We start from the raw sequence: 144,179 nt of genomic DNA, 5'->3' as shown, positions 1-144,179 counted from the left end.
CCAATGGAACAGAACAGAGGGCTCAGAGGCAACACAACATATCTACAACCATCTGATCTTTGGTAAACCAGACAAAAACAAGCAATGGGAAAAGGATTCCCTGTTTAATAAATGGTGTTGGGAAAACTGGCTAGCCATGTGCAGAAAGCAGAAACTGGACCCCTTCCTGACGCCTAACACTAAAATTAACTCCAATGGTTTAAAGACTTAAACATAAGACCTGATACCCTAAAAACCCTAGAAGAAAATCTAGGCAAAACCAATCAGGACATAGGTGTAGGCAAGGACTTCATGACCAAAACACCAAAAGCATTGGCAACAAAAGCCAAAATAGACAAATGGGACTTAATCAAACTCCACAGATTCTACAAGGCAAAAGAAACAGTCATTAGAGTGAATCGGCAACCAACAGAATGGGAAAACATTTTTGCAGTCTACCCATCTGACAAAGGGCTGATATCCAGAATTTACAAAGAACTAAAACAGATTTACAAGAAAAAAACTAACAAGCCCATTCAAAAGTGGGCAAAAGATATGAACAAATACTTTACAAAAGAAGACATACATGAGGCCAACAAACATATGAAAAAATGCTCATCATCACTGGTCATCAGAGAAATGCAAATCAAAACTACATTGATATACCATCTCACGCCAGTTAGAATGGCAATCATTAAAAAATCTGGAGACAACAGATGCTGGAGAGGATGTGGAGAAATAGGAATACTTTTACACTGTTGGTGGGAGTGTAAATTAGTTCAACCATTGTGGAAGACAGTGTGGCAATTCCTCAAGAACCTAGAAATAGAAATTCCATTTGACCCAGCAATCCCATCACTGGGTATATATCCAAAGGATTATAAATCGTTCTACTATAAGGACACATGCACACAAATGTTCATTGCAGCACTATTTACAATAGCAAAGAACTGGAACCAACCCAAATGCCTATCGATGATAGACTGGACAGGAAAAATGTGGCACATATACACCATGGAATATTATGCAGCCATCAAAAACGATGAGTTTGGGTCCTTTGTAGGGACATGGGCAAACCTGGAAACCATCATTCTCAGCAAACTGACAGAAGAGCAGAAGATCAAACACCGCATGTTCTAACTCATAGGCGGGTGTTGAACAATGAGAACACATGGACACAGGGAGGGGAGCACTACATACTGGGGTCAGTTGGGTGGAAATAGGGGAGGGACTTAGAAATAGGGAAATAGTGGGGGTTGGGGAGTTGGGGAGAGATAGCAAGAGGAGAGATGCCAGATGTAGGTGATGGGGAGGAAGGCAGCATATCACACTGCCACGTGTGTACCTATGCAACAATCTTGCATGTTCTTCACATGTACCCCAAACCGAAAATGCAATAAAATAAATAAATGGGAAAAATAAATAAATAAATAAAGAGATCAATGAATCAAGATAATATAACAACTGTAAATATATATGCACCCAATACTGAAGCACCTAAATATATAAATCAAAGGTTAAGAGATCTGCAAAGAGACATAAATGCAGCACAATAATAGTAAGTAATTTTAATATCCTGCTTCTAACAACAGAACTATTATCTAGACAAAAATTTAGTAAGAATACATTAGATTTGAACTATACTTATACCAATGGAGTTTACAGGCACATACAGAAAATTTCATCCAATAACAACAAAATATGCATTCTTCTCAATGATATATGGAACATTCTCTAGGATAAATCAATTGATAGACCACAAAAACCGTCCTAACAAATATAAGAAGATCTACATCATATCAGGTATCTTTCTCAATCACAATGATATGAAAGTAGAAATCAATAACAGGAGGAATCAAGAAAAATTATCGAATATATGGAAATTACACAACATGCTCTTGTAAAACTATTGAGTCAATGAATAAATTTAAAAATCAATTTAAAAATATTTAGAGATAAACGAAAATGGAAACAGCATACTAAAACTTATGGGATTCAGTAAAAGCAGTTCTTTTTTTTTTTTTTTTTGTATTCTTGAAAACCCAACCTGTCCCAGGGACAGATTTATTTATTTAAAGAGGAGTAGTTACATAATTCCTGGAAAGTACAACATATGAAAAACTGTTTGAAACCATTTGTTTTTATCTCCAGCAAAGTCCTCATTGTAGGTCTTTTCCCCCTTGGGGTGAGAGAAGGCTGTTTTCCGGAAGGAACTGTAGGTCAGTCCCAGATATTTCAAGCTGAGTAAAAGCAGTTCTAAGAGGAAAGTTTATAACACTAAATGCCTACATGGAAAGAGACAGCCAGAGAGAGAGATATCTTAAATAAACAACTTAATGTTACCCCTCAAGGAATTAGTAAAAGAAGAACACACTAAGCCTAAAGTTAGTGGAAGAAAGGAAACATTTCAGAGCAAAAATTAATGAAATAGAAATTAGGAAAACAATACAAGAGATCAGTAAAGCTCAGAGTTGGTCTTCCAAAAAGGCAAATAAGAATGACAAACCTTAGCTACATTAACTAAGAAAAAAATAGAGATAGTTCCAATAAACTGAATCAGGAATGAAAAAAGACATCACAATCAATAATACAAAAATACAAAGGATCATGAGACTACTATGAACAATTATATGCAAACAAATTGAACAATGGAGAAGAAATGGATAAATACTATGATACGTAACCTTTCAAGGCAGAATCACGAATAACAGAAATATAAACAGAACAGTAATGAACAAGGAAATTAAATCAGTAATGAAAAGTCTGCCATGAAGGAAAAGTGCAGGAAAATATATTTTCATAAATTAATTCTACCCAACTTTAAAGAAGAACTAATACCAATTATTTTCAAACTCTTTAAAAAACTGAAGAGAAGGAAATACTTCCACAGTCGTTTCATAAGGCCAACATTAGCCTGAGACCAAAACCAGACTAAGATACTACCAGAAAAGAAAATTACAGGCCAATATTACTGATGAATATGGATGTAAAAATCCTCAACAAAATACTAAAAACTATACTCAACAGTACATTAAAAGAATCATTCATCATGGTCAAATTGAATTTATCACTGCGATGAAAGAATGGCTTAACATATGCAAATCAGGTGAGGATTGTTAAGGGGTCCAAAAATATAGTTAGATAGAATGAATAAGATCTAGTATTTGATAGCACAACAGGGTGACTATGGTCAATAATAATTCTTTGTATATTTTAAATAACTAGGAGAATAAAATTGAAATTTTCTAATGCAAAGAAATGATAAATGCTTGAGGTAATGGATACTCCAAGTACCCTGACGTGATTGTTACACATCATATGCCCGTATCAGAACACCGCATGTACCCCATGAAAATATATACCTATTATATACTCATAATAATTATAAATATTTTTTTTTAGATTCACTCTGCTTCTGGGTTTGCAGATGTGGTTTTCTACCTATCACAAAATAAATTTACAGAAGTAAAAAAAAATTTAAATGTGATTCATCATAGTAATAGAAAGAAGAATAAAAGCAATATTGTCACCTCAATAGTCAATGAACAAGCATTTGAAAAAATTTAACATCCTTTCATGATAAACTTTGGAAAAATCAGGTATAGAAGGAATGTTTCTTAACACAATAAAAGCCATATATAACAAGTCTATGGTGAACATCATACTCAGTGGTGAAAAGTTAAAGGCTTTTTCTTTAATATCAGGAGCAAGACAAGGATGTATGCTTTCATCAGTTATGTTCAACATGTTGCTGGAGGGCCTAGTCAAACTATTAGGCGAGAAAACAAAAGCATCTAAATAGGAAAGGAAGAAATGAAAATGTTTGCTGATGACATGATCTTATACATAGAAAACCATAAAGACTCCTCCAAAAGAATTGTTAATTAACAAATTTAGAGAATTTGCAGAATACAAAATCAACTTATATAATATTATTTCTATACACCAATATATAACCAGAGAAAGAAATTTTAAAAATAATCACATTTAAAATAGTTTCTTACACACACACACACACACACACACACACACACACACACACATTTAGGAGTAACACACACACACACATTTAGGAGTAAATTTAATGAAGGAAGTGAAATGTCCATATACTAAAAACTATAAAACATTGTTGAAAAAACCTAAACAAGATACAAATAAATGAAAAGCTAGCCCAAGCTCATGGATTAGAAGAATTAATATTGTTAAAATGGTCATACTACCCAAAGCAGATTCAATGCAATTCCTATGAAAATTCCAATGCATTTTTCACAGAAATAAAAAAAAAATTGTATAATGTATATGAAACAACAAAAGAGAGCAAATAGTCACAAATAATCTTGAGAAAAAATAAAGCTGAAGTTATCATACTATCAGACTTTAAAATACTTTAAAAGCCATAGTAATCCAAGCAGCATGGTACTGCATACAACTAGATATAACAATTAATGGAATATGATAGAAAGCCCAGAAATAAACCCACATATCTATGGTCAATTAAATTTTTATAAAGGTACAAAGATCACACCATGGCGAAATGACAGACTTTTCAACAAATGGTGTTGGGAAAACTGGATATCCACACTTGGAAGAATCAAAATGGACCCTTATTTCAGCCCTGTACCAAAATTAACTCAAAATGGATTAAAGACTTAATATAATGTAAGACTTGAAACTATAAAACTACTAGAAGAAAACGTAGGGGGAAACCATCATGACATGGGTATGAGCAGAGATTCCTTGACCCCAAAAGCACAGGAAATGGAAGCAAAAATAGACAAATGGAATTCCATTAAACTAAAAGGCTTCTGCACAGGAAAGGAAACAGTTAACAGGCTGAGGATACAACCCACAGATTGGAAGAAAGTATTTGCAAATTACACACTGGAGAAAAGGCTAATATCTAAAATATGCATGCAACTCAAATTCCACAAAAATAAGGAAACAAATAATCCTATTAAAAATGGGCAGAGAACTTAAATAGACTTTAATCAAAAGGAAACATAAAAATGGTCAACAGATATATGGAAAAATGCTTAGCATCTCTAATAATCAAAAAAAATGTTAATTAAATCACAATGAATATTATCTTACACCTGATAGACTGGCTGTTATTGAAAAGATGAAAACTAACAAGTGATAGTGACAATGTGGAGAAGAAGGAACACTTGTACGTTGTATACGGTATTGCAAGCTAGTACAGTTATTTTGGAAAACAATATGACTGTTACTAAAAAACTAAAATTACAACACAGTCCAGCAATTCCACTTTTGAGTATATATTCAAAGGAATTAATTTCAGTATGTCAACAAGATGCCTGAACTATCATGTGTACTGCAGCATTATTAACAATAGCCAATATTTGGAAATAACTTAAGTGCCCATCAACAGATGAATGGACTTTTACAATGTGGTATATGTAAACAACGGAATACTATTCAGTCTTTGAAAGGCAGGAAATTTTGTCATTTATGACAACATGGATGGACCTAGAGGACATTATGCTAAATAAAATAAGCCAGGCACAAAGCAAAAAATACTGCATGATCTCACTTTTATGTGCAATTTAAAAAGTCAAACTGAAGAATTACAGAGTACAATGATGGTTACCAAAGGCTGGGGTAGGAGGCTGGACAAAGAAAGGGGAGATGTTGGTCAAAGGGTACAAAGTTTCAGTTGGATAGGAGAAAGAATTTCTGCTGATCTATTATACTATATTGTAAGAAAACATAGTTACACAATAGTGCAAATTTCAAAATAGCTAAAAGAATGGATATTAAATGGTATCATCATGAAGAAAGGTAAGTATTTGAGATGACAGATACATTAATTAGCCTGATTTGATCATTCCCCAAGGTATGCTTACATCAAAGTGTCACATTGTACCCTGTGAATAAATACAATCATTATTTGTCAATTAAAGATAAAATATTACTTTAGGAAAAAAAGACTAATTCCCCTTGAGGAAGGGCACTGAATACTGCAGTAAGTGTGTAGAGTAGCGATTCCTCTAGTTCTCCCCCAAAGGGACAAATTGACAGAATCTTTGGGCAACTGTAGTATCAATATTTGGATAAAGACTAATACTTAGATTTATTGAGGAATCTAAAAAGAATTAAAAAATGTTTCACTTACAATTAAATTTTTAAAGCATCACTGTTATATTTGATACACATCTGTGTATTTAAATGTAAACAGCATCCTTTTTTTATTGCAAAATCAGGAAAATTCAAAAATCACCATGATTTGGCTATTTATGTGTAACCAACATTAATATTTGGCTACATTTCTTAGATTTTTGATATACATACATATGTATGATATGTATCATTTTTAATGTACAGTTAGCACAGAATTAATCATTCATAAATTGTAGATGAAAATAATGTGAACAAAAACTTGGTGAAAATTAATATCAATTCTGCATTCCCTGCTGACTATTTTCACCAAGCTTTTACATTTACTTACTGGATTTAAAGTGTTAATATTTTTTTAAGAAAACAGACCCTCCAAATTCTAAGTGTTAAAGCAAAAATTCAAGTGGCTCAAATTCTATGAAGAGAATATAAACATTTTATCCATGTAATAGTACATTTTTTGTTGTTGAAATTAGTTGTAAATGTGGTACATATACATTATGGAATACTATGCAGCCATAAAAAGGGACAAGAGCATGTGCTTTGCAGGGACATGGATGAAGATAGAAGCCGTTATACCCAGCAAACTAACACAGGAACAGAATACCAAGTACTACATGAGCTCACTTATAAGGAGGAGGTGAATGATGAGAACACATGGTCACATGACAGGCAACAACATACACTGGGGCTTGGTGGGGCGAGGGAAAGGAGAGCATCAGGAGGAATAGCTAATAGATGCTGAGCTTAATATCTCGGTGATGGGTTGATCTGTGCAGCAAACCACCATGCACACTCACCTATGTAACAAACCTACACATTCTGCCCATGAACCCCAAAACTTAAAAGTTGATTAAAAAAGGTATTATTCAAATGTCTTTTGTGATTATACAAATAACCTATAATTGTTAAAATATAAAAAGAAAATTACAAAAAATAAATTGAAAGTATGTAATTAGCCTCCTAAAGATAAATGATATAATATTTGATATATAGATTTCAATTTTTCTAGACATATTTATAAACATACACCATATGTATTTCATACAGCTATACTCTACATAGAGTTCTGTAATTTGGTTTGTTCCCTTAGCAATGCACCACAGAGACCTTTGAATGTCCATATGTAAACAACAAAACTATCATATCTACCTAGTGTTCTATTATGTTTAAAACTTTATTTGCCCTATTTATTTATTTAGTCAATAAATATTTATTGAACACCTATTACATACCAGGCCCAGCTTTTGCTTTAGAGATAGGTATTAAGCCAGCCAAGTATTGCTATAAAGAAATATCTGAGACTGAGTAATTATAAGAAAAGAAGTTTAATTGGCTCATGGCTCTGCCAGCTGTACAAAAAAAGCACAGGGACATCTGCTTCTTTGGGGTAGGGGGCACAGGAAGCTTTTACTCATGAAGGAAAATGAAGCAGGAGCAGATATTTTACATCGCGAAGCCAGGAGCAAGTAAGAGAGAAAGTTCAGGGGAGGAACCACACAGTTTTAAACAACCAGATCTTGTGTAAAATCAGAGTCAGAGCTTACTTCTCATCAAAGGGATGGCCCAAGCCATGAAGAATCCACCCAATGATCCAAATACCTCCGACCAGACCCCACCTCCAACATAGGGAATTTCATTTCAACATGAAATTTGGACAGAACAAATATATAAGCTATATTAGATAGATAATAAAAAAGGAATAGGCCCTCTTTTGGAGTTTATATTTTAGGTGATTAATGAAAGCATAAAAAAAAACCAAAAGTAAATACTTCTACATTAGGTATCTGTAACTCCAAGAAAAAAAAAAAGCCAAGGCAAAGAAGATAGGACAGAATGGAGTTACGGGGGTAAGAATTACTATTTTATATAAGTCAAGTAAGTAAATCAACTGCAGAAACAAGACATTCAGAATAAGTGATGAGAGATTACAGGTAGAGGGAAGAGCAATTACAAATGCCTTGAGATTAAGTGTGTGCTTGATGTGTTCACAGACCAGCTATTGGGCTTCTGTGGCTGGGCAGAATGGGTAAGAGGCAGAATGGACAGGGCCAGAGGGGCTGTAGGGTCAGATCCTGTGGGAATTTATGGGAATATGGTAAAGACTTCAGTTTTCTACTTGAATAAAACAAGGACACCTTGGAGAGTATTGAGTAGTGACAGAATTTTGACTTTTTTTCAGGGATTATAATTGCTTTCTTTTTTTTCTTTTTTTTTTTTTTTTGAGGCAGAGTCTCACTGTGTCATCAGGTGCCAGGCTGGAATGCAGTGGTTCGATCTCACTGCAACCTCTGCCTCCCAGGTTCAAGCAGTTCTCCTGCCTCAGCCTCCCCGAGTAGCTGGGACTACAGATGTGCACCACCACGCCCAGCTAATTTTTGTGTTTTTTAGTAGAGACAGGGTTGCACCATGGTCTCAATCTCCTGACCTTGTAATCCGCCAGCCTCGGCCTCCCAAAGTGCTGGGATTACAGACGTGCACCACCATGCCCGGCCTATAATTACTTTCTCGTAGAGAATAAACCATAGAGAATTAAGGTGAAAGTAGGAAACCTAGTTGGGAGGCTAGCGGTGCACATTAAAATATAAGATCACGAAGTTATTGAAGAAACAAACAGGAATGCCTGGCGAAGTGAAAGGATATCCATGAGAACAGGGCATCCTAGAAGCCAAGTAAAGAAAGTGCTTCAAGGAGAAGGGAGTAATTAACCACGTGTAACTCAAGTACAGTGAGGATAAAATACTGATTTAGCAATGTGGAGGTCCCATGTGACCCTAATAAGACAAATATTTGTGGGATTTGGCAAGGAGGACCTAGATGAAGTGGATTCAGGATCAAATTGAAACAGAGGAATTTCTGATAACAGGTAGTTTCTCTTTCAAGGGAATTTGCTGTAAAGAGAAGCAGAGAATTGAGGCAGTATCTGGTTAGAGATGTGAGATCAACTAAGAGATACTGGAAATACGAGGTTATACTTGTTCATACCTACAGCACTTTTCTGACTAAAAACAAAAATCAAATTAGCTTTTGGGTTGCATCTATAACTTTTGCTGTTTGCTATCATCTGTCTTTCTCTAAATTAGAAGACCCTGCCAGAGACCAGCTTTCTCCTTTCCTGTTGTGATATTTCTAGTTTTTCTCTCTCATCCATATTCTAAATCTGTCTGCTGCTTTCATTGGAATTAATAAAACATGATTTTATTTTATTTTTTTTCTTTTAAGAAATTTAAAAATTTGAGATGGGGTTTCTCTGTGTTTCCCAGCTGCTCTCAAACTCCAAGACCTCCTTTGGGAGGTCCTCCTGCCTGGATTTCCCAAAGTGCTGTGATTGCAGGCATGAGCCATGGCTCCCAGACTGTTATATCATTTTTAAGCAGATCCCCTTACCTTCACTTTAACCCCTTTCCTTAAAAGACTTTGTCTGTATAATGAAATCAACTTAAAAACTTTTCCAATAGCTTTTGTCCCTTCTTCTATAGATTTCTAAATAAACTTAACTTTTTGATTGATGTAAAGTTGATCTCCAATGCATAATTTACAAATAGGTGACTTACTACAATTAGAATTTAGCATTAATAGTATTTGTACCTGATGCCTTCCAATTTAATCTGACCTTTAATTCATTAAAATGCTCAGCAAAAAAACAAAAACTCCTTTGGAGGGTCATCCTATTGCCTATTTCCTACAAAATTACTTTCCTCTCCTTTTATTCTTCCGTATTTTATTTTATTTTGCTCATCTTTCCATGTTTCCCATTCATTCATTGTTTTTTTTTTCTGTTGCTGTGTGTAAATCACCCCTCAAAACTTATATGCCTTACAACAACAATAATGATTTACTATCATTCATGGTGTCTGTGGATTTGGAGCTTGAGAGTGGCTTGGCTGGGTGGTTCTGGCTCAGGGACTCTTTTGAGGTTTCAATTAGACAATTATTTCAAAGGAACAATCTTGAAAGCCTCTTCTCTACTTTTTTGATGCCTGAATTGGGAGGCCTTGAACCTCTGAGACCCATTGAATATATCTCAATGTCTATGTAATTTCTCCACTTGGTCTACCCAGTATAGAAACTTTAGGATAGCTGAGTTTCTTACAAATAAGCTCAGGGTTTCCATGGCACATATTCCAAGAAGCCAAATGAAAGCCAGTACTTACTTGTGTGTATTAGCCTTTGAAATAATCAAGAATCACTCCTACTGCAACCTGTTGGTCAAGGCAATTACAAAGTTTTTTTGGTTTCAAGGGAGGGGAGATAGGCTCCCACCTCCAGATGGAGGAGTGTCAATACTGCATTGTAAAAAGAGCTTGGGGAATGAGATATGTATTAGTGTAGCCGTCTTTGAAAGATACAATCTGCCACATCTCTCAAGCACCAATCCTCTTTTTCTTTGACTCATGTTTCTCACTCAATTATGTTCTTACACTTCAACATAATCTCTAGTCTTGTATGACAACCACAATATGATACTTCTTCCACTTTTACCCAATGTTGCTAAATTATTATTAAATTGGCTTATTATATCTCTATTTTTCTGGCTTTACCAATGTTTTCTGAGTAGACAAATTATTATTGTAAATGTACAACATTTTAAGAAAAAAATTTATATTCTTATTTTGTAGGCTACAAAGTGTAATATACATGTCATCGATACACATATATTCTTAGTTTGATATATTACTTTCTACAACAAATATATTCTTGTTACCTGATAATGTGCATTTTATCAACATATTTTAGTTTTTTATTTTTTGTGTTTTGTTAATATGATTTCAAGTTTATAAAGGTTTGCCACCATGGATTGTATATTTATCCTTATTTAATGTCCCTCTTTGTTGTGTTTTCAGCTTAACTTTTACTTTGCCTAATGATAATAATATCTGAGTTTATTTTTGCTTTCACCTCCCTGGGAGATCATTGTGCTTAATTTTAATTTTATTTTTTTTCTAATCACCTTAAGTACACTTCTTATAAACACTGTATGGCTGGAATTTATTTAATAGAGTTATTCAATCCACTTAGTTTTATCTAATAAAATATAGTTGGTTTTATGCTCTTAGTAATTTTATGACATTTTTCTTACTCTTGAATGCTTTGTTCATATTCTGTTTTTCTCCCCAATTCTCTACCAATTTTCAGATTTTTATCTTAAATCATTTAAAGTATTTAGTCCCAGGCTGCTAAGAAGATTTTCCTTAACTATTACTCCTTGTTTTCAAGAATCTTAACATTTATTTCCTAGAAATGTAACCATTATTGCAGAAGGTACTGTTAGTGTTTGATCAGATATCTGTGTTATTGTTTTCCCCCTTATTTTATTTGAAGCATCAATGAGCCCAAATAAAACACTTTATATCCTTGGCTCCTTGACAGCCATCATCTCTATGATTGGTTGAGGAGGAAAGCCTCTTAAAAAAGGAAAATATAGATGTTATGTGCCTTTCCATTCCGTCTTCTTTTTCTCTTTCTTGCTACTATTTGGGCATAAAAATGGAGCTTTAGCAGACACTTTGCACATAGGCAATCTTGAAGAGGAAGGCCTCCCTCCAATGATATGGGACAGAAACAGAGCAGCCTGGCACCCAGAAAATGGGAAACCTAGAAACCAATCTTCCCTCCACTCCCCTAGATTGCATGTAAATGAAAAGACAAGTAAATTTCAGCTTTTTAAAGCCAGTCATTTGAACTTTGTTTTCTGTAAAGTTAATTCTAATAAAAAAAATTTTTGTCTTCACTCTGCTACTGTATATGCATATGTGAATATTTATGTCATGAGATGTGGCTTAGCCTAATTCTTGTCAAGATCATCTTTTCTGCTCAGAGATCTCAGTTCAGTTGTAGTTTAGTTTAAGTGGTTCGAAAAATATCTTTCTGGGAAATATTCTCTGACTTATTAAATGTCCCAGAAATGTCACCCTTTCTTTTGGCTTGACACAGTCTGGATTCAGAATTGACAGATCCCCAGTTCTGCTGCTGCCAAGGCACAGATTTCAAGATATGAGGGACTGCATGGTTGGAGTACTATAATGAGATGTTAAAATCTCAATTGACAGCAAGGTAACCCTTGGGAGGTAGCAACCCAAGTGTAGACTGTGCCAGTAAAGAGCTTCTAAGGCTTGGGCTTAGGACAGGTTTTGATATGAGACACTCCAGGAAGTATGTAACATAAGTGGAGAAAACGTGGCCTGCTTTCTGTTCATTACAGGAGACACACACACTCAGAAACACACACTCAAAGAGAGAAAGGGGGAGAGAACAGAGCCCTCAAAACCTACACTTGGACATCAAGGCCAGCATTGGCAGGAGAGCAGGCTGTGGTGGGCCAGGTGGTGGCAGATTCTTGGCTCTAAGACCAGCAGATTGGCAGCAATGTTAGGGTCTTGAGGCAACATATGCCAGAAGGAAGAGGTGGGGGTCATTGTTTGGGGGAAAAGAGAAAGAAGGCAGTTCAAAGACTGAACTTCTATGTGTGATCCTAACTCTGCCTCCCCCATCAACCTACACACAGACAGTAAAAACGCATGTTAACAAGGGGAGGAAAACGTCACAAATTTATCTAAAACACCTAGTACTCTTGGCTACTGGAAAAGCACCTCTGTTAAAGCAGAGGGTGGCTGGGATCCATTGTAAATAGAATTAAACATTAATGTGGCCTCTCTTATTCCCCAAATCTTCATCTAGATATGAAATCTAGTGTTTATTTTCCAACCCTGTTGCCACTGCCTTGGTTTAGTTCCCATCATGTTTCTTGAGGATGAATACTTCCATAAAAACCTATCTGAAATCTAAATTTTTGAGGTCTAGCTTTCAAATTCACCAGCACCAAGGCTATTAATATACTTCCCAGAACAGAAATCTAACCATGTCACCTCTCTGAATAGAATTTTTAAATTGTTTCTCATTATATAACACAAGCTTCAAATTTCCTTGAATATTATAAAATGCTTTTTACGATCTACCTTTTTCCTCCTGTTCAATTACTTTTTCTGCCATAGACTCCCATTTTCCTTTTAAATTGTGTGTAATTTCCGGAAGGGTTCATGCTGTTTCATACCCCATCCCATTGTGAATCAGTCCTTATACTCATAGTGGCCTTCTTCACCTCTGCCTTTAAACTACAGAAAAGCCTCTCCCAAAGCCGCTTAACTCTAGGCAGAGCCAGAAGTTTCTTATCCTGTCTGATCTTTAGCACCTTAAAAAAATGCATTTTTTGCTGTGTTTACATTCTTCTTTACAGAAGTGTTAGCTTAATGTGGGCAGAAATTTAATCCTTTTTTATCTGTATATCCCTTCTTCATACAGTGTTTAAGTAAGTAGTAAATAACAAGGTATCTTCTTGTTCTTAGCACTTTTAAAAATTGAGTGAAATAAAGCACAACCCTGGATAGGAGTTTCTTCATTTATTAACTTAGTCAACAAAAGTGTTTTGAGGGTCTACATCTTATGAGGCACTATGCTATGCCCAGGGCATGGCTCACAAATTTCTCAAATATAATGTGGTTTCTGTCTAAAAACTTAGGTCCCGATAACTTAGGTCCTTAAAGGAGAAAAAAATGCCCAAATTAATAGGCTAAGATCGACAATTAATTTAGAAGAAAACTAGTACTGCAAGATTATCTAACAGGTTATTGAATGAAAACTTTGAGAGAGGACAATTCATTATATGTCTTGAAAAAATATTTTCTTTTTCAGTCTTGAGAAAATCACAACTGAGATGTTCATCAAGACCTGAAATTCATCAACTGGAAAAGGATTTTAAATGTCGTTGGCATTTCCAAGGACCAAACTAAGAAGGCAATTCCATTCATAACAACTACAAAAAAATAGGATAAAGCAAAGTGCCTACAAATACATTTAACCAAAGAAGTAATAGTTATCTATAAGGAGAACTACAAAACACTGATGAAAAAAACCCTAGATGACAAAAGCAAATGGAAAAACACCCCCGGCTCATGGATTTCGAGATTCAATATTATTAAAATTATCATACTGTCTAAAACAATCTACAGATTCAACACAATCCCTATCAAATTACCAATGTCACTTTTCATAGAATTAGAAAAAGAAAATCCTAAAATTCATATAAAACCAAAAAAGAAAAAAGAATATAAAAATCCAAAGCAATCGTAAACAAAAAGAACAAAGATGGTGGCATCCTATTACCTGACTTCAAATTATACTACAAAGCTTTAATAACCAAAACATGGTACTGATATAAACATATACACATAGATTAATAGGACAGAATAGAGAACCCAGAAATAAAACCATGCACCTATAACCAACTGATTTTTAACAAAGCCAACAAAAATGTTTACTGGGTAAAGGACTCTCTATTCAATAAATGGTGCTGGGAAGTTTGGATAGCCATATGCAGAAGATTGAAACTGGCCACCTACCTCTCATCGGTTACAAAATTAACTAGAGATAGATTAAATACCTAAACATAAGACCTGAAACTATAAAAATACAAGAAGAAATCCTAGGAACAAATCTTGAGGACATTTGCCCAGGCAAAAATATAATTATGACCAAGTCCTCAAAAGCAAATGCAACAAAAACAAAAATAGACAAATGAGACTTAAACTAGAAAGTTTTTGGACAGAAAAATAATCAACAGAGTGAAAAAACTACAGAATAAGAAAAAAATTGCAAACTATGGATCTGACAAAAAAATAATTTTCAGACTCTACAAGGAACTCAAGAAACTCAACAAGAAAAAAAAAATAACCCCATTAAAAGATGGGCAAAGAATAAGAACTTTTTTCAAAAGAAAACACAAATGAAACTGACAAATATAGTAATGTCGAGAAAATGTTCAACATCACTAATCATCAGAGAAATGCAAACTAAAATCACAATAAAATATCTCACACTAGTCAGAATGGCTATTACTAAAAAGTCAATAAACAGCAGATGTTGGTGAGGAGGCAGAGAAAAGGTAATGCTTATAGACTGTTGGTGGTAATGTAAATTAGTACAACCTTTATGGAAGACAGTATGGAGATTTCTTAAATAACTAAAAACAGAATAACCATTAGATCCAGCAATCTCACTACTTGGTATATATCCAAAGGGAAAGAAACCATTACATTTAAAAAAATACCTACACTCACATGTTTATCACAATAACAAAAATATGGAATCAATCTAAGTATCCATCAACAGAGGACTGGATAAAGAAAATTAACCCTCCCCACCCTCCCTCCCACTATACCTCCAGTAGCCCCCCACAACGGACCCCAGTGTGTGAAGTGCCCCTCTTTGTGTCCAAGTGTTCTCATTGTTCAACACCTGCCTATGAGTGAGAACATGCAGTGTTTGATTTTCTATTTTTGTGTCAGTTTGCTGAGAATGATGGTTTCCAGGTTCATCCATATCCCTACAAAGGACACAAACTCATCATTTTTTATGGCTGCATAGTATTCCATGGTGTTTATGTGCCACATTTTCTTTGTCCAGTCTATCATTGATGGGCATTTGGGTTGGTTCAAGGTCTTTGCTATTGTAAACAGTGCTGCGATGAGCATACATGTGCATGTCTTTATAATAGAACAATTTATAGTCTTTTGGGTATATACCCAGTAATGGGATTGCTGGGTCAAATGAAATTTCTGTTTCTAGATCCTTGAGGAATCACCACACTGTCTTTCTCAATGGTTGAACTAATTTACACTCCCACCAACAATGTAAAACTGTTCCTATTTCTCCACATCCTCTCCAGCATCTGTTGTCTCCAAATTTTTTAATGATTGCCATTCGAACTGGCATGAGATGGTATCTCATTGTGGTTTTGATTTGCATTTCTCTAATGACAAGTTATGATGGTTTTTTTTTTATGTTTGTTGGTTTTATTCTTGTTCATGTTTTCTAACACAGTTTATATTTATTTCTTCCAAAATTCATTTAAGGAAAAAATACAGTTTTAAAAACATTAAAATGCTGGGAAATGGAGGCAGACAGGAATATAAAGTGAAGCCAGATAGAATTAGCACATACAATGTTTGCTGTAATATCCTATATGCAAAAGTGGGATTGGGCATGTTACAGATCTGCCTCTGATTCGTCCTGCAGGCAATTTGAACAACAAGCACAATTTGAAAAAATACCGTGTTATGCAATGTTCTTAAGATGCAAGCAAGGAAAGTACAAGTATTCCTGGCACTAAGTAGGCAAAAAAATTTTTTATATAGTCTTTTATATAACCTTGGAATGTCCTGAGAAATGTCCTTAATACCTTTTTTTTTTTTTTTGAGACAATGTCTCACTTCATCACCCAGTCTGTAGAGTAGTGGTGAGATCTCAGCTCACCGTAACCACCACCTCCAAGGTTCAAGCAATTCTCCTGCCTCAGCCTCCTGAGTAGCTGGAATTACAGGCAGGTGCCACCATGCCCAGCTAATTTTTGTACTTTTAGTAGAAACAAGGTTTCACCATGTTGGTCAGGCTGATCTCAAACTCCTGACCTCGTGATCCACCCACCTGGCCTTTCAATGTGCTGGTATTACAGGCGTGAGCCACTGTGCCTGGCCTAATACTTTTAAGTAAACATAACAACATGTTCTTATATTGTTTTTGCAATTTTTCTCAATGAAGGGTGCAATCACCATACCAAAGTGATGGTATACACACACCCATGCATGTACAGTGCAATAAAATGATAGAGTCCACCAAGGGCTAATATAAGGATATACTTTAAATAAGCTGGAGAAAAAAAAAGAACTCCCTAATCTTACAGAATATTCTCCAGAAATATTATTTTCTGTCATAGCTTTTGACATGCAAAGAATGGTTTTAAGTTCCCTAAGATTTTCTAATTACCTCCAGTTAGTTTCTGAAAAGCCATTTGGAAATCCATTTATAGGTAAGTCCAAAGTAACATCATCTGGTGGTGGTATAAGAGTTTTGCCTTGGCTTAGAACTTTTTTTGTGATCACATCGTGTTAGTTACCAATTTGTAACTGGGAGAATATCTCTGAATCTTGACAAGAGTCTGGAATGCAGCTATGTGTAGGGGGCACACAGCAACATATTCAAGCTTCTGTACATGGCATTTGAGGTCAGAATATAGAAAAAGACTGAGGCATTGTGTATATGTTCTTTGTGCTTGAGAATGAAACTCCTTGATCCTGAAAACAGGACAGGGAGTGGAATGTGTGGTGTGATAAGGAATGCTGAAAACAGCCTCCTGAGAATGCAGTTTCAGCGTGTACAAGGTCACAGGTGCCTCAGTAACCACCTCAAATGGCCATCTACTGGAGGTTTGTAGTTTAACACAAGCCCTGGATAAATACTTGGACAAATGTTGGGGCAGACTCTCTAGAAACTGCTACCCCTAGCCCCACTCAGCTGGAACTGTCTGAGTACTACATTCAACGTGATCACCTTGAATTTACTTGGGAAGGAGGAGAGCTCATCAATTTTCAGGGAATCCCAGTAAGGGACAGTTTTGACTCCTATCAGGAGGACTGGATGCATGCGTAAAATACCAGGGGTTATCATTGGTCAAGAAACGATAAAAGAAGAGAAAGTGTTGTTTTTAAAACAGTTCAACAGCTACTTAAGCCTATCCAATACACTATAGAGCCTGGAGCCCTACACAAGCTTATACTCTTAATTTGGCAGGAATGCACTAGGTTTCCTGATCAAGGAAACTTAGATTTAGACTTAAGGGAGCAGGTGGGTCACTGCCTGAAATGAGAATATGAGCAAGGTAATTTTACTAATGTTACTATTTTGACCACCTGGGCACTGGTATGCTCTATGTTATAGCCTCTTTATCTGCCAAATTGTGATGAGTCAAACTGCTCATCTTCTCCACCTGAAGGGAATTCAGGAGATTTAAAGAAGGAAAAACAGAAACCAGAACAACAGGGAGAGACTTCTCTCCCCATTTCATCCTATTCTATGGGGAATGAGGAAAACATTTTTTCTAGTGAGGATCAGGATGGTCCGGAGTCTTTTCCTGCCCCTATAGAAAAGCTATTGCCCTCTTTTCACCCACCCTTAAGGGGACCTGCATCTGTTGGCCCCATTCAGGCAACAGAACCTCCCATGTCCCTTGAGGAGATTGGAGGCCGCCAAGGAATGGTTCTTGGATAAGACCCAGATCAGCGAACATCTATATGATCCGGTGGCCATGTCTCCTAGACAAAATTCCCTGAAGAAGTGCCTCTGGGAGGGAAGGAAAGTGGCTGATTATGATTTCCTTCCTAATATGCAAGTTCCCACTTCCTACTTCCAGCGTCGGCCTTTCTGGCCTTGTCGTTTTTCTGCTTCCCTGGAGCATAAGGGAAAGTTGCAGGCTATCTCCGGGGTTTTATTCCAGAAAGCTCTGGCTTTCTTGCTGCCCACAGAGGCCTGGGGCAGGAGAGCTCCTAAGATGCCATGGAGGGCCCATTTTATCACTGGCAGTCTGGGCAGGTTGCCCTTTTCTGGGTTTGTGGTGGTGGAGGGAAGGCCAAGAGACACAGACGGAGTCACTGGGTGGCTGCAGGCAGCTCCAGGCCAGTCCTGAGACTCGTCCTTACCATGGTTTGCCTCTTTCCTAAGTCTCTCTGCTTGAGGGTGGTAAAAATAATAATAATAAAAAGCCTAGTATCAGTGCCTTACCTAACAAGGTTGGCTCCAAGTGTAGGTGTCCTGGGGGACGAGGAGTGGTCTTCTCCCAGGCTATTGCCCTCTTGCCTCCTGCTTCCGTGCTTACACACGCACACTTTACCACCTGGTTATTCTCTGGCCTCTTACTGCTGCTTATACTCTTCCTTCTTTCCTCTCAGGGCAAGAATAGCAACAGGTGGCAGGCTGTTAAAAAGAGAGGCTGCCTAAGGAGCCCGGACTGAATAAAAAGGAGCAGCCACAGCTCTGCTTTCCCAAGCTCACTTCTAAGATATTCCAGCTAAAGCTAATTCAAAAAAATGACCAGCACCTAAAGACTCTTTTAAAAAGTTTTTTGGTTTTTTCCCCCCTAATTTTTACACAATTAAGCTAACTCAATGCAGGTTTACTATCCTGGAGACTTGCAGCCACATTCTAATAACTTTCAAGGGCCAAAATATGGTAAAAAATCACTTAAAATATCCAAGACTTCCATGCCTTAGTTTAACAGTAGGCTGTATCTTTTGCCATTTCTGTATTTTGTGTGCTATTTAGCTGTCTCATAATCCTTCTGAACATATGCAAAACGCCACAGACTTAATAGCTTCTCTTCTCATAAAGGAGTGCCGACCTTGCATCCAGTTATCAGGATATGATCCTCTTTTCCTATGGTTAAGGAACAATTTCTTACTCTCTTAGCTTGTGATCTTGATTGGCAAGTAGCAGTGGTTGACTTTATTAGTAATATCAGCTTCCATTTACCAGCCTCTAAGCTTCTGAACTTTTTGCAAACTGTGCCTGTTAAATTTGTGTCTATTGTTGTCTCTGAGCCCTTGTTTCATCCACTACTATCTTTACAGATGGTTCAAAAACAAACAAACAAACAAACAAAAAAAGACAGCTATAGTGTGGCAAAATGCCATGCAAAACTGGCAACACAAAATCCAGCAACATTTTTAAACTATGCAACAGGCAGAGTTAGGTTCCCTGATACCAGCTTTACAAACTTTTCCTCACCAAGACATAAATATAGTTAGTGATTCTGCTTATGCGGTGGATGGCAGTACTTATTTAGGTCTTGACTTATGAAGGGCATTACTAATGAATCTCTACTACCTTTGTTTCCTGCAGCACAAGAGCTCCTCTGTGCCTGTTGTCACCACTTTTACATTGCACATATTCTCTCTCATTCTAGGTTACCTGGTCCCTTTTCAGAAGGAAACCCTTGAACCAATGCTCTGGTGTGACCACAAATGTGGCTTGCACTTTCCTGCTTTTTTTGCCAGCTCAAGCTGATCATGCTTTTTCTTTTCTTTTTTTTATCCCAATGCCCACAGAATGGAAGTGTTAAGTTTCATTTAACACTTGCTCAAGCTCACATAATTATTAAAACTTGTCCTGATTGCCAACAGCATTCTGTCTCTCCTTTTTCCTTAGGACTTGGTGCCAACCCATGAAGTTTGGTGCCTAAGGCTAAATGGCAAACTGATGTTACTCAGTAACCACTCTTTGGACATTTTAAATTTCTCCACATTACTGTGGACACTTATATAGGCTTGATACATGCTACCCCATCGGACAGGAGAAAAAAACTAAAGATGCAATTGCTCATTTGTTTGAATCTATTGTAACTTTAGGCCTTCCACAAACTATAAAATACTGATAATGGACCTTACTATCTTAGTGCTCAATTTGCATATGCATTGAAACTTCAAAGCATACAACATAAAACTAACATCCCTAATAACTCAACTGGTTAGTCCATTGTTAAATGAGCTCATTAAATTCTTAAAATATATCTTAATAAACAAATAAAGGGAGAATATGGGGCTCTTTCCTTGAGAACAGGACCTGTCTTTGGAGAATCGACCAGTAATGACAGTGATGACTCAGAAGGTATCTGACATTGAGGACAGCTAAAGAGATTGCATCAACAAGCAACTATCTGGCTTGCCACCATGGAAGCCCCTGCAACTGCAGAGAATCAGTTTCTTATGTATCTGGCAGTAATTGGGGAAATGTCTGAGAAAGTAAGACAGACATGGATGTTAGGGTGGCTGGTAATTCTTGTCCTTTGCCAAGTGGGATCAGCTCAAGAACATGTTTATTGGAGTCATGTTCTAAAGCCCCCTGTTTTTAATGTTATTACATGGTGGGATACTGACCGCCTTTGTTATCTAATGATTCTTCTTGGACAGGAGGTTGATGGATGCCCCTGTCTTACCCTTTAACTGAAAATTTAGGCTGGATTAAACTTAATGACTCCTCGACAATATTGTCTAGTAATACCCCTCTTTGTTTTTCTACAATAGCACATGACAAGTGTGTTACCCTCATTCCTCAGGAGTATCTTTATATCAGCCCAAAAAGGATGCAAGCTTGCAAATTGACCTTAATTTCTGCTGTTATCACTAATCTGACTGAGGTCTCTAATGAAGCTACAAAAATGCCTGATCTTCCCATATGCCATAGGAGTAGGGACTGGAGATGAAAGTTTGAGGCAGTTCAGAGGGCCTCTGTTTGATAGTGGCACCTTACTTGATTGGGGTTTCCATGGTAATCTTACATCTGCAAATCAGACTATTGGATTTGGGAGACCCTACAATAGCTCTATCACCTGGTCAGAGTATGAGATTTCAGAACCAATATTACAACTAAAAGGGAAACAAGCTTTAAGCCCTGCTTATACCCAAATTTGGAGACCAGGTCTTCCTTTTTTGAATGTGTTCCTTCAGATGGTGAGTACACCACTAGTGGTGGCAATTATGCCCTCTCTTTGCACAATAATGTTACCGATACAGTCCTGATTTGTACTATGAACCCTTACATATTTCTGTTTGGGCAAGGTATTCCTAACATAGAGCAGAATCAATCCTTTATAGTATTAAAGTCTCTTCAAGTAGCTGGTATGCTACATCCTTGTCTCATCAAACATTACAGTTAAATATGACCAATGTCATGAATTTAAAACAGCATGCAGAATTGTGGCTGCCCATAAATTTAACCCAGAATTGGGAAGGAGATTTCTCCTTGCAGTTATTTAGAAAAGCACATCTACATGGGGCTTATCACTACCATTTGTCTTCTGAAATTTCCACTCTTGAGTGTGAATTAAAGAAACAACTTGAAGAAAGGTCGCAGCAATTACAAACAAGTACTCTTCAGCAATTACAAGAAGGCTTTCAATGGCTAAACCCAAACACTTGGTTGTCTGGGTTGAACATACACATTTGGGTCATGGCCACTATACTTATTCTTTTTGTATGTGTTTGTTAGACATCTGCAGATGGCTCTTTGCTACCACCCGACACATCTATGACTGGGGAGGAATGATAGAATCTTACCTTGCATTGGATGACCAGCATGCTCTAAGAATTAAAGAAGGGGTAGATGTAGGGGCCGCACAGCAACATATTCAAGCTTATGTACATGGCATTTGACGTTGGGGCATAGAGAAATAGCGAATCACTCTGTGTATGTTATTTGTGCATGGGAATGAAATTCCTTGTCCCTGAAAACAGGACAGGGAGTGGACTGTGTGGTGTGATAAGGAATGCCGAAAGCAGCCTCCTGAGAATGCAGTTTAAGTGTGTACAAATTCACAGGTGACTTAGTCATGCACTCAAATGACCACCTAGTGGATGTTTGTAGTGAATATAACCCCTTTCAATAAATACTTGGTGGTTGGATGCTGGGGCCAGCCCCGCTCAGCTGGAAGTGAGTACTTCATTCTTGGCATTCACTACAAGCTATAAACTCTGCAGCTATGTTACCAGACAAGAACAGAGTCATATAACTTAGCTCTTAGAAAACTGAGATTGTGTTAAAATATTCTGAACATTAAGAAGCCAACAACAAGGACAGTGGCTTGAATGAAACTCTGCCTGATCCAGTCAGAATTAGGCAAAGAGGCCCCAGTCAGAAGTAGACAGAGAAGCACACAGGCTCCAAACAGTCTCCTCAATTATAATGAAATCTGCTTTAAAACATGTAAGTTGTTGACTTCCTAGAATCCCAGATGATAAATAAATAAATGGTCAAATGCTAGTCTAGATCAGTTAAATCAGATTCCTTGAGGTTCGCCTCAGACTAAATAGCGTACTGAGGATGGTATCAAGGAATCTGCATTTTTAACAAGAATCTCAGGGGAGTTTGAAGCAGAAATGGCTTGGTAGTCCCTGCCAGAAAATCCTGATGATATAGTTTAGATATTCATTCCTTTGAAATCTCATGTTGAAATGAGATCCCAGTGTTTGGTCATGAGGGAAAATCCATCATGAATGGCTTGGTGCCATCCCCTTGGTATTGAGTGAGTTATTACCCCATTAGTCCTTGTGGTAGGTTGTTGTTAAAAAGTGCCTGGCACCTCTCCTCCCTCTTGTGCTTGCTCCATCTCTTGCCATGTGGCTTGCTGGCCCCCCTTGCCTTCTGCCATGAGTAAAAGCTTCCTGAGGGCATTACCTGTATCAGAAGCTGTTGCCATGCTCTTTATACAGCCTACAGAATCATAATCCAAACAACCTTCTTTTCTTTATAAATGACCTACTATCAGGTATTCCTTTATAGCAGCTCTAAACAGCCTAACACACCCTGGTCACAATACCTTTAGCTTGGAAACAAGGTATAAGCCAACACTCCAGTAAATCACACATATAAAGCCCAGTTTTAAGTATTACTAGTTTGATATAAGCTCCAATATCACCTGGTTGAATGATAAAAACAATAAGATAGGATAAAGTGTCTCCATAAATAGGAAACTCTGATTTATACAAGCTAAAATGTTAGGATGGGAACATCAAGTTGTACAAACATTGGTTGATGGTTTTATTGAGGTATAGCTACAGAAAATTATGTTATTTAATTAAAATATTGTTTAAAGCACTTTTTGATAGCAGTAGCTAGAAGACTGTTTCATTGGTCTGGACACTCCTAGTGGTAACAAGGCTTGAATTGTGTATGCAAAATATTAACTATTATTCTGTACTCTGTAGCAGAAAAAGGGATTCTAAATTCATCATGTTTAAATTTTGTATTAAAGAAAAATTTTCAAATACTTAAAGGAGGAAAAATAACTCATTAATGTGTCATCCGCTTGAAAAATCTTGTTAAGGAACACCTTGACAGATCGTGGCTCTGAAGAAAGTACTGACTTCAGAACCAATATAACCATCTGTAGCAGGACTTACCCACACCCTCTGAAAAATAAAGAGACAGGAAGATGGCTCCAGTTACCTGAACAAGTTGCATTCAGGACTGGTTTTAACCTGCATGTAAGTTGATGAATGATAAGCATCAAAGAATCTCCTACAAGAATACGTAGAATGTCGTTAACTTCTGAATCACAGATTACTGCCAATGGAATAAAGGAAGTATTTTTTCTTTCTCAATCCTCTTAATTCTATGATCTCATTCCACTTTGGTGATGTGCAAAATAAGTTATAAGAAGAACACAGCTTAGGGACAAGAAGGTAAGAAAGAGGTGGGTTATTTCAACAACAGGATGTAACAACCGTGAGGTGGCATTTGAAGCTGAATATTCATAGTCCATGGGAAGAGCATGCATGCTGTTGCCATGCTCTTTATACAGCCTGCAGAATCATAATCCAAATAACTTTCTTTTCCTTATAAATGACCGAGTGTCAGGTATTCCTTTATAGCAGCTCAAAACAAAATGAGCAAACAAAGGAGACACGATTGATAGATACGTCCTTGTAATAACACATTCTAAAGGCATAGACTACATTTCACATAAAGAAAGTGTGCTTTTAGAATTGGTAGACTACATAGATGCAAGAAAGAATACATACGTTGTAAACAGAAAGATAATTTTCTAATAAAAATATTTTCATTAAATAAGTCAATTCTTTTTTGTTTGTTTGTCTTTTGTTTTTTTGAGACCGAGTCTTGCTTGCTGCCCAGGCTGGAGTGCGTTGGCGTGATCTCGGCTCACTTGCAACCTCCACCTCCCGGGTTCAAACAGTTCTCCAACCTCAGCCTCTCAAGTAGCTGGGATTACAGCCATGCATCACCACGCCCTGCTATTTTGTTTGTTTCTTTATTTATTTATTGTATGTTTAGTAGAGGCGGGGCTTCACCATGTTGACCAGGCTGCTCTCAAACTCCTGACCTCAAGTGATCCACCTGCCTCGGCCTTCTAAAGTGTTGGAATTACAGGCATGAGCAACCGCACCCAACCAAATAATCAATTCTTAAACACCAAAATGTTTGCGCACATGAAAAAAGTTTCTCTTAGAGAAGGAAAAAATGCAATATGATTAGTTTGCTAATCAGATAAATAGTTCTGCTGCGTTTTCAAGATGTCAGCATACAGTGAGGTAAGTTCTAGTAACAATTCTCAATGGAAGTAATAAAGCTACGGAATTTATGTAAAAAGTCCTTACCGAAGATGCATTTAAAGTGAATACTTCACAATTTTAGAAATTAAAAAATTATGAATAGCTAATACACTTTTTAAAATTAGATTAAGTTACTTCTGCTTCAACATGTACCCAATTAAAAGCAAAGGTTGGACAATAAGAAGTGTAGGTTGTAGAGGGTTTGAAAAATCAAATTAATCAGATTTATATGGTTTTAAGAATAATTTGTAAATAATAAAATTATTTTTAGGGCAATTTCTGAAGCAGAAGAGAAACGAATGTGGACTCATCACAGCAGAGATGGGGTGTATAAAGTGCTGTGGCTTGTGCCACGGCAGACTTCTCATCTGGGGTATCAGGAGTGCAATTCTGAATAGGACAGTACCTGGCTGTGCTGGCCGAGCCACCTAACTCCATGAGGGCTTTGTACCTTACATCAACCATTTCTTTTCAGTTATCTTGTCATCTAAGAGAGCAGGCTTTCTGTTGTATGAAAACTGTCAAGGATTTCATCAGGACACATAGTAAAAATTTGTTTGAAGTAAATTATATCTAGTCATGAGTGCAATTTCACCTGATCATCTTGCTGTTCTCTGAGTAGAGAAGGAAGGAAGTCCAGGTTGGGACTGATAGACTCAGATAAAATAAAAGGGTAAAGAATCCAGTAGTCCCTTTGAGGCTGAGAAGATACGTTGTAGTAGGAAGAAAAGGATGGGAGGAAAGGATGGAGAAGCAGATATTGACTTAACATAGAGTTCTGCACTTCAGTGGAGGATCTGTTGTTACAGGAGATAATAAGGACATGGTGCAGCATGTGATCTGTACTGTGCAAAACAGAGTTGTTTGATGAAGAAATGTAGAAATAAAAATCAGTCACATCAAAGAGACTAAGGAATAGTGAAGCTGCATTTCTGGATGCATTACCTACATTGACCCAGGGGCTAGCGACTATGACTTCCAGCCAGATGCCAATGAGTGTAAGCAAGGGGAGGAGAGTCCAAGAGGCTGAAAACGTCAGTAACAAAGAGAGGTTTACCATGATAAATCCTCTTACAGATTCCAGGTTTTAATCATGAAAGAGAGAGTAGATGCCTGGGCATAAATTTGGTGAGCAAAAAGAATACTAGTGCTACCTGCCAGTTTGAAGATGGCTAGAGATTAGGATTTGGTGTTCTCAAAGTATAGTTATTTTAGTAAAAGCAATTATGTGTTTTGTAGCACATAATGTTGTTTTGTTCACAGTGGAAAGATAGATAGTTCCACAAACACATTGAAGAAATTGTGAGAAAATGAAGCAAAATGATGAGTTGGGAAAGAATTGTCATGCAGCCATATTAACTCATTAATTGAAGAGATAATGATCAAATAACTTTTATGTGCCAGGCATTGCTGTAGGGAACCAATGAAACAGCAGGCAGCAATACTAATGAGAATGTCTTCAGCATCAAGAAACTTTATGTTCCTAAGGATTACTGGTAATGAATTTTGAAGGAGATGGACAGCTTACGGATCTCTCCTTTTCACTTGTCTCAAATTGTTATACCATATGACTGTTAGTTAAAAACAAACAAAAATACAGAGAATGAAAGAAAAAGAAAAATATATTCTTAAGGGAAAAAGCTCTCTAAAAAAAAAGCAGAAATATAGAACTTGGATATTTGTAAAAGAGTGAGGAGGACTAGACAGCAAAGGGTAAATTAAATGAAGAAGAGACATTAAAGAACTGGGATATGAAACTAATCTACATTGTGGGATCTATTCGGACTGATCTGAGTGTTGCATATGGAGAGACATACATAGACATTGAATTTAGAAATAATGTAAAAAATTTTGGATGTATTGATGATACTCTAAAATTGCAATTTTTCCACTTTATAATGAACATGCTATATGATCTAGACTCAGCTTTATAGGCAAGTCTTTCACTTAGTCTACCAAAGCCAGATAAACAGAGCTTTTAAATCTGTGCCCCTGTGAAAAGGAACACCGCTTCTTTACTGAAGATGTTCTCATTGTCTCATCTATAATAAGTTAGGTAAGCTTCATATTGCTATGCCCGGTTGAGGATTTTCCATTTCCACAAACATTTTGTTTGTACCATCCTTCCTCGGTGATTAAAATATTACCTTAAATTGATTACCTAGTAAACAACTGTTTTTTAAAAAAAATAAGTGTTATCGTTTTGCTATTGCTCAGGGCCTGGGCCTATGAAAAGTAATGCAATAGCTGTTTCGTTTCTGAAGGTGTCACAAGCGGTACCTCCTCAGACATATCTCCCCACTAACCTGCCATGGCCTTAACATAACAAGATTCTCAAAACTAGGATCCCTTCCAGCTCGAAGCAAGAAGCTCAGCTAGGGCTTGGAAAGAGAGTTGACACAGATTCAGAAGACCACTTGTAAACATAAACATTTGGAGAGGAAAATGAATGGCTTTCTTTAAAAAATACATTGGGAGGCTGAGGTGGGAAGATCGCGAGGTCAAGAGATTGAGACCATCCTGGCCAACATGGTGAAACCCCATTTCCACTAAAAATACAAAACTTAGCTGGGCATGGTGGCATGTGCCTGTAGTCCCAGCTACTCGGGAGGCTGAGGCAGGAGAATTGCTTGAACCCGGGAGGCAGAGGTTGCAGTGATCCGAGATTGCGCCATTGCACTCCAGCATGACGCCTGGCAATGGAGCAAGACACTGTCTCAAAAACAAAAACAAACAAAAAAAAATTTGATATAAAAAAGTAAATGTTTTACATTTTTGTCAGCTCGCTGCATTTGTTCTCAGATTAGCTACTTGTCATTTGTTCATCTCAGGAGACAACACAAGCCTAGGCAACTGGATGAGGTTGGGCTAAATGAAGGACCAGGAGTTCTGCAGGGCAAGGCATGCTGTGGAGGGAGGGCTGCTGATACTTAGCTTGATGTTGAAACTGAGGGTGAGCATTACAGGTGGAGAGTGAGAAAACAGTGAAAGGAGGGCAAGACCAAAGAGGTGCTTCCAGAATTTTGCTACCCAACTTCTCACGCATGGCCATTGGCCTGGATAAAAATGAAGATCCTGTGACCACTCTTCAGGGCTGGCTCCAGAAGGAAGAGTAGTCAAGTAGCTAGTCTGTGCTAATGGATTACTTAGAGCAAAACATTGTTACCACTGAATAACCTGTTTTTCTTGTAATTTCACCAGGAAAAGGTTGACTCACTCTTGAGACCCCTACTGAAATCACATTTTATAGGAGTCAAGTATTTACCTTGATGGGATACTTTGGCTTCATTTTTTATAAAAGTTAGAATAAACAGTGCTGAATAAAAGTGGATTTTTAAATTAATATCCTAAGGGTCTGATTCTGGAATTTCTCAGAATTATTTAGATAAAATTTGAAAGGCAGAAAATATACATTTAAAATTTATCAGTGAACATGAAATAATCCTAAATGCCTTACACAAAATGGCCCAGAAAAAAATTAATTACGTAATGTCACTTACCAGTCTGATAATGAATTGAAAATCGTGAGGTCATGATTTTCTCTCAGTCAATGTAGACTAAATCTCTCCACTCAGATAAAAGCTCCAAAATGTAATGCTCTATGTATCTGTTTTTCATAACTTTTATGAAATATTTCTGTACCAGTGATAACCTTCTTTGTTATAGAAGCTGCTCTTAAAAACAACATTAAAAACCTTTTATATCATGATTATCCATGGTTATATAAACTTATTGGAAAAAATGTTTTGATCATTAGGTACCGCACCAGAGGGCTTAATTCAATCCTTAACTGCAAAGATTTGACATTAACTATGAGTGAATATCCAACTTATCTAATCAACAACAACAAGATTTTTCATACAATAGAGGGGGCAATGTGAATGTGATTATAGAATTCTCGATATGGTTTTTACTTAAAAACTACATAATGCACATCCTTTACAGCAGTAAGTGTGTAATCACATCCGATTTGATAAGAAATTTCTTCATGAAGACACAGTACAATCAGGCATAAAGAATTTCAAGACAGATAATTGTTAAACAACTGACATAATGTTACACACATGGGATACAGCAATTATAGAAATACATTTCATGAAAAACATAAAAGACATTTAACTCCAAAGAGTATAAAGAAAACTTAAGAGACTAGAAATACGTGGCAAGTGGAGAGGGGTGTTACCCTTTGTTAGTAGCAGTCGTTGTATAGAAAACAATTCTCTTTGAACTTTGGGAAATTAGTGTTTTTCATGCCTTTGTACTTTATTTCTTGTGGTACATAAGGTAATAGAGTAGATTTTTACAATGTTTTCTCCATTGATATATTGTCTCTAAAAAACCTGTTTTTTTTTTTTTTTGGTTTCATGCAATTTGAAAACTAATTGAATAAAACTTAGTGGAATTACTTTTTTTTAACTTGTGACTTGTAGGAAGTAGAAAAGGCATTTGTTGTAAAACTAACTGACGCTGAAAAGCTTTCTAAATTGTAACGACTAGCAAGATTTCTTTTTTGAAATGCAGTTGATTTTTATTACAATTTACATCAAGTGCATTCTATTATTACACTAGTATTAAAATAATAATAGCCCTCCTCACAATTTGGGTCCATAAACAGCTTTGGGATTTTTTGCCTTTCGGATATTTCAGGTTTAAGCATAGCCTGACAAATTTTATAACCATATTTACCTTAATCTTCATTAAAACAATGTGTACTGGGAGTAGTATTCAAGGTCATTGTATCTGCCACTTGCAATTAACTCATCAATAATTTATAACACGGGCTTAAAGGCCAATAAATTCTCCACGCTTTGGAAATTTAGAAGTAAATTTCCTTACAAACTAGGAGTAATCTTTAGCCAAGACTAAATATTCAAGTATGAAGGTTTTCGTGGTTTTGTAGAAGTTCAGAAATAACAAGTTAAAATGCATTTGGTGTTAGATAAAATTATATCATTCCTATTGATAAAAATAGTTCAATGATATAGACAACTTAAATCTTTGAAATATAGCAAAAAAAAAAAAAGTGTGTGAGAGAGAGAGAGAGAGAGAGAGATACACATTCAAGGTATAGCATAAAACAGTCCCAACATATTTCTTTTGAAAGATGTCTTTGCATTTGTGTCATTAGCAAATAATGAGGTAAATAGTTGCCTCTTTGTTTCATAAGATTGGCAGGTTTTGGGGACACCTGTTTCTTTGTCATTTGTCCTGTTAAGGTAATCATACTAAATCTAGACCCTTTAGAAGGATTCGTGGATTCACATGTTGAGTGCTATGTACATAGTCTCCTGCATTCCCAGAGTTTCTTTTAAGTACTAGTTTTATTTTATTTCTCCTTCCAGGCAATGACCATTCTTAGAAACTGTCTGCAAAACACGTTATAAGTTTAAATAAGATAGGGATTTGAAACTTTTAAAAACTCAAGCCATCCAGTTGGACAAAAGCACACAAGTGCCTTAAAACCAGTCTTCTTTCACACTGCACTTATAACACAGTAGCAATTGTTTTGTAGACTGTTATTTTTCTAATAAGATGACAAGAGTGAGAATCAACACTGATACTTAGTTTTTTCCTTCAGACATCCAGCCACATTGAGGGTAGCGATGACAGTGGCCCCTGTTGTAGATAGATACCCATGCAGTAAAAGACTATTTCACGCAGGCTAATAAACTGATGTCAGGTGGTATCACTGAAAGCAGTGGATCTCAAATCTCAAAGAGTTTCAGAATCACCTATAGGGGTTGTTAACACACAGCTTCTGGGCTATCACCCCTAAAGTTTCTGGTTATGTAGGTGTGGGATAGGGTAGAAACTTGCATGTCCAGTAAGTTCCCAGATAATGCTGATGCTGATGGTATAGAAACCACATTTTTGAGAATCACTGATTTAGAGCAAAGGAATTCTGACTTCCCATCTATCACATAACTGCTGCTCTCTTAGTCAGTCTTTTCCTTTCTCTCCCCATTTCCCTCCCAATCTCTCTCCCTTTTCTCTCTCTTAAATTCTAAATAAGTGTTTCTGGGTCTAAGGAAGTTACTCTTCCTCTGAGCTATTACTTGGCTATTAAGGCATATTATCAATGTTATTTGAAGTTATCCTCAAACTATTTAAAGTGCTGTCATCACAATCTGAAAATCACAACTCTCCTTTCATGCAGCATAAATAAGAAAAGAAGTTTTGAAATATACAAAGGGGAGAAAGGAGAGAGTTAAAATACTTTGCTTTCACTGATTTCGTGCTGATATTTTACAACATGATCTCAATAAACCTTGTATAAGAAGATAATTTTTGCTTTGAGTCATAAAAGGCACAAGGTAACAGAATCCCAAATTTCAAGATTTGAAAACAAATTGTGGATAATTAGGTTGTCTTACTTTTCTCTGAGAGTAACGACAAAATGAGAAAATAACAAAAATTAATTTTCTATGAAATTTTTTTATACTGTGCTCCATATCTTTTCTTTCAAGACAATCAGAACTTTCACCTGTTACCATCATATAAGGTGAAAATAATCTTTCATAAACACTTATTTTACTTTTAATTTTCAGGTAAATATTCAAATCTGAAGAATTTTTCAAGGAAATAAATTTGAATATTCAGTGCTTTGACTCCTAGATCTCACATTTTCTACAAAATACACGATAGTCTATTCATTTATGTGTGAGTTATGAGCAAGCCCCTCTATTCTTTAACCACCTGGTACTCAGCCCCAGGCCCAGATGGAATCCACTGACATCGACTGTCACTGTAATTAAATTGAAAAAAAGGGCAACTGTGCTACAAGCTTTCTGGTGAAGACCACTGTCCTTGGTAGCTTCACCCGTCTGCCATGACCAAGAATCGTCCCCCAGATGTTTTGCTGCCTTGCATCCTGTCAACATGTCTCCCTCACTAGTCTGCAGCTCTTTCAAACGCAAGTTTGCATCTATCCCACCTCATTCCCTAGCACCTAGTACAGTGGTGCATTTTTAAATTAATCCAGCAAGGTTGACTATGTCATTTTTTTGTTGTTGTTAAAAGAACATAATGATGTGATTTTGCTTATTCTTAAGTGTTAAAGTCTTTCCTTATAGATGAAAATTATGTTAAAACTTTTACTGTAATACAGTCTTACTGGCCATATGTTGAGACAAGAAATGTTAGTAATGGTCGACTTACAAACCTGAGAAAATTGTGTAAATGAGTGAGTATGTAGTTTTGAAAGATAATTTTTGAATTACCTAATACAATATGCTATTTTATATATAAATATTTTCTTAGATATCACATTATAACAACAGTCTTGTGATTTTTCAAAAAAAACTATTAAGTCAACTAACATATGTCTATTATTAATTCAGAATTAGTAATTGCTACTTCTTTTAGTAGCAAAAAAATCATTGGATAGATTTTGGTAATTAAGAACCAATTTAAATATGAGAGGTTAAAATAATTAGGGATTATACGAAGAGTTAGAAATGTTTAAACATTTAATTGACACATTCTAATACATGAAGCTAAAAGTGAAATCATCTCAAATAAGTTCGGTTGAGGGTTAAACTTCTTACATATTTAAATCAAAAGTTTAGAAATCATTTTACACTGACTTTTTTCCTAATCTCCAAAGAGCAACAGATTAAAAAACAAAAATAATTCACAAGTAATTTTAGCTTCACATCAATAGGATAATAAAATTTCTGTTCCCAGTGATTTTAAAAAGGATAGTTTTACTCAAGTATCCTTGTCGTATAAATAAATATTCTACCAGTTCTGAAGTGGTCCTGCTCCATTGGCTGCTGGGAGTGTGCTTATGTTAGTGAGCACAACTTGCTCAGAAAGTTTTGATATGTTATCAAAGTTGCTGATCTGAGTGGTCAAGGACTTGCGGCTCTCTGTGCTAGTTCTTGCCCTGGTGAGCTGATCCTCCTGGCGATGGTGAACTCCAAGGCAACAGCAAGAAAACGCAGCTTTAAATTCCTCTCGAAACTTTCCTGGCAAACCAGAGAGAATGAAAGGAAAAGGAATTATGCATAAATGCTTCGACAAATCATGAATAGGGTACAACTGAGTTGCTCCCTTGAGCCAAACTAACAATGAGGTGTACTATTTTGCAAATATGGGGAAACTAGAAAAAGGAAATTGAGTTTATTGGAAGCTTGGTAGACTCTTGAAACAATGAAGTATTTCTATAAAATAATGAGGCTGCCTTTCATGTATGGTGCTTAGCGTGTTTCATTCTTTTATACTCAAACCTCATATATTTACACATATTGGTATATTTTACCTACATAACTATAACGGAAGTGATCATCAGTAGAAGAATGCTCAGAGATATTTAATAAGTAAACACAATGAAACATGTCATATAAAGTCAAAATCATGTAAAACTACCCCTGTGTTTTACTCTAAATAATACCGAAACAATTAAATCCATAAAATATCTAGAAAAAAATACACCCAGATATCTAGAAAATTTCCAGTTTTATAATCTATATAAGACAGAACAAAAAGCGAAGAGGGAAAAATACTGCAGAAGATATTCCTTGTCTTCAAATTACATGGGAAATATTGGAGAACTATGAGAATGAATCAGCCACTTTTATTACTGTGAATGGCATTATTAGGAATCATCATGTCTTCTCTTTTAGCCTCAGTTACCCACTGAGTTATTAGTGATTAAATGAGAAGATGAATGTTCCTGGGCCCAGCATGATAGCAGTCACATTAACAAGTTATCAGTGATTTTGCCTCCTCTAGCTCACTTTTATCCCCATACTTTGACTTTGACATCGCCCTGTGACTTCTGCTTCAAACACTTCTCATTATAACTTCCTCATAGCCTTTATCTGCTTAGCGTGAGGTTCAGAGCTTTGGACATTGTGCTAGATTTCTTATTTCTCAACAACTTAATTGGTTGCCTTTTTTTTCAACCTATGCAACCAGAAAGCCAACAATAAAAGTTGGAAGATGCATGTGATTTAATAAATACACCACAAAATGAATTTCTATTCTTTCACATAAAATCATCATATATTTGAAAATAGAAATAACAAAGAAATAGCCAATGAGTTGGAGATTAAGGTAATGTAAAGATGTAGCTAATTAAAACATAATTCTAAAAGTTAGTAAGGCAAAATGTGAATAAAACAGTAGTGAAGTACGTGAATTTTATAATTATATTAATTCCATAAACAGATATAAATTGGATAAGTTACAAATATATGTAAGTTTATGTTATTTAACTTACGCGTTATCTATGAGTAGTCAATGGGAAATGTTGGGTAGTCAGTGGGAAATATTGAGATAAATCCAAGAGATGATACTCACAAGAGAAATGTAAATATAGCAAAATATGTTAAAGTGAATAGGTCTCAATTCTGTCTCAGGCTACACATTTTGGAAAAGGAATAATACAGCAAAGCAAAACAGAACAAAGTATTTTATACTTTTGCAAATCATGAGTTTAAAGTATGTCATGTAAGATTTTGTGTTATTGATTTCTCAGAATGTTTACTTTTCTTCTATTTACAACATTTCTTATAAGTATTACATGGAAAAAAATCACTTATTTTCTCTGATGAGTTCAGTAACAAATATTTTTACTTCAAAAAGGAACATGCTCAAGACAAATCAGGTCAGGGGAAAAAAAAGCTTGAATAGCAACTGAACTCTTCATATAATTGAAGAGTGGTCATCGATTCCTCATCCTTGGTTAGAACTGTCGCTTATAGAAGAAACAGTTGAAAACTCACCACTGAGAAAATTATAAATAATTGGATTAGCAGCACTATTGGCATACACAAGCCAGTGTGAAAAGGTAAACCAGGCATACACAGTCTCTCTGTCTTCGGTATGGGTAAACATCCCAAATACTCTGTAGGAAAAAAACAACAGAAAAGTACCTTTTAATAAAATAATTAAATTCAAAGGTGAACAAGGCTATTAGTAGAGGTTGGTCTGACCCCTGTCCTCCTCTGTTGCAGGCATTGACCACAGATTGGTTTCTGAACCCATAACTGGTTTAGAATACATTCAGTGCCTGAACAGAACCTCCACAGCACAATTAATAAATCAAAAGCCAAGCCAGGTCAGAGAAGGTTCTCTCCCTCCCTAAAAATAGCAGACGTGGTATTTCCTGTGAATAAGAATACAGAAGTTGAATTTATATCTTCTTTATTTCATTTTCTAAATACAATTGAGTTATGTTATATTAATATTCCATTATGTGTATCATTTGAAAATCACTCCTAAATGATAGTCTTTAAATACTTTTTCATACTTTCATTTATGTATTGATCAAAGTACCATATGCCTTCAACTCCAATCATCCTGGACTATCTGAAACTTGCCTTCTGGGACTCCTTAATACCCAGAGAAGAAACAGTTCTCAATAGGGAGAGATTTGGTAATTTTTAAAAAAATTAATGTGTTAATTTTTCACGTATTTTAAACTTTAAAAAATATTTTATTATGCTATCTTTAAAGACTATTTAAAAATTTTCTCCATACTTAGAAATGTCCCATCTACCAAATTCTAATCACTAACCTGCAACAGATAACTTACAGCTACACAACAAGGTTATAGGCCAAAGATGATATATTTTTCCTGCTAAAGTCACCATCTTTGATTGTGTGATTTGTGCCCCATTTGTGTGTGTATGTGTGTGTGTGTTTTACAACAGTATGTGTGTGTGTGTGTTTTACAACAAGATAGCATGACAAAAATGCACTTATTATATAAGGTGATGCTCTAAAGAGTACTAGACTTTTACAAAAATACTATATAGAGTGAAACAATATGAACAAAAGGCATGTGTCATCACTCTTTATCTATGTTATCAGCCTTCACCTCAAAATATCTTTGAAATCCTGGACAAACCTGAACTGCTATAAATAAACTGGTTTTGACTAATCTGGCAAAAAGTTAAGTTTTAAGGAGAAGAAGCTAGAAATGGTTTTTGTGGGAGAAAGAAAAAACAAATTTAACATGCAAGGACAAAGAAAGATACAAACATTTGAAAAAAAAATGTGTGTGGTAACAAGAAAAACAATTTTCAAGTTCTTTTTTTTTCAAAAGTTTTTATGTTGTAGAAAAGAGGAAGATGCCCAAAAACTTGAAATATTTTAAATTTAACATGGCCTCACTCCTTTGAAAGTTATTTATTTTTCTTGGAAAGGAAGGGATTTGAGTCAGAAGAATCAGACAAATATTACTGACCAAGAAAGTATTTGGAAATAAAAAGAAGGAGCAAATTCTGAGATACAGGAATCCAAATACACAACCCAGAGAGAGGTAAATTCAATTTTCATTGAATTTAGACTGACTAAAAGAGAAAGAAGATTAAAAAGAGAAAGAAGAAAACCCATCCAGTAACATAACATGTTTATAAAGTTCTTAAAAGCAGAAGACACTATCTAGCAAGTGGCCATAATAAATCTGTATTAAATTTCTATGAGAAAAAAAAAAAAGAAGCAAAGGATGAAAAGATATGAAGGGCAAAATAATTTGTTTTCTTGCAAGCTAGCATATATCTCAAGGACCCAGGCCACAAAAATTATATACTTTAAGGCTGGGATTATAGGAAATAGCATTACTGAAGAAAATTTTATTCTCCATTTCCTCGTCATTGAAAAAGCCATTAAACAATCAAAAACAGGGGCCAAAGAGAATGAAAACTCTTTGCAGCCAGTTATACCACCTTTCTCTCACTCCAGCCAATGCTCCCTCTCTCCAGAATTCCCAGCTGTGAGGGATATGATACTGACTCTGACAGGGAAAAGGGAGAGGAGCAATTCTAGCCTAACTTAGAAGCCTGTTATAAACAGAATTGGTATTGCCTTGGGACCAGTCTATGTGCAACAGTTTTGATAATTCCCAATAAAGTTGGCTGGTCATGAAGTTCACTGGGTACCACTGCTTCTGTATCTGCTGTTCATGGCATTGGTCAATTTCTTAAACTTAACAGTTGTGCCTGCATTGTAACAAATAACATACTTTCTCTGATTTTTATTAATATTTGTCCTGAGGTGATTCAGTGACTTCAGGAAATTAATTTTCTTTCTTTCTGTTTAGACATTCGACATACACATCTGCCTTGATTGCTTTTTTTTTTAAGTGCTCGCCAATGCACTTTTAAGTATAATTCACATACTAACAAAAGATTCTTATCTTTTTCTATCTTTAAGATAGAACTCTCTCACAAGGGGCTATTTTTTTGGAAAAGAAGTTTTAGAAAACCCATTTGTTCTCATCAAGAAAGAACTACAAGCTGTAAATGAGATGCTACGCATTAGAGCTTTGTCTGCATCTAAGGTTTAGCAACTAGCTTGAAGAGATTGGAGAAACATCTGTTTTATGTCTGCCATGCAACTGAGAATACGCATAGACAAGAGCACATGTCTCAGCACTCTTAAAGGCTGTTCGCCGTACCTGCTGGCAACAACATAACTGAGTCTTCTGGCCTGGCAAGGTATCTAGGCAGAAAGTTTAGATTTTTCTCTGGCCGGTATAAAAAAGAAGTTAATTAAGAACCAAGACATGGCAAGCTATTTCATTTTTAAATAACAGATATGTTTTACCTCTTTAGCATATTGAGGATGCTAATTGGTAGATAGCAAATTGCAAATACCAAAAGCACAACCATCAACATCCGGGCTGTTTTCCTTCTGGCTCGGATCTGCTTTATTTCAGCAGCCACAGCGCTTATCCGGGACTTGGTCGGCTGTCCTGGCCCTCGACACTGTGAAACAGGCTGCAGGGGCTTCCATTTTCTCTGAACTACAGATGATGTTCCAGGGATCTGTAAGGAGAAGAGACAGACCCATATTGCAATTTGACTTAGGAAAGTTCCACTTTGGGGAAGTAATTAGAAAACACAGTCAGGAAAGGTTTCCAGACGCCTGAGGTCTGGGAGCTTTGAGCGCCTGCTTCTCCAGAACATTTGCTGAGCTTAGTATGTGCTTGACATTAATTCAGTCGAATGCCAAATAGGAGTTTGGGTGGAAAAAAAAAAGTTGAAACATCAAAATTTTGTCAACGTCTAAAGAAAGCTGCAAGTGGAAAAGATATTGTAAAAGATAAAAGCCTGGGAAAGGAGAATGATAAAGGGATGACAGCCATATTATCTTATTAGGAATTTTTGTTCAGCTCAGATAGTAAAGTTTAAAGAAAAGGAAAACTCAGCAACTAACATCAAGCAACCTTTATGGATTTTTTTTTTTCACGCATCAATACTGCCATCTGCTGCCAGACAGAGAAATAGGACTCAACTTCCCAAAGCTTTTTAGGTTTTCTGCTTCTCAAGTTCAGACAAAGCAAACCTTTGAATGAAAGAATATATATGTGTGTGTGTGTGTGTGTGTGTGTGCGCGCGCGCGCGCGCGCGTCTGTGTGTGTTGTGTGTGTGTATATATGTATGTATATAAAATCAAGTATTCTCTGTTGTTCACTATTTGTAGTTATAAAATTGTTTGAAACAAATTTTGTGGTCCAACCCTTGCACACAAAACCATTGAGGATTTTTTGTGGTCTTACATTATTTCCAATAGCTGGAATTTGTAAGAATAGTTACACAACTTGTACTTTTCCATTTCTTTTCAAAGTTATTTGATAATAGCAGGGAGTCCCTCCAAGTATAATATTTTCTTAGTTGTAAGCTCATGAAGATTGATAGGGTTTAGTCAACACAACAATAAAATTCAGCATGCATAATTTTTTAAAGAGGAAAATGTGCCAACAAGCGCAAGATAAGGCCACGTTTATTCTATTGAGATTATTCAGCTTTTGCTTTTTGTCTCTGTGATGCAAACCAGTACTGAACAATGTGTCCTTGTGGTCTTTCAGAATAGATATTGGATAGATTTTGTTGCTTTTTACACCACAAGATCAAAGTCTGTTCAATAATCTTTAATTTGAGAACAGAATTTTACATAAATGTCCACACAGATAAATTAATATGGCATTTCCTTTGACCATATTCTCTCTCGAAGAAGCAAATGATGTTAACAGAAACCTGCCTTAAATGGAAAATATCTGATAAATTATTTGTCTTCTCGCTCTGTATGTCTTCTCATGTAGACAACCCTTTTTACATAGTAGTGGTTCAACTCAATCTTTTAATCCATTGGTTGGAGACAGACAGGAACCTTCTCTTCTGTGATTCTCATTTTAAACAGAAATTTTTAAAAACAACTCCAGCAATGAATGTTTGAAAGTTCCAGAATACTTCTATCGTGAAAAGCCGATATGTGTCTGCTAAATGATCCCGAACTGTTTTCTAAATGTTCTCTGAGAGATCAATTAAACTTCAGCGATTATATCACTGACTGTTCCCCTGAGGGAGAGAATCAACATTTTGCATCTGATGACTTCTGCAACCATGAGAAACAGTTCTCAATCACCTGAGGTCGGGAATTCGAGACCAGCTTGACCAATATGAAGAAACCCAGACTCTACTAAAAATACAAACAAATTTTGTATTTTGTAAAAATACAAACAAATTAATCAAGCATGGCAGTACATGCCCGTAATCCCAGTTACTCAGGAGACTGAAGCAGGAGAATTGCTTGAAGCCAGAAGGAGGAGGTTGCGGTGAGAGCTGAGATCTCGTCATTGCACTCCAGCCTGGGCAACAAGAGCAAAATTCTGTCTCAAAAAACAAAAACAAAATAACAACAAAGAAAACAACAGTTCTCATAAAGAAAAAACAGCTATGGGGAGCATAGTTATGGTCCCTGAAATCAGGAAAAATAAAATGTAGTGATGCCCTTTTTAAATGATGACCTAAATAAAGATAGAAGATGCTGAATCCTGTACTCATTTTGAGGACACCTAAATTTCTCCATTGATGTGCTGTCTAGAGACACTTAGAATCCAGAGAAAGTCAATATAAAATCAAGAGGAATAACTGACATTACTGAGTTCCAGAAACTATGCATTAATAATCCTTAATGCATCCCTAAAACTACAGTATTGTAAACCTTATAGATTTTAATTAAGCAGACACTGAGGAGAATTAAGTAAAATACACACATTCTGCTTTTATTTCACAATTATAACTAAACTTTATAATCATATTTAACACAAAAGTATACCCTGAAAAATATATTACCATAGTTATGAATTAGAAATAGCATGTACATGATGTACCTTAAAACCTACTCTGTCTTAAAAAGTGTTTGTGACCAGGATAAAGTTATGAGGAAGGTGCAAACATGCTACAAACATTAAAAATATTATGAATAAACAACAAATTTGCCAACATACATGAAACGGACAAAGCCTGTGAAAGACAAAGTTGACCAAAACTGACATTGTACTTACAATCTTGCTACAAAAGAATCTCCAGGCCCAGATAGGTTTATTAATGAATTCAATCAAACAGTAAAGAATAACTAATACCACTTTTATTCAGACTTTTGATGAAATGTACAGAAAATGCATTTTTCAACAAATTTCATGAGGCCACATTTATTTTGATAATTTAAAGATATGACAACAAAAGACAGCTAACAACTAAATATCCTTCATGATTAGAGATAGAAAGCTCCTTAAAAATGTTATCAAATCAAAGCCTGCAATATATCAGAATAGGATGATACCACTTGCTCAATTGGATTTATTCTAGCAATGAAGTGGTGGCTTACCATTCAAAAAATCAAGTCTTCTCTCGCCATTTATTCTGAATATTGTACTGGACTTTGAGCCAATACAAGCAGGAAAGAAAAATAAATAAGTAAATAAATAAATATGTCTACAGATTGGTTCTATTAAGAAGAAATTATTGCTTACAAAGATCATCCTAAAGAATCCACAAAAAACCCACTAGAACTTATAAAAGAATTTAGCAAGAAGCAGAACACTAAGTCAACAGACAAAAATTAATTGCACTTCTATATACTAGCAATAAATGGGAAATTAAATTTTAAAAGTTTCAGTAACAGAATGTGTTTTAGGCACAGATTTCATAAAATATTGACAAAATATATACTGAAAATGATGAAACATTGCAAAGAGACAACAACTCCTAAATAGATTCATTATGCTCATGCATTAAAAGGCTTAGTATTGTTAATACGGCAATTCTCCCCAAACTGATCTATAGATTTAATGCAATTCATCACATTCAATACCACAACAGTCTTTTTTGTAGAAATTAAAGTACTGATTTTAATTTTTATGAAACCGCAGAAGACCTGGAATAGCCAAAACAATTAAAAAAAAGAATGTATTTTTTTTTAAACTTTAGTTGCAGGACTTATAAAAACTCATTTCAAGATTTATAATAAAGGTACAATGAGTGTTGATGTGTATTTGTGTGTATCCCAGAGGACTAGTCTGATGTATATATTTGATATTCACCTCATTTAAAACATGGAAAGTGGCATTTACTGGCCAGGGAAGGAAAGGTAAGTATTCAAAGCAAAAAGTATTCAAGTCAATGTAGGAAGAAAGTATATGAGCAATTAAATCATGAGTAACATTGCTTAATGATGGCAAAAGACCAAGCAATAAACTTTAAAAATACATATGCTTTGAAATCATTGGCGACCTTTGTGTAAGCAGTTTCACTGTAGTGATGAAAGCTGAAGCTAGGTTGAAGTGGGCTGAGCAATCAGTGGAGGTGGCGGTGAGTGAGAAAAAAATGACAAATGGAAATAAGTCAAGAATTTTATCTGGGAGGAAGAGGAGCAGAGTTAAGTTCATGGCTGGATGAGTCTGAGAGTTTGGATGATGCTTTTTCTTAATACATAGCAAACGCCTGTTCCATTTGCTAAGTGCTAAGAAACTTCTAGGACAAGGCCCCTTTCCCCTTACCGTATTCTATAGCCATTATCCATTTCATCATCACAGAGCACAACAAATATTTGGTAGGCACTGGCTGTCTCATATGAAACAATAACCTCCTTGCTTTTCCCTGTTCAGCAGGAAAACATAAAAATTTTCCTTGCCCCTTGCACCCAACACCATATGAGCATAACTATGTTCAAACTCCGAGGAAGAGTTTCAGATTAAATTCCGTGATTTCTTGACACACTTTTTGTTTACTTCGGTACTGCTCTGTTAGAATTAAGATTTGCATGCTAAATTCTTACCATGAGGACTATAATTTTATTCGTCCCTTCATTCATCCCTTAACACATTCTTGGCTTCATTCTCACTATGAATAGCTCCACTTTCAGAGTGTACAGATGGCCCTCTTGGATGACAACTGCAGTACCTGATCTTCTCACTATGCCTCCGGCCCCTTGTCCAACTCCAGATCTGTTATCTCGCAACGTTGTGCTGTCACACAGTCTATGACTTCTTTGTAAAAAATGGTTTTCCCTCTGCTCTCTGGGACTTGATATAGGTTATTTCATTTTTTGCACTTCTATGGACCATTTTAATGTCCATATGAGTACAGAAAAAAACTTTAATCAGAAGTACAGGAAAAACAACCCTCTCATTACATTAACATATCAAATTGTGTGTTTAATCTTTCTTTGCTTTCCTGTGGTTTCAGCAGAATAACTTCCTAAAAAAGAAAACGAAATAATTCTTCCATTAAAAAAAATGTAAAATATCCCATCAGTTTTGCTCTTTCTTCAAAAAAAAAAAAACAAGGTTTATTGAGATATAATTCATATACTATAAACCTCACTGCTTTAAGGGGTTCAAATAAATGATTTTCAGAATATTCATAGAGTTGTGCAACTATCATCACATCACCCCTGTCTAATCTAGAACATTCTCATCACCCTCAAATGAGGCTCCAAATCCATTAGCAGTCATTTCTCATTTTTTGTTCTGCCAGCTTCTGCCAAGGACAAATAATTTTGCCTCTATATATTTGCCTATTCTCAACATTTCATGCAAACACAATTATATAACATACGGCCTTTTGTGCCTGGCCTCTTTCACTTAGTATGTTTTCAAGATTCATCAATCTTGTAGCATATATCAGTGCTTCATGTCTTTTAATAGCTGAATAATATTTCTTTGCTTACATATAGCACCATTAGTTTATCCATTTATTCACTGATAACATTTGGATTGTTTCCACTTTTTGGCTACTATGAATTATGCTGTTATGAATATTCGTGTGTAACTTTTTGTGTAAACATGTCTTCAGTTCTCTGGGTATATAGCTAGAGATTGAATTGGTGGGTAATGTGGTAATTGTCTAAGATTTTGAGGAACTACCAAACTGTTTTCCAAAGCAGTTGCATCGTCTTGCATTCCCACCAGCAATGTAGGAGGATTCCAATTATTCCACAACCTTACCAATAATGATTACTGCCTTTAAAAATAAAAAAAAAAGTCTATGCTATTGAGTGTGAATAGGTGTTTCATAATGATTTTGATTAACATTTCTCTAATAACTAATGATGTTAAGCATCATCTTATGTGCTTACTGACCATTTGAATATATTCTTTGCAGAAGTGTTTATTCAAATCTTTGCCTACTTGTAATTATTTTTTAAATTATTAATTCATAAGAATTTTTATGTATTCTGGGTACAAATCCCTTAACACATATATGATTTGCAGATATTATATAGGCTTTTAAATTTTTTAATGGTACAGTTTGAAGCACAAAAGTTTTTATTTTGTCAATTCTAATGTATCTATGTTGTCATTTGTTGCTTATGGTTTAGGTGTCATATTTAAGAACCTACTGCTTAAGCCAAGGTCATGATGATTTGCTTTTGTGTTTTCTTCTAAAAGATTAGCTCTTACATATAATTCTATAATTCACTTTGAGTTAAGTTTTGAATATGGTGTGAGGTGAGGTTCAACGCCATTCTTTTGCATTTGGATACATAGTTATCTTAACGCCATTTGTTGTGAGGACTATGAATTTTCCCATTGAACTGTGTTAAAAACCTTTGTCAATACTCAATTGATCATAAATATGAGAGTTTATTTGTGGGCTATGAATTCTATTCCATTGATTTATATGACTAGCTGTATGCAAGTACCATGCTGTCTTAATTACTGTGGCTTTTTATTAAGATTTGACATTCAGAGCTAAGTTTTCCAATTTGTTTTTTCTTTTTCAAGGTTACTTTTGCTATTCTCTGTCTCTTGCATTTCCACATTAATTTTAGGATCAGTTTGTCAATTTGTGCACAAAACATGAAAGCCATCTGGAATTTTAACAGGAATTGCTTTGAACTCATAGATTAATTTGGAGATTATTTCTACTTTAACAAGATTGAATCTTCTAATCCATGAACATGGAGTATCTTTTCATTTATTTAGTTCTTCTTTATTTCTTCAGTATTTTGTACTTGAAGGTGTACATGTTGTGTACAGATTGAATATTCCTTATCTGAAATTCTTGAGACCAAAAGTGTTTCAGATGTGGGATTTTTTTTTTTTTGATTTTGGATTATTTTCCCATACATAAGGTATCTTTTAGATGGGACTTAAGTCTAAACCCAAAACTTAATCATGTTTTATAAACATTCAATACTCATAGTCTTAAAACAAATTTATCAAACACTTTTAATAATTTGGGGCATGAAACAAAGTTTTGGCTGACTTTAACATGACCTGTCACATGAGGTAGAAGGAGAATTTTCCACTTCTGGCATGTTAGCTCTCAAAAGTTTGGGATTTTAGAGCAGCTAGACTTAGGTTTTGGGTTTAGAGATGTTTAACCTGTACTACATATGATTCAAGGATTGTGCTGGTAAACTTCCTGAAACTGAATATGGTGATGTAGAACACGATGTTACAGATATGGACTATGTGATGGTTGAATGGAAATACTTCTGAACTGACTAGAGAAACTTGTATAACTGTAGCCTACTCATTGAAGTTTCTAATAATTAGATCTGTAAATGATATTCATGTATTGGATTTGAAAATATCAAAGGAGTATTGTCTATTTTATTGATTTGATCAACATATTTATTTTTAGTAATTCAGAGCTATTTCCTTTTGATTATTTTTGTTGCCTACATAGAGACTAGAACCACATCATTGAATAGATGTACCTTTTTAAATACAAAAATAGGGTGATTTTCTCCCTAGATCTTTGTTGCCTATGTTAGAATCCTCAGCAATAGAGTGAATTCATAATTTTCTTTATAGGGGATTATAACTGCTGCATGGAATCCATGTTTCTATAATTTCTGGACCTTCCCTAAATATACATGTTTATGTTAAAGCCTTTTTCTAGTGTTTTTTTTTAAGACAAGAATCTTACTCTGCCATGCATGCTGGAATGCAGTGGTACAATCTTTGCTCACTGCAGCCTCCACCTCTTGGGTTCCAGTGATTCTAATGCCTGAGCTTCCTGAATAGCTGGAATTATAGTTGTGCACTGCACCACCATGCATGGTTCATTTTTGTATTTTTAGTAGAGACATGGCTTTGCCATGTTGACCATACTGGCCTTGATCTTCTGGCCTCATGTGATCCTCCCACCTCAGTCTCTCAAAGTGTTGAAATTACAGGCATGACTCACCAAGCCTGGCTGAAGTCTCTTATTAAACTTGTTTACTTAAATTTATTTCTAGGTATTTGATTAATTTTATTGCTATTTAAATTAATTTTTGGTAATTTCATTTTGAATTTTTCTTTGCTCATGTATAAAAATAAAATGGATTTTTGTATATTAATATTTCATCTTGAAAACTAGCTGAACTCATTTATTTGTTCTAATATATTTTTTTGCAAAATCTTTAGAATTTTCTATATAAAATATCACCTAACATACATGTAGAAATAGTTTTCCTCTTATTTTGCAATCTTGATGACTTTTATTTTTTATTACTATTAATATTATCTCTTGCCTGTTTGCCCTGCAGAGAATCAGTTCTATTCAATATTGAATGAAAATGGTTATAGCAGACATACTTGTCTTGTTCCTGCTTTAGTAAGGAAATATTCAGTCTTTCACCATTAAGTATGAAGTCAGCTATCAAGTTTTCATAGATGATCTTTGTCAAATTGAGGAAGTCCCCTTTATTCCCAGATGGTTGAGTGTTTTTATCATGAAAACGTATTGTATCTTTTTCAAGTGCTTTTACTGCATCTACTAGGATGATGTGATGTTATAGCTTTATTTCATTAATATGCATTGATTGATTCTCATATGTTAAACCCACCTTCCAACGGCATGCTAATTCACAGTTGATTTATTGGGTATAATTCTTTTTATATATTGTTGGATTTGGTTTGAGAGCATTTTGTTGAATACTTTCGCATCTATATTTATAACTATATTAGTCTGTAGTTTTATTTTATTGTAATGTCCGTGGTTTTAATATCAGGGAAATTCTGGCTTCATATAAGGAAATGAGAGTGTTTCTTCTTTTAGTAGTTTTTGGAAAAAGTTGTGAAGGAGTGGCATTAATTCTTGTTCAGATGTTGAGTGCAATTCAATGGTGAAGCCACTTGGGCTTCTCTCTGTGGGAAGTCTCCTGATTACTAATTTAATCTTTACTCAGATTTCCTAATTCTCTTTAAGTCAGGTTCAGTAGTCTCTGTCTTCTATGAAATTGTCCATTTCATCTAGGCTATTTGCTGGCATACATTTTTTCATACTGTTCTCTTATCCTCTTCTTGTTTCTGTAATGACAGTAGTGATAGATAAGCAAAAGCAAATCAAATTGGGAAGATAATTTCTGTTGTTAGTGATTTTTGTTTTCTCTCTTTTTTCTAGATTAACTTAGGAAAAAGTATGTCATTTTCTCTGATCTTTTCAAAGTACCAACTTTCAGGATTATATATTTTTTCTTTTGTTTTTCTATGCCTCATTTATTCCCTGTCTAATCTTTATTATTTTTCTCCTACTATCTGCTTTGGCTTTGATTTTTTCTCTTTTTTTTTTTTTTTTTTTGGTTTGGTTGTTTCTTTTGGAGGGTTGTTTTTATTTACAGTCTTTCCTCTGTTTTAATATAGATGCTTACAGCTATCAATTTCTCTCTGAGCACTTGTTTTGCTGTATTTCGTATGTGTATATATGCTGTTTTCATTTTCACTCATCCAAAAACATTTTCTAATTTCCTTTTTGATTTCCTCTTTTACCTATTGATTATTTAAAAGTATGATGTTTAACTTTCAAACAGTTGTGAATTTCAATAATTTTCTTTCTATAATTAATTTCTAATATAATTCCATCATGGTAGGAAAATCTATTTTGATTATTTTGATTGTTTAAGCTGTATTGAGGCTTGCTTTAGGACATTTCTTATAACCTGGAGAAAGTTCTATGTGCACTTGGGATAAATATGCATTCTTCTGTTTTTGATGGAGTGTTCTATAAATATCTGTTAAGTCCAGTGGTTTCATAGTTTTGTTTAAATCTTTTATTTTCCTGTTAATATTCTGCCTGTGTTTTTTTTTTTTTTTTATCCATTACTGCTTGTGAGTATTACAGTTTTCAACTCTAATTGTCTAACTGCCTATTTGTCTCCTGAATTCTCCTAGTTTTTGCTTGGTGTATTTTGGGTTTCAGTTGTTAAAGGTATGTATGTTTACAACTTTTATATCTTCCAGATGGATAGACTCTGTCATCATTATGAAATGTCCTTCTCTATGTATAGTCATATTCTTTGTTAAAGTTTCTTTTGTCTAATTTTACTTAACCACATTAACTCCCTATTTGTGATTGTTTTAGTACATCTTCTTCTGTTATTTTACATTTAACCTATCTGATATCTGAATACAAGGTATGTCTCTAATCAGTGTAAAGTTGGATCATGGGATTTTTTATTATTGGTTGGTTTTTATCTATTATGCCAATCTATGCCCTTTGAAGTATCTAATCCATTTACATTTACTTTAATTGTTAAGAAAATATAATTTATATCTGCCATTTTACTATGTGTGACATATATATTGTATCTCTTGTGTTTCTCTATTTCTTCACTACTGCTTTATTTGATGTTGAGTATTTTCTGTATACCATTTTAATTCTTTTGTTTCTTTACCTATATTTCTACATTTTTCAAAAAAATTATCTTCTTAGTGGTAACACTGGGGATTAAAATTAGCAACTTAATCTAAACAATGTGCTTAGATTATGCCAATATAATTTTAATAGTATAAAGCTAATTTGCTCCAATATAGCTCCATTTCCTCCTCCTTTTTGAATTACATCTGTATACACTGTAATCTGAATCTTCACGTTTTTATAACTATTATTTTATGCAGTTGTTCTTTACGACAGATAGCAGCAGATAAAAATGTTTATACTGTCTACTGTATTACCTATGTAGTTGCCTTTACTGGTGCTCCTTAATACTTTTGCATGGACTCGAGCTACCACCTTCCTGATTCTGCCCCTGCAATTGTAATTTGTTTGCTATTTTCTCACACTAGACTGATTTGTCATCATCAAACATTATTTATCTTAAGTTCTCTTAGAAGAGTGCTGAATAAAAAGCAGCAGAAAACTTTGTGATAAAAACTGGAAAGAGAAAGGTCTTTCAAAGGCCTTGAAAAGCTGAACTATAGCTTCAGACCAAAGTATCTATTACAGTCCATCCTCAGTACCTCACACCATACTGGAAACAGAGTATGTGCTTAATAAATAATTGTGAAATAAATTAACACAAGTTCACATGATGATTAAGATTTAGTGTTGAATTATATGAAGGATCTGAACTAGAAAAAAAAATTGACAGAAAAATGAAAGGGCCAAGCAAGCTAAGAATTAGTTCTTTTAAAAAATGAGCTTTAAAAAATAGTCTGTAGAATTTCTTGACTGAAATTCTACAGTCAAGAGTATTCTGGGTCAAATTGTAAAAACAAAACAAAACAAAACAAAAAAAAAAAACAATTTAAAAAAGAGAGGGAAGGAATTTAAGTAGTTGATTACAACAAAGCATTAGCCAATTCTTTTTTTTTTTGAGACGGAGTTTCGCTCTTGCTACCCAGGCTGGAGTGCAGTGGCGCGATCTCAGCTCACCGCAGCCTCCACCTCCTGGGTTCAAGCAATTCTCCTGCTTCAGCCTCCCAAGTAGCAGGGACTACAGGCACACGCCACCATGCCCAGCTAATTTTTGTATTTTTAGTAGAGACGAAGTTTCGCCTTGTTGACCAGGATGGTCTCCATCTCTTGACCTCGTGATCCACCCGCCTTGGCCTCCCAAAATGCTGGGATTATAGGCGTGAGCCACCGCGCCCAGCCTAGCCAATTCTTTTAATGAGGCTTAAACTTCTTGAGAAAGTCAGACAACGGCACACAATTTGCTCACTAATAATCTTACACTTACTAATTCAAAAGTACATAACAGATTTCTTGCATCTCTGTAATTTTAAGCAAATAGGACAAGCTCTTCATTTGATGGCTCATTTGATGTAGCTTATGGCACACATAACGCCTTACAACTTTGTTTATAGATACGGTACTAACAGTTGGAAATTGAGAGTTGCTCAAGCGGAATTCTACATAACCACCAATTTGGGATCAATTCACTTTATTGTGGCTGCTAAAGTGAGGGCAGCTGAACTTAGCATTTTCCATTTCAATCTGTTTTGTAAATGATTTTAGTTTCACAGCCCAAGCATTTTACTGCAAATCTTCCGAATCAGGTGGCTTGTACTAATCAGGATAATTCATGAAAAGAATGTGGATTATTTCTGAATCCGTAATGCAATTTATTTTTAAAATTTATTTTAGAGTTTGGGAAATTTCAAACTTAAGTTTAAATGGTGGAAAATTAATTTCTTTGGATCTTGGCATCACCTATTCATTTAACAAACTTTTAAAAATACTTTCTCTGATGGTACCATGTAAAGTTGATGGATATGATGGTAACAAGACAGACATATTACAATCTTTAAAGTTGTAAAGGTATCTCAATATGTAAATAAATGAATAAGAAATTATAATCATCTATTTTATACAATGCACACTAACTAGTAAAAATAAAGAAATAGGGGATAATCTTAACGCTGAAAATTCCCCAACAAAATCTCCATCCAAATCTAAAATATCTTTTCTCTTACATGTTCATTAAATGCTTTTTTCCCTTCAAGAAATTCTTCTAATTTTAATCTATTTCTACAAACTTTTATCTGAGCAACTGCTCAATAGATTTTCTATGTCCTCTTTTGTTGAAACTTTCCCAGCACTTTCTCTTATTCTACTCACTTTTTTCTTATGAAAAAAGCTACTGATGTGTGCTGAGCAGGTGCTGTTTCTAGGGATACAAAGAAGACAGTTAGACTATCTTTATATTAGTAGAATAGAGAAGACAGACAAATAAGAAGCGCTATACTGGTATTTCAAAATGCATTAAAAAAAATCACATACACCAATTCAACACACACATGTTATTTTAGAAACGTAAGTACAATTAGTTTAAAGGCCATTATTAAACAACATCTATTAAAATATTTTGTTTAATGAGCACTTTCTATATTTTCGGCACTTGAGTCAATTCATCTAAGCAAGCTTGTCCAATCCACCTTATTTTGTTGTTGTACTTCTGTTTTGTTTTGTTTCAGGCTTTTATTAGCCTGAAGCCATGGTTTTTAGTTTCTGTCTCTGGCAATAAGCAAAAAGACGGATGAGGAAAGGGCTTTTCTAGCCCAACAAGAAACAGAAACTAAGCACCCACAACTGTGTTCCCTCCCTTGGACACACCTGAATGCATGTTAACAAACCTATGAGGAAGATGCTATACAACCCCATTTTAAAGTGAATAAAGGGAGTCACAGAAATTTAAGTCATTTATAAAATTCATGTAACTACTAAGTGGTGGAGTCAGGATTTAAATTCATTCAGTATGCCCCTTGTGTTTTTGACTTCTCTATATCGTATCATTCCAGATTATTCATCCCCAGCTTGTAGGAAACTCCCCATTGCCCTGTGACCTGTAGTGTCTTTCTGTTAGAGAAGAATGCTTCCCCAATTCATGGTCAAGATCAGCCACGTGACTTGTTTTAGCCAATGCATAGTGAGATGTAACACCTGCTGGTTCATAAAAGACACTAAGAGAAAATACACTTTTCTTCCAGTTTTGTTTTTCTCTCAGTCTCAGAATGGCATGTCCCAGAAGGTGCCATTTCTTTAGTTTAGGCTCTGGAATGAGAAAACACATGGTGCCCAGTGCCCCAGCCACCCCTCCCCACTGACCTGTAATATGAATGAAACAGAACTGTTGCTGTAAACCACATTTTTTAATAGAAGAATAATCTAACTAAACTTGACAGATATAATAATAGGTATAGGTCCTAAAAAGAAGGAAACTGCACTAACAAACACCCTAAAATATAAGCACTGGATTCATAGGCAGGTGGAGAGCGCTGAGAAAACTGTCACCAACATCTAGAAAATCACCACTCATGTTTTATAGCGGTCCACAATTGTTTTTACAGTAAAAAAAAAATGATGGGAAACAAAATGTTAATAAATGTTGCTACTGGTTGCACTGATAAAGTCATAAAAAATGACTTCTTTGTAAAGTAGAAGAAAAAGAAAATTTTGAAATTATAAGCCACATGGTATTGAAAAATATGAGTGTTGCTCATATCCAGTCATTGAAAGATGATCTTCAAAAGTGCTTTGAATGACAAGGGTTGATTAAAAAAAACAAACACACATCCTCCAAGACCAAATAAAGTGTTTGTGAAATATTTTTAATGAATTAAGATGACTCCAGTAAATCTTTTCAGTTGAGTAAAATGTGTCAGAGAAAACAGACTAATGCGACAGCTTTCCACAAGCCTGATTAAACTAATTATTGGCTGTAAGTTTAGAGAAGGAGAGAAATAAATCTAAAGAACTGTGGCATTTTAGGATACATTTTACAAAACTCGAGAGACTGAGCCATATCCTTTGTCTCTATCTTAAAAACCACTAAATGTGTTTGTTGGTGATTTCCTTCTAATCATCAAGGTTTAACTTAAATGTTACTTTGCCTGAATTAGATACCCTTTTAGGACATCTTGCTCTGATTCTCTGTGCTTATATTTAAAGTAATGTTCACCCTGCATCTGACTATGCCCTTCCTCTAGACTATGAATTACTCAATGGCAAAAAGTAGAATTTTTAGCTTTTTCATGAGACATGTATGTCAAAAGTTCATGATACATATTTGAAGAATGAATAACTAAGTGAACGAATACAAACATTCACTGATAGAGCAGACAGAATCATCTAACAAAGTATAGTAACCTCAAATTAGCATTGTATACAGTTTTAAAATTATGCATTCTGCCTGAGTCTTATAATCTTCTAAAAAAATAAGATCTTTCAAGTTGGAGATTTAACCCATATGTTCAAATCTATGAAATAAATCTGATTAAAAATATAACCTCTTAGACTTATAGTCTCAAACAACTCTAAAGGAATTTTTATTTGCTATTTCTCATAGAAAGCAAAATTAATGTTATTCCTAGACAAAAGTCAATTAATCACAGACGTTAAATTTTGTTTAAAATGTAAAGTGCCAGTCAGATTATAAAATACATTTCCTAAATATTAATCTAAAAATTCTCAGACATATTTCTATGTTTAGGTTATCATTATTTTAGAAGAACACACAATATAATACTTTTCTGAACATGTAATATTGGTTCAATGAATTCTTAAATTTTGTTTGTAAGTACATCCTAAAAAACACAGGTGAATTATTTGGAAGGAATAACAAATAACAAATTATGTGTGGAGGAACAACATATGCAAATTATTTGAAATTACATACCTGTCGACACCAGAGTTTACGAAATATTTGCAGATAAGCCAACACCATAAGACACAGTGGTGCCATGTATGTCACCAGAAAAAAACAGACATGGTACATCTTGGGATAAATTTCACCTGGGATGAAAGTCAAAACAACAAAACCTTACATTACAAGTGATGGACTTTTAAAAAAGATACATGTCAATGCTTTTCTTCAAAGTACATATTTACCTTTTATATGATTTCATTGTCATAGCATATATGCAAAGGAGAAAACAAATTCATAATATTTAACAACTTACCTTTACTCAGTATATGTGTATATTCTGAGTAAATGTATATACACCTACACTGAGTATACCAAATGTGAAGTCTTAATTTCACTTAATGTACTCAGAGAAATAACAATTAGCTATTTGTTAATTTCTGCTATAAAAAGTCAAGTGTTCAGTTATTAAAAGGCCTTTTATTTGACTTGATTACATCTGGCTTATTAACAAAATTAATTTGGATTGTTGTAAACTTTCATATACAAAATGGACATGACTCAATAAAAACCTAATAACTAATGATTTCATTAAAATGGGAAGAAAATATAAACAATTGATTCTTCCTCATTAGAATGTAAGTTCCCTGAGAAATGGGAGACTACTCCCAGTTGTATCTCCAAATACAAATGTGAAAAAAAAATTGAAAACTAAATACAACAGAAATTTGACAGTGATTCTTTTTGTGTGCTTATTGGAACATATACAAAATTCCTCTTTAAGCATAGTATGTCTGTGATGTGTATGTGCTTTTATTAAAAATACATACATGTACTTTTAATAAAATGAGAATTTTAAGGTTTTATAACACTAAACCTAACATTGGTCCCTGAAATCCATTTTATCATTCTTATGCCTTTGTATCCTCCTACTTATGAGTGAGAACATATGTTGTTTGGTTCTCCATCCCTGAATTTTGGATGGATTCCAAATCCATCCACGTTGCTGGGAATGCCATTATTTCTCTCCTTTTCGTGGCTGAGTAGTATTCCATGGTATATATATACCACATTTTCTTTATTCACTCATTGATTGATGAGCTTTTGGGCTGGTTCCATATTTTTGCATTTGTGAGTCATGCTGCTGTAAACATGCTTGTGCAAGTATCTTTTTAGTATAATGACTTATTTTCCTCTGGGTAGATGCCCAGTAGTGAGATTGCTGGAACAAATGGTAGATCTATTTTTAATTCTTTAAGGAATCTCCACACTGTTTTCCATATTTTTTGTAGCAGCTTACATTCCCACCAGCAGTGTAAAAGTGTTCCCTTTCCACCACAACCATACCAACATCTATTATCATCATTATTTTTATTATGGCCATTCTTGTAAGACTATGGTGGTATTGGCTGAGCACAGTGGCTCATACCTATAATCCCAGCACTGTGAGAGGCTGAGGCAGGAGAATCCCTTGAACCTGGGAGGCAAAGGCTGCAGAGAGCTGAGATCGCGCCACTGCACTCAAGCCCAGGCAAGAGTGCAAGACTTTGTTTCAAAACAGAAAAAAAAAAAAAAAAAAAAAGAATAAGGTGGTATTGCATTGTGGTTTTGATTTGCCCTTCCCTGATTATTAGCAATATTGAACATTTTTTCATATGTTTGTTGGCCATTTGTATATTTTCCTTTGAGAATTGTCTATTCATATTCTTAGCCAACTTTTTGTTGAGCTTGTTTGCATTTTTCTTCCTGATTTGAGTTTCCTATAGATTTTAGAAGATATTTTTGTACTAGTATTGGAATATATCACAATGATCTATCTACTTTTACTGCAATGTAAAAGAGGAAACAATATATCCTGCATAGATTCCATAGATGTTAAATGTAATAACTCATTATAATTCTAAGTGAATGCTAACACAATAGTCTGTTTTGTTTGTCTTCTAAAAATTATACACGTTGACTTTTTCTATTGGCAAGGGGATTGCTCCCATACTGTTATTGAGGAATAATACTGGTACCTCTATGCATCTTATTCTTTTCATTACTTCAGAATGAGGATGTAGAAGCATAAAAGCTTGGTTATGTGATCAAATTTGTGATAAGGGCAGTTTATAGTCAGGATTAATCAATAATAATAAGTAAAATGTTTGCCATAATTATAGATAATATTTATTGAGCAATCATGCATTTGATTCTTGCTGAATATATTTTAACATATTTAGGAGTTTAATATCCCTCAGCCTTGTCTTTCAGATGCAGTTGAGTTTGAGTCTAATGTTCTCCGTATTCATCCCTTTTTTTTTTTTTTTTGAGACAGAATGAGACTCTGTCTCCTAGGCTGGAGTGCAATGGTGCCATCTCGGCACACTGCAACTTCAGCCTCCTGGGGTTTAAGCGATTTTCCTGCCTCAGTCACCTGAGTAGCTGGAATTACAGGTGCATCCTACCACACCCATCTAATTTTTGTATTTTTCGTAGAGTCGGGGTTTCACCATGTTAGTCAAGCTGGTCTCGAACTCCTAACCTCGTGATCTACCTGCTTCAGGCTCCCAAAGTGCTTGGAACCCAGGCGTGATCTACCAGTATTCATCCTTCTAAACCCATATTCTCTTGGTTTAAATGTCTTTCTGCCCTGCAATATTCAGCAGGGACAGCAGCTGGGACTACAGGTGCACACCACCATGCCTGGCTAATTTTTGTATTTTTGGCTCCTAGGTCTAAGAGACCAATTTGAAGTGTCATTTTTAGCTTCTCTCTGGCCCAGGTAGCATTCACCTACCTCATCAGTTTCTAACTTTCTTTCAAGTTGATCCTGCAAAACAGGCCAGTTACATAAAAAGCAATACAATTCAAGCATTCTGACTGGAGGAATAACAAACAGTCTTTCCCTTTGAAGTGCCACAGCCTACACAGCATTTGGTGGGCCAATTTCAAAGGAATCTGAAAGTGACCTCAGCACTTTCAGGCAACTAACAGGCTTTGAACTTTTATTTGTTTTGAAGAAGTATCACGTGAGCTTTCCGCATTAAAAAATCTATGTAACTTTGAAACTTACGTTCATGTGAAGCCCTGATGTCTGCATAGAGGAAGCTAGATTTGATAGTCAACTTTTTTTCAACTGCAGCTATGGACAGCATCACTGTGATAACAGATGTTTTGAATAGATGGTAGCAAACGCTCCTTATGTGTTTGGTATATTTATGAATAATTAGACAAACATGTAATTGAACTGCTAAATGCATATTATGATAATGAACACTGATATGGAAAAAAGTTGATCAAGCAAAATTATCCTTCCAGGGTATGATAGATTGTTTTAATAAGGAGATTATAATAGATAATTGGGGAAACATGATAGTCTTAAATTCCTCATTTCACATTTAGAGTCTAAGCTGATTAAAAACCCAGAAATGCCATTGAAATTTTAAGCTATGTATGATGAAAATATCTTTGAAGTCTTTCTGCACTTGATAAGCAATGTCTTCAATGTGTTCAAGACATTTGTATATGACCTAGAATAAAGCTACACAAAATTTGTTTCACAAAAGCACTACTTTAATATAAAAAACAGTATTTTAAATGTTGATAACTATTAAAAATTACTGTTTTTACTCAACTGATGAATAGGCACAATCTAAATAAATATTTTGTATATATGAAACTAACTAATAAAGAACAAATGTGGATCTTTAGTCTTTGAAATCAGAGATTAAAGAGTCGTATCACATATTTGACAGGTAAAACTTAATTTCTCTCAGATGAGTTAGGGTCCGTTATTCAACCAGCATGTTATCTTAATTATCTAAAAACTACAAACATTTCTCTTTCATGGTACACTTGTCAGGAATTGAATGAATAAATAAATTAAATATAATTTCCCAATATTCAATTTGGACTGTCTTTTTAAAGTTTAGGGGTTCATTAAGTTTACCTGAACCTTTAATGTATTTTACTATTTCCTCTCTAATAAATGTGTTTAATAAATGTTCCCACTAGTACACATGTATACATATTTATATGCTTTCAAACCTTAAATAGGCCAGATGCCATAAATACTATGACTAAAAAAGGGGCTCCAATTTTTTTAGCCCCCCAAAGAACAATTTGTCATTAAGATTCAAAAAAAGAGATATTACCAATCTCCAGTGACCAGAACAATGTTTGACTAACAGTACATAGTACATACTAATTAAACACTGGATGAATGAATAGTGAAGCAATTATAACTTTGAAGGTATAAAACGAGTTTTTGGTTTGTATGTATGTATGTATGTATTTTTGAGACGGAATCTCACTCTGTCACCCAGGCTGGAGCGCAGCGACATGATCTCGGCTCAATGCAACCTCTGTCTCCTGAGTTCAAGCAATTCTCCCATCTCCCTTTCCCAAGTAGCAGGGACTACAGGCACATACCACCGCACCTGGCTGATTTTGTTTTTTTTAGTAGAGACAAGTTTTCACCATGTTAGTCAGACTGGTCTTGAACTCCTTATCTCAGGTGATCTGCCTGCCTAGTCCTCCCAAAGTGCTGTGATTACAGGCATAAGCCATCCCGCCTGGCCAAGGGTTTCTTTCTATAGGATCTTTTCTGTAGAACTATGAATTTACAAACCAAGTAATAAAGAAATTGTGGGTTAATTCTGGAACAATTTAAAAATTGTACAAGTATGAAACGATATGACTGAGGCAAACAGTGAACATGCAAATGTATATTTTTAAAATTATTAAAATAAGTATTAAGATTCTTTATATGTTCTTGAGTGTTGTGTGTGTCTGCCAGAAATCATGCCTTATGGTTCTTTTTATGAAGAAGTAATAGGCAATAATGAATATAATTAGTTTTAGAAATCATTTATCCATACATAATTACATATTTATAGTAAATTTTTTAGTTAGATAGAGCTCTCAATTATTTTGCACCATATGTAAAATAGCATTTACAGAACTTTTCCAAAAGTTATCTGATAGATATGTATCAACTGAACAAATTGTTTTCTGAATTTTTTTCCACTGTAGTATTGTTTGTAGGATATTTATGATATTACTCTCTATTTTATAACTACATTTTTGATTTAACTTAGAATAAACATAAGAAACACAGATCATGAATTAATCTCAAATAATAGAAGATATTTTACAATAGATTTTTAAATTAGGCTAAATGCCAGTTGGCCTTGAAATATGTTTGAATTTACAGAGCTGACACTGTAAAATATACTTTCCTATGGTGTGTTTAAGTTGTGAAAATCATGTATATGCCAAGGTTTAACATTATAATTTGAACATGGACTTATAAATAGTTTACATGAACAATCATTTTACATGCTATGTAAAAATCATCATAATGAATGTCTAATAAAAAAATAAAAATGTTCCTTGAATTATTTTATGTTTTTCTTAAAAACATGAGGTTTTTAGCAATTTCATTTAATATTTGAAAAATTAATTGTATAGCTTTTATTAAGTTGGATTTTGTGGATCATCAATTCAATCCAATACTTAATTTTAGCCTTTATACACATTTAATTATGGGCTATTACAAAATCATCTTCAAATAGTTTTCTTAAATAACTTCTGAAGGCCAGGTTTAGAATTTTATATAGTTAGACAATTGTTTTCTTTTTTAATGAAAATCTTGCTAGAGTTAGGTAATAAAATACGAGTGTAGAAATGAGTTTTATGTATTTATATTTATCACGCAGAGGTAATTTAAAAATCATACTTCTATTTACTTAATCATAATAACTGAACAGGATTCCATGGCATTGCGATCTTTTTGTTAATGGAGGTTACCATTACTTGATTATTCATGGCAATATTAAAACAGAAAAGTTTATAAAAGCAGAAACTAATTGCCAGAATACTTTAGAGAAAATACTGCTGACATATACTGAAAAATATTTGTATATTTATCTAATTGCAATCTCTATAACTTAAAGAATTCCAACTTAAGAGTTGGAAGCTTCAGATTTAAATGTCCATATTTGCTTCATAACCTTGAAAAAATAATATAATCTCTCTAGGACTAAATTTACTATTGAATTTAAAACAAGATTCTGAGAAAGACCTTTTTAGGCTTTCTAAATATAAGTCAGTGTAAAAGAATAGTGTAAGAGACATGTCACAGTCAGTCCCCAACCCATCTTCTTTCCAAACTCAATTATTTAGACTACCTGCCCCTATGTTCCAGAAACTACAAGTTCTGACTCACTTTCTTTCTTCTTCGTAATGTAGTACCCATGATGTGGGTTTTCTTGCTTTCTGGACATCCTTTTCCCTCTTCCAGTCTGGAGAATTCCTGCTTATCTTTAATGTTTTGCTGAAATGTTAGCAGCTCCTCTGCAAGCTTTTGTTCAAATGGACAAAGTTTAGTTTGTTTTCTCATTTCTGTTCCCAGCACTTTGTATATAACTATGTAAAAATTCTGATTAAAAAAATTATTTTTAAACAAATAAAAATTTGTTTATTGGCCTTTGAGCCTTACTATATAGAGTGTACTCCCTTAAGCAGAGTCTGTTTCTCTCTAGGTGGGCACAATGCCTGACATATACTAAGTTCTCAAGGTGCTGTTTAAGCATTAATAAATGGTGCATAGGACACTTAATAAATATTCCTACCATTTTTGAAATTTCCATTTATTTTGTTTTTGTTGGCACTATTAATTGGGAAAAACTGAACATGATCCAGAGGAAAAACAAACAAACAAACAAAAAAACATGCAATGTTAAAAAGGAAAAGTAAATCCTAATAAAAGAGGAAGATTTGATATTTGGGGTAATAGATGAAACAAACTGTAAAATATTAGTTATTATAGGTCTTACAACAGTGTATTAAATAATCCCAGCCTCTCTTAAATATTATCTTGCTGTAGACCTATCTTGTAGTGTATGCCTAATTCATCAGTGATGATTGACTTTTTTCCTTTCGGTGTTCTAGTACAAACACCAAGGTAGGAAGTAATAAAAATTCAAAAATTATAATATTTAAGAATATTACCCATAATTAATCCCCGGTGTGCACTGCGTGTTTTGATACATCTTTCTAATAAACAAATTATTTTCTAATGTATGAATTCCCTAAATATGAGCCATTTTAGTATACTTACACAGAAGAGGTCAGATTGTTTTTCTCAGATTTCACGTGATAGATTGAAATTAGTGCATGCTATGCTAAAATGCAGGGTTATTTTATTTTCTGTCATTCTTTCCTGTGCCCAGATTTGTGCTAGCATCAGGTATTGATAGAAGTGTTCTCACTGTTTCACAAAAACATTAGACTGGTTCTAAGAATTTTGAACCAAAGAAACATAAAACCTTTAAACCTGATTGTATAAATTTCACGTCACACACATCAGATGAGAAATCAGGTTGATTCATAGTTACTATAATTCTTTTCTTTTTTTGAGATGAGTCTTGCTCTGTAGCCCAAGCTGGAGTGCAGTGGCAGTGTGATCTCAGCTCACTGCAACCTCTGCCTCCCTGGTCCCTATTCAAGCAATTCTCCTGCCTTAGCCTCCAGAGTAGCTGGGATTACAGGCAGGTGCCACCATGCCCAGCTAATTTTTATATTTTTAGTAGAGATGGGCTTTCACCATGTTGGCCAGGCTGGTCTTGAAATCCTGACCTTGTGATCCACCTGCCTCAGCCTCCCAAAGTGCAGGTATTATAGGTATGAGCCACCACGCCTGGCCCTCGTAATTCTTAAATTGGGTAATAATTATCCTAGTAACAAAACTCACCAACTGAATGTATTATGAATAGAGAAAACAAATTTGGATAATTTGACTTAGAGAAACTGAATATGACCAGAATATGACTCTGGTCATATTCTCAGGACCATGTGAACCAGGCCATGGTCTTAAAATGAAAAAGTCCAGTTACATATGAAGCCCATTAGGGACCCTGACACTTTAGACAATACAGGGTTGCACCATCTTATAAAAGTTGGATCATTCCAGAATATAATTGGATTTGTATTCCGTATTGCTCTTTGTTTTGAGGAGTTTAAGAAAAACTAAAATAACCAAATCTGAATTGTAGAATAATCTCCTTTCATTTCCTATCTGAAAGATATGAAAATGAGAAAACAGTAGGTAACATTTCCAAAGGATTCAGACAGGTAGAGTTATTCTGTGAAACTGTTTTGAAATTCAAGTTGGTTTTGATGCTCTTGCAAAACTGTATTCACAAATGCTAATAAGATATATAAGCCTAGCTTTACAATGGCTATGCTAATCCAATTTTCAATTTGCTGCTGTAGTATAAACGCCAGTTCATGCGCCATATGGTACTTACCACCCCAGCGCTCATCACACACTGTAAAGAGGGTGGTTTTATTGGCCAAGGCTGGGAGCATGGTGCTGCACTCCATGACAACGGCCTGAGGAATCATTATAATGCAGGATACAACCCAGATGATGACAATGCTGTTACGTGCCCTCTTTGCTGTGCTCTTAAACATCAAAGGGTGACAGATTGCATACCACCGATCCAAGGCGATACAGCTCAGTGTGAGGACAGACACAGACACCGACACAGTCTAGGGAAGAGAAACATCATAGTAATAGAGAAGCACCAGCTGTTAAAAGAATTACTCTTAATATATTTACTAAACAAGAAAGGTAGTCACAATATATAAGCAAATTCAAAGTTGCCAAAAAAAATCCATACAAGTGCTTTCTACTTAAAAAGAAATCATATCAAAAAGAAAAATGAAATATTAGAAATATACTTTTAAATGCATATTTATTGTTAAACATGAAAAGGTACGATGAAAACTTTATAATTTTTTAAAAATTCCAAATGGCTTAGTTTATAATATTGGCATTCTTTAAATAATGGCTGTAATTATTTTGCCCTGTAACTTTTCCACTGATTGGAAGAAACCACACACTCACACAGAAGAAAATAAAACACATATGTTTATTCCAAACTGGAAAAGCCTCACTTATAAAGAATAACGTCTTTCTTTTAAATTATCATATAGAAATTTGATTGAAATTATATTTAATTAACATTTTTAAATTATGGGTAGCTTATTTCATATTTTCCAATAATAAGGGCTATTTGTACATTCGTGTATTAGGAAAGTTATGAGTCATGTTAAAAGAGAACTCTGTATGTGGATCTCCTTACTGCAGTTTGCTCACTGCTAGCCTAGGCGATGTGACTCCAAAAGCTGGATAGGTTCACCCAGTCAAAAATTTTAAATAATTTTTATAAAATTATAAAATTATTACAAAATTATTTATGAAATTTTTATATAATTAACAATGCCACAAATGATTCTTTAACTTGGCACTTTAAGGAAATAACAAAGAAACATGTTTAAAATGCCTATATCCACGTGATTATTTGATGTAATTATGTTTAATGTGCTCTTTTATACTGGATATGTTGATTCTGATATCACTCTCAGAATCTCCCTATAAAAAGACTTTTAATTGTCTTTACATTTTATTACAGATTGCTATTTATTTTCTTTGCAGCATGTATAAGGTAGTAGACCATTCTGCCTAATTTGCTTATTTATTGTGTTTTCTCTATTGGAACAAAGTTGTATGGTAGAAGGGACTGCTTTTGTTTTGTTTTTTTCACAATTGTGTCCCCAGTATCTGATACAGCATTTGATGTGTATTATGCATTTAAGAAATATTTGGTTTTCAACTTCTATTTTAATTTCAGGGGTACATGTGCATGTTTGTGACATAGGTAAATGTCTGTTATGGAGGTTTGTTGTACACATTATTTCATCTCCCAGGTATTAAGCCAAGCATCCATTGGTTATGTTTCCTGTTCCTCTCCCTCCTCCATCCTCTACCCTCTGAAAGGCCCCAGTGTGTGTTGTTGCTCTCTATGTGTCCATGTGTTCTCATCATTTCCCACTTACAAATGAGAACATGTGATTTTTGGTTTTCTGTTCTTCCATTAGTTTGCTAAGGATAACAGTGGCTCCATTCATGTTGCTGCAAAGGCTACGACCTCATTCTTTTTTATGGCTGCATAGTATTCCATGGTGTATATGTACCACATTATCTTTATCCAGTCTATTATTGATGGGCATTTAGGCTGATTACATGTCTTTGTTATTGTGAACAGTGCTGCAATGAACTTATACTTGCATGTGTCTTTAAAACAAATATTTGTTAATCCATTAATACAGTGGTGAGCCTTAACTGAAGACAGTAGATGTGGTCCAGTCATCTTCCTCTATTTTTCTGTCCTGGTTATAATGATCTCATAATATGTAGAAAGGGTAAATATTTCTGTCTTTTACCTGAGGGCCTTTCTTGTTGATATGTTGATTAAAGGTACAAATGAGTAGAAGAGATCTAAGAGCCTGGGCAACAGTGAAGAAACTCTGTGGGCTAAGTGTCAGGATGACCCACCTATTCTCTCTCTTTGATCAGCTAGCTGCACACTATTGAGTTGCTCACTTTACACCTTTGGGCCTTGTGTGTGTGTGTGTGTGTGTGTGTGTGTGTGTGTGTGTGTGTTGTGTTGCATGTGTATGTTTGTGTGTGTGTGTGTGTCTGCTAAATGAAGGTAATCAACAGGATAAGATTCTTACCAACTCTGATTCTTTTGTTTCTCTATGGGAGAGGCCTCAGAGTATAGTTGGAATGAAGTCTGCAACCAGGTTTTCTGGGCATAAATCTCATCTGACTTGCTGAGCGTTCTTGGGCAGGTTACTTAACCTCTCTATTCCTCAGTTTTCTCATCTGTAAAATGTGGATGATTAATAGTACCTAACCATGGAATTGTATGGACAGTTAGTTGAGATGTAAAGTGTCTACTCCAGGGCTGGCATATAAGTGGTGCTTGTTTGCTATTAATTATGATTATAATAACAATGATAATGATTATCATTCTTGAGCCTGAAATTCTATATTTTAACTGGAACAGATTGCTTTTCAGAGAAGAATATTCATAGGAATTACAGGTAAAAGCCTAACCTTTGCTAAATTCTTGGTGACTAATTTCATTTTAAGTGTAATTTTAAAGGGCTGGACTCTATGAGAATGGACTTAGGTTGATTGGTGACTCCTGAAAATTTGTTAGTGCTACTTTAGAGCACCTTCAACTCTCTTTCTCAAACCAATCTCACCTTATTCTATACAACCTCCATTCCTTCTTTGCAAATAAGCTAGGCACCTAGGGCCTCTCAATACCATTGCTAACCTGGGAATAGAACTATGGTTGTGTAGATTTGCACAGCCGCCTCTTCATAGCTTCTGGGTCAGAGAGATATTTATCCTCTCTGGCAATTAGAAGTAGAAAGTATTCATCAAGGCTTAGTGATTTATAATCTATTAATCTAACCAACATGGATAAATGGGATAGATGTAGCATGGTTCTAAGATTAATGTCATTTCTAGTATTTCCTAATGCCATTAGATTAAATTATTTAGATAATAATAATCACTTTTAAATAAAGTGATTATTATTAGATAATATTATTATTAGATAATATTATTAGTCTAATAATATTAGATAATATTATCTAATAATAATCACTTTATTTAAAAGTATTATCTAAATAATTTAATAAAATAATTAAATAATTAAATAAATTATTTAAATAATTATTTAAATAATCAGTTTACTTAAAAGACTGGCATCCAGTGCTAACTGCGACCCAGGGAGCAGTGCCCATTGTCACAAAGCAAAGAGGGGAATATATGCTAGTGTGATTAATTGAATGGTAGAATGAACCAATCCACTGAATGAACCCTTGACAATCAGTGAGTTAATATTCATTGCTTGAACTACGATATTTTCTTGTGCATTTTACAAATTAATATACAATTATGTGCAATTTATAAGATTTTCTTGGAGGTGATGTAAAATTGCATTTTATCATAAGCAATTATAACTGAAAGTTTTGTTACTGCTTTTAACTTCTAAGAGTATACTTCTGGGTGTCTTTTCATGTGGATTCTGGTAATAGCTCAAGTCAGTGGAATAGTGAGTCATTCGAGAAATGAATCTAGCATGGGCTATGAATGTTGAAGTGGAGTGAGAGGGAACTTTCTTCTGCCTTCAGGTATTTGGCCTGTAACCTATACTATGGGCACCTTTTGCACAGGGTAATGTTTGGGGATTATTTTTGTAGAGAAGTTCACTTTTTTATACTAGCAAATAGATATGTTAAAGGGATCTTAAAGATTCACTATAAGGAAAAATGGAAATTTTACCAAATCACAGATTTGGATGGTAAGCACTAATAGACAGAAAGGTTGCAAAGTGTGACTGAGAGAAAGGGAGCTTGTCTGACCACCCACTGCTCACCTCCCACATCTCACTTGGCTTCTTTTTTTATGGCATTTTCTGTGTACAGCCTCTTCTGCAGTTAAAAAAAAAAAAAAAAAAAAAAAAAAAAAAAAAAACACCTCTCTGAGAAAGTAACCAATGCTGTTGTCATTGTTGGAAGAGAAGTAAAATAGATGATAATTATTTGGCAAATAGCCTAATATATATTAATGATCTCAGAGTTAGACAATTATTAAAGATACAAAAGTGTCATTTTAATTATTCAGCTAAGCTTTATAACATTTGTGAGATTTTTAAGTTTTTTGTGCACATGCCAATGTGTTACAGTATATCACTCATAAATCTAAAGGCTGTATTATATTTAGAAGAAAAAAAAAACATATACACTATAGCAAATTAGTAAATGCCCAAATAATCTAAAATGCAACCAAATAACCTTAAAATGTGGCTAGGCATTATGTAACATGTTTTTAAATATTCAATAAGACATAAATATCATATCAGAAATATAAGTCATTAGTTTCAGAATGTCACAACTAGGGAGAAAAACTGCTCAGATTTGTATGTTTATCGCCCATTGGAACTTTTCATTGCATTTGGGAAACTTCTACGAAAAATGGGGCAATAAATGTCAAGAATTTGGAGATACTAGTTTTATCCATGCACCAATCTCTTTGTGCATTTACACCTTTCTGTCAAGAAGTAACATTGGAGGGAGTAACCAATAGATCTATGGACCTAATCTTTTTCATCATGTGGTTACTCTGTAGTTGTTTTCCTTGCTCTACAGAGAAGAGGGTGAGCTCAGGAATTGATTAGATTGGACACTGTGCAGAGAGGCAGATGGAATCCTTCCAGAGATGATGATATTACTTGGAATGTAGGAACTGTTAAGCAGTTCTGCTGTGTGAAAGAGGACTGTCAGTGATTTTAAGAGATACCCATGCCCTCTATTACTCACTGGTACACTGCTTCCATTCTGTCTTCTAGTGCAAATACTCACAGGAAACTCTGAGATGTCTGCTCTGCGAAAAGCTATCACTGTGCATTTGCACGTGACTGCACCTGCCACTGGGTGCTGCACCTCTCCCTTATCAGTTCACTTCCCATCAGGGATTCTCTCATGTTCACAGTCAATTAAACATGAAATGTTCCCAGGCAATTAAACATTCTGGGCAAATGCAGCTACCCCAAAACTTAAGAGAATCCTCAAGATATTATCCTTGGTATTTATTGAAACCAAGAGTAGTAAAAGGTTTTCTGGAAGCACCGCAGAGATAACGAAATATTAGAATTCTCTGAAATGTATTATTTTCCCAGTGCGTCTATGCAAAATGCCACCAGAACCTTCATTTCTTCTATCCTCATAGAAAAAAAATTAGTAAGAACTTTTATTCATGTATTATTGTCCTCATGCAAAAAAAAAAAAAAGTGCTACTGTTCATTTTATAATCCTGTAGTGATTTTTTAGCAGGCTGACCCAAACTAACTTTATAATTAAACATAATATATGTATGGAGCTTATAACTTCTATAGTATTTTCCACTTGCTATTCTATAAACGATGTTTGACCTTAAACAATGATCACTTCTTTTTATAAGAGGTAATCGAGGAACTATTGAACTAAATATCCCTTTGCAACATTTCATTCTAAAAGCCTAATCAGTATAATGTCTAGTAACAGGTTATGTGTGCCCCACCTAAATTTTTGTTACTGTAAGCCTATTTTCTGTTTCCTTAAAATATTATAATCACCATCTGAGAGACTGCATGCAGTAAAAACTGAGGGTACAAGAAGGCTATAGGAAGACAAGTAGACAGTGGTCACCATTTCACTCGCTGTCCAATTTCTAAGGAAAGTCCATCCTTTAGGATGGATGTATGAATGTGAGCATTAGCTTATAAATCTTTTGTTTCAAAAACTTTAGAGCTGTAATAATAATCAGAACACTAATCTCTGAAATTATTTGTTCTTAATTACTGATAAGGCAATTAAATAGAAAAAAGTTATTTTCACTCTTAAAGAAAGGAAAACATCTACTAATGATGATTCTCATGCTAATAATTGAGGTTTATTGGGAACATACCATTTTTATAAGATCATCATCTTCCAAAGGGTGATCACTATGCCAAGTTATTTATATTAATTATCTAAGTAAATGGTCACAACAACCATATGAGATAGATCTCATTAAAATTATTATCCTTTAAGTGAATCACAACTATTTGGCATGATAGCATACAAGTGGTGAACGGCAGAACAGAGATTCCAATTCTGGTAGTTTGAATTAGAATCTACACTGAAGCCTGTTCATGGCACTGATTTGACCAAGTAGGTCTTAATTTTTCAGTATAAAATAAAATCACTTGCAAAAACAAATATCCTCAATGATTTGGACTGGCAGATCATTAGTTGGTTCAAAAGAAAGATCAATAATTGGGTTGGGGAGATCATTAATTGGTTCAAGTTTCTTCTTTAACAATAGGGAAATTAGGAACCAAAAAAGTAAAATGTTTGTGCAGCATCTAATGATGATTTGGCAGTTTGTTGCTTTATCTTTATCTGGAATTTAACTCGTTTCCCCAAACATTCCCAAGTATTCTTTTCCTTCAGTTTTCCAATGCCTTAGGCAAATATATCTCTCAGCTCACTAGTTAATGTACCATAAGGGCCATGGCTATGACTAAACATTTAGTAGCTTCAAAAAAGCATGAAAAATAATTACCTGTAGATAAGGAATCACTTTGCAAAGGGACTGTCCAAAAAACCAGGTCTCAGTGATATCCACAACCAGCGTGGCTGGAAGGCAGGTGATGGTCACGAGCACATCAGCCAAAGAGAGATTGACTATGAAGTAGTTGGTTACTGTCCTCATGTGGTGGTTCTTCCACACTGCCACACAAACTAATTTGAAAAGAAAAAGGAACAGTCACTCAACAAAGCAAATAGGTATTGGTGAGGAAACACTGTCAAGCTAATTAACATTTCTATAAAGTCCACAAATATGTATTTAAAAGGAAAAATAACTGAAGGCTGTGCTTTGTTTTCATTGAATCGGTCAATCTGTGTGAATGCCAAATACATGCTTAAAATCAGTTTACTTAACTTGCATGACATTTCTCAATAAATCACAAGACTGTATTTATTTTCGCTTGATTTTGAATTGCAAGTGCCAGAAGTTTTTAAATGGTCTTTAATTCATCTTTCTATTCCCTCAGTACTCTATATGTAGTAGTATCTCAAGAAATGGTTGCAGAGTTGAGATAAATTAGGAGCTAGCAATGTTCACTGAACTGTAGTGTTTGCCTTATCCATGACCTTGGCCCATGTCTACTCCTAAACCCCGCATTTGGAACTTTTAACAAATAGTTTTTTATTCATGGTAAAACTCAATGATTATTCAGCTACTACCACTGCCAAATACTGAGCTAGATGGTTCATATACCTACATTGTTTAATGCTGACAACAATCTTAAGGGACAATGATATTACCCACATTTTATAAAAGAGGAAGCTGAAGTCGGGCATGGTGGTTCACACCTGTAATCCTAGGACTTTGGGAGGCCAAGGCAGGTGGATCACGAGGCCAAGAGATCGAGACCATCCTGGCCAACATGGTGAAACCCCTTCTCTACTAAAAAAAAAAAAAATGCAAAAATTAGCTGAGCACGGTGGTGTGCGCCCGTAGTCCCAGCTACTCGGGAGGTTGAGGCAGAAGAATCTCTTGAACCAGGGAGGAGGAGGTTGCAGTGAGCTGAGATTGTGCCACTGCACTCCAGCCTGGTGACAGAAGACAGAGTGAGACTCCCTTTCAAAAAAATAAAAAGGAAGCTGAGACACAGGAAACTTGTCTGAAGACATATAAGTTCACAAAATATAAAACTACAGCTATAACTTGGCTTTAGCTCCAACACTTGTGGTCTTTTCACCACATGGGTTGCCTTCTTTGGTGAAAATGAGAGTGCTGTAAAAAAAAGCACATATAAGTTCCAGACACTCAATTTTGTCTCCCTTAGGAAACAAAAAATAATTTTTTTTGTCTCCCTTAGAAGACAAAAAATTTTATCACCCTTAGGACCTTTAAACAACACCCTGCAATCAAACAGACTTTGCAATACTTTCATAGCCAGCCTCCCTCATAGCCTTGTAGTATATCCGCAGTTCAAAACTTGTGCTATCTCATTGAGTTGCTCTTTGCTGAGAGAACATCCAGTTTGTCCATTCTTTGTCCTCGGTCTGATGTATATAAAAGTTACATAATCACTGGCTCTGGAATGATGTAGGTGTACACACAGACCTCACATCTATTCATGGTTTTGCTTCACTGAAAGTTACTGAATTTGTGTGGGGCATCACAAACCTATCAGAGCTGTCACTCATGTACCCAAATAATGCAGGTATTAGTATCTTTATATAGCGAATAAACAAAACTTCATTTTGTTAAATTTAAATCAATGAATGAGTATTTCTTTTGATAATTATGTAACATTTTTTAATAGTTTCATAAGCTGGAAGATGTTCTTACTAGTTCCTGAAGCTGAAATTGGTTGTCAGCTACTAACAGATGTCAATTTAACAAAATACCATGATTTTGGAGGATTTAATTTTGAAAACTTTACATCATCCTCTAACTCTTGCATGGTGACATCCAAAAACTCAGGTGAACATTAATCAAGGTAACTGCAGTCTTTATTATTTGAAAATGATGCCATTGAGTGATTCATTTTCTATAAACACTTGAAACAGACACACACGCACACACACACACACACACATTCACACATGCACAAACCCATCCTAGTAGTTGACAAACACACTATCACAGTTTGTTAGGAGAAAATTGGCAAAAATGTTGTATTTCTGGTACTTGGTCAACAAATTGTCCAAATAGTACAATCTCACATCTAGAAAAATGTACAGGACTTTTAGAAAAAAATGCAATTATTTCTAAACTTTCAACTCTGTATTTTGGACATGAGGAATGGTTCTGGTGGGAAGACTTAATCCATTGTATCCAGGAAACATTAGATCAAGTATATGTTCAAAATCACTTTAGTCATTACTATGTGCTGTGCCTTGTTCTAAGAGTTTTAAATTATCAACTAATGTCATCATAATAACACTAAAAAGTGAATAGCATTAATATCTATGTTTAACAGGTGGGAAAATGAGAGACAGAGGTTAAGGGGCCTACCAAAGAAAAAAGTAAGTACTAGAGTAAGTAAAAGTAAAACTAAGTACTAGATCTTGAATTTAAGTCTTACCCATCATGCTTTGTCATCCATGTATCCTCTTAATTGAAGCAGAAATGAAAAGGAAGCTACCAACCTCCATTTGACAGGGATTTAACATAGGATCATATGATTTTTCACTTAGAGATTATTCAGTCTAACCTCCCATCTGATGCATGGATAATCACCTCTGTACCATCTTTCTTTCATCCTGCTTGAACATTTATAATACTGGGAGATTTAAAACTTGCTGGAGCCCTTGAGTTCATTTTGTGGTGGCTTTAACTACTAGCAAGTTCTTGTTCATGTTCTGTTTTCCCTTCATTTCTACTTACTAGGTCCTAATTATTTATTGAAACTGAATGAATACACTTTACCTATTTATTTACATTGTGCTGGTATTCATTTTCTAGGGCTGCTGTAACAAAGTACCACAAACAATGTCCTGTGAGACAAGAAGTCTGTATTGTTTTAAAACAGGTGTCTTAAAACAATACAAACTTATTGTCTCACGGTTCTGGAGCTAGAAGTCGGAAATCAAGGTGTCAGCAGGGCTGTCCTGTCTCTGAAAGCTGTAGTAAGATTTTTCTTTGTCTCTCCCTGTTTTCTTGTGGTTTGCAGGCAATCTTTAGTGCTCTTTGGCCTGCAGCAGTATAACTCCAATTTCTGCCTTTGTCAGTGCATGACATTCTACTGTGTTTCTATCTTCACATGATCATCATCTTATAAGAATCCCAGTCATATTGGATTAAAGGCCCACCCTACTACAATATGACTTTACCATATCAAATTATATCTGCAATGACCCCATTTCCAAATCAGGTCACATTCTGAGGTAATTAACTTTAGGACTTAATCATATCTTTTTGAAGAAACACAATTCAACTCATAAAGGCACCCATTCAAGTATTTAAAGACCACAGCTATGCGCACTTCCCTAGCCTATGCTTCTCCAGCTTAAAGATCTTCAGGCTTCATCATGTGAAACGTTTGGATTTTTCATCCCCCATCACCCTGGTTATTTTATTCTGAATACACTTCAGATTATCAGTAACTACCGTTTTCTATTTATATTATCTATAACTGCCATCATTTCTCTAGGTGCAATCTACTCAGAACCACAACAAGAAGGATGATTGATTTGATTACTGTCACTCTATGAAGACAGTTTGAGATCTTGTAAGCTTTCTTAACAGCAAAGGCACACTTTTGGGGGAGTATACACACACACACACACACACACACACACACACACACATGCACATATATGGAAATACATATAGATAGATAAACATTGGTTCCCTTGTATAGATGCTAGATTATTTACCTTTCACTCCTAAGAAGAAATAAAAAGAAAAAAAAGTTATTTATAAAGAAAGCTATTGGGACACTTAGGTAAATTTGAATTTTCAGTTTGTGTTAGATAACATTATTGTGTCATTTAACAATATCTTAACTGTTGTGTTCACATTATGCCAATTCAAATATTTGAATACTGTGGCTTTGTCTATTTTCCAAGGCTTTGCTTCTCTGGGATAAACATCACCAAACCCTTCACATACAACAGTAGGCTTTTGCCTCTCATCACCCTGCTCTCTTTATTGTGAGCACATTTCAGATTATCAGTACCTGTATTTATTTTATTTATTTTTACTTTTATAGATTTAGGGAATACAAGGGTAGTTTTATTACATGAGTATGTTGCATAGTGGTGAAGTCTGGCCTGTTGGTGTAATCCTCACTCGAAGAGTGTACTCTGTACCCGTTAGATAATTTCTCATCTCTCGCCTCCTCCAACTCTTCTGCCTTTCTGAGTCACCAATGTCTATGGTTCTACTTTCTATGTCCATGTGTATACAAAATGTACCTTCGACTTATAAATGAGAACATGTGGCATTTTCTTTCTGTTTCTGAGTTACTTCACCTAAGATAATGGCCTCAATTTCTATCCAGGTTGCTGCAAAAGACATGATGTCATGCTTTCTTTTATTGCTGAGAAGTATTCCATCATGGAATTAGAAAAAAAAATCCAAAAATTCATATTGAACAACAACAAAAAAGCCCAAATAGTCACATGAATCTTAATCAAAATGAACAAAGCTGGAGGTATCATATGAACTGGCTTCAAATTATAGTATAAGGCTATAGTAACCAAAACAGCATGATACTATTAATAGTATAAAAATAGATATATAGATCAGTAGAACAGAATAGAAAACCCAGAAATAAAGCCACATACCTAGAACCAATTTATAACAAAAATAGACACTGGGGAAAGGACACCTTATTCAATAGATGATGCTGGTAAAACTGGATGAGCTATATGCAGAAAAACAAAACTGGACCCATCTCTCACCAAATACAAATAGCAACTGAAGATGGTTTAAATGTAAAACCTGAAACTCTAAAAACCCTGGAAGAAAACCTACTGTCTATCTTTAAATGGACTATTCAGAACTACACAAATATCTACAAGTGCACATCCTCTAAATTTGTGTTAAGCATTTATTTGTTTATTTAGTCACCCACTCAACCATGCAAGGTTCTAAAAGTACGAAGTAAACATCACCTTCTCCTGAGAGGACACTAAATTTATACAACTTAAACTTATCACTGGACTTTATGTTTCTCTGAAGTATAATAACCTTCCATTTTCTCCCATTAATTAGGCTTGAAATCCCCAAAATATCTCTTTCCTTTATTGCATTCTTTCTATTCCTATTGCAAATACCTAATGTCAGATTGTTGTTGTAACCATTAGCTAGAGTATTGTAGTGACCTCCTAACAGTTTCCCCTGCATTGTGCCTATCTGAACTCCTATATATTTTACCCATTAATGTCATTTATGGATAAATGTCATAAAATAATAAATATCATAAAATGTATGAAATCCATTAATGCAGCACAGACAGGCAAAATGTCCTGTTGCATTAACTCTTCCTTTTCAGTGGGAGCTCTCTTTTCTCCTGGAGAGTACATCATTTTCAGACGGCCAATAGTAACTGAGAGCCAGTTTAATTTTTGCCCTTTATCCCTTATAATGTTTCCTATAAAGTACTTAGAGCACCAGAGTGAGTCTGATGTTTCACTATGTATCAAACATATTCCATGCCCAGGCCATCGCTCAGGCCATTACTCTGTCCGGAAATGGCCCATGCTCCATTTCAATATATTTTAAACTAATGAATTAGTACCAAAAACTATCCAAAATCAACTGAGCAACCAGCCAAATAGAAAAGTTTCTGCTTAACAAAATATCTTTTAATTAGCCAAAATTAATTATCTTCTTTGATACCTAATCACATGTTGTACTCTTCGTGGCCATAAATTGCATTCTAAAATTATTGTGGATCACCATGGATTTTTTTTTTTTTTGTATTTTTTCTTATCTCTCTACTGGCACAAAGGCTCTTTATCATTATAAGCTGCCTTTTCTCATGCCCTTACTTTGCTAAGTTTCTGCTGCTTTTCTCCCAACAGAAATAATGCCTATAATATACTCTGCAGTAACTGTGTATGGACTTGATTTGCTCATAAACTTATAGTACGTTGCTACCATTGGTAGGTATATTTTCCCGTTAGCAAATTCTTTAAAAGGAGAGAAAAGGCCCGATGGCTAACCAGGAAATTTATTTTCATCATTCCTTTGAAATGAAATCTAAGCGCTCACAGAGAACTTAGCTGCTTATTAATATTCTCTTAGACATAAAGTAAGCTATGGCTCTCAATTAGCCATGTAGCATCCTCTGGTGAATTTTGGTTAGTCCCAGGACCTGAACTTGATACCACATTTTAAATCAGTTCTGTGATATCCGTTATATGCCAACATTAAAGTCAATTTACAGTTAGTCTGTATTTAAAAGCCTGCGTTAATTAACCAGGACTAAGTGAGGAATAATCGAGCATACAAGGGAGAAAGGAGATAGCAGAAGGCAAGAACGGAGATTCAATGAATTCCTGAATTCCACCTCTAACATGGGCTTTATTGAAATAGCAGTTTTGAAATGCAGAAATGCCAAGAAGATGCAAATTCCCTTTTTCCTTTATCTTTCAGACTATCTTTTGTCTTATCAGATTTCTCTGAAACAATCGGATGATATATAGCTTGTGCACATTCTCTGTAAAATATGGAAAGTGGCTCAAGCTCAAGTTGCAGGAGAACATCTGCAGCCCATGATGCAAAGAAGGATATCTTTATGAAATATGTTTTCCAAATAATATTCAGATATAGTCTTTTGATTTAAGTTATTTTCCTGTTATTTTATGAGATAAAGACTAAAGTGATTTTCAAATGGGAAAATAATACATTATTTTTTAAAAAGGCCTTTGCCATTATTGCACTTAGAAGAAACTGGTTTTTGTTTTAGTATTTTGCAGATTATACATTAGTGAAGTTACATTCTAAAACCAATACTTGCACTTAGACAAATGTAAACTAAGATGATATGCTGGTGCTAAGGCTTGATTAAGGCCATGTAAACCACATATGCAAGATTGCATCTCTTTTAAAAATATACTTAGGCCCTAAAATGTCAACTAATAATTGACTACAATATTTATGATACTGAGATGTGATTGGGTATGGGACATAATTAGTGGGTTACTGAGTGCCGTCAAAGGATTTGTACTAACTATACCAATTTTATTTTAAGAATTTGCTTATTTATTTAATTTTGGTTATATTAAAATAAGGTAAAAACAAAAAGGAACAAGAATTACATGATTCCACTTATATGAGGTACTCAGAGCAATCAAATCAGATAGAAAGTAGACCTTTTTTCCCCAGGGACAAGGAGAAATGGGGAAGGAGACATTATTGTTTCATGGGTAAAGAGTTTCAGTTTTAAAAATTTTTAAAGTTCTTGAGATGGATGATGGTAATGGTTGCATTTAAGGTAAATATATTTAATGTCATTGAACTATATACTTAAAACTGATTAAGCTGTTGAATTGTATATTATGTATATTTTACCATAATTTAAAAAATTAGTTGCCTGCTGGGTGCAGTGGCTCACTCCTGTAATCTTAGCACATTGGGAGGCCAAGTCAGGTGGATCACCTGAGGTCAGGAGTTCGAGATCAGCCTAGCCAACATTGTGAAAACTTGTCTCTACCAAAAACACAAAAATTAGCTGGATGTGGTGGTCAGCACCTGTCATCCCAGTTAATTGGAGGCTGAGGCTTGATCCAATTGCTTGATGCCAGGAGGCAGACGTTGTGGTTAGCCGAGATCCCACCTCTGCACTCGCCTGGATGACAAGAGTGACACTCGGTCTCCAAAAAATAATAATAATAATAATTGTCATTATAAGACAGACTACAAAATGTGAAATAAACTTTGAACTAATAATGATGTTCTTCAAAAACCTTCAATACAGAATGGAAATGAAGATGTTCAGAGATAGTCTTAATGACTCATTTTATAAATATGGCATTTTTAAAAAGATTTAAAGAAAACACAATTTTTCCAAAAACCTTAGTTTCAACATACTAATGCAATGCTAAACACAACAATTGTGATTTTTATATGAAATTTAAATTATTTGTGAAACAAAAGTATTATTTGTAGTAAATTGTGATATTTCGGTTTAGATGTTATGTTAATAAAACACTTGGCAATTTTTTGGTTGCTTAATTTACATACCTATGTACATAAATAAATAAATAACAATTTCTTGATTGTTATTTGTTATATAAACATAAAAAAATCATATATCACGAAACTTGTCCAAAATTTACTGTAGTTCCATCTTTTGCCACAAAGTGTCAGTGAAAGCCTTTGAAACTGCTTCCATTGTCACTTCCAAAATAACTTTTAAACATTAAATTCATTGTAATATTTTTTATAACGTAGAACTGAGTATATTTGTTCAAGTTAGATGTTCTAGATAGAAAATAATGTTTAAAAAAGGATAAAATGCCCAACATATTCTAAATTAAACATAAAGAACGGAAGGTGAAATAAAACAACATTTCTAAATGAAAAAGGAAAAGATGCAACTGAATACAGAAGAAAAAAAGCCTACATTTAACTCCAGTTTTCCAAAAACCAGTCTTGAAACAGGTCATGGAATGGAGAATCATTACAGCGTCCAGATTTAAGAAGCTGGGAAGCTGCCTAGAAGTATTATCTTAAAAAGGTAAAAGAAACTCTCCGTCCAATCCTGGGGCATTTTTCTTTTTCTCGTTTTTCATTCCATCCCACTGCTATGGCATTGGCCCTTCTTCTTTCCATTGCTAGCTTGCCCCCTTCTCTTTCTGGGCCAAAATACCTTTCTGAGTTTCTCATTCTCCGCCTATACACCTTGGCAAAATCACCTATACATCTTTGTCTCAGAAGAACTGCATGCAAACGTGCCACTTCTTGTTTTACAGCGCTGACGGATGGAGGACTGTTAAGAAGTGCATCTGTGTTGTGAAATGTGCCATCTGAAAGATTATCTAATATGAATATGAAGAATACTTTTAAAACAATTTACCACGTATGCACAAATAGCAATATATCCAATACATCTAAAATATGTTTCAGTTTTTATTTCCTAAAGAAAATACAAAAGTCTCTAATTAGACGAATATTTTCTCATTGGCACTTGCTCACTATGTTAGTTTTGACAAAAGTTCTCACAGAGACCAATGGTATATCTGTAGTGTTAGTAACAGTTAGGTACAGTGGAGAATAATTAATACATAACATTAATAATTTGTCTTGAAAGGAATTTAAAAAGACAGTATCTTCACACACACAAATATGCAGGGAGGAAATGCATAGAGGAATGCTATACGACTGAATCCTGTAGATTATTATCTTTACAAGAATCAAATCCATAAACAAATCCTTTAGACAGGAAAAATACAGTGAAGAAAGTGGGAAAATAGGCATGACTTATCAGCTGTCTCTGAGTGGCATGATTTCTCCCAGGGAGGGGCTCAACCACAAATTGGCACCAAGCTTTCTGTACAAGAGCTGTCAGAGAACGAAACAGCAGTGTTATTAATAGATCTTCACAGGCCTTTAAGGCTAGCCTGATCAGAAGGTTAGGAAGACACAAGATTCCACAGTCCTAGCATTTATTGTTCTATTAACGGTTATACCTGGTAGTCACAGTTTTACTTCAGTGAAATTTGTATTGGAGGAAATGACAACTTTTTGGTTACCCATATCTTTTTAATCTTTGTAGATAAATCATTACAAGTCTCTGTTCCCAGTGTGGTGTCTTAGAAATGCATCTGGATTTTCACAGAATATACGTTCTTCTCAGCACCTCACTACACTTACTATAAAATTGACTACATATTCAGAAGTAAATCACTCCTCAGCAAATGCAAAAGAACGGAAATCATAACAAACAGTCTCTCAGACCACAGGGCAATCAAAGTAGAACTCAGAATTAAGAAACTAACTCAGAATTGCACAACTTCATGGAAACTGAACAACCTGCTCCTGAATGTAGACTCGATAAATAATGAAATGAAGGAAGAAATAAAGATGTTCTTTGAAACCAATGAGAATGAAGACATAATGTACCAGAATCTCTGGGACACATTTAAAGCAGTGTCTAGAGGAAAATTTGTCACAATAAACGCCGACCAGAGAAGTGAGGAAAGATCTAAAATTGACACCCTATCATCAAAATTGAAGGAGCTAGAGGAGCAAGATTAAAAGAACTCAAAAGCTAGCAGAAGACAAGAAATAACTAAGATCAGAGAAGAACTGAAGGAGACAGAGACACAGAAAATCCTTCAAAAATTCAGTAAATCTAGGAGCTGGTTTTTTGAAAAGATCAGCAAAATAGACCACTAGCCAGATTAATAAAAAGAAAAGGGAGAAGAATCAAATAGATGCAATAAAAAATGAAAAAGAGGGCATCACCACCGATTCTACAGACATACAAACTACCATGAGAGATTACTACAAACAACTCTATGCACATAAACCAGTAAACCTGGAAGAAATGGATAAATTCCTGGACACTTGCACCCTCCCAAGCCTAAACCAGGAAGAAGTTGAAACCTTCAACAGACCAATAACAAGGGCGAAAGTTGAGGCAGCAATTAATAGCCTACCAACCAAAAAAAGTCCAGGTCAAGACGGGTTCACAGCTGAATTCTACCAGATGTACAAAGGGGAACTGGTACCATTCCATCTGAAACTATTCCAAAGAATCCAAAAAGAGGGAATCCTTCCCAAATCATTTTATGAGACTAACATCATCCTGATACCAAAACCCAGCAGAGACTCAATAAAAAAAGAAAACTTCAGGCCAATCTCCATGATCAAAATAGATGCAAAAATCTTCAATAAAATATTGGCAAACCGACTGCAATAGCACATCAAAAAGCTTATCCATCACGATCAAGTAGGGTTCATCTGGGAATGAAAGGCTGGTTCAACATAGGCAAGTCTATAAACGTAATCCACCAATAAACAAAACCAGACAAAAAACACATGATTATCTCAATAGATGCACAGAAAGTCTTCGAGAAAATTCAACAGCCCTTTATGCTAAAAACTCTCAATAAGCTAGGTTATGACAAGCCTACAGCCAATATTATACTGAATGGGCAAAAATTGGAAGAATTCCGTTTGAAATCAGGCACTAGATGAGGATGCCCTCTCTCATCCCTCCTATTTCACATAGTATTGGAAGTCCTAGCCAGAGCAATTAGGCAAGAAAAAAAATCAAGGGTATTCAGTTAGGAAAGGAGGAAGTCAAATTGTCTCCATTTGCAGACGACATGATTATATGTTTAGAAGACTGCATTGTCTCAGCCCAAAATCTCCTTAAACTGATAAGGAACTTCAGCAAAGTCTCAGGATACAAAATCAATGTGCAGAAATCACACGCATTCCTACACACCAATAAAAGACTGAGAGAGAGCCAAATGATGAGGAAACTCCCATTCACAATTGCTACAAAGAGAGCAAAACACCTAGGAATACAACTAACAAAAGATGTAAAGGACCTCTTCAAGGAGAACTACAAACCACTGCTTGAGGAAGTAACAGAGTACACAAACAGATGGAGAAACATTTCAAGCTCATGATTAAGAAGAATCAATATCCTGAAAATGGCCATACTGCCCAAAGTAATTTATAGATTTAATGCTATCCCCATCAAGCTACCAATGACCTTCTTCACAGAACTGGAAAAAAACACCTTAAACTTCATATGGAACCAAAAGAGAGCACGAATAGCCAAGACAATCCTAAGCAAAAAGAACAAAGCCAGAGGCATCACGCTACCTGATTTCAAACTATGCTACAAGCCTACAGTAATCAAAACAGCATTATACTGGTGCCAAAACAGAGATATAGACCAATGGAACAGAACAGAGGCCTTGGAGGCAATGCCACACATGTACAATCACCTGATCTTTGACAAACCTGACAAAAACAAGCAATGGGGAAAAGATCCCCTGTTTAATAAATGGTGTTGGGGAAACTGGCTAGCCATGTACAGAAAGCAGAAACTGGACCCCCTCCTGACACCTTACACCAAAATTAACTCCAGACGGATTAAAGACTTAAACATAAGACCTAACACCATGAAAACCCTAGAAGAAAACCTAGACAAACCATTCAGGACATAGGCATAGGCAAGGACTTCATGACTTAAACACCAAAAGCTTTGGCAACAAAAGCCAAAATAGACAAATGGGACCTAACTAAACTCCACAGCTACTGCACAGCAAAAGAAACAATCATTAGAGTGAACTGACAACCAACAGAATGGGAAAAAATTTTTTCAATCTACCCATCTGACAAAGGGCTAATATCCAGAATCTACAAAGAACTAAAACAGATTTACAAGAAAAAAACAAATCCATCCAAATGCAGGCAAAGGATGTGAACAAACACTTTTCAAAAGAAGACATATATGAGACCAAAAAACATATGAAAAAAATGCTCATTATCACTGATTATTAGAGAAATATGAATCAAAACGACACTGAGATACCACCTCATGCCAGTTAGAATGGCGATCATTAAAAAAATCTGGAGTCAACAGATGCTGGAGAGGATATGGAAAAATAGGAGCACTTTTACACTATTGGTGGGAGTGTAAACTAGTTCAACCATTGTGGAAGACAGTGTGGTGCTTCCTCAAGGACCTAGAAATAGAAATTCCACTTGACCCAGCAATCCCATTGCTGAGTATACACCCAAAGGATTATGTATCATTCTGTTATAAAGACATATGCCCACATATGTTCATGGCAGCACTGTTTACAATAGCAAAGACCTGGAACCAATCCAAATGCCCATCGAGGATAGACTGGACAAGGAAAATGTGGCACATATACACCATGGAATACTATGCAGCCATAAAAATGATAAGTTTGTGTCCTGTGTAGGGACATGGATAAATCTGGAAACCATTATTCTCAGCAAACTGACACAAGAACAGAAAATCAAACACTGCATGTTCTCACTCATAGGTGGGTTTGAACAATAAGAACACAGGAACACAGGGAGGGGAGAATCACACACTGGGGTCTGTTGTGGAGAGCAAAGGAGGGACATTGGTGGGGGTGTGTGGGGATGTCAGGAAGGGATAACATGGGAAGAAATGTCAGATGTAGGTGACCAGGGAATGGAGGCAGCAAACCACATTGCCATTTGTGTGCCTATGCAACAATCCTGCATGATCTGCACATGTACCCCAGAACCTTAAGTACACTCTAAAAAAAGAAAAAAAAAAGAAGAAGAAGAAGAAATGCATCTGGATTTTGACCCTGTTCTCGGAGCTCTTTGGGCCATATAGTCACTCCTTGTCTTTGACTCTTTGGCATTAAATAACATGCACAATTCCATCCTCCCCAAGACACTTGACTTCTGTTCATCTTGCTGCCTACAATGAACTTATTTTGGGGATCTCTTTTGTAGATATGCTTTTCTCTTTCACCACATATCAGTCTTCAAGTCACTTGTCTTTTTTTCTTTTGTGATCTTTCCTTAGTTGCTCTTATTGACTCTCAAAACTTCATGTCTCATCTATAGAAGATGAACCCAATATTATAATTCAAAGTTATAACTCCAGTTCTTGGGTATCTCTCTTACGTTCCATACCAAAATTTCTAACTATAATTGTTTTTGTCTTACAGATGTTCTTTTTATTAAACTTATGAATCATGAAGTGTGTGTGTGTGTGTGTGTGTGCATATTCAGTCAAAATATTTGGATATTGTCCTGCAGACTAGGGGGCAGTGGAAAATTACTGAGGGATTTTAAGCAACAGGATGGCAACATCCTGTTACTATTTTTCAAAGATGTCTTAGGGAGAATGTGTGGAAACTCTATGTCCCTATATTGGAAGCAGGGAGATCAATATTGACAGTTTTAAAATTCCAAGAAAGTAAGTTGCTAACCAAAAAATAGTAAAAGGTGAATTCCAAAAATAATAATGAGGTTGAAATATCAGGCCTCAGTGAGGGATTAGATGTGATCATGAGAGAGTAAGGAGAACTGAGGATGATTAGCAGGCACATTGTTTGACAGCTGGGGATGCTCAATGAGCTAGGAGATAAAGGATAATGAGGTAGCTTTATTTGGAGGAGTAGACACAAGATGAGAAATTCAACTTTGTATATGTGATTTTGAAGCGCCTGTGAGTTATCCTAGTGTCAATATCCAGTTGGCATTTGGATTTACGGTTCTATCCTTCAGAGGATACAATTTCTTAACATGAAAATATTTGTGATTCATCAGAATAGAAATTGTGATTAAAGCTTGTGGAGAGGGTACAATCAACCAGTGATAGAATTAGGGTAAGAAGGAGAGAACCGAAATCATCTCCAGCAAACTGTAGTTTCAACCAGATATTCTTCTTTGGGAATATCCAGGAAATGCCAGTTGTTCTCTGAAGTACTAAATGTTATAGTACGAAAGCATACATTTGTTTTATTATTTCAAAATAGTTTCTTTTTCTGGTAATGGCAGATAAAGTTGCTACAGAACAAACATCCCACTTAAAATAACCAGAAGTGTGACACATTTCTTTGAGACATAGGAAAGCTGCTAAGGTAAGGCAGCAAGGACATGAAAGGCCAATATCCTGGAGAAAATGCAAAAGGGAGATGTTCTGGCATTTAGCACCTCTTTTCTTCTCAAAGTTTTTGGCAATTTGCAAATACTAGCTAAGAAAGGAGAAGAGAAACAGAGAACAAAGCTGATAATATGACATGCTGAGCAGGAAATTTAGTAGTCTAAACAAAAATAAGATGGTAATTGGCGGTCAAGCCTTATCAAGTTGGTAAACAACCCTGGCTTTCAGCTGTAACTCCAAGTTATGAACTCTAATAGAGATAATCCTGAAGTAGACAAGCTCTCCTAAAGAATGAAGCCCCAATTCCTAGGCCTCCCGTGACTGACTGGATAATGGTTTTCTGTCCCAACCTTAGCTGCTGGCTAAAGCAAAAAGCAAAAGCAAATTCTCTATGAAAGAAGATAACATTATCTGTAATATCAAATAAGTTATATAATTTTTCATAAAATATTTCAGAAATGTTAAAATGATTGAATTAATGTCAAGAAATTAAATATATGATAAAGAATATAAAAGTAGAAAAACAGTCAAAGGAAATTATAGAACTTAAAAATATGTGAACTGGAAACACAATAAATGGATTTAACAGGAAGATAAGATAGAACCATCTAATAGGAATATACAAACTAATAGAAAATATCCAAGATAAAGAACAGAGAACTAAAAAGGAAAATGCAGAAGAATGCAAGTAATATATGGTAAAAATTCTATTATACATGTGATTGGATTCTCAATATGTGTGTATAGAATTAGAATTAGGCAAAAGCCATATTTTAAAAGATATTGGCAAGGCAGAAGATATTATCCAAGAATTTATTTAAACTAATTAAAGGTATACATTTATAGATTTAAGAAGCACTATAAATTTCAACTAGGATAAATATAAGAGAAAATCACACCCACTTATAAAACTGCTGAAAAACATGACAAAAGGAAAAATCTTAAAGCAGGAAGAAAAAAAATGCACCACCTCCAAGCTGTCATATTGGGATTGACAGCCAAATTCTCAAAAGAGAATATCTACACATATTTTACTAATTCCTATAGATAGTCTTTTCCTCACTGATAAGGAGTAAGTTCACAAAGTCCTTTATGGTAATTTCTATTCAGCATTGTGCTGCAGCAAGGATAATAAAGCAATAAAAAATAAAATAATGAAGTTAAAAGGATTAAATAAAACCTATCATTACCCACAGAGGGCATACTAATTAAGTGTGGAAGAATCTCCAGATAAACTAATAACCTTAATAAATACCTTTATAACATTTATTGAATATAAAGGAATACATAAAAGCTATGTGAAATTGATATATAAAATATACTGTATATATAAAAAATCAACTTTGTTTCTATTAAATAAAACTAGAAAATACAATTTAAAAAGATGACACTATTGACAATAGAATAATAAATGTTTGGCATCTAGGAAAAAATTAATGAGAGATACATACAATTTCTACATTATGAAATATAATAAATATGATAAATAGGGGGATATACCATACTCATGGAATAGAAGAATAAGTATTGTAAGGCTGTAAATTTTCTCTAAAATTGATATATGGATTCAATGCATTCCAAATGAAAATTCTAGCTTTCTTTTAGTAAAGACTGGCAAGCTGATTTCAAAATTTATATAAAAATACAAAGAGCCAAAATTAGTCAGTATTATATTGTAGAAAAATTCAAAGGATTCACACTATTAGCTATCAAATATTAATACAAAGTGTCAGTAAACAAAACAATATAGCATTGATACAAGGATAGAAAGTAGATCAAGGGAACAGAATAAAAACTGAGATCCAACACAAAAACAAAACAAACAAAAAAAGTTGAGATCCACACCTACATATATAAGGACTCTTGACATATTACAAAAGTGCCATGTACTGCATTATCAAGGAAGTATCTATTCTATAAATGATACTGAATAAATTGATATCTATATAGAAGAAAATAAAACTTTGATTGCTACATCATATCATATACAAACATAAATTCCATGTTACTTATAGAACTAAATTTGACAGTTAAAAAATAAATTTCCCATTGATATGATGTTGGAGTAGATAAGCGTTTCTTAAACAGATCTCCTCAAATATATTAAACATAATATGTTTAATAAATTCAACAAACCTAAAATTAGGATATATCAAAAGAGGACAAAAATGCATGCCAAAGAGTGAGAGGAGTTATTTGCAACACATTTATTTGAAGAAAACAATTCACGTAATTATTTCTTGTGGTTAATAGGCTGTGTTGTTGCTGCTGCTGTTGTTGCTTTTCAGATATTTTTATTGAAATATCACACATGTATAAAAATGTTCAAACCATCATGTATCACTGGACAAATTACAACAGAGTGTACATGCCCTTGTAACTACTATTCAGACTGAGAAATATAATATGACCAGCACCCCAGAAGTTTTCTTATTTCCTCTCCACTAATAACCCCCCTGCAAACAAAAGGAAATCCATATGCTGATTTGTAACACCACAGATTAACTGTTATCTGTTTTTAACTTTATCTAAGCGGAATCAAAATATATGTGTTATTTTGTGTCTAATTACTTTCACTAATGATTATGTTTGTGAGATCTAGGTTGTATGTGTAGCAGTAGTTCCATCATTTTCATTCTAGTGTGTGATTATATTATCACTGAAATACTCTACTATTGATGGACATTTTGCTTCATTCTAATTACGGGCTATTGTAAACAAGGCTGCTGCTAACATTCTTCTGTATGTCTTTGGACACATATGTGTACATTTCTGTTAGTTGTATATCTAACAGTGAAATTGCTGTCATATAGTATGCATATGACACCAGTACTACATAACTGCCATTGAGTTTTCTAAAGTGCTTGTTGCAGTACCAGTTTTTACATTTACAGCTGGTATAAGTGCCCCAGCTGTCTGCATTTTTGCCAACATTTGGCACTACCTGGTTTTTTTTTCCATTTTTTTCTGTATTAGATATTCTGTTGTACCATTTTTATATATTTGCTGCCAATTAGAAAATGGAGTAGAACATTACTCTCTAGGGCATTCATTATCTTACAGAAGTTTTATCTAAATTTATGGGGCACTTTGATGGCCTATTTAGGATGTGATATTTTTCAGAATTATTAAACTTGATTTAAATTTGGACTTATTTTAACACTAAGCAATCTCAAATTAATCTAGCCATTTTCCCCACCTCTTCTTATGGTATTTTATATCCATTTTAAAACTCTCTAATATAGATAGCCTATTTTTCCTTAAATTGTGTAATTTTACAAAGCTAGTCTTTTACTTTTTTTTTCTTTAAGTCAGGTGTTTCATTCTAAATATAGTAGATTCCCAATGGTGGCTGAGTGACTGACATTGATTATGTAAAATTTACATGACCCAGCTTTTATTTTTTGATATTATTTATTATTAATACCTGATCCTAGAGAGAAAAAAATAACAACATAGGTAAAGCATAGCACCTACTTCTACTTGGGCACCTTGTATAATTTTGCTCACATAAATCCCTGAAATAGAATCTGAGCATGTCTTAGATGAAGGCTGAAAACAACAGAATGACCTTTTAGATAATAGGATGGGCCACATTAAATGAATTTGCACCTAATCTAGAGACTGAGACAAACCTTTCTGTGATGGTGTTAAGTATACCACAAAGATTAAAACTCTAGGCTCTGCTACAAACCACACTGATTTACATTTTATAGTAATGTATATTTAACTAACATCCATGGATTTGCTAATTATTTTAACATATTGCATGATATTAAATTCTGTTTTACTTATTTTTAACATAGTTTCAATAACTGAGTAAATACATAGAAACAAAGACTATATGCATCTCCCTCAAATATTACTAATTTTAAGCTTGTCCTGATATTATGTATGTATGTATTTATTTATTATGCTTTAGAGACAGGGTCTTGCTCTTTTGCCCTGGCTACAGTGTAGTGGCACAATCATCCCTCACTGTAACCTCTAGTTTCCATATTCAAGTAATCCTTCCACCTCAGCTCCCCAAGTAGCTAGAACTATAGGTATGCATCACCATTCCTGACTAGTGTTATTTTATTATTACTTTTGTACAGTGGAGTCTTGCTATTTTGCCCAGGCTGATCTCAAACTCCAGGTCTCAAGCTTCTTCTTCCTGACATTAAAATGAAAATTGATAATGATATACAATGACCCCTTTTATTTTTATTTATTTATTTTTTTTTTTGAGACGGAGTTTCGCTCTTGTTACCCAGGCTGGAGTGCAATGGCGCGATCTCGGCTCACCGCAACCTCCACCTCCTGGGTTCAGGCAATTCTCCTGCCTCAGCCTCCTGAGTAGCTGGGATTACAGGCACGTGCCACCATGCCCAGCTAATGTTTTTTTGTAGTTTTAGTAGAGACGAGGTTTCACCATGTTGACCAGGATGGTCTCGATCTCTTGACCTCGTGATCCACCTGCCTCGGCCTCCCAAAGTGCTGGGATTACAGGCTTGAGCCACCGTGCCCGGCTAATGACCCCTTTTAAAAACCAGCTTCAGCCAGGTGCGGTGGCTCACACCTGTAATCCCAACACTTTGGGTGGCAGAGAAGGGTGGATAACCCAAGATCAGGAGTTAAAGACCAGCCTGGCCAACATGGTGAAATTTCATCTTTACTAAACAATGCTAAAAATTAGCTGAGTGTGGTGGTGGGTGCCTGTAATCCCAGCTATTTGGGAGGCTGAGGCAGGAGAATCACTTGAACCCAAGAGACAGAGGTTGCTGTGTGCTAAGATCATGCCATTGTACTCCAGTCTTGGCAACAACAGCAAGACTCAATTTCAAAAACAAAGGAACAAACAAACAAACAAAACTGCTTTATTGATTTTCAAAAATCCATTTCTTGTCTCTTTTTTAAAAAATGTACGTCACTTTTCTTGAATCATCAGGCATTCATTTCTTCTGCCCATCGATGACAGACTGGAAAAGGAAAATGTGGCATATATACACCATGATATACTATGCAGCCATAAAAAATGATGAGTTCATGTCCTTTGTAGGGACATGGATCAATCTGGAAACCATCATTCTGAGCAAACTGACACAAGAAGAGAAAATCAAACACTGCATGTGTTCACTCATAGGTGGGTGTTGAACAATGAGAACACATGGAAACAGGGAAGGGAGCATCACACACTGGGGTCTGTTGAGGGTACTAGGGGAGGGGCAGTGGGGGTTGGGAAGGTCGGGGAGGGATAGCATGGGGAGAAATGCCAGGTATAGGTGACGGGAGGATGGAGGCAGCAAACCACACGCCATATATGTACCTATGCAACAATCCCACATGACCTACACATGTACTCCAGAACCTAAAGTACAATTTTAAAGAAAGTACCGCTAAGAATCTAGAATTGGGTAAAAACATTTTTTTTTTCTAAAAAAAAAAAATTTTATCTTTAAGCGGGCCTAATATTTAAAATCATTCTCTTTGAACACAATAGATAATATAGACATAAAGTTTATGCACTTCAGATTTAAAAATCTATTTCAGACTTCCCTTTCAATATCTTATTAAGTTTGGTCAAGTTATTTAGCATTTCTATGCTTTAGTTTTGACATGTATAAGATTGAGGTACTTGTATCTATTTCATAGGACTGTTTGAATGGACCTAAAAATAGTTGTTACAAAGCTTGGAACATAATGCAAGATAGATGTTCCCTAAATGTTATATATTTTTCAACAGGATAAAACTTAATAAAGTTCTTCACAAGTGATCTCTATCATCCAACATCAAGATTTCTGTTTCTGAATATTTAAAAGATTTTACTGAAAAGTTATCTGTATTTGATAGTTAAACTTGATCTGCAATCAGAGATCAACATTTCCTAGTTTTAGGACTCACACGGAATAAGGTAAAATGATATCCTTTTAGACAATATGTCAGAGAAAATTAGATTTATAATTTTGACTCGATTCAAGGAAAAACAACAAAAAAGTGTCTGCCTGGCTCTATTGGACAAGGAGATCAATGGCATAAACAGCTGCAGCTGTTTCAAAATTTACATCCCATAGATTTAGCGAGAACTCCCAAGAAATTAGAAATTGTGTGGTGCATTTTAATAAGGGAATGTATAAAGATTGTATTAATTAATTGCCCATTTGACTAAGTAATATTCATACCCCAGTGAATGAGTATGAAACTGAATTACATGCAAATTAATGTAAATAGTTGCACAATGACAATGAGAGGATGCTCTCTGAAGCAACTATATGTATTGTTAAGTTTTTAATTATAGGTTGAGGCCAAATATTTGTCAGAATAGATCTTTGAAATAAAAAAAGGAAATTATTTTGTATACCAAAATGTGTTTAGAAAAATCAGTTAGGACACATCTGTTCTGTAGAAGATGATGGACAATGAACAAAAATGGAGAGACTGATCACAGCAGGAGTGAGGTGGAGATGAGGCAATTATGAGTTTTCTTTGGAACATGTTAAATTTGATATATTTAAGGGACATCCATTATAGAATGTATAAAGTATAGGTAAATTTACAACAACAAAACGTATGATTAAAAATAGAGAGCTAGATTGACATAGCATTTATTAAATGGAAGGTTTGTCTAACAGAATATCTCATATTGGCTAGTCTTTAGTTTCTTATTTCACCACCTCACAATTTTGTAAGCCTTGGCAATCTTTTTTCTTTAACAAGTGAGTCAATTTCTTTTCCTTCTACTCAATTTTTTTGGATGGAGTAAGTCTTTATAACTGAATCTGCTGTATTAAGATGATACATTTCTCTTCTAATTTGGAAAGACACACAAAGCAGATTTTTATTTTTAAAAATCTTGGCTTCCTGGCTGGGCACGGTGGCTCACACCTGTAATCCCAGGACTTTGGGAGGCTGAGGGCGGATCACAAGATCAGGAGGTCGAGACCATCCTGGCTAACACGGTGTAACCCCGTCTCTACTAAAAACACAAAAAAATTAGCCGGGCACAGTGGTATGTGCACGGTAGTCCTAGCTACTCGGAAGGTTGAGGTGAATTGCTTGAACCTGGGAGGCGGAGGTTGCAGTGGGCCGAGATCACTCCACTGCACTCCAGCCTGGGCGACAGGGCGAGACTCCATCTCAAAAAAAATCTTGGCTTCCTTTCCTAAAAAAAAAAAAAAAAAAAATGCAAGTACTTTCCATAGTTAAAATTAGAAAACAGTAAGTGGGAGATTTTCAGATATTCAGTTAAATAAAGTGGGTTATTCCTTTTAATTCTATTTGCCATTAAAACAAAGAGAATAATGCAGTGAATAATTTTATATGGGTATTTTGTACTTACTTCTCTTAAAATACATTATTAGTCTCTCTTCATATGTTTAATTTTATTATAATAACTTAAACATAATAAAAAGGGATATTGAAATTTTTGCTGGTCAAATATTAAAAAGTTCCTTTAATAGAATACCTGTATATGTCTATTATTATGAATGTAAGTATTATTTATAAATTTCATATTTTTACTTCATTACTAAAGTGTGTGTAGTTGGCTTTTATAAATAGAATATTAATTGGATCATGTGTTTTAGAAAAACTGTGTGTCTTTACCAGTGCTTGCCTAAACCATATTTCTGAATGACAGTCTAGTCTAGAAACGGCAAGGGCCTATGGGTATCGGGTTATGGAAAGTACCAACTAACTGGGCTAATTATGGAAAAGAATAGATGTGATACTTCTCACTGCTTCACAGCCCCCAGTAAAGGATTCTATACAGAGGTGAAGTGAATGAACCTTGATCTTATTGGCTAGAAATGAACCAGAAAAAAAATTTTTTTTTGAAATGTTTCATTGGATAACATTCAGATGATTGAGCCACATGTGAGTTTTTGCCTGAATTTTTATTCATTAATTCATTTGTTCAACATATATTTATTGAAGACAATGTTCGAGTTTGCAAATTTGGCTTACACATGTTTTAAAATGTGATTATGCATTTCGTGCAAAATACAAAAGTATGTATTGTGGCTTAAGTCTCTTAAATCTGTTTATCAGTATTAAATGGAAGTGGGAATTTATGTAGTAATTAATCTATGTCAGTCATCAGGCTAGGTAACAGTGGAAAATTATTTTGATGTATTCTTTCAACACATCTCAGATTAGTTCATTTCAGGAGAAACAATACCATTTATTCATGTTTTCTTTAATTTAGATTATACATTTTAAAGTATAAACAAATTCTTGGGAGTTTCTGGGTTAGATGATGACTGCTGCTTTCTAGGGGTTATGCTCTGAGTAATGAAGTTCTAAGACTCCTGTCATCTTAAACTCATTTTTGTTATAGCTATTGTAATTATTATTAGAGACATTAATGTAAAACCACCCAAAAAGCAAACCATTTATTATGTCTATAGTTGTTGGTAGAATCTTAGCAGTTTATCACATCTAAAATCTGTACTAAAGACTTTAAAACAGAATGGAGTTTTTTTGTGGAACTGAATGAAAATTATTTAATGTTCTCAGTCTATCCATATCCTCGTTAGTAAATATGAGCTCTCATTCAGCAGTAAACTGTAATTAAGGCATGAAAGTATTGCTGGTTGGTGCCTGACTAGTCAGAGAACTCCAAGTACTGTCATTCTGACCCTGTAACACACCCAACTTCCTTCATATAACTCTGGGGACCTCCCATTTTGTTTCCCAAGTAGTTTTTGCCTGTGTAGCTGAGCGTGCAAAGACTGCTGTATATTTCATTTCATTTTACTTTACTAGCATTAAGAAAAGAGCACTCAACGTGACATCTACTCTCGTGATAAATGTTTAAGGGCATAATACCACATCGTTAACTGTAGGCACACAATGTTGTCCAGCAGATCTTTAGAACCTATTCATTTTTGCATAACTGAAACAATAGACTCATTGGACAGCAGTTCCTCATTTCTGCCTCCTCCCAGCCCCTGGAAACCACCATTCTAGTCTCTATTTCCATGAGTTTAATCTAATATAATTTCCAATACCTAATCTAAGTAGAATCATGCAGTAAGTGTCCTTCTGTACCTGGCTTATTTGACCTAGCATAATGTCCTGCACGTTCATCTATGTTGTTGCATTCAGAAACATACTCTTCTTTTTTAAGGCTGAATAATACTCCATCGTATGCATATACCACATTTTCTTTACCCATTCATCCATGGATGGACATTTAGGCTGTTTTGTTAGGCTGTTTTGTGAATAGTACTGCAATGAATGTAACAGTGCAGATATCTCTTTAAGATTTTGATTTAAATTCTTTTGGATATATACCTCAAAATGGAAATGTTGGATCATATGGTAATTCTAATTTTGATTTTTTGAGGAAAATAAAAATTTTCCAAGCCAGCATGGTGGTTCATGCCTATAGTTCCACCTACTCAGGAGCCTGAGGTAAGAGGATCACTTGAGTCCAGGAGTTTGAGGCCAACTTGGACAACATAGCAAGACACATTCTCAAAACAAAACAAAACAAAACTCCATTGTGGCTACATCATTTTACATTTCTATCAACAGTATACAGGGGTTCCAATTTCTCCACATACTTGCTAACATTTGTCATCTTTGGTTTTGCTAACACTTGTTATCCTAACAAGGGTGAGGTGATAGCTCTGTGGTTTTGATTTACAAAAATCCCTCCTTTTAGCATCCCACCGAGAAGACCAGCCTCATACACATGCACAGTAACCAAGGAAGTGAAGCAACCCTACGTAGTGGATTAATAAAATGAATATAAAGTTTGTTCCTGAACTTACCTAAAGAAAGTGCTGAAAAGTTATGAATAGCTAGTTTTGGTTGGTTAAGTCATTTCTAAATGTTTACTTTCATTAAAATATCAGTTATTTTGTCAACAAATAGAATAAAAAATCTTGAAAAGTCGTAATTGTTTTAGAGAAAGTGATTAAAAATTTTAATTTTTCACTTTATGAAGGTTTAAGAATACAAGTGAACTTACTAATTGCCTAAGAAATTTATTGGTATTAATACAAAAAGTTGAGTAAGACTTCCACAGATAAATGGAATGTAACAAGGTCTCAGGGGCTATTGGTGTGATAGCTGCAAAGCATTGAGGCGTGTTATTGGATTTTTTTGTTTATTATAATGTCTATTGACATTATTATTGAAGAAAGTATTGTGATTCCAATAAGAAAGAATGCATGTAGTGAATAATATGGCATTGACTTCTCAAAAGTCACAGACTGTAAGATACAGACATTCTTACATTTTGATATACATTTCAAGCCAAAGATGCTAAGAAGCAGCATCAAAAACTGAAATTATAGGTTCAAGGTGTTCAAATCCTACAAAATTACTGATTAACATTTAATATTTTAATTTTTTCTTTCTAAACTCTAAATTTTCTTGCTTTCTTTTCAATGACTATGTAGAAATTCTTTGTTGTATAAGTGTTATTAATAACTTTCTTCATTCAGCTTTTATCCATAAATTTTAAACCGTTTTTCTTTCCCCATTCTGCTTGGCTTCTTTTCCCTTGGTCTTATCATTATTCATATTATGCTGTGGGTCCACATGCTCCTTCTGCTGAGGCTCTGTTATTCATCACTGTCCTGGTAATCCTCTCACACTTCAACCATGACTTCTGCATTTGTGTAAGTCTTAATTGACTCCTCCCTCACTGTCTGTTTGTACTACAATGCCTTAGGCCCAAACAACTAACCTACCACATCATCTTTCAGGCTGTAACCAGTGCTTAAATAATCTCGTGTCTTCCAACTGCCATGATAATTACTTATTAGGAAAAATAATCATTGTTATACCCAATCTTATTTCTCTTCTTAAGTTATTGATATCTTCATTACGTAAATTTACCTACACTTCAATGTCATTTTTAATTCAATTCCATTCATCTTTCCATCTTCTTCTTTCTTTGTTCACAATAGAAATCGACTCTTCCTGTTTAGTGTCCCCTTTCCCCCCAACAGCATCTAATTTATATTAAGTATTATGCACCATGTGGAAACTAATGATGCATATGATATAGTATCTGTTCTCAGACTGATGCAGTTTTCATGGGGAAGGAAACAAATAGATGAACATACAAAGACAGTCAATAGTCAAATATTTAATTGTATGTAATACACAGGAATAATATTTAACTCAGTAAAAAATTCCCTGTTCAAACACATGCTAAATATGAATGCTTTTCATGTTGCATAAAATTAGAATAGGTTTTTATGTGTGCAGTCACACACACACACACACACATACACATATTGGGGGTATAGGGAAAAGAAATAGCATTGGATAGATGTGGATTTCAATTAAGGTCCCCATAGTAAATAGCTTTGGTGAACTCAGCCAATGTACTTAAATAATCTAAAACTAAGCCTGACCCCTTGGGATTAATGTGAAAATTAATCAAAAATAACTCATTATATCTCCATGATTAATTCTCAATCAATAAATAGTTTTCAGTAAGTGGATATCAAGCACTTAATAAAATGCATAACCTTGGCAGGTGCTAAAGCTTTCTAAGCCCAAACTGTAACACACGGATAAAAAAATCATAGAAAACTGCAAGGGCCAAGTAAGAAATCCAAGTAACAGAATAGTAAATATCAATTATAACTATTATTATGTTATGCTGATTTTTTCTTTTCTTCATTCATATTTTAAAATTTATATTCCATAAATTTTATAAAATAGATGGGTTAAATTTGAAATAAGAAAAGTCACTTTGTTAATGAAAGAAAAGATCTTCAATAATCTTCATATCCTGTTTTCATGAATTCTTTGATAATGTAAAGAATCACACCTAGAATTTGGTATCACTCTACAAGCACATATGGCTCAGACATTAAACATAAATACATGATTTTGGGTGTTTTTATGCTTACCTGTGCCCTAAGATATAATTGCAGTTTTCAGCAGGGTGCAGTGGCTCACACCTGTAATCCCAGTACTTTGGGAGGCCAAGGTGGGCAGATCACCTGAGGTCAGGAGTTTGAGACCAGCCTGGCCAATCATGATGAAACTCCATCTCTACTAAAAATACAAAAATTAGCAGGGCATGGTGGCACGTGCCTGTAATTCCGGCTACTTGGGAGGCTGAGGCAGGAGAATCACTTGACCTCGGGAGTCGGAGGTTGCAGTGGGCTGAGATTGCGCCATTGCTCTCCAGCCTGGGTGAGGGAGTGAGACTTCATCCCCCCCAAAAAAAGCAGTTTTTATTTTTCAGACTTCATTCTGAACAAATAGGAGGCATTTCAAAGCACTATTATTTGCCTTGTATTGTAACATGGGATTAATGAAGACATGGAGGCACAAAGAGGAGGAGGGAGGAGAATAGGAAAGAAGAAAACTAAGAATGTCGAAGCACAATATTCAGCACATCCTTTAAAGACGTATGCGTTGGTGACATTTCATAAAAGCTGCTCTTATAAATTTTCCAACGATGCTGCAACCTGTGGTTTCTGACCTTAAAACCGCCTGTTTTTCCCTCTCATTGCGCAGGGATGCCCAACCAGGGAGGAAACACAAAACTGCTTAGGCTGTCTTTCTTACGGCATAGTGGTGAGGACCAAAGAAAAAGATTTTGAAAATGTTTTGTTAATGATAAGCCCAAGTAGGGCTTACCAAATGTCTTAAGTATAAAGATCCTTGTATAATGTGAAGAATATCCAAGGCATTTAATTACATTTATACTTAAAAGAAGTTGACGGAAGTTATACTTTTAGTTTCTGTTGATTAAGAAAATAATGAATTTTCATTTCAATTTGATTACAGTAATTTTAAAAATACAGTAAGGCTTTTTAAATTATAACACAATCTTCATGTACCTTAAAAGTATTAGTTTATGTATATGAAATTATAATGGACTGCATTAGCATTACCAGGTACTTGAATATTGCTGAATGAATGAAAAGGGAGTGACTGTGTTGGGTGCACGTTTTTATCCTCTATGCCTTGTACAGGTCTCGCACATATATTAGAATCTTAAGAAGCATGTATGGAGTTATATGCTTTGTCTACACAGACCATGCTTGTGACAACTCATATGCCTTTGTCTCACCATATGGTCTCAGAAAGCAATAGCATTACTATGGAGTAGAGTGACTAATTTAACTCATAGAAAGATGGGGACAAGAATGAGCAGAATGTGTTTTCTTCAAAAAAAAAAAAAAAGGATGGGGCTAAAATCATAACTGGGGAGATAAAAGATCATATACACCATTTATAAAGTCATGTTTCTAGTTGGATATTTGTATAATGCACTTATGGAGATAAAGAAATACTTATGTAAATATAAAACAATAATAAACACTATGAATAATTTTTATATCTTAATTCCTAATTTTTTTAATTTATCTGCATTAAATTTTTAATACTTTTTAAGTTGACAAATAAAAACTGTATGCATTTATCATGTAGAATGTGATGTTTTAAAAAAGTATATACTGCAGAATGGCTAAAGGGAGCTAATTAAAAAATGTATTACTTCACATAATTATCAAATTTTGTGTCAAAAATATTTAAAAACTACTCTCTTAGGCAATATTTGAGGATACAAAATATTGTTATTAACTATATTCAACATGTACAATAGATCTTTTCAACATATTCTTCCTAAGTGAAATTTTTTATTCTTTGACCACCATCTCCCCAACCACATCTCATCTCAAACCCCAGCACCTGGTAATCATCATTCTGTTCTGTACTTTTATGAATTCAACTTTTTTACATTTCACACATAAGTGAGATCATAAAGTACTTGTCTTTCTCTGCCTGGCTTCTTCCACTTAACATGTCTTCCAGGTTCACCATGTTGTTACAAATGACAGAATTTCCCTCTTTTAAAAGGCTAAATAGCATTCCATTGTGTATATATGCCATAGTTTCTATATTTATCCATTGAGGGGTACTTAGATTAATTCTATACCTTGGCTATCGTGAACAATGCTGCAATGAATATGAAAGTGTGAACATCTCTTTGACATATTGAACTGATTTCCTTTGGATATATATACCCAGAAGTGTAACTGCCACATCATATGGTAGTTCTATTTAATTTCTGATGTTTATAAAACAAAATTTATTTAAGAAAATACAACACTTTGAACTGACTTTCATTTAAATTTAAATTAAGACTAAATAATACTTACAAAATAACTATAAGATACCTCATTATCTAATAAAATCTCTCATTGAAAAAATGTCAGCAACTGTCTTTGAAGTGTGAGTTGTAGGAAATTCACCCATGTAGAAATATAGATTTGTTCAACTATTTCATTGCTTACCAAGTAGAAATTTGGCGTGTAGATTGTTGCCATTAACGGTGCTGCAAATAAATAATTGCGTCCATATTAATAATGAATAAAATAACATGGTCAATTAGGTAAAATAAGTACTAAAATGTAACTACATTTTTTTTTTTTTTTTTGAGACGGAGTTTCACTCATGTTACCCAGGCTGGAGTGCAATGGCGCGATCTCGGCTCACCGCAACCTCCGCCTCCTGGGTTCAAGCAATTCTCCTGCCTCAGCCTCCTGAGTAGCTGGGACTACAGGCATGCGCCACCATGCCCAGCTAATTTTTTGTATTTTTAGTAGAGACGGGGTTTCACCATGTTGACCAGGATGGTCTCGATCTCTTGACCTCGTGATCCACCCGCCTCGGCCTCCCAAAGTGCTAGGATTACAGGCTTGAGCCACCGCGCCCGGCCTGTAACTACATTTTTTTTTCCAGATAAGTTGCCAGAATTTTTCTGCATCTTTGCCAGATTTTTAAATCAACCTACAGTTTAACCTAAATTTGGAGTGATTGCTCACCATATAGAGTTTGAAAAACTAAAATATTCTCAAGTTATAAGAAATATCAACAAAGAATAAATATAGAGTTAAATTTAGACACAAGAGTAACATAAGTAAGAAATGTAGTCACAAATACATAATAATAAAAAGACCCTTTTCTTCCCTCTACTAATTGAAAATAATTTTGCAGGTGCAGTTTGTCCCTAAATGCTAATTAGGGTCCAAGAAGGCCAAACAAAGGAAATATCTTCCCTTTACAGTGTTAAAAACTCCTCAGGATGTTTTACAAGCAATGCTGTATTTTTAATTTATGGTTACAGAATAATGGTAATTTAAAGAGAAGGCACAAAAGAGAATAGAATCAATTTATTAAAGGTAGATAAGTCCTATTCACTAAAGTAACCAGATGGCTTGTTGTCACAGAATTGATTGATTTAATTGTTTGGCATCACATGGATACAGCTGCAAGGATCCCAGTTAGTAATGAAAAAACTAGAAAAATGGGAAATATGGTGCCAATAATTTTAGGAGATTAACTGGTAGTCTAGCTACATAAAATTGGGAAACAAACTAGAAGAAATAGCTCATAAGAACCAAAAACATTAGTTTATATACTTGGCTTAGTTAAAATTCTCTAAAATGATAACATAGTTATATTAACAAATTAAGTATACTATACTATTTCTCATTTTTATTTTTATTTGAACTCATATCACTACAATTCCATTTGGCAAATTCTTTAACAACTTGGTTTCAATAAAAATGTGGTAAAAAGGCCGGGCGCGGTGGCTCAAGCCTGTAATCCCAGCACTTTGGGAGGCCGAGGCGGGTGGATCACGAGGTCAAGAGATCGAGACCATCCTGGTCAACATGGTGAAACCCCGTCTCTACTAAAAATACAAAAAATTAGCTGGGCATGGTGGTGCGTGCCTGTAATCCCAGCTACTCAGGAGGCTGAGGCAGGAGAATTGCCTGAACCCGGGAGGCGGAGGTTGTGGTGAGCCGAGATCGCGCCATTGCACTCCAGCCTGGGTAACAAGAGCGAAACTCCGTCCCCAAAAAAAAAAAAAAAAAAAAAAGTGGTAAAAATCACATAACATGAAGCTAACACATTTTTAAATGAGCAGTACAATATTGTTCATTGTATGCATATTATTGTACATCAGATCTAAAGAACTTTTTCATCTTGCACGCTTTAAATTTGATGCCCGATGACCTACAACTTTCCCCTTATCCTTACCTTCAGGCCCTGGCAGCTGCCATTCTGCTTCCTGCTTCTATGACTGACTACTTTAGATCATATAAGTATATTCATGCAGTATTTGTCATTCTGTGATTGGTTTATTTCATTTAGCATAAGGTCCTCAAGGTTGGTCTATGTTGTAACATATCATAAAATTTTCTTTTCTTGTAATGCTGAACAATAGTCCATGATATGTGCATGCCAAAGTTTATCAATTCATCTGTCATTAGATATTTCATTTGTTTCCACCTCTTGACTATTGTAAATAAGGTTACCATAAACATAGGAACACAAATATCTCCTTGAGATCCTGTTTTCAAATCTTTTGGAAAAATATATAGAAGTGGGATTACTGGATCATATAGTTTTATTTTTAATTTTTTTGAGGAACTTCCAAACATTATTCACAGTGGCTGTGTAAAGGTTCCAGTTTCTCCACATCCTTTTCAACACTTTTTAAAAAATCCTGTTTCTTTTGTTTTATAATGGTCATGCTACCAGGTGTAAGGTAATATCTTATGTGGTTTTGATTTGCATTCCTCTGAATACTAATGATATTAAGCGCTTTTCATGTATCTCTTGGCTGTTTTTACATCTTCTTTGGAGAGATATCCATCAGGTCCATTGCCCATTTTGAACTGGATTAATTTTTTGCTATTGAGTTGTAGGTGACCCTTATATATTTTTAAGATAAATGGTTTGTAAATATGCTGTCCCACTTCATATTTTGCTTTTACAATGTTATTGTTTTATTTTTGGTGCATCAGTTTTAATTTAATGTATTTTTACTCATCTATTTTTTGTTGATTTTATTGCCTGTTCGTTGGTGTCATATCCAAGAAAGTATTGCCAAAACCAATGGTATAAAACTTTTCTCCTGTTTTTCTCTATGAGTTGTATAATTTTGGATCTTATATATTTTAATCCATTTTGAGTTGATTTTTTAGTATGGTTTAATTTCACTCTTGAATGTGGCTATCTAGTATTCCCAACACCATTGTTAAAGAGACTTTCCTGTTCCTACTGAATAGTCTTCACACTTTGTATAGTATTATTTCACCATGTATGTGTGGGCTTATTTCTAGGCCCTTTATCCTGGTCCGTTAGTTCATATATCTGTCTTTATGCAGGTGCTAAACTGTTTCCATTACAATGGCTTTGGAGTATGTTTTGAAGTCAGGAAGTATGAGACTTCCTACTTTGTTCTCTTTCTCCAGATTCTGTAGGTATCTGGATTCTTAGAATTTTTTTCTATTTCTGCAGAAAAATTACATTAGAATTTTGATAAGCTTGCATAGAATCTATAAGTTGCTTTCAGTAGTTTGCACATTTTGACAATATAATGTTTTTAAACCCATGCACACAGAATATCTATTTACTTGTGTCTTAAAAATTTTTTTTCAGCAATGCTTTTATGGTTTTCAGTGTATGTCTTTAGCCTCCTTGGTTAAGCTTATTACTAAACATTTTAGTACTTTTGATGGTATTGTAAGTGGGATTGTTTTCTTAATGTCTTTTTCAGAGAGTTTGTTGCTATTGTACAGAAACATAACTGATTTTTGCATTTTTGTATTTATATCCTGCAATTTGAATGAACTTACTAGTTCTAATAGTTTCCTTGTGTGATTTTTAGAATTTTCTACATATAGATCATTATATCTGGGAATATAGATAATTATCCCTTTTCCTTTCTGAATTCAGTACTTTTTATTTCTTATTTTTCCCTAATTGTTCTAGCAAAGACTTCTAGAACTATGTTGATGAGAAATGGTAAGAATGGGCATTCTTACCTTGTTCCTGATCTTGGAGGAAAAGCTTTCAGTTTTTATCATTGAATATGGTGTTATCTGTAAGCTTTTGATATGTGACCCTTATTATTGTGTTGAGGTATATGCCTTATATTCATAGTTTGTTGAGGATTTTTATCTTGAAAGGGTGTTAAATTTTGTAAAATGATTGTTCAGCATTTATAGAAATTATCATGTGTTCTTATCCTTAGTTCTGTTAATATAGTGTATCACATTGATCGATTTTCATATGTTAAACCATTCATCATTCTAGAGACAAATTCAACTTGGTCACAGTGTGTGATCCTTTTGACACACTGTTAAATTCAGTTTGCTAATTTTTATTGATAATTTTTGCATGTATCTTCATCAGAGATATTGGCCTCTAGCTGGTGTGAGGGTGTGTGTGTTTCTTGTAATGTCTTTGTCTAGTTTTGGTATCAGGGTAATGCTAGACTCATAAAATGAGTTTAAAAATGCTCCCTCCTCTTCAGTTTTTTTCCAAAAGTTTGAGAAGAATTGGCGTTACGTTTTTTTCTTAAATGTTGGCAGAATTCTCCTTTGCAGTTTTCTAGCCTGGGATTTTCTTTGTTGGGAAGTTCCTGATTATTCATTTAATCTCCTTACTATTTATAGATCTGTTCAGATTCTCTATTTATTCATGATTCACTCTTGGTAGCTTGTATGGCCAAGGAGGGTAGAATAGTTTCAGGGGATAGGCCCAGGGTACTCTCCACTGGCTTGCAGCCCAGGGCAGCTCAAGACTCCTCGGCTCCCTTCATGTGAGCACACCATTCCCGAGCCAACTGGCTCAAGAGGTCCTGAGTGCAGCTTACATCACTGCTCCAGAAAGCAAAAGTCATAAGCCTTGGCAGTGTCCACCTGGTGCTAATTCTGCAGAGATACAGGACGCAAGAGCTGTAGGGCCATTATGGCCTCCACCTAGATTTCAGAGGATGTAACTAAAAGCATGGGGACCCAGGAAGATACTTGCCACAGGGAAAGAGCCATGGTTGAGAATCCCACTACAGCAATGCTGAGTAAAAATATTTTATGCTGATGTCACTCCCCCGCAACTAGATTCATTTTAATTCTCCTCAAATTATAAATAAATGACAAGACCCATATGTCAGATAATTTAAATAATTATGGGTTGCTTTTCATGTTGATAATTTTAAGAAGATGCCACGAGGTGGATTGTTACCTATTCTAACCTGATCTTTCATTAACAATATCCCTGAAACCCCTAGACTCTAACTGCTGCTATTTAGTGTTTTCTTCCTTTTCATTCCACTCTACCTTTCTATGTTCTCCAACACTTCAGCCATTTGCATTCTGTTCTAGCTCCTTCTCATTACTGCCTAGAGTTTCACCTGTCCTGCTATTCTTCCTTCTTGTATGCTCTGTTTCTCTTCCTCTTTTCTTTCATGTACTCTTACTTTCTTCTCTCCCTTGACAGACACCCTTCAACTATCTGATCCACAAAGAATTGGAAATCAATCGTCATAGCTACAATATCAATGAAAGAGCATTGGAAGTTATCCCCAATGAACACATGAGCACTTTTGTAGTACCTTTTTTTGAGATACCGACTTTGTTTGAGATGTTCAAATTGTTGGAATTTTAAATTAGGTGGCCATTTGTCAAATGTATGTTGATTGGCTTAAAGGAAGATAACATTACTTGTGATGTATTTGTTTGCAAAGAACAGCTTAAACCACAAAGACACTTACTATTTAAGAATCCAGATAAATTATATCTCAGAGTTGATTCAACACCTTGTGATGCAAAACAGACTCAGTCTTCCTCCATTCTTTTATATGTTTATTTATCATTAGGTTAAATAAACATATAAAACATCATATATTTATAAAATGCCTACCTAAACTATGGGTATCATACGCTCTCACAACTACTTCCAAGCCAGGAAGAGGGGAAAGAGGCCCAAAAGAATCTTCTCCTGTTTCTGCTTTTTATCAGAAAGCAAAATCTTTCTTAGGAGCTCCAAAACTGAATTCATGTTATTGGCTAAAACTTGCTGACATGTCCACTTCCATACCAATCACTGGGGAAGGGAAAGAGGATTGATATTGTTGCTTTAGAAAAATCATGATTCATCTCTAAAGCTGGGCATGTTACTACTTGAATGAAGCTGGGGTTCCTATAGTAATAAAAAAGGGGGAATGGCATGCATAGTTATCTAACCATGTTTACCTTGGAGTCATGTCCAAATTTGTACAGTCTTAAGTCGTCGAAATTCCTTCATTCACTCTAGCAGCAAGCCTCACATTCAGGGAACAACTGCAGCCATAATTGAGCTCTAAAGATACCTCTTATTCATCTTTCATTCTCAATCTTTGCACAGGAATTTGTTCATGAATGCTGGCTCTTCAGCATGATCTTGCAATATGGAGAAAGAAAGGTATTTCTTTGTATGTATGTATGTGTGTGTGTTTGTGTGTGGGTGACTATTAATGTAACACTTGTTATTATTGTTCTTGAGAACTTAGTTTCATAGAAGTCCACTTTTAGAGAAGACTTGTGCTAAACAGGGGACAAGATAGCCATGGTTTCTCCTCCCACAATACTCAGGGGCTCCCTGGCAAGATGCCACTGATCAAATAGTAACAGTAAAACAAGGTAGGCATTGTAACATGTAGTCCAGCATGCTACGCAAGAACACATCCCAGAATCTTGGGAATAATGGAAAGTTTTCCAGAGGAAGTGATGTTTAAATTGAGGCCTGAAGGAAAATTAGGAATTGGCCAGGAAGCTCCACATCAATGCTGTATGTGCAAAAGCTTAAAGGTCAGTGAGGTATGCCATGTTTAAGAATTTGAGAGAAATCAAGTAAGGCTGGAGGGCACAGTTGAAAAGGAAAAGTCATAAAAGATGGGGCCACCTCATGAAGGGCTTCTAATAAGACCAAGGCATTTGGAATTTTTCCCCACTCCACAACAGTTAAATATAGGCAGCATATAACTCCTGAAGTAAATGAAATACTCAGTAAAATGTGGGTTGTAAGAAGAGGGGGGATAAAACGCCTATATTCTCTCATCTATATATAGGGGATATACCTTTTCCAGAACTGAGCAGCATATTAATTCCAGGTTGCTTTAACAAGAGATCCGATTTGCACCATTTAATGCTTTGCAAAATGCTTGTGAGATTGAAGGTTCATGATTTGAAAGTTATTGTACTTCTAAAAAATTATATTTATTTTCACATATCTCATGATCAAATGCTGTAAAATAAAATAGATCTAATAATACAGTCACTTTGCTTAATGACTGGAATATGTACTGAGAAATGCATCCTTAAATGATTTCATCATTATGCAAACATCATAGGGTATGCTAACACAAACCTAATGGTATAGCCTATTACACACCTAGGCTATGGGGTATAGCCAACTGCTCCTAGGCTACGAACCTGTACAGCGTGTGACTGTACTGAACACTGCAGGCAGCTGTAACACAATAAGCATTTATGTATCTAAACATAACTAAACATAGAGAAGTACGGTAAAACATGGTGTTATAATCTCATGGGACCACCGTTGTAGATTCAGTCTGTAATCGACCAAAATGTCACTATGTGGTACATGAGTGTATTGTTAGGAAGTAAAAACAATGTCAATCAATGTTCAGAAGGGCTTTTAAATCCCAGAGAAGTTAATAAAATCAGGTTGTACCCAACAGGTTTTTATTGTTGTTGTTGCAAGTAAAAGAACCCAACTTTAGCTTATGGAAAGAAGAAATTTGTCGTAAGGATGCAAATATGTCTTATAGAGCCTAGTGACAGTTCTATATCCAGCTACAGGGAGGGAGAGTGGTCAGGAAATGGAAAACTACCAGGTTCATGTCTATGTTTTTTGGCATTTTTCCTGTCCTCATTTACTTATTTTATCTCCATGTTTGCTCTCCCTGTGGACTGGGTTTCTGATTTTCCACTGCAACAGAGGATCTTATTCTACTATAAGTAATGGTAGAGATGAGTTGCTATTTTTGAATTTATAGTATAAATTTTAAGAAAAAATACCTGAATTGTCCCAGGCCAGATGTCCACCCCTTGTATATTCAGTGAGGATCAGAATTACAGCATCACAGAGTTTGTCTGCTGGCCATCTAAGTCCTGTGTGTTTGGAGAGCAAGTTCCCAGCAAAATGTATCAATCTAAGCTAGGAAGAAACCCCAAAAGTCTATTTCAACACTAACACACTCAGACCCAGCCTAATGACTGTATATACTATTAATTTATTTGTATTTAGTAGTTTAAAGTATGTATTCATACATACTTTAAATAAGCATACCTGCCTGAGAAATAACCCATTTCTAATAATCCTTTTATATATGAGTTTTCTTATTACCATAAAAGCGGCCATACTGAGTTAGATAGTTTCAAGTGGTGTCATTTCAAAAAATAAACCAAAAGGCATTTTGTGGGTGGATGGCCCCTTTTAATGAGGTATTTTTTTTTTAATCTGAAAGTTTGCTACTCCCTTTATTAGTTCACAAACCTGGTCAAGTTAATAGTTTACCAATGATACCAATTACACACCAATTTACCAATTATAAACCATCATGAGCTCTATGCAGGAGCTCACTTTTGTTCTAACTGAATGAATACACTATTTTTAAAGACACAAATGACATTAAATGTTTCGTAAATGAACTCACTGGAGTGCAAGAAGATCATATTGGGAAACATTAAACAACCTGAAGCAAAAAGCAGATCATTTTCCAACCACAAATTGCAAGTTAAAAAAAAAAAATCTAAACCAATATTAAAACCTACTTCACAGTAAGTACTGCCAACACTTGAAGTGGTAAGATTTGCAGAAACAGCAAGAGGAGAGGAAGGAACTTCAGCATTTCTTCTGGGATGTATAATACATTGGGAAGAATCAGTTTTCAAGTTTTTCAAACTAAGCCTCATTGTGGCTACCTAGTTTAAAAGCATGAACAGCCTGGCCCTGCCTCCTACAAGGCTCTCCTTTCTTCGTAATAGATTGACTGTGCGGCATGTGAACAAACACACACCATGATAAAATGACAGCCTCTTCCTGCAAAAGAAAAGTTTCTGAGAGCAGCTTATAGGGAAAAACAAAACCAAAACAATAAAGCAATCGTACAGAAATCAAATATTTTTAAAACTTGAATTTGTCATTTTCATTCATTGTCCAAGTGGGCTTCCTTTTTATTTTCTTAATGAGCTATTTTATAACTGTCTTTTTAAGTCATTTCTCCTGACCAATAAGCCTTTTTCCATGACACTTAAATAGCATGATTAAGCCTCCTTTATTATATGACTCACTAGTTCATGGATTCTGATAGCCTGGAGATTAAATAATTTCTCTTGAAGCATGCCAGTAATATATGGTAGAATATAATTATTTTAACTCCCTTAGGGAATTCTATTTTAATGGATTTAGAAAACATTGTTTGATTTACCTCATTATTATATCAACATAGTACAAACTGATGTGCAATAGTTATCTTAGAAAATGCATATGTAATAAAAGAATCATGATAAGTAAGATAAAAATAGTTTTCACTTTGTAAATATTTTTCAGTACTTCACACCTCCTTTCTGAAAGATGCCTCAGTAGCAGTATACATGACTGAGACTTGATTTAAGGTCCAAAAGACTTGGTTTAAACTACAACATAATCAAAACAGTCCTTGAATCAAGTCTCCTGCTTACCTCCATGTGAACTCTAGTAAATAATGTTTTGACACAATTGTCATTTTGAGTCATGGTTCTTTCATTCATGTAGTTGATCTAAATCTGATGCTCATTAAAACAGAACTCATCTTTGAGTCCATCTACATGACCCTATAAATAATCATGGCTGCACTACATTACAGATGTAATCTGGAGATCTTGAATACACATCACAGCAGAAAATGGGAAGACTGACACCAGCTTGAAGTGTGAGGTGTAACTTCGTCCACATGAATCAAAGCAGAAATCAATAGATGACATGGATAACATCATGAATAAAACTCTAGATAAACCCTTTTGTTTCCATCAAAAGGCATAATCTTGAGGGATTAAATTTGCTCATTAGTGAGGCACATTTACGAGTAATTCATTCTTTTATTTATTTTTTGAGGTGGAGACTCACTTTGTTGCTCAGACTGGAGTCCAATGGTACAATCTTGGCTCACTGTAACCTCTGCCTCCCAGGATCAAGTGATTGTCTCACCTCCTCCCGAGTAACTAGGATTACATGCACATGCTACCATTCCCAGCTAATTTTTTTTTTGGTACTTTTAGTAGAGACAGGGTTTCACCATGTTGGCCGGGCTGGTTTCAAACTCCTGACCTCAAGTGATCCACTCATCTAGGCATCCTGAAATTCTGAGATTACACCGCGCCTGGCCAAGTAATTCATTCTTAAATGGAGGTTTGTGAATACAATTCAGAATTCTGCTTCTTTTTGTAAAGAAATTGATCTTGTTAAACTGAATATCCTCTCTTTAATAATCCATGATTGTTCAAAGCTCTTCCAAATATAAATCTCAAGTCATATCACATGATGATGCCATTAAAGCTCCGCTAGTTCCAAGGAAGAGATACTACAACAAACTGTTGATATTATATTAAAAGCTAAATTTGTTCTAGGATCACAGATACTACAAACTGTTTCTCTAATATCTATAGTTGTAGTAGACTTTCAAAATGAATGCAGGTATATGCTAACATTCAGAAGTAGTTTATTGCTTGCCTTCTTTTGATATGATGTATTCTTAGAGGCTAGAAAAAAAGTGAGTTGTCTATTTTATTGTTAGAAGAAAATTTATCAGTTACCTTGACTGGCCTTCCACTCAAGACAGAAAATCTTTGGTGTAATAGCCCTGGTACAATGAACTGCTTAAACATTTGAAGTGTTTAGGAGGTTATATCATTCTTTCAGCCTGTTCATCATTTTGCACCAATTCTTAGTTATTCCTATTGTAAGCTACAATTTTCTCTCTATTATTTCTACCCTCTTGTCCTAATTACAATCCCACAAAACTGTCAATGTAGTCCTTGCATCCTATATGCTCATAACTTAATTTTTAGATTTATTTCAAATGATGAGGTTTAAAACAAATCACATTAATATTTCTCAGACTTTATATAGAGACCATTGAAAAGAGAGATAATTATTAAATTCATGAAAATTACCTATCAATTTCTACATTTAACGGAGTTCAAGGCAAAGAAAACATTCTGTTCTACATATTACGTTTTTCATTCAAAATGCCAATAAATGCTTTCATAATTGAGCATTTTTATTTCACAAGCTAGACACACACTCAGGAAAATCAATTTTCCTTATTTTATTAGTGAAATGTAATAATTTATTGATCAATATAAATGAAATAAAATTCAGAATTTATTTCCAACTTTGCTATAATGCATAGTAACAAGACTCCATCTCAATAATCTATGAATTTCCATATCTAAATGCAAAGATTCTTAGATTTATAAGATAATTTGGAAGTTCTTTTCTATCCCCCCATTTAATAGAAAAGCAAACCAAGGGCCAGAAGATTAGGCATATTTTAATTATACATTAATTAATTGTAAAAAGAGGAATATAATGAAGTTTCCCATGTTCTAGACAAGCATACTTTTTCTCACTGCATGATAAATCCTGAATTTGGAAACTTATGCTAAGTCAATGAAAATACAAAAAAATTATTCTACAATAATCATGCAATTATTTTTGCCTTCTTTGATGTGATCTTTTCAAGAAGAACATGTCATGTTAAGAAGCTTCTGAAATTAAATGATAAAAATCTTTCTGATCTATAATAATGTATATAAAACACTTCATGCCTTCAATAAATGTCATATATCTTTACTTTGCCTTCATTATTTTTGATCTAGTTACAATAAGCCAAGAACACAAGCCTTAATTCTGGGTTTGCTGATATTTTTAGAAGAATCAGTGGCTTTGCAAATACTAATAGGTAGATGCTATTTTTCACCATACTCCTTATACTCATTTTTTAAAAAAAATCCAAATAACTATTAAACTCTTTGTAGTCTCACACAGTTCCCATTAATTCTAGTTTCTGCTTGAAAATCTGTTTCTTTTCTTCATAATTCATCTTAGCTAGTTTCATAAAATAACTATAAATAGATATAACACTTTTCTAACAAAGGAGATGAGGAAATTTCCCAGGTCCTATCAGTCATGAAATCATTGTTTTGTTTATAATCATCTTGCAATTTTACATTTTTACAATTACTTTAAGTAATTCTTCAATGTGAAAATTTTGATATTACATATTCTTAAATGGAGGTTTACAGATACAATTCAAAATTGCATTGCACAGAAAACATTCTGTTCTACATACTACATTTATACAGTGGTTTTCAGATGTTACAAATTCAAATAAAGATTTTAATGGGTAGTTTGTAAAACTACTAGCACCTAGTCTATGGCATTTTGTTAGAGCAGCCCAAACTGACTAAGGCAAGAATGTATAAGGCAAGATAATGAGGACTAGGATTTAGATCAACTATTCCATTGATGAAGGTCTATCACCTCCACAAAAGGGAACATATTGTATTTACAGATAGCTAATAGGTATTTTCCAATGTGCTTTGATTTCATGAGTGCATTGAGAGAATTTAGCAAGAGTAGTCGGTGAAAAGACACAAAACAAATATATGTAGCTATCAAGTAGCATTTCCTGCCGGAAAAGCAAAAATGGAAATAAAAATAATATTTATTTTAGTAAGACTACCAAAGTTGTTTTAGAAACATAATTAATATATTATTTAATCTGAAAAGTTTTTTTCTACTCTCTTCTTTCCAAATCTGGGAATCTATGAGCTCTCCTATAACTTTCAACTTACCTCTACTGTGAGTGCAGGAGCTTGTGTTTAATTTTTTAACGTCATTGTATCTACAGTTTCTTTCTAAGAATATTACATTCTTAAAATTGCTACTTGAATACATTAATTATTCAGATCCATGGTCAAGAAACATTTTCAAAACCAACAAAAGCAGGAATCAAATGTTAAATTTGAACAATATAAGTCCTGTAAATAGTATATGTTTCTGGCTTACTTTTCTAGATACTTGCTATAAAATCTGAGTTTGTGGACATAAATAATTCAGAAAACTAGGTCTTCTTGAAGTATAAAATATTTTAATTATATTCTGGCTAAGCAAGAGGTTGAATATCAGGCATAGATTTATGCAAATTTCCCCTAAGCACTGCATATGTCACTTATTAATTAATTTACACTCATGAAAATTAGTTTTGCTTAATCTTTCTACCACTAGTTAATCAAGGTAGCTATGTAAGAAAAAGATTAATTTATATATTATACATACCAACATACCATTTAAAAATGTATTTATAAATGAACAAAAAGAATCATCAAAAAAGTCATTTAGTTTGTTCTCATTGTAAATTAGAATTGCACTACTGAGATTTGCCTTTAGAATTCCACAAAAACGTGTTTTTGAAGTGAACATATACGAGTATTCTACATGTACCTCATTCAAGCTTTCTGTTCATGGTACTGTGGAAAACTGCCAGAATCATTAGGTTGACTTAAACAGAGAAAAGAGAACAGCAAAGGGCTAAGTTTAAGTAGAATTTTACTAATTGTATTACTGATGTAGCTGGATAGAAAAGCACATTCTTGGACTCCATGTGCTTCTCTGCCTAAAGCAGAGAAGGACAAATGGAACCAAGGAAAAATGAAAATATTTGAAACGGTTTACCTGCCTATACTTAATCCAAAATACAAAAAGCTTAAATGACTGAGGCAGGGGAAAAAAAGATGTCTATTCTTCTAAAATGTGGGAAAACCTAACAAACAAGTCTACTTTAACCCCTACTCTCATCTGCTTAACTCCTTCTATACCCATGAATGTATGCGATATGGCAGCAAGCAGAGGGGATATGACTTCTATTTATCCAAGTAAAAAACTGCATTCTTTGATAGTAAAGAGGAATTTGGGTCCACAAAATCAATACTTATATCAAAATCAAGACAACACTAGGGAACAAAATATTTTTAAAAACTATAATATTGAAATAAATTACAGAATAACAACAAATAATGTCTAAATATCTATGCAGAATTAAAGAACATGCTGAAAGCTAATACATAAAATTTAGAGAATATATAATAATATTATATAAACTATATTGATTCTGTAATTGCAGACAAGAAGCATCAAAATTATACTTTCTTGTCATGAATAGCAAAAATAAAAATATTATAGTTTTTAACTTAAAAGCTATATTTAGTCTTAGTCTTATAGAGACTAAGACTAAGGACATTGTAAAAAGATACTTGGACTCATGGAAAATTATAAGCAGGGAAGAAGAAAAAAGAGCAGTAGATATTCTTTATGAAGCAATTAATAGACTGAAAAGATAACCATTCGTAGAATTACAATTGTGGGTCCCATCTTCCAAATCAGGAAAAAGTCTTTTTAAAAAACACAAGAAAGCAAACAAGTACAAAAACATATATAGTAAAATTGAGAATAAAAGGGACATTTTAAGGAGAGAGAAAACACTGTAAAAGAACATCTACATTTGGCTATAAATTCTTTTAAAGTTTTAATGGTACACATTTTAATCTTGTTATAACAGGGTGGGCCTCACAGGTGGAGAAATCTGATGAATGGCAATATTCACTTAGGCAGTAAGTGGCAAAGCTCTGGTCTATCCAGCACCAAATACCAACCTTTAATCACCACGCTCTGCTCATTTACATTCATTACACAAGATGTGAATTTCTTTAATACATTCATTCAGGTACTGAGCACATTGATAGCATGCAATGAATAAACTTGTGATGAATTTAGATTTTTGACGGACTGATTAAATGCTTCCCTTATAAATTTTTCATTTTATTCATGCAAACAACGGAGAAACCTAGAATTTTAATATAATATTTTTCTCATATTGTCAATTATGATGAAGGGTTATTCCCCCAGCTTTAAATTATCCCCAAATTACTTCTTATTTTTTTCAAGATAAAACAAGTGTAATTATTTTGAAATGCACTTTAAAGATGTTGAATATTGTTATCTCTAAATGCATAACTGCCTTTTGTTTTCATCTTCCACCTGTCATTTTTGTGATATATAGAAGGTATTACTAGAAAAATTAGTTCAATACATTAATTTGAATATGCGTGCTCTAAGTGGATAACAGGAGAAGAAAGGAGATAACTTTACAGATCGAAATAATTCATATTAACGAATTAGAAAGAAACCAGTCATGAGTCAGCTATTCCCTAGCAAGCATCTACATAGCCTAAGACAGAAGACCACCGTTTACATTCCTAAAAGGATTCAATCCTCCCCTTCGTAACTGTCTTTTGAGGTACTCTCTAAATTTTCAAAGACAAAATGTGAACTATTTCCAATTTTATGACATTAAAAAAACAACTTTTTTTAACGTTGCTTTAAAAAAAAGAAAAATCTGATCAAAATCCCAAAATTAAAAATTAGAACGTTGGGCTACATAATCATCACAGGAAATTCTTTCCTGACATTTGTGGTAGTCATGTGTATTTCTGCCATTATGAAATCAATTTCTCATTCTCCTATTAACAGTAACCTATTTTTTTTTTTCAGAGAACCCCCTTAACCAAGTCTCCCACTCTTCATATTAGTGTACCCCTTACCTGAGCAAAGCCAACTAGGTTTAACAGAAACTAATCTTGGAATTTAAGCTTGAGCAACCAGGAAAACAGAAATACTATCTTCTGTTGCAATTGATCCTAGTGAGCTATAGGCCTGAGGCCATTTCATCTTGCCACAGGAAACCTAAGAATGAATTCTACAGAGAAGAGGAAGAAATTGAAATGAGTGACAGACCAGATCCTGATGGCAGTATGGGGACTAGGGAATCCAGGTATCTGTGAAAATCAATACTGAATTCTTCTATTCCTTGAACCAATAACTCTCCTACTTACCCTACACCAACATTTATTTTTTTTTCTAAGCTAATTTTCAGTGTTTTATCACCTGTAGCAGGACAAACTATGGATAACACAATAATTCGAAGACCCTGATTCCACAGCATTATTTTCTGATTCCTTATCTAAAATTAGTGAAGAAAGTTGAATGAGAGTGAAGCAAAGAAGTGACACCCAGAACACTCGTGGGTGCTAGTATGCTCAAGTCATGATCCAGGTTTGAATTTAGTGTTTAGGTTAGAGGTAGGTTTAAGGTTAGGGTTGAGTTTAGGTGCAGGGTTTTGTTTAGGGTGAGGGTTAAAAGTAGGCTGAAGGTTAGCATTAGGGTTACAGCTTGAGATAGTGTTGGGATTAATTCTAGAGCTAGGGTAAGAGTTAAGGTTGGGGTTAGGTTTAGAGCTAGATGTATGATTAAAGATAGGTTTGGGATTTTGTTAGGGTTAGGGTTGGAGACAAAGGTAGGTTTGAAATTAGTTTGAGACTTAATGATTAGCATGAAATATTGGGCTTTGGGTAGTGTTGGTGGTGGGGTAGAGATGCAGACTGGGGTTTGTTTTAGTGTCAGTGTTATTGCCAGAATTGGGGTTAGGGTTACATTAGGTCTATATGTAGAGTTTTGTTAAGGTTAAGACATGAGGTACATTTTGAGTTATGTTTGTTTAGATTTACTTTTGGGATTGGGGTGGAATTGAGATAGGATTGAGTGTTTTGCTAGAATTAGAGGGACCTTCGGAGTGAGTCCTCTGGTTAGGTTTACAATTAGAGTTACAGCTAGGTTTACAGTTAGTGTTAGTGCAGGTTTAGACAAAAGGTCAAGGTTAGTTTTAGGGTTATGGTAAGTGACAGTGTGGAGTTTGGGTTATAATTAGATGTAGACTCAGATCTGAGGTTAGTTTAGGTTTTGGGTTAGAGGTCGTGTGGGACATAGATTTGATGATAATATTAGGGTTAAGATTACAGATAGAATTCGGATTGGTGTAAAAGCTCAGTTTCTAGATGAGGTTTGTTTAGTTTTTGACTTTGAGTTAGAGTTATATTTGGGCCTATGTTTAGAATCAGGGTTAGGGTTACAAGTAAAATTGAAATTTGTGTTCTGATGAGGATTTCAGATGGATTTGGGATAAAAGGGTAGGGGTGGGTTGGTGTTTAAACTACAATTGGAATTAAGAGTTAGAATCAGGTTATGGTTAAGATTAGAATTAAAAGTAGGTTTGTGGTTAATGTTAGGGTTAGAGACAGAATTTGAGTTACGTTTGGGGTTAGTTTCACAGTCGGGTATAGAGATAAAATTATTAGTTGTTAGTTTTAGCCTTCGGTTTAGAGATAGAGTTCAATTTATTTTACAGTTGGTTTTAGGGTAAAAGTTAGGGGCAGATGGGAGTAAAATCATAATTAGTTTTAGTTTTGAAGTTAGAGGTAGGGTTGTTGTTAGGTTGCAGCTAGGGCTATAGATAAGATTGGGTATAGTGTTAGTGTTAGATTCGTATCAGGCTTGCAGGTAAATTTGATGTTACTGAGAAAGCAACAAATGCCCTGGCTCATTCAGTCCAGGCTTTCTGGAAGACCACCCATGTTACAGTGCATACATCATCCTCACTCTAACCTCTGCATAAGTTAGAGAAGAACAATCTGTGAGAAGTGTAAACTATGTAGAAGAGGAGAGGGAGTCACGGCTTCTTGTTTTCTTTCTCCTTTCTTTCTTTCTTTTTTTTTTTTTTTCTACTTTCTTTTTTTTTTTTTCTCCTTTCTCTTTATTCTCTTTTGTTAACCTCATTTTCTCTTTTTCTTCCTTCTCACAACCTGAATAACATTGGTTGGTTCCTATTTTAATCAGTGCTTTGAAGTACAGCTGTCCAAATCTGATAAACATAAACAAAATAAAGTTTAAGTAACTGGGAAGGAGTAGAGAAAGCCTGAATGACTAGGTCTAAAACTAATAGCATTACTCTCTCCATCTCTTTTTGTCTCTGAAAGCTGGTCTCGTATGCTCCTACCATAGATGATGTGTTTTCAGTGTGGCAAAGGGAAAGATCTTAGGCATTCTAGGTCTAATCATCCCAAGTGGCAAAGTGTTAGCAGGGAAAAGGTTCATTTATCTCCCACAGGTGATATGTAAAAGCCAACACACAAACTCTGATATTTCCTTGTGGATCAAATTGTAATTCGTTTGCTGCTGTGTTTGGGGGATGGGAGAAGATCAGGCATTTTTACCTCTGGTCCCAACTGCTGGGACCACATACATGAAATGGCAAAAGGATAGTTTCCGAAAGAAGAAGTAGCGCTGTGAGAAGAAGGGGGAATGTGCAGAAACAGGAGTGTAGTTGTTGGGAAGACAAAAGCAACAACTATCAATGGGTATTAATTACAGATCCCTATGCTAGAGTAAAATTCTAAATTATTGATATTTTATTTTTTAAAATAATTTAATTATTGTGAATATTGTTTTTGTATAAGCATACAATGTGTAAAGTTCAAATCAGGGTAACTGGTATATCCAGTTCCTCAAGAATGTATCATTTCTTTGTGTTAGCAACATTCCAATTCTACTTTTTTAGTTACTTTGAAATTTATAATAAGTGATTGTTAACTATAGTCACTCTGTAGTGCAACCAAAAACGGGATCAATTCTTGACATTTTAGGCATTGTTAAGTTGTTCAGAATTGTGTTTATTTTTATCCTCTTTCTATGCCTGTTTCCATTACCTTCTGTATCTGATTTTAACTTAAGCCATTTCTAGTTTTATCTTCAGTAGTTACTTAGACCAACTTGATCACTTTCCTCCTGGTATCTTCACCTAAACGCATTTTAAAAGTTTGTCAGTCCTCAAGTTGTTTTGATATGTTTTCTCTTTCAGTTTATTATTTTCTTGACATTTCCGTCTCTGAGGTGTTTCCTACTGTGATACTTCCTTCTTTTAAAATAGTCAATAGCTTATTGATTTTTCATTTTATCTTCATACACTCTTACTGTTCTATATCGTTACTGTGTTTCCTCTTCATTCATTCCTTTCACTTCCTTCCTTTAATTATGAATGTAAATAATTTGACAATTATCATTTTCCTAGTAAGTTCAGTAATCATTTTACTGGAAAACACAATGACTAGAGTATCTAATGCATCTCTGTCTGTATTATTAGGTTTCTAAATATTTTATATGAGTCACTCCATGTTTGCTTTTTAATTTCATTTTGTCTTCTCATATGATTGTACTTTAAAGCCATAAAATTGTGTTGTTTTATAGAAATACAAGAGGCCAATATCTCTTTCATTTAAAAAAAAAAAAGTACCAGATTCAATGATAATGCACTGTCATTAATGTCTCATTGTTTTGGTGTCCCAATGGTCATATTTCCAGCCTGCTGATTGACAAAGGCACATAATTAAATAGCAAACTTGCAGAAACTGAATATTACGAAGCTGAACAGAATACAACATAACGTCCCAAAGTAAGTCTCAAATTTTTTCTATAACTTCTTTTATCATGTTTATTAGAAAATCAGACTCATATTAACATTTGGAGTACCACAGTGAGGTAGAAATCACACCTATAAATAAAGGTTAATCTGCATCTCAGATATATTTTATTATTTGAAATTTGAAAATGAATAGCTATATTTAATTATACTTAGAATAATTTTTTAAATTTACTAAATAATTTGCATTTCTAGATTATATGTATGCTATTTTTTAAACAGAATGGGTTATAATATAAAAATGTGTTTGAAAGGAACTCTACTTCTCTTATTATTGTTGGTCAAAATGAAAGCATTATTACCTTCTAAAGGAAAGTCACATACTTAGAAACATAAAACATTCTCTCCTATTAGACTTTTAGATAGGTAAACTTGTCAATAACTCATGCTTCTTTCTTTCTTTCTTTTCTTTTCTTTTCTTTTTTTTTTTTTTTTTTTTTTTTTTGAGATGGAGTCTAGTTCTGTTGCCAGGCGCCAGGCTGGAGTGCAGTGGCATGATCTTGGCTCACTGCAACCTCCACTTCCCGGGTTCCAGCAATTCTCCTGCCTCAGCCTCTTGAGTAGCTGGGACCACAGGTGCATGCCACCACACCCAGCTAATTTTTGCATTTTTTAGTAGAGACAGGGTTTCGCCATGGTCTCGATCTCTTGACCTCGTGATCCACCCGCCTCAGCCTCCCAAACTGTTGGGATTACAGGCTTGAGCCACCGCGCCTGGCCAATAACCCATGTTTCTAATAATATATGCATCCTAAAGGTATTGTCAGTAAAACTCAAGCCTGTAAACTAGCTTGGAAACCCTCATTCTAAGGTTTTTAAGATTCTACTTCTCTTTCCTAATCAAGTTAATAATACAAATGTAGAACACAACGTTCATTTTTGTTTCCTTCTTTTTTTAGCTGAATTATCTGTGATCGTGAGAAAGAAAGACAATTCAGATAAATTAAACAAAACATTTTTAGGGCACTATTTTTAAGTCTGTTAGAGAAAAAAAAAAAAAAAAACCTTATTGGGTTTACAGAGACAAGCAACCTACTTGAGATTTTTGTACTTTTTCTGTTTCATTGCTGACGTGATTAAAAGCTCAGAACCAATCATCAGGGAGGAGCAAAGGAGGAAAGGTCAGAGAAACCCTTTATTATTAATATTACTGGAATTCACACTGTACTATCATATTCTTATTTTGATTAAAATTAGCGATGCTAATGTAAATAAGTCATGAATGACCTATTTTTTAAATCAACTAAAAAGAAATAATAGAAAACTAAAATAATATATTTTATGAGAAACGTGGAGACAGTATTTTGATCAAGTTTCATAGGTAAAACAGAAAAATGGGGCGAGGCGGGGATCACAGAAATGACTCTATGAACTCTGGTTTGCCAGAAGGTAAATAAATCCGATGATTTACTACTTGGAATAGGAGGGAAAAAAAAAACAAAAAAACAAAAGAAAAACAAGAAACCTTCAAATCCAAAGTTTTGTTGCTGCTGTTGTTATTTGTTTTTTCTCTTTGTTATTCTGTGCATAATAAAAGGTAGCAAAGGTTTAGCTTCTTTATGCCGTGCCTCTGCAGTACTTTCTGCATTTTCTTTTGCCCCTTCTGTCATTCACTCTTTTGTTGCTCTGCCTCCTGAAGTTAATGTTTCCCTCTTATCCATTAAGCAAATGTTATCTATATGATCCTATATCTCAGTACTCTGTTTATATCTCTTTAATAGTAAACACTACATTGTGTTTTACTTTAATATATTACATTTGTCTTTCCCATGATGCTTTCATGTCCTTGAGGTTATCTTTTTTTTTTAATTGCAGTTTAGGTTTTGGGGTACATGTGAAGAACATGCAAGATGGTTGCATAGGTACACACATGGCAGTGTGATTTGCTGCCTTCCTCTCCTTCACCTATATCTGGCATTTCTTCCCATGCTATCTCTCCCCACCCTCCGTCCCTCCCCCATTTCCCCCCAACAGACCCCAGTGTGTAGTGCTCCCCTCCCTGTGTCCATGTGTTCTCATTGTTCAACACCAGCCTATGAGTGAGAACATGCGGTGTTTGATTTTCTGCTCTTGTGTCAGTTTGCTGAGAATGATGGTTTCCAGGTTCATCCATGTCCCTACAAAGGACACAAAGGCATTGCTTTTGATGGCTGCATAATATTCCATGGTATATATGTACCACATTTTCCCTGTCCAGTCTATCATCGATGGGCATTTGGGTTGGTTCCAGGTCTTTGCTATTGTAAACAGTGCTGCAATGAACATTCATGTGCATGTGTCCTTATAGTAGAATGATTTATAATCCTTTGGATATATAACCAGTAATGGGATTGCAGGGTCAAATGGAATTTCTATTTCTAGGTCCTTGAGGAATCACCACACTATCTTCCACAATGGTTGAACTAATTTACACTCACACCAACAGTGGAAAAGTGTTCCTATTTCTCCACATCCTCTCCAGCATCTGTTGTCTCCAGATTTTTTAATGATCGCCATTCTAACTGGCGTGAGATGGTATCTCAATGCAGTTTTGATTTGCATTTCTCTAATGACCAGTGATGATGAGCATTTTTTCATATGTTTGTTGGCCTCATGTATGTCTTCTTTTGTAAAGCATCTGTTCATATCCTTTGCCAACTTTTGAATGGGCTTGTTTGTTTTTTTCTTGTAGATCTGTTTTAGTTCTTTGTAAATTCTGGATATCAGCCCTTTGTCAGATGGGTAGACTGAAAAAATTTTTTCCCATTCTGTTGGTTGCCGATTCACTCTAATGACTGTTTCTTTTGCCGTGCAGAAGCTGTGGAGTTTGATTAGGTCCCATTTCTCTATTTTGGCTTTTGTTGCCAATGCTTTTGGTGTTTTGGTCATGAAGTCCTTGCCTATGCCTATGTCCTGAATGGTTTTGCCTAGATTTTCTTCTAGAGTTTTTATGGTGTTAGGTCTTATGTTTAAGTCTTTAATCCATCTGGAATTAATTTTAGTGTAAGGCATCAGGAAGGGGTCTAGTTTCTGCTTTCTGCACATGGCTAGCCAGTTTTCCTAACACCATATATTAAACAGGGAATCCTTTCCCCATGGCTTGTTTTTGTCTGGTTTGTCAAAGATCGGATGGCTGTAGATACATTGTGTTGCCTCTGAGGCCTCTTTTCTGTTCCATTGGTCTATATCTCTGTTTTGGTACCAGTACCATGCTGTTTTGATTACTGTAGCCTTGTAGTATAGTTTGAAGTCTGGTAGTGTGATGCCACATGCTTTGTTCTTTTTGCTTAGAATTGACTTGGCTATGTGGGCTCTCTTTTGGTTCCATATGAAGTTTAAGGTGGTTTTTTCCAGTTTTGTGAAGAAGGTCATTGGTAGCTTGATGGGAATAGCTTTGAATATGTAAATTACTTTGGGCAGTATGGCCATTTTCACGATATTGATTCTTCCTAATCATGAACATGGAATGTTTCTCCATCTGTTTGTGTCCTCTCTTATTTCATTGAGCAGTGGCTTGTAGTTCTCCTTGAAGAGGTCCTTTACGTTCCTTGTTAGTTGTATTCCTAGGTATTTTATTCTCTTTGTAGCAATTGTGAATGCTAGGTCGTTCTTGGTTTGTCTCTCTCGAAGTCTGTTATTGGTGTATAGGAATGCTTGTGATTTTTGCACATTGATTTTGTATCCTGAGACTTTGCTTAAGTTGCTTATCAGTTTCAGGAGATTTTGGGCTAAGATGATGGGGTCTTCTAGATAAACAATCATGTCATCTGCAAATAGAGACAATTTGACTTCCTCCTTTCCCATTTGAATGCCCTTTATTTCTTTTTCTTGCCTGATTGCTCTGGCTAGAACTTCCAGTACTATATTGAATAGGAGTGGTGAGAGTGGGCATCCTTGTCTAGTGCCAGATTTCAAAGGGAATGCTTCCAGTTTTTGCCCATTCAGTATGATATTGGCTGTTGGTTTGTCGTAAATAGCTTTTATTATTTTGAGATACGTTCCATCAATACCTAGTTTATTGAGGGTTTTTAGCAGAATCCTTCCCAAATCATTTTATGAGACAAACATCATCCTGATACCAAAACCCGGCAGAGACTCAACAAGAGAAGAAAACTTCAGGCCGATATCCATGATGAACATAGATTCAAAATCTTCAATGAAATACTTGCAAGCTGACTGCAACAGCACATCAAAAAGCTTATCCACCATGATTAAGTAGGCTTCATCCCAGGGATGCAAGGCTAGTTCAACATATGCAAGTCTATAAGCGTAATTCACCACATAAACAGAACCAAAGACAAAAACTACATGATTATCTCAATTGATGCAGAGAAGGCCTTTGACAAAATGATATCTTTTTTATCTTTGCTCCTTCTAATGTCAGAAGAGTGCTTGCCAATTAATAGACTTTCAATATGTGTTTGATGAATGAATGAGTGAACAAACGAATATTCTCTCACTTTTCTGATGTAGTTTTTACCTATTCAATAGCAGCACACCCCCTAGATTAGATCTCAGCAGAACATAAAGTTCCAGGCTGAAGGTTGTTGACATATTCTCTCAGAAAATGGTTATCCCTGAACTTTGAAAGGAATCAGTCCTGTGACCTTGCAGTCATAAGTCCTTGCAGTCCAAAAGACCTCCAGTATATTTTCTTCACTTCTTAAATCTGAGCACAGAAACTGTTTCCTCATACTCATGCTTAGTGCTAAAGATAATATTTAGCAGAAAAACGGCCAATAACTACAGCATATAGCCAGTTCTTACGTTATATTGAGGATGTAGATTAACAATTGATTCTTAGAGACGGCATGCAAAAGAGGAAGGCTGTTAGATTTAGTAAAAGATAAGTTTAAATTTCTTATCAATCAATATTTATCTAACTTATCAATGTTCTATGTAAATACAAAATAATAATTTGGTGCAGAAAAGTGTGTATGCACAGTGTTGAAGCTAATTACTTGCTTTTTGTCACCCAGGCTACAGTGCAGAATAATGGCTCAGCTTCCCAGGAGATTTTCCCACCTCAGCCTCCGCAGGTGTGTAACCATGCCCAGTTAATTTTTTTAAAATAGAGACAGGGTCTCACTATGTTGTCCAGGATGATCTGGAACTCCTGAGCTCAAGCAATCTGCCCACCTCAGCTTCCCAAAGTACTGGGATTACAGGTGTGAGCCACCGTGCCCAGCCAATAATTACTTCATTAGCAAAAGCTAAGATAGATCCTACATATTTTTGTTGAAACGAAAACAAAAATTGCTTAGCTTGAATTGAATGTAAAAGAGACTCAAATTATCTATTACTAAATGCCTCAGATATTTCCTTAAAATTCATATACATATACACAGGATTTTATGTATACATAAGTTATATTTGCAATGAAGAGAAAAAAATTAGACTTACATATTTTAAATCTGAATTATTGCAGTTTAAAGTAAAAATGTCTCATCTCTAACCTACTACAGCAAATTTATTTCAAATCTTAGAAATCTTGCACACAATGTTTTGGTAACACCTACTCTTTGAAGGTAGAATATTTGCAAACTCCAATACATTGAAGAAAAGATAGGTAACCACATGTCTGCAGTGGATTAGATGGAACTTGCTGAAGTCTTGTGTTTTCTCCTCATTTCTATATCGGGATTAAGGATACTTCTGTGAAAAAAAAATTGCATTTCTAAAATCTTAGTGTAGACCAGTCCTTGGAAGAGATTTTTACTTATTGTCTTAATCCTTATTCTTGTAGTACTTCCATATCTTCGACATTATTGCTGAAGTTTTTCTTTTATGTTTTTCAGACTGTCATATAATTCTGCTGTTTATTTTGTGACCAATAACTCCTGACATTTATGATTTAATGTATCAGAGCTACTAGGTCTAAATTAGTGCCAGTATTTCACAATGTTTTTGTATAGTGAAATACCTTTAAATTTGTAGCAACCCTTCAATTATTTCCATGACATAACTGATTATTTTTACTCTGTATATCAATATGTTACAGATTTTAATAGTTCAAGGGACACACAGCAAAAAGAAGTGACATTCATTTTAATTCTGAAAGACTGACTTTATATAGACAATCATAAGTAGAAAATATAGAATAATACTTTGCACTACTGATTCTATTTTGCAATGAGTTCTACTCAGTAGCCCAGACTTCTGAGATGCCTTTTTTTTTTGTAAAGTTGTGTAAGTTTAAAAAATATTGTTGGCTTAATATAATAATAAATTATTCCACTGTATACGCTAATAGCTCTAAATTTAATATAACTAAAAATATAACATAAAGTTGTCACCAAGAAAACTTTTTGGTTCCCACACCTTTGCTCCTTTGTTCATTGCCTCTGATTCCTCTTATTGGTCTTTTTGCTGTCATTTCTTGTTTTCTTGCCAAATTCCATTTCAAGGTAGGTGTTTTCATCTTCTCCCCTTTGATAGCTCTTTATTGACACAACAGAATTTTTGTTAAATATAAAACCACTGGCTTGCCAATTGGCTTCCATCAAATATAACAGGAGGTTACTTTTTCCTGTCATAGGAATTCTCATATTTGTTGAACGGAAGCCCTATTTAAAGTGTAGATTCCAGGTTCTTCACTCCCTGAAATTCTGACTTGATAAGTCAGGCATAGGTTCTGAAATGAGAATTTTTACCATGTACCCAGTTTTTGTTTTCTGGATTTGTAAATGCATCATTCAAAGTAATCCTTTTTAAGGTTTAAGAAAATGTAGCTGTGATGATTCACACAGAAGAAAACCAAGAGCAAAATAACTTGTAAAAAAGGGATTATGTAGAATTACTTATTCACTATGCAGTTCCTTCTATAGTCTTTGATATATATGGATAATGTATAAAAAGCCACAGACACAAAAGATAATATTGGTTATAACTATCAGGTTTATTTCACCATACCTGACTCCTTACCTGAGCGCCTACTTTCATGTTCAAATGGCCACCGTACACTTATCTGTACTGTATCAAACTTAGTATGCTCAAAACCAAACTTTTGAGCCTTCTCCTTCCCTGCTTCAAACATACTCCTACTCCGAAGTTCCGTAGCTCAGTGAATGGCACCCCCGTCAACCCACCTGGCATGAAAATGTTGACTCCTTTCTCTTATGTCCATAAGGCGATTCATTAGCAAATCCTGTTGGTTCAGCTGTCAAAATATATACTAAATGCCACTAGAATATAAGTTCCCTACAAGAAGGAGCTTTGTTTTGTTTGCTGCAATAGGCACATAATAAATATTTTTTGAACCAGTGAATTTATTTACTGTGACAAAAAGGTCTTGCCACATTAACAGATTTACATTCCCTTGTAAGCTTTTAATTATTACAGAAGACATTTTCTAAAAACTTTTCACATAAACTATATATATTGCTTCCATAGCACACAGAAAAACAAATATCTCAGAGTAGTTGACTGATTGTTAATAGTATGCTGGGGAACAAGCCCTAATTTTTGCTGGATAATTGCACATGGATACTCCTCTAGCAATTCAAACTCTATATATCTTTGTCCAATACATTATGACCCTTCCACACACTACAGTTGATATATATTATGTATTTCCTATTTTAAGAAAAAAATAAGACAATCACTGTACTTTTTCTTTTTTTATTTTAAGTTCTGGGATACATGTGCAGGATATGCAGGTTTCTTACATAGGTAAATATGTGCCATTGTGGTTTGCTGCACCCATCAACCCATCACCTAGGTATTCAGCCCTGAATGCATTAGCTATTTATCCTGATGCTCTCCCTTCCCTAGACCCATGACAGGCCGCAGTGTATGATATTCCTCTCCCTGTGTCCATGTGTTCTCATTGTTCAGCTCCCACTTATAAGTGAGAACATGAGTGTTTGGTGTTCTGTTCCTGTGTTAGTTTGCTGAGGATAGTCACTATACTTTCTTTGGCAGAAAATTTCTATTAATCAGTAGGTTATTTTCTGTTTCTATCAATTCCTCACATCTGATGAGTTGCCAACTTCTACCTTCAGAGTGGGTCTCATATTTGTTTCATTTTATTTTTCATATTCTATCCCATTGTCTTGAATTGATTCTCACGATAACTTTCCTGAAGAGTCTCAACAGGCTTCTAACTGGTTTCCCAGTGTCTGGTCTCTTAAAACCTTAATCCATTCTTACAATTGCCCCAAATTAATCCCCCTTTGGAAACTCTGATATAACACAACAGTCTTTTTAAAATCACTCCAGGGATTGCAAAATACATTTAATTCAATCCACCATAATACACTACAGACAAGAGTGGGCCAGATACCCACAAAATAAAGAAGGCCACGAAAACAACTGAAAGCAGCAGAGCAGATTGAGACCCTATTACTCAGAATTACCCAGAAAATGGTTTTAAAAAATCTGTGTATTATTGGAATTCCCTGAATAATTTTTGGAAAGGTTTATGCAAAATTATTTTTGTATCTTTAAGCTATCATGCATTTAACCTTACTACGTCACCAATGTCGGTGGAATTTTTCATTCTTTGGAACTTTTCAAAATGGTAAACAATACCTCAACATGCTACTTCCTCAGAGAGGAAGAATTTCTTTCCCCATGTCAAACCCAACTCTTGTTTTTCAATGTTCTGAAACTTAGCATATGCCTCTTCAATAATCCTCATGCTATAGTTTATTGTTTACATGTTAGTCTCCCCCACAAGATTAGAAATTCCTTGTAGGTAAGAACCATGCCTCATTCACTTCTGTATTTCCTCCACAGAATGTAATAGAACAGATTACACATTGTGGGTTCTCAATAAATATTTGCCGAATGAAATAAGAAAAGGAAATAGCTCCAAATTAGATAAGCCCTAGAAAGTCAGTGTGTCGGTTCAGGATGCTTTATTTTTCTGTGCACTTTTTGCTGCTGCAGTTGGATTTATCCCTCTGCTCTATGTTGCTTTTGCCTTCATTTGGATAAAGATATGTTTGCACAACTTCAAACCAACAATCTACAGATACTTCTACTGTTGCTGATGCTAACTCAGCATTCAGAGGAGTCTTCTGAATACCTATTTACCAAGAGATAAAATCTATGTCTGGCTTGACCCTTGCTCTTGTATTCCTCACTCCTCTTTCCCTCTAGTACCTGTGAGCAGGTACCTAAAAGGAGTTACAGTTCTCTGAGGCAATAGTAATTAGTTATGGAACTCAAGTCCCTTTTGGTTAAGTTTACCATAAAATGTGCATAACACTGTGAGTAAATGCAGTCTTATACGTTCGTTCCCCACTTCCATTCCTCCTTTGACAATACATATTTTTTCAATTTGGTACACAGATAAGAAGCATAGCTGTAATGTCAAAGGAGGAATGGAAGTGGGGAACGAACATAAGACTGCATTTACTCACAACTCAGGAATGGAAAGGCCAATTGATAATATGTAAAGGTATTCAGTCAGCTAACACAATAGCAGCTCTCTACTGAATGTCACTACCTGTTAAAAAAAAAAAAAGCAAATAGTAGCCCTATCACACTAGTTGTTGCAGGATTAACTAAAACAGTGTGTGACAAACATTTTTGTTGAAGAGTTATGTAATAAGGGAAGTATAAAAACTCCAAAAAATCTGTTCTGTAAATTTTATTGTCACTACTGATTTGCAATAATAATAAATATTAATAAGTTTGGTTCAATTGTTCTAGGGTCTACTAGAATTACCAACATTTTCTTTCTTTGGGTGAGGTTACACTTTGATTTTTAAAAATTTATAATGATGAACGTTATAGGAGTTTGAAAGCCAGAATTACACAGAAGGGCTTGGTGTTTCTCTTATTCTATATTAAAGGGTCTAGAACTGTGCAGCTACTATCAACACTGGTCTTGTGCTCCACCTAAAAGTGTGATTATTTTTTCAATTGTTTTGCACAGTCCAGAACCCTAGAATTGGCACAAGTCACGAGCAATGGAAGAGAATGACACAGAAGATTCCTAAATCTTAGGTTCTATAGGCATGCTGGAAACATCCTAGGCTCAGGTGGGGATAAGTCTGTCCCTTTTTATTATACAAAGTACAGAGTCATAGCAACATTCTGTCACAGATGTCTCACCTCATTTGGGACACAGATCCTTAAGTATTTGCTTAGACTTTTTATTATAAAAACGACAAAGAATTATTCTGAAACAAAAAGAGTTTAAGTAAGGGTCTTGCAAATTACACATTCTTCTCGGTTATTGCAGAAATACAGTATATCATTTAAAGAAATCTTGGTGCATCTTACTTGAGAAAACAAAATAACAAAAAACTACCAAAGTTCGTAAATTTCATTTTGCTTTTCTTGAGAAGAGCAATATAATCTCATGGTATAAATCGCTTAGTAATGTCAAGGATATCTCAGTGCTGGGGAAAGATTTTCAAATGGTCTTTCATAATCATTACTAGAATATCTATAAAACAGATGATGTGTAAGTTACTGAAGATATAAAACAAAATAATCAAAAACACAATTCAAATTACTGAAGTTTTATTTTAAATAGTTATATAGAAGAAATTTAAAGCCTGCAATGCTTAATTTCAAAAAATGTACTTATCCAAAGGAGATAGAGAAACAAAAAACTTTTCAAAAAATCAATGAATCTAGGAGTTGTTTTTTTTTAAAAGATCAACAAAATACATAGACCACCAGCCAGACTAATAAAGAAGAAAAGAGAGAAGAATCAAATAGTTGCAACAAAAGATGATAAAAGGCATATCACCACCGATCCCACAGAAATACAAACTACCATCAGACAATATTATAAACACCTCTATGCAAATAAACCAGATAATCAAGAAGAAATGGATAAATTCCTGGACACTTACACCGTCCCAAGAAAGAACTCGAATTACTGAATAGACCAATAGCAATGTCTGAAGTTGAGGCAGCAATTAATAGCCAACCAACCAAAACAAGTCCAGGACTAGACGAGTTGACAGCCAAAATCTACCAGAGGCACAACGAGGAGATGGTACTATTCCTTCTGAAACTATTCCAAACAATACAAAAAGAGGGAATCCTCCCTAACTCATTTTATGAGAGCAACATCATCCTGATTCCAAAACCCAGCAGAAACATAACTAAAAAAGAAAATTTCAGACCAATATCCATGATTAACGTCGATGTGAAAATCCTCAATAAAATACTAGCAAACCAAATCCAACAGCACGTTAAAAAGCTTATCCAATACGATCAAGTTGGCTTCATCCCTGGGATGCAAGGCTGGTTTAACATATGCAAATCAATAAATGTAATCCATCACATAAACAGAACCAAAGACAAAAACCACATGATCATCTCAATAGATGCAGAGAAGGACTTCAACAAAATTCAACAGGCTATTATGCTAAGACTCTCAATAAATTAGGTATTGATGGAATGTATCTCAAAATAATAAGAGCTATTTATGACAAACCAACAGCCAATATTGCTCTGAATGGGCAAAAACTGGAAGCATTCCCTTTGAAAACAGGCACAAGACAAGGATGCCCTCTCTCACCACTCCTATTCAACATAGTACTGGAAGTTCTAGCCAGGGCAATCAGGCAAGAAAAAGATATAAAGCATATTTAGTTAGGAAAAGAGGAAGTCAAATTGTCTATTTGCAGACAACATGACTGTATATTTAGAAGACCCCAAATCTCTTTAAGCTGATAAGCAACTTCAGCAAAGTCTTAGGACACAAAATCAATGTGCAAAAATCACAAGCATTCTTATACACCAGTAACGGACAAACAGAGAGCCAAATCATGAGTGAACTCCCATTCACAATTGCTGCAAAGAGAATAAAATACCTAGAAGTACAACTAACAAGGGATGTGAAGGACCTCTTCAAGGAGAACGACAAATCACTGCTCAAGGAAATAAGGGAGGACACAAACAGATGGAAAAACATTCCATGCTCATGGATAGGAAGAAAGAATATTGGGAAAATGGCTATACTGCCCAAAGTAATTTACAGATTCAATGCTATCCCCATCAAGCTATCATTGACTTTCTTCACAGAATTGGGAAAAAAAAACACCTCAAATTTTATGTGGAACCAAAAAAGAGCCTGAATAGCCAAGATAATCCTAAGTAAAAACAAACAAACAAACAAAAACCACACAAAACAAAACAAAACAAAAACCAAGAACAATACAAAAAACAACCTGTAGGCATCATGCTACCTGACTTCAAACTACACTACTACAAGGCTACAGTAATCAAAACAGCATGGTACAGGTACCAAAACAGTGATATAGACCAATGGAACAGAACAAAGGCCTCAGAAATAATGCCACACATCTACAGCCATCTGATCTTTGACAAATCTGACAAAAACTAAAATGGTATGCTATCACAGTACATAAGGGAGTAGTGATTTAAAGCAGGCATTCCAAGAGAACTCCAATGAAAATGTGTTGTGTGCTGAGCAGGAGCCAGCCATAGGAGGATCAGCAATTGTGAAAACTCTAGAGCAGGCATATATTGTTTAGGGAAACACTGTATTCTGTTCAAGAAAGTATTGTCAAGGAATATTGTCTGTTCAGGGAAAAGAAATTATGCTACAATGATCAATCACCCAAGGGATACACCTTCTTGCATGGCTGTTAATTCAAGGACTTATTCATCTTTAATATATTTATCATTTTTACTTCTGTAAAGGTTATAGTTCATTTATTCAGGGAATAGTTGAAAATAGGTCTTGAATTTGGGAAACTCAAGGCCTTCTGTCCAGTTTTTAGCATTTTAAATATCTGGAAGATACTTTCTCAATCCTGCATGAAAAATTAGGGTATATTAATTATATTATTCATATCATCCAATCCCCAAACTGTGTGTGTACATGTCTGAGGTATGCACACATTTTTATTTATATGTTTTTAAGTTCTTAAATTTTTATTCTCCCCTTTTTCTCTAAGATGATTTGGCTTCTTGTTATAAAGTTCATTATGCCTGGGGGAAAAAATAACACATACATTTGCAAACTAGGGAAATCTGCTGATTTTCAGGAATCTCTGAGTCACCATCACCCTCTCTGATGATTTCAAAGAACGAGGTTCTCTCTAGGTTTTTCTGTGTCCAAAGTGTAAATCTAGCCCAAGCACATAAATTTTTTAATAATTATGAAGTTATTTTCCTGAACCAGCTGGTAAGATTTGTTAACGTATTTTTATCTTCAGTCTATGTAAAATTGGAAAACTTTTGTATAAAGTATTGTAATTGAGGAGGTTAAGTTTTTATCTATTTTTAATAATGAAAAGTTAGTTCAGTTGCATGCAATCACAAAATGGTTTCTTAAGCATTTAATCATACCTCCATACCCCTGCCCAGAAAGATTAGCACAGTCTTCACATTTTAAGAAAGACAAATTATCTTCAAAATAGTATTTATGAGCAATATGGTTATCTACCAAAGTGGCTGACTCATCAGGTTCATTCCAAATTGATTAATTAAATTATTAAAGCCAGTGGCTTTTTGACCCCATTTCTAGCAGTGTAGTGATAAAATCAAGGTCTCACATGGTTACAAACCATGTGCCTTATAAATTCATTTTAGAATCACTGAATAGGAATAAAAGCTCACTAAGAATCTAGAAAAGGATATTACAATGTTTAATCATTATTGTATTTCCATTGTGAACTAGGAATAGCAAATAAAAGCTTCTAAGCTGTTCCACAGATTTAGAAATTTTGAAGTGTGTTACCATGCCAACCTGTAGGGAAATGTTCACTGAAATTTGCTAAGGGCTGACCTGGGGTTAATGTAGCAACTTCATTGATTATGTGAATGAAATAAATGTTATTTAAAATAAATTTTCAGGTGAGAATGTTTAGAAAGTTGTTGAATATTTAGAAAAAAGTGGGGATTTAGTTGAAAAATGGAAAACATTGTTTCTTAGATCTCAAATTTTTAATCTTTGAGTTCCAGAGTGAGATCAAAATATAATGTAGAAGCTCAAATGAGAAATGGCTTGGACTACAGTGATTCACTGAAACCCCAATCTGTAACTAATCATAAGAATGATTATAGTAAAAAACATGTAAAATATTGGAAAATATTAATAAAGCTATGGCATACAAGATTCTTGCATATATGTTCCAGGAAAGATATAATTAAAACATCTTAAAGAAAACTTGAGGCTGGGTGCAGTGTTTCATGCCTGTAATCCTACCACTTTGGGAGGCCAAGTTGGGTGGATTGCCTGAGCTCAGGAGTTCAAGACCAGCCTAAGTAACAGGGTGAAATCCCACCTCAACTAAAAATGTAAAAAATTAGCCAGGCATAATTGTGCATAACTGAAGTCCCAGCTACTGGGGAGACTGAGGCAGGAGAACCTGGAAGTTGGAGGTTGCAGAGAACTGAGATGGTGCCACTGCACTCCAGCCTGGTTGACAAAGCAAGACTATGTCTCAAGAAAAAAAAAAAGAAAAGGAAATAAAAAAAACGAAAAAGAAAAATTGCTTCTGAAATTTAAATATTTAGCAAAATAAAAGCAGCCAGTTTTTCCAATATGTATTCTTTCTTTCTCTTTCTTCCTTTTCCTTCATTTACTCTATTTATTTTTTTCTTTCTTTCTTGTACAGCACATAGAAAGCTCCTGGAAGTAATTATCTGGAGAATTTGGATTATGTTCTTTATTGTCAGTTTGTATGTTTGTTTGTTTTCATTAAAAGGAGTGCCATTAGATGAGCCAAAACAGGATGGATGCAAAGCCCAGTGTGAAAACCTTCTCTAGTCTTTCCCCTTTTGTATTTATTCTCTGCATTATCCTCAAAACGCTCTCATGGAAAATGCAAGCCAGTGATGGCACTCTTTAAAATCCTTTAATGGCTCCGGTTCCCCCTAAACAACGTCAAAGCCTAGATCTTAAGAACTGTACACAAGGTCTTTATGGCCAATCCTTATCTACTGCTTCAGCCTCATTTCCAGACTCTCCTCATCTGCACTTACGTTAGAGTTACCCAATGCCTAACATTTTCTTCATAGCTCATTCTATTTCACGCCTCTTTGATTTTGCTTATGTTGTTTCCTCTGCTTAGAACATCCTTACCCAATTTTCTTCACCTGGGTAACTTGAATTCATCTATTAAAATTCAGTTTAGGTGTCATCTCCTCCTGTAACTCTCTCTAATCCCCCAGTGGAGCTAAGTGTTCTTCTCAAATACTTCGACTACATTCTGTGTACCCATCTGTCATAGCAGCACTTACCACATCATTTTGAAAGTATGTGTGTATGTGTCTGTCTTTCAAAAAGAGTACAGGTTCCTTGGATTCTATTACCTTTGTACCCACAATCCTAGCACAATAATTGGCACAAAGGCTCTTAATATTATCAATTACCTCTATTCTCAGAGACCCAAGTTGGAATGATATACCTATCAGCTTATCTTAGTGGTATGGATTCCTTCGAATTCTCTTGTTTGGAGTCTATGCAAGTTAAAAATGCTTCTAACTATTGTATAGTTTCAGTGACAGAGACCTTACTATCTCCCAACTCCCTCTGTAGTTAGGTTGATACAGTATGATTGATTTGGGCCAAACAGGGACTGACAAGTGTTAATTTTTGGCAAAAGTAGTTAAGAGCCAGTATGCTGCTTCTAGTTCACTTCAGAGGCTGTGCAACAAACTTTATCCCAAAACGTAAGTCAAAACAACAAAAATGTATTATGTCAAAGGTTCTGAATGGTCAGGAATCTGCAAGAAGCCTGGCTGAATAGTTCCATCTCAGTGTCTCTTACTAAGATGCAGTCAAGCTGCGGAGGGGTGGGGAAGCGGTGCTGCTGTAGTCATCTCAAGACTCAACCTGGTCTAAAGAATTTGCTTCCAAGCTCACACATGAGGTTGTTAACAGACGGTATTTCCTCTCTGGCTGCTGGCTGGAGATTTTCACTCCAGCCAACAGCTGCTCACCACAAGGCAGCTTACTTCCTCCAGAAGAGATCCAAGAGCTAGAGAGAAAGTGAGTACTTGAGCCAGAAGCTATAAGGTTTTGTTATGTAATCTTGAAAGTGACATTGTTTCACTGTTGCTATAAGCTATTGGTCACCCAGACCAATTCTGGGATAATATGGAAAGGAACCGCATGATGGTGTGACTACCAGGAAGTGGGGGTTGGGGGTGGGTGGTTGTCATTGGAAACCATACTGGAAACTGATTACCACAGAGTCCACCTTTTTGAGATGGTGAACAAAATGTGGAGGCTGCCTGAACCATAATTCATTGGATAAAATAGACTCTTGAAACAACCTTAGATGTTACATGAGCAAGACATTAACTTTTGTGGTACTAAGCCAATGAAAATGCAGGGTTTCTTTGCTGCTCTGGCATAGTCTCACTATTCAGAACAATAGCAGTCCACATGGATTTCTGTCTACAGAAAAAGACCATAATAACTGAAATTTTCAGGACTTGTGAGAATAAACTCTTACTGTAAATTAAAACATTGAAATTATTTTATGTTTAACAAGTTTATGAAGTGTGGTAATATGACTTTTTCCTCGGAGTTTTGACAAAATCAGATATCAAAGAAAGCATAGCTGAAAACCAGTAAACGGTAATTATATGCCTTATCCTGGCCTCTTGAAATACAGGAAATTTGCAAGCTTTTTCCAAGCTGACATACAACCACTTGGTTTTTCTGTGTGTCCAGGCTTTTCTTCCACAGTGATTTTAAATCACTTCAAGCATATGAGTTTTTTCATTAAAAAAGCTCTACCTCATAATGTTGTTGTGAAGAATAACTGAGACAGAATATAGAAAGCATATCTTCTGAAGAGTAAAATACTATATAAATATTAAACATTGTTCTCATGTGTTTAATGTTGAATGTAAATTATGGGTAAAGGCCCAATAATAATAATCTCTAAACAGGAATAAAGATGTAGTCATTTATTTTTAGCAATTTGTTTTTTGTTCATGAAGGAACAGTTTTTCGGGCAAGAAATTTAATGTTATTTTAAATATCCATTTAATCCATTTACTTGGTTAAGAGATCACTTCTCATTGTGTGAACAAAAAGGTGAAATGAACAAATTTTATCCTCAGAGTCAGCAATTCAAAAGACTGGCCATATGTGTCACGCGCTTCATCCAATAGCATCTCAAAGTGTTCCAGAGTCAGTGTCTGAAGGTCATTTCATGTCTGATGTGACAGGTAATGCCTCTTTGTACCTATAGAACATTATTCTGCTCCAGGAACACTATCAGGTGATACAGAAATTGACCTATTAAGGCCAGGAGCAGTGGGTCATGCTTGTAATCCCAGCACTTTGGGAGGCTGACGTGGGTGGATCACAAGGTAACAAGTTCAAGACCAGCCTGGCCAAGATAGTGAAACCTTGTCTCTACTAAAAAAAAAAAAAAAAAAATTAGCCAGGTATGGTGGCATATGCCTGTAATCCCAGCAACTTGGGAGGCTGGGGCAGGAAAATAGCTTGAAGCCGGGAGGTGGAGGTTACAGTGAGCCGAGTTTGCGCCACTGCACCCCAGCCTGGGTTACAGAGCACGACTCCTTCTCAAAAAATTAATAAATAAATAAATAAACTGATCTATTTAATTAAATCAATGGCAACATTATTTGTTTAAATAAATACTATTTCTTTGAAAATGCACGAAGCAAAAGAAAAATAAACAAGTATCTTTAGATTATATAAGGTTTTAAATGTTTAGGCCCTCAGCCTCAAATTGTCTCTAAAGATAGCACTTTCAATAACAAAATAACCCTTGGCCTCAATTGCCTAACATTTTTTTTTTCCAGTGAGTCACCCCCCTGAACAGGTAAAAGCATTTTTGGCAGCACCTATTTTACCTTGAAATTTTCTCTTGTAAAGTAACCCTAGCCTGACCTTGATTAGCTTATCAAATGAGCTCATCCTCAGAGCTGAAGAACTGTAGTCTATCAGAAAAATAGCATGGCAACATGCCCAAACAACTCCGTAAATTGTCTAGAGGGCACATCTCAGTATCTCCTCCTCTTCCCTGTGCTTCTCCAGTCAGGGTTAGAAGCTACGGAAACAGGCAGGATGAAGCAATGGAATAAACACGGAACACAGAATTTGTTAAATCCATATTTGAAACCTAGTGCTACTATTTATTGTCTGACTAAACTTTTGAGTAAGTTAATATTGCTCTTTGAAATTCATTTTTCTTATTTGTAAAAGCTATTAATCTTTTCATTATAAGTTTGTTGTAAGGCATCAACAGAGTATATGTAAGTAGAGCCTGACACAGAGGACCTAGCATATAGTACTCAGTAAATACTCATCATTTTCCTTTGCAGTGAGAAAAGGAACTGGAGAAAATACCCTCAGTTCCACCAATCACATGTCATTGACTGAACCATACCAGTGAACCATTACTTAATAAAGCCAGCATTCCTTAGGATGTAGATGATGTCAAAATGCTATAAGAAAAAAACATGGAAGGGTCTTCTTTCACTAGCTAAATAACATCAGCAGTGGATGTTTCTGAGCTGGGTGAGAATATGAAGACTTTGGGATGCTAACACAGCTGCAGTGCCTAACAATTTTCAAATACAATCTAAAATACAAATTAATGAAAATTAATATAAAAATACATTATACAATTTATTATGCAAGCACTACTAAAATCAAGACAGTTTTCTAAAAACTGGAGCATTGTGTTTGTATTTAAATTTTAGATTTGATCTCTCAAAAATTGCTTTTTTTTATCTCATTTTCCAAATATACTTTTTCAAATACAGAAAGAACTCATTACATTTAAATTATCAGTTGAACATGGTACTCTCATTATTGTCTGTCCATGATAAATGTTGCTGTTCTGTATGAAATAGCTATCTTAAAAGTTATCATTGGGATTTTAAGTCAAAGATATAATTTATTTTACTAAATAAAACTAAGCAATAAGATTTTAGCAAAAATGCATAGGTATCAGTTTCTTATTCAGATAAGCATTTTTGCATTCTACAACTAAAATGTACAATAAGTTTAAAGCTTAATATTTAAAATTACCTTTTAGAGTCACTATTCATGATTTATATTGAGTCTTGGCAGAGCTGAGTGATGTGTTATTTCTACTTCTAAAAAGAGGCTAGAAACTCATTTTTGCTTCCTGTGTAGGAAAGGATAGGTTTACAAACACCCACAAAACTAAAATGGGCATTAGGAGAAGCAGAAAATAAATGTGCCTAGCCTTAAGAGTAGCATGAACTTGCAACTCTACCACTTACATATATGACAGAAGATTAAGCCTGTAGGAAGCAACCCTATTACAAATATTTTCCCATTCCACACACCTAATTTGGATAAACTATTATTGGGTAAATTATTTAATGGACAAATGGACAATGTATTTTAACTATGAATACTTCACTATATAGTTTAACAATGTCTGGGTTAAATTAATATATTACCAGTGTGTGTGTTATTTAAAACATTAGAAGTGATAGGCCAGCCTATTAACAACTCAAAACCTCTAAACGAATGGGAACCAATGCAGGCAAATTTAAGCTGTGAAAACAAGCAAACTATTCCAATAGTTAGAAATGGCTTTCATGAGAAGGCAACAAGGCAAGGTTAAGTAATCAGTATGAAAGGGATGGGTGGGTGGAGTTACTGTGAAAAAGGAGAGTAACATGTGCCAACACCATTTTATTCACACCTTTTAGGAAAATATGTAATTAAGGAAAAGGCTGGGGCAGAGGCTACAAAGAGCTACAGAGATACAGACTGGCCATGACGGCAGAAGCTGGCTATAAACCACATCACAAAAAGTTCAGTCATGAAAATTAAGAGATAAAAATTGACATTAATTAGTGTCTATGTGTCAAAAAAGTATGCATGTGCCTGAGTTCCTTTACATGTCCTATCTGCATATTACATCCTGATATTATTTCTACGATGCAGGCATTATCGATCTTAATTTGTAATTATAAAAAAATTGACTTGGATAGTTCAATAACTTGCTAATGGCACACAAGAAGCGAGAAGCATAACTGAACTGATGTGGACATTTATTACAGGTTTCCCATTTTTCATATGGAGACAATAACAGATATGATAGAAGCATACCAGGTGAAACTTATGATATCTTTGAATGCAGATATAAGAGGTGGAAAATTGATCATTTTCCCTAGTTACTTAATGCTTGAACTGACTAGAACACTTTTCTCCCCCAAATTTTCACTCAAGAAATCAGGAGCAAAAATTAACATCATTTACATTTCTTTATATTTCCCCAATGCTTCCCCCTGATATACACATTAATTTAAAAAAATACTAGTGCTTAAAATGCACTAAGTGAATAAGTTGCTACATCTACTTAGCTGTAATAGAAGACACAGTTAGGAATAGTTAATAGGTGGCATTATTTTAAAGATACTGAAAAAATACTCCTTCCGAAAAGAACCTTACCCCATGCTCCTTCCCTGCAACTTAAAATTCCACAATAAACATGCTTACAGCTTTTCACTGGAAAGTAAATACTCCTAAAATTCCATTTAAATCTTTATTCCTCAGGAAACTGCTTTCCATCTCTGGAAGGAGTCTATGAGAGTGGAGAGGGGGCATAATGATAGAGAGGGATCCTGAGGAGAAGAAAAAGAGATGAGGACAATCAAGACTGTGTCATGCTACTCATAGCATATCCAATTACATCACTTCAGGAAAGGACACTGTAAGGAAAATGACTTCTAACATATGGCATTATATTTGTAAGCCCCAAAAGACTGAGATTTTCCAAGTAGTTAGTTATATGAAAGTATCAGTGGTGACTGAGCCTGAAGGCTCAGTGATTACATCTGCTGCCTACCCTCTTGGTATTTCACCTTCATACTTAATGTTACATCTTTATTTTGCATAAATCACGTGACATCCTGTCCTACCACTCTATGTGTAAAATTACTTATACCAGAGAGGCAAAAAAAAAAAAAAAAATTCTCAATCTAATTCATTTTGCAAGTTTGACAGTGACATCAAAGAGCAGGAAATTGTCTGTGAGTAACGACACTACTCATTTGTTTAAATGTCAAACCTAAACCTCATCAACTTTCAGGAAGTATGGCAGAAAAGAATGAGTTTCAGTTCAAACAGAGAGGATTTCAGTGTTACTCAGTCCTGAGGAAAATAGCTGTCAGTTTCTTGAGAGCAGAGTGCTTTGAGAAAATCTTTTTAGGCTGAATGGAATTGGCCATTTCAGCACTTGGGGCTGTGGATAGTGCTATCTTCCTTGACATTATGAAACAAGTAGCCTTACTGTAGAGGTGTTTCTTTCTTGAAACTAAAACTTCCCAGGCTAGCAAACATGTAACTCTAAACTATGCAATTATGTTATGGAGACTGTTCATTACAAGGCCTGTGCAAAGTAAACATGCAATAATGGCAAAGAAGAGCACATTTTATCACAAAGATTCAACCTAAAATTAAAATAAGGAAGGCAAATAGTTGCTGTTTATAGCTATTCATAAAAAAAAAAATACTGCTTCTCTGGACAGATTTTTTTGGTGAAGAGAATGATAGTGCCATTAACCCCTCATTGTACTTTATTGGCAGTGGGCATTGATGCAGGGGAGAACAGAAACACATCCAATAAGCTTGCAGACAATCAGAAGCAGAGAATCTATTTTCTATATGCTTTCTAGCTCTAGAGTGGAATAACAATGGAGAATTCTGGATCTGAGGTCAGAAGAAATGGAACTGAATCTAAATTATGTCCCTTAATATGTCATTTTATTTCTCTAAGTCTTGTTTCTTCTGCCTAATGTGGGTTATGTTGATGTTTAAAGGAGAGAATGTAAATGAAGGGATCTGGCACACAATAGGTACTCAATATATGTTCAATTTTGATTATTCACTTTTTAATAAGTGTTGTCATAATGTAGTAAAATGTTGCTATGCTGGTAGCCATGTGTCTTAAGAGATGTAATCTTAAGGATGTGTAACAAGAAGAAGGAAAGCAAGATTGCAATTATTATCAGCAGACATATGCTTATAGCAACAGTTCTAATCATGTGTATTTCCTCTTTTGTTTCAGTTTGTTAGCATCCTAAAAAGATTTCCTTGAAACAGTCTAAAAATAATATTTTAAAATGTACTAAAGCTCTCAGAGGTTTCTTGTCTCCTCAAATAATATTGTACCAACTCTCTGGAGAATTACTCTCATTCACAAACTATCATCTATTCTGCCTGCTGAGTTGGTGAGAGACTACTCTGGTTGCTTTCTACCCAGACCAACACACTTGGGAGAGAAGATAAAAATCAGATGAATGCTGAAAGCTTGATAACTTCCTTGTCAGTCTCCACTGAAGCCACAAGTTCTTTGCTTTTGACTGCAAAGCCTCCCAGCCTATCTCACCTCACTCACCTTCTTCCACTGTTACAACTGAAAATCAAGAGCAACTCCTAGCCTCCTCCATCTCCTGTCGTTTTCAGCAGAGACTTCCTCCACACTGCCCTCTGCATGTGAAAAGTCTCCCAGCCTTCTACTCTTCATTCATCAAGGTACACTCTCCTTCCATTCACAATTTATTTCAAGTTATTCTTCCCTTCCAAAGCCTCTTTTCTTGAGGAAGATTCCCCCTGCCCTGACACATTCCATCATCGCAGTCACTATGTTCCCATCTCACACCCTCCCCAACCCTTAGAAACTGTTCTGGGGGAGGGGGGTGGGGTCCAGAAAACGTGTTTGCATACAGACCTAGACAGGGACAAATAGCCCAGCATTAAGCTTCATCTCATCTTTGGGGAAAACAAAACAACAACAACAACAAACAGTTGACACGAATCATTCCTGAGCCCCGCAACAAGCAGACTGAAAACAACAAAACAAAACAATATTTGGCTGAATGGGTGTTTGAATGAATGGATGGATGGATGGATGATTGAGATCTCTGTGGTATTTCTCTCCCATGCCCCTCCTTCTTCTTGCTCCAGGCATGGTTTCTGTTTAATTCAGCTTCAATGAGTGAGTGCAGTTCCCTGCTTTGCCTCCGTCTCTACTCCCTGCTGGTTCATTACCATCTCTTAACTTGAGGCTAAACCTCCTCACCATAGGGCAATGCCACCTAGCTCAGAAATGCTTTGTGACTTCCACAGCCAAAGAGAGCTTGCTCCTTAGGGATGCAGCTTTGCATTCTGCAAGCTCTGCCTCTTTCGACACCCCCCCACCAAGCACGCAGCCAGGGTACACAAAGGGATGACTGATTCCTCCCCTCATTCAACAAAATCCACCTGGAGATCCCTGTCGTGGCCCCTCTTCCTGCGCTTGTAATCTAGGTGCTCCGAAAAAGAAACACGGTTTTCCCCTCCTTCCAGCAGAACAGGGAATAACCCATTCCAGAACTCGGTCCTGGTTTGGAAAATCAGAAAACTTTATATTTTCTTTAATTAGAAAACCCCACCCGAGAGCAGCGACCTCTTTGTTTGCTTCCCTGGGGGAGGGAGGGGTCTCTATGGAGCCTTCGCAGCCCGCAGCGGAGGGGAGGTGACAGCCCCCGGGAGGGCTGCCCGGGAGGAGACTCACCCAGGACGTTCCCAATGAGAGCCACGACGAACACGATGATGTACCCGGCGATCAGGACCCATTCATATTCTTTCGGGTGCAGGTATTCCCTCCACAGGTACCGCAGGAATTCCTCGTCGTCATAGTCGGTGGGGTTTAAAAAGGGCTCTTGAGTTGCATTCAGCTCCGAGGCAGATGACCAGTTGCGACAAGGGGGGCAGTCCTCCAATTCGGTGCCGGACATCACGGGCTCGAGTCCGGTTCTGCTCAGTGCTGCAAGCTGCTCTCTGCCTGCCCCATGAGCACCGGGGATGTGCGGTGGGAAAGGCTGCGCGAAGAGGCGAGAAGGGGCTCCCGAGCAGAAAATGACGTGAAAAGTTCCTGAGCCAATGCCTCCGGAGTCTTCTGCCGGGCAACTTCTGCGGCGGCTTTGCTGTCTTGATGGGCGATGTTGCACCGCGAAGAGAGGCAGCTCAGGAACTAGGCACTGGGCACTGGAGGCTGCAGCAATGACACCGGGAGGAGAAAGCTACCTCCGGCTCAGCTGAAGCTCAATTACTCCTCATTCCAGCACTCAGCCGCAGCACACAGCTTCCTCCCGCGCTGAGGGAGAGCTGAAGCTGAAAAAAAAAAAAAAAAAAAAAAAAAAAGTAATGAAAACTAATTTCATCTGTGTCTGGGAGGAGTTACTAAATCCCTTTTTCTATTTATTTTCTCTTTGTTTACGTGCACTTATTATAAACCATGCACAGACATGCATCCGTCTGTGGATATGACAAAAATGTCAACATACGGTTGATACAGAGCGTGATGATACATTTGTCTTTGTAAAGCAAATATAAAAGTAATAAGGAGGCGCCTCTTGCGTTTCTCAAGCAGGACAATGGAAAAGTCATTCCAGGCAAATACTTTTAACATTTAATATAAACTTATTTTAACATTTGACATTTGCCAGTTTAGCACTTGCTGAGTCTTTAAGGCATCTCCTTCCCTTTCTTCTTAAAACTAGAGAATGAGACTGTTTTTGAATTGAAGGGTCTATTTAGCTGGAATTTGTATTTGCAACAGTTAAATGTCATATGAAATACAGCAACAAATTCTTGAAGGACACCAAGGGTCATAAATAAGATCATAGTTAACGTTGTCAAGCAAGACAGACCACCAATATACTAAACTATAGTAAATATTCCTTGTAGGATGCAGTCATTTAAGCAGAAGTGCTCTCTCTGGTGAATACCACACCCCATTGGGTCTTCTTCTCACTGATTCATGGCTGACGTCACCTGACATTCTCTCATACATTGGTTTTGTCTCTAATAATAAGTATTCCAGGATTTGTTAGAATGTGAATTCATGATCCTTTTATTCTTAATAAACATGGTAAAAATATTGTCATTAAGTAATTACAATCTTGCACTTGGGAAGAGCCTGCAAATCTTGTCTGGACTTCAGCTTAAGAGTAGAAGCCTCGTGATAACATTGCTGACATGCCCCCATCTAGCTTAGATGTGACCACCACAGTTCACTACCTCCACCCTTATGGAGTGCTCTAAAGGTGATAAAACTGTTCCTTACATTAAACCAAGGTCTTAAGCCGCTATTTGCCTTCTTGAGTCTTTTACCACTAATTCCTAGTTTGTTTGCATCTTGGTGCTACACGGAATAAATCTTCCGCATGACAATGTTTCACATATTCAAAATAAATATCACAGCCCTAGCCCTTCTTTACATGCCATCACGTTTCTTCCTTTTAGTATTTTTTCTCAATGTTGTTCAAATGACAGTAGCTAATATCTTGCAAACTGCATAGCTGGGAGGAAGTAATAATAATATGGTTTGAGTCTTGCCAGTTCAAGAAGTACATTATTTTTTGGATGCAACCAATTTTTATATGTAATTTTTTCTTCAACACACACAAGACACTAATGGTTTACACTGAGATTTAGTTAACTACCCCACCCCCTCCTCCAATTATAATTTTTCACATTTGTTTTAAGCTTTATGGTTTATAAAATTATTCTATATGTATTTTTTAAACCCCTGAGGGCTTAGCTATTACTAACCCTCTTTTATAAATGAGGAAGCTGTCCCTGGGGAAATTAGATGATTTATAAAAGATCAATGGATTAATCAGCAGCAAAATCATCTGTTATTTCTTCTATTTACACTTTTTGGGACCTAGTGCTTCTATTAGTCTATATATAGCATGTTTTACAAGAAATATTTTGTATTTTCCCAATCTGCTACTAGTTAAATTTCTTTTTAAGAGAAGTGCATCAGTGGGCATTTTATTATTTTACCAAATATTTCCTGAGGTTTCTTTTTCCACTCAGTGATACAAAGTTAAACAGGTTGCTATTTTCATGCATTTTATTTTCTAGTAAAGTGAGATTTTAAAAAATGAACTAATAAATACATAGGGAAAACATTAGGAAGAGATAGATGCTATAATGAAAACCAAACAGGATGAAGTGATGATGAGCAGAAAATCCCAAAGGTCACATTAGAAATGATTGGTCAAAATGGCTCTATTAGAGGTGATATATAAGCAGAACACCTAATTGATATGTGCATATATTAATTTAATTTTGTTAATTTGAAGTTTAAACAGACCTTAAATGCTAATGCTATTATCCGAAGCATCAGCCATTTCTCCGGATCTGTTGTCACCCAGTAAATTTGACAAGCAGATCTTCTGTGGCTTTGTTCAAGTTCATTGGTATAAATCTGCCAACTTTATACTCTGGTGCAATGTCTTACTCTGATTTATTAATATCTGCATTTTATTCTTCCATGCACTATTCATCTCAAAGAGGGAAAGGTTGTTGCAACTTAAGTTCAGATCTATATTCGTTAATATCTGCAAATTCCTTGTCATTGACAATCTATAAATTTAGACCCAGCCTGCTATTTCCTAAGTAGTCAGTGTCATTAGCTTACATTTTATGGTGCTTCAAGTTGTCTATACTTCAGTATTCTCTAAGTCTTTTACCTACAATTAATCATTTCAGTAAATTGAAGTTATAAATAATGAGAAATGAAAATATTTTCAAGCTTTTATCCTGATACCTGCTTTATGTTATGACAATCTTAATTTATCTTGATCCTACAAATATTCCATTTCCTTCTATCTATGATTTATTTGGTGCTTTATTCAAAATGTGTGGTACTCCAATGCCATAAAAAATTCACTTAAATCTTCAAATTATTATTGTTTTCTTTTTTGCAAGTGCATCATAGATGATAAATATTACAATACTCATTTCTGATGTGAACATCTTCCTTAGATCTTTTGATATCTTTTGAAACACAGAAAAGGAATTTCTAGTTCTTAGGTATTACTCTTCTCTTCAAGTCTTTCTGCTGGGTGTAGGGAAAAGGAATCAATTCATTTCACAAACACAAAAGAAAGCTCTAAATTTGTCCCATGATGTCCTCTTAAGGTTCTTAAAAGATTTATATGAATTGATATTTTTAGACCAGTGCCCTGTATACAGAAAGTAATTTAAAAATGTTTGTTAAATGACATTTGTAAATACATGATATCCTACTGCAAATATTATTTGCTATGCATATCAATTACTCTGTGTTAATGATAGTTAACATCAATGTACATTTCAAAATAGCTAAAAGAGAAGACTAACATGTTCCCAACACACAGAAATAATAAACACTTGAGGTAATGGATACTCTAAATACTCTGGCTTGACTGTTACACATTCTATGCATGTAACAAAATATCACATGTGCCCTATAAATATGTACACATAGTATGTATCAATAAAAGGTAAAAAAGAAATGTAGTTCACAACATTCAGAATAATTCTGTTTAAATACCTGGTTAGATTTTTCTTGTCACTTATTTTAGCTTTTCAACTAACTAGAACATATTAAAAATAGGAACGAACAATAAATCTCAAATCCAGGGATTTTTTTTTTTTCTTGGTGGTTGTAGTTAGGTTGTTTAGAGATCTCAGATATGGGCTTTCCTAGATTTTATTCTCTTATTCCAGGTAAGAGACTGTCTTTCTTGCAGGCCTATATTAACCTTCTATGTGTATTTCAGTAAAGAGTATCTGAGTAACTCTCATGTTCCCAGGAGGTCAGCTAGGCGCTGGGGTATAAGGATTAATAAGGCTAGTTTAGCCTCAATGATCTCTTAGTCTATTGGTGAATTGGAAATGTTGCCATTATTGAGAAACTCTGTGAAGGTAGAGAGATGCAGAGTGGCATGAAAGCATGGAAGAAGTGGCTTTCTTTCCTTTTCTGTTGGAATGAAAATAAAATCAACTCTGAGCACTGTTGGTAACAATGATATCAAGCTTATGTATTCCCAAAATAAATGCATTAGCCTTGTAGGAAGTTATCTGATTCCAGACACTATGTTTTAAAAAAAAAACAATATGGCCTTGAGCTAAATTCTTCTAGAAAAGTCTCAAATCACAGGAGGTCTAAAAATTTATAAAAAGGAAGAAGGGGACTCCTTATAACATGTGTTATTGTATAAACTCTCAGTGGGTTACAGAGAATGAAATAACCTCATGCCCTAAAAAATTAGGCCATGAACAATCAAAGCCACTTATCACAAATTACTACAAACGTTTGTGTCTCTCCGTCTCTTTTTCGACCAGTCTTTTTTTTCATGTCCCTCCATGCCCTCCTGTGCCCTGTTTTAATTATGTCTCTTCTCAGACAAGGTTTTCTCCTCCATTCCACTGTGCCTCCTGTCCTACATTATTAGATCTGCTATTTTCCCCTCATATTTTTTATTCAACAAATATATATGAAGCTCCCATTATATTTCTGTCTTATGTTGAGCATAGACAAACTCTCTTCCTGTCTTATTCAGTGTGTCATGAAAAGCACAGAGTAGCAGGCAAGTAATTTCAGTCAGGAAAGAAGGTGTATACATAAAAAAGCCTGAACATGCAAGCAGAAGAGACATCTATTTCCCCAAAGTGGTGTCAACAAAACTATATGGAAAAGATATTGTCTGAGCTGAAAACTGACGAATGAATAGTAACCAGAGTATGGGAAGTGAGAGAGGCAGTTGGTGCCAGACAGATGTAAGTAACTATTTGTGAGAAAAGAAATGTTAGTATTCATTGAGTGATTACATGGACTAAGCTCCCTGTCAAGTACATTAGTTGCATTAACTTAACTGATCTTCACAACTCTAGGAAGAAGATTTTAAGAATTATTCCAATTTTCCAGGCTGGGCAACTTAGCGAGACACTATCTCTATGAAAAACTTTTAAAAAATTAGCCAGGTATGGTGGCATGTGCCTGTGG

The 144,179-nt window shown here is 35.0% G+C and overlaps 1 protein-coding gene across 1 annotated transcript; it reads right to left on the bottom strand.

The window, feature by feature from the left end:
• Positions 1-29,002: 29,002 nt before the first annotated feature.
• On the bottom strand, positions 29,003-139,523 carry HCRTR2 (hypocretin receptor 2). The gene is made up of 7 exons (XM_032299743.1): positions 138,909-139,523; positions 67,663-67,841; positions 60,959-61,202; positions 52,698-52,813; positions 37,623-37,843; positions 34,796-34,917; positions 29,003-33,034 (listed from the first exon to the last, which is right to left on the bottom strand). The coding sequence occupies exons 1-7, from the start codon at positions 139,129-139,131 to the stop codon at positions 32,805-32,807; spliced, it is 1,335 nt and encodes a 444-aa protein (XP_032155634.1). The 5' UTR covers positions 139,132-139,523; the 3' UTR covers positions 29,003-32,804.
• Positions 139,524-144,179: the final 4,656 nt, after the last annotated feature.

Source organism: Sapajus apella, unplaced genomic scaffold (assembly GCF_009761245.1).
Source record: "Sapajus apella isolate SASKATOON/1434 unplaced genomic scaffold, GSC_monkey_1.0 scaffold41, whole genome shotgun sequence".
Classification (NCBI taxonomy): Eukaryota; Metazoa; Chordata; class Mammalia; order Primates; family Cebidae; genus Sapajus; species Sapajus apella.
The sequence above is the reverse complement of the archived record's forward strand: the minus strand, read 5'-3'. Positions and strand labels throughout refer to the sequence as shown.

Bases quoted from the DNA above. Each gene is read 5' to 3' on its own strand.
- HCRTR2 (XM_032299743.1), bottom strand. From the start codon at position 139,131: ATGTCCGGCACCGAATTGGAGGACTGCCCCCCTTGTCGCAACTGGTCA. The intron at 67,842-138,908 runs GTGAGTCTCCTC...TTTTCAAATTAG, and splicing joins TCTCATTGGGAACGTCCTGG to TTTGTGTGGCAGTGTGGAAG. The intron at 52,814-60,958 runs GTAAGTACCATA...CTTTCATCCCAG, and splicing joins GTGTGATGAGCGCTGGGGTG to GTGAAATTTATCCCAAGATG.